Source organism: Choloepus didactylus, chromosome 8 (genome assembly GCF_015220235.1).
Source record: "Choloepus didactylus isolate mChoDid1 chromosome 8, mChoDid1.pri, whole genome shotgun sequence".
NCBI lineage: Eukaryota > Metazoa > Chordata > Mammalia > Pilosa > Megalonychidae > Choloepus > Choloepus didactylus.
In genome coordinates, this window is record NC_051314.1 from 129,466,569 (window position 1) to 129,588,464 (window position 121,896).

Here is a 121,896-nt window from a genome sequence, read left to right on the forward strand (position 1 = left end):
TCCATGTCTTTTTTTAAAATTAAATTCAGGTTTCTTGAAATATATTCACATACCATACAGTCATCCATGGTGTACAGTCAGCTGTTCACAGTATCATCATATAGTTATGCATTCATCACCCCCAATCTATTTTTGAACATTTTCTTACATCAGAAAGAACCAGAATAAGAATAAATAAAAGTAAAAAAGAACACCCAAATCATCCCCCCATCCCATCTTATTTTTCATTTAGTTTTTGCCCCCATTTTTCTGCTCATCCAACCATACACTAGATAAAGGGAGTGTGATGCACAAGGTTTGCACAATCGCACTGTCACCCCTTGTAATCTACATTGTTATACAATTGTCTTCAGGAGTCCAGACTACTGGGTTGGAGTTTGATAGTTTCAGGTATTTACTTCTAACTATTCTAATACGTTAAAACTTAAGAGATATTATCTATATAGTGCATAAGAATGTCCACCAGAGTGATCTCTCGACTCCATTTGGAATCCCACAGCCACTGAAACTTTATTTCATTTCATTTTGCACCCCGCTTTTGGTCATATTCTCAATCCCACGATGCTGGGTCCAGATTCATCCACAGGAGTCATATCCTGCGTTGCCAGGGAGATTTGCATCCCTGGGAATCAGGTGCAAATAGGGGGGAGGGCAGAGATCACCTGCTGAGGTGACTTAGTGAGAGAGAGAGAGGGCCATGTCTGAGCAACAAAGAGGTACTCAGGGGGAGACTCTTAGGTAAAATTATATGCAAGTTTAGCCTCTCCTTTGCAGTAACGAGCTTCATAAGGGCAAATCCCATGATAGAGGGCTCAGCACATCAAACCGCCAGTCCCCAATGTTTGTGAGAACATCAGCAACAATCCAGGTGAGGAAGTCCAACAGATCTGCATTTTCCCCTAGCTCCTCAGGGGGGCCCTGAATATATGTTTTTATTCTTTGCCCAAATTACTTTGGGATGTGTTGCTATTTCACTCTAACGTATACTAACCTACCATATCTCACTTCCTATTCAAAGTTCCATGTAATTGTGGTGTTTGAAAAAACTGACTGTAGAGTTATACTGTTTAAAAAATATAGATCCTGCACCAAATAGACAACTCTTCCCTTGGTCTCACATGGAAGTTGAAATTTTAAAACCCAGTCAGTTTCGACCTTTACCCTTTGGCCCAGTTTGCCCTAGTCTTAACCAGAACTGGTTCATTCATATCACTAATTGAAGTCTGGGCTCTTTCTTAGCTTTTTTTTTTTTTTTCCCCCAGCAGTTGCTGTATGTGCTAATACTGACATTCATATCTGCCATGCTCCAGCTCTGAGTTCAAGTGTCACAAAGATACCCAGTGCTCCAGAGACCAATCAGGTTATACACTAAGGGAACAGCATCTCAAAGTTTGGAGATAGCTATTACAATTCAGGAATAGATGTGACTGCTGTAAGAGCTTACAATCTAGGGACCATTACAATAATCGTTCCCCTCTTGGACTGTGTTCTAAGATTCAGTTCTGAGTTTACACATTGTAGTTAGTCCATATCGGTGAGGCATTATAGTGTTTGCCTTTGTTTCTGGCGTACTTCACTCAAAATGCTGTGTACAGGATCCATTCACCTCGTTGCTTGGCTCACAGCTTCACTCCTTCTCCTAGTTGCTCAATATTCCATTGTATGCGTACATCACAGTTCACCATTCTGTTCCTCATTCTATGTACCCTTAGGTCACCTCCACCCATTGCAAATCATGAATACTTCCTCCATGAACACCAGTGTGCAAATGTCCATTCAGGTCTCTGCTCTCAGAGCTTCCAATTACATACCCCATAATGAGGTTGCAGGACCTTATGGTCCCCACATACTTAGCTTTTTGTGGAACCACCACACTGACCTTCAGAAAGGCTATACCATTCTGCCTGCTTATCAACAGTAAATAGGTACATCCCTCTCTCCATGTTTTCTCTAGCACTTTTACTCCCATTTATATTTTTTCCTACAATTTTATAAAGTTATATTCATATACCGTACATTTATCCACAGTGTAGTCAGTTGTTCACAGTATTATCATAAAGTTGTACATTTATCACCACAGTCAGCACTTGAACATATTGATTGCTACAAAAAAAAGTTATTTTTTTAGCAAATAATAAAAAAGATGATAAAAAGAGAAATAACATGTCACACAATACAATATAATAGTAAGGACAGAAAACAATGCCACTACCAAAAATCTCATATCCATCCCTTATATCCCCCTCTCATACACACTTAGCTTTGGTATATTGCCTTTGTTACATTTAATGGAGGCATATTACAATGTTACTGTTGACCATAGACTCCAGTTTGCTTTGATTATGTTTTTTTCCAAATACCATCCCTTTTTCAACACTCTGCATGGTTGACATTCATTTGCTCTCCCACATGTAAAAACATTTTTATATCTGTACATTTAGTAACAGTCATTGGCCACTCCAGTTTTTGCCAAGTTATACAGTCCTAGTCTTCATCATCTTTCTTTACCTCTGGTGTCATACATTCCCCTATCTGTTTCTGAATCTATACAATCTATTCTGCTGAACATTCTGTAGTCCTTCAGCATCAAATGCCTGATCTCTACCCTCTTTCTATCCCCTGGTAGCCTGTGTTATCAGCTTTTAACTCTCAAAGTTTGTTCATTAATATTTGTTCATATTAGTGAAACCATACAGTATCTGTCCTTTTGTTTCTAGCTAACTTCACTCAACATAATGTCCCCAAGGTTCATCCACATTATTATATGTTCCATGTCTTTGTTCTGTCTTACAGCTGCATAATATTCCATCATGTGAATATACCACAGTTTGTTTACCCATTTGTCCATTGATGGACATTTGGGCTCTTTCCATCTCTTGGCAATTACGAATAATGATGCAATAAACTTTGGTTTACAAATGTCTGTTTGTGTCTTAGGTTTCAGTTCCTCTGAGTATATACCTAGCATGGGAATAGCTGGGTTATATGGCAGATCTATACTTAGCTTCCTGAGGAACCTCCACACTGTCTTCCAGAGTGGTTGCACTGTTCTACATTCCCACCAACAGTGAATAAGTGTGCCTCTTTCTCCACATCCTCTCCAGCACTTGTAATTTTCTGTTTTTTGGATAATGGTCATTCTGGTAGGTGTGAGATGGTATCTCATTGTCGTTTTGGTTTGCATTTCCCTAATAGCCAGTGAAGTTGAGCATTTTTTCATATGTTTTTGAGCTTCTTATATTTCCTCTTCAGAAAAGTGTCTGTCCATGTCTTTTGCCCATTTTTTAATTGGGTTGTTTGTCTTTCTGTTGTTGAGTTGTAGGATCTCTTTAATATTCTGGATATTAAACCCTTATCTGATATGTGGTTTCCAAATATTGTCTTCCATTGTGTAAGGTGCCTTTTTACTTTTCTGACAAAGTCCTTTGATGTACAAAAGTGTTTAATTTTGAGAAGATCCCATTTATCTATTTCTTCTTTGATTGCTCACACTTTGGATGTAAGGGCTAGGAAACCACCTCCTATCATAAGATCTTTAAGATATTTCCCTACATTTTCTTCTAAAAGCCTTATGGTCTTAGTGCTAATGTTTAGGTCTTTGATCCATTTTGAGTTAATTTTTGTATATGGTGTCAGACAGGAGTCCTCTTTCATTCTTTTGGATATGGATATCCAATTCTCCAAACACCATTTATTGAAGAGGCTGCTCTGTCCCAGTTGCTTTGGCTTGATTGCCTTATCAAAGATCAATTGTCCATAGATGACAGGATCTATTTCTGAACACTCAATTCAATTCCACTGGTCTGTAGATCTATCTTTTTGCCAGTACCACGCTGTTTTGACCACTGTAGCTTTGCAATATGCTTTAAGTCAGTAGTGTGAGACTTCCCACTTCGTTCCTCTTTCTCAAGATTTTTTTTTTTGCTATTCATGGCATCCTGCCCTTCCAAATAAATTTGGTTATTGTTTTTTCTATTTATGCCAACTAAGTTTTTGGGATTTTAATTGGTATTGCCTTGAATCTATAAATCAGTTTAGGTAGAATTGACATCTTAACTATATTTAGTCTTCCAATCCATGAACATGGTATGTTCTTCCACTTTTTTAGGTCCTGTTTGATTTCTTATAGCAATTTCTTGTAGTTTTCTCTGTGTAGGTCTTTTGTGGCCTTGGTTAAGTTTATTCCTAAATACTTGATTCTTTTGGTTGCTATTGTAAATGGATTTTTTTCTTGATTTCCTTCTCCTGTTGCTCATTACTTCTGTATAGGAACACTACTGATTTTCGCATGTTGATCTTGTAGCCTGCCACTTTGCTGTATTCATTGATTAGCTCTAGTAGCTTTGCTGTAGATTTTTCAGGATTTTCTACATATAGAATCATGTCATCTGCAAACATTGCAAGTTTTACTTGTTCCTCTCCAATTTGGATGACTTTTACTTCTTTTTCTTGTCTAATTGCTCTAGCTATAACTTCAAGCACAATGTTGAATAACAATGGTGACAGTGGGCATCTCTGTCATGTTCCTGATCTTAGAGGGAAAGCTTTCAGTCTTTTCCCATTGAGTACAATGCTACATGTGAGTTTTTCATATATTGCTTTTATCATATTGAGAAAGTTCCCTTCTATTCCTATTCTTTGAAGTGTTTTCATCAAGAAAGGATGCTGAATTTTGTCAATGCCTTTTCTGCATCGATTGAGATGATCATGTGGTTCTTCTGCTTTGATTTATTAATATGGTGTATTACATTAATTGATTTTCTTGTTTTGAACCAGCCTTGCATGCTTGAAATAAATTCTCGTTGGTCATGGTGTATAATTCTTTTAATGTGCTGCTGGATTCAATTTGTGAGTATTTTCTTGAGAATTTTTGCATCTAGATTCATTAAAGAGATTGGTCTATAATTTTTTTTTTGTAGTATCTTTGTCTGACTTTGGTATTAGGGTGATGTTGGCTTCATAGAATGAGGTAGTTTTCCCTTCTCTTCAATTTTTTTTTAAGAGTTTGAGCAAGATTGGTCTTAACTCTTTCTTGAGTGCTTGGTAGAATTCACATGTGAAGTCATCTTGTCCTGAGCTTTTCTTTTTTGGGAGTTTTTTGGTGACACACTCAATCTCTACTTCTTATTGGTTTGTTGAGATCATCTGTTTCTTCTTGAGTCAGTGTTGGTTGTTCATGCTTTTCTAGGAAGTTGTCCATTTCATCTAAGTTGTCTAGCTTATTAGCATACAGTTGCTTGTAGTATCCTCTCATTATCTCCTTATTTCTGTGGGGTCAGTAGTTATGTCACCTTTCCCATTTCTGATTGTGTTTATTTGCATCCACTCTCTCTCTCTCTCTCTCTTTTTTTTGTTAAAAGCTAAGGGTCCATCAATTTTACTGATTTTCTCAAAGAACTAACTTCTGATTTTGTTGATTCTCTCTATTGTTTTCCTGTTCTCAATTTCATTTATTTCTGCTCTAAACTTTGTTATTTCTTTTCTTCTGTTTGCTTTGGGGTTAGTTTGCTGTTCTTTTTGTAGTTCCTCCAGGTGAACAGTTAATTCCTCAATTTTTTTCTCTTTCTTCTCTTTTAATAAAGGCATTTAGGGCAATAAGTTTCCCTCTCAGCACTGCCTTTGCTGCATCACATAAGTTTTGATATGTTGTGTTTTCATATTCATTTGTCTCGAGGTATTTACTAATTTCTCTTGTAATTTCTTACTTTACCCACTGGTTGTCTAAGAGTGTGTTCTTTAGCCTTCATATATTTGTGAATTTTCCGATCTCGGCCTGTTATTGATTTCACAACTTCTTTCCCTTATGGTCCAAGAAGGTGTTTTGTATAATATCAATTTATTTTCAGATTTGTTGAGACTTGCTTTGTGATCCACATGGTCTGTCCTAGAGAATGTTCCATGAGCACTTGAGAAAAATGTGTATCCTGCTGTTGTGGGGTGTAGTGTTCTGTAAGTGTCTGTCAAGCCTAGTTCATCTAACGTACAATTCAACATCTCTCTTTCCTTATTGACCCTCTGTCTAGTTGTTCTATCCATTGATGAGAGTGGTGTATTGAAGTCTCCAACAATTCTTGTAGAGATATCTACATCTCCCTTCAGTGTTTCAGTGTATTTGCCTCATGGATTTTGGGGCACTCTGGCTTGGTGCATAAATATTTGTGATTGTTATGTTTTCTTGATGAATTGTCCCTTTTATTAATATATAGTGTCCTTTGTATCTGTTAATTGTTTTACATTTGAAGTCTAATTTGTCTGATATTGATGTCCTACTCCTGCTTTTTTCTTGTTGTTGTTTGTGTGAAATATCTTTTTTCCAGCCTTTTCACTTTCAGCCTATTTTGGTCCTAGTGTCTAAAGTGAGTTTCTTGTAGACAGCATATAGATGGGTCCTGTTTTTTAATCCATTCTGCCAGTCTATGTCTTTTTATTGGGAACTTTAATCCATTAACATTTAGTGCTATTACTTTCTTCTTCCATTTTGTCTTTTGGTTTTTATATGTCATATCTTATTGTTTCTCTCCTTCCTTTTACCCATCCTGATAGTCTTCATTTCTATACTCTTCTCTAAACCTCTCTCTCCTGTCTATCCCTATCAGCCTGTAGCACTCCCTTTAGTATTTCTCAAAGCACAGGTCTCTTATTCACAAACTCTCTCTGTGTCTGTCTGAAAATATTTAATCTTTCCCTCATTTTTTTTAATTTCTTTTTTTTTTAATCTTCATTTTATTGAGGTATATTCACATACCACGCAGTCACACAAAACAACTCATACATTTGATTGTTCACAGTACCGTTACATAGTTGTACATTCATCACCTAAATCAATCCCTGACACTTTCACTAGCACACACTCAAAAATAATACGAATACTAATTAAAGTGAAAAAGAGCAATTAAAGTAAAAAAGAACACTGGGTACCTTTGTTTGTTTGTTTGTTTCCTTCCCTATTTTTCTACTCATCCATCCATAAACTAGACAAAGGGGAGTGTGGTCCTTATGGCTTTCCCAATCCCATTGTCATCCCTCATAACCTACAATTTTATACAATTGCCTTCGAGATTCATGGGTTCTGGGTTGTAGTTTGATAGTTTCAGGTATCTACCACCAGCTATCCCAATTCTTTAGAACCTAAAAAGGGTTGTCTAAATTGTGCGTAAGAGTGCCCACCAGAGTGACCTCTCGGCTCCTTTTGGAATCTCTCTGCCACTGAAGCTTATTTCATTTCCTTTCACATCCCTCTTCTGGTCAAGAAGATGTTCTCCATCCCACGATGCCAGGTCTACATTCCTCCCTGGGAGTAATATTCCACGTTGCCAGGGAGATTCACTCCCCTGGGTATCTGATCCCATGTAGTGGGGAGGGCAGTGATTTCACCTTTCAAGTTGGCTTAGCTAGAGAGAGAGGGCCACATCTGAGCAACAAAGAGACATTTGGGAGGAGACTCTTAGGCACAATTATAGGGAGGCCTAGCCTCTCCTTTGCAGCAACAGTCTTCCCAAGGGTAAATCCTGTGGTAGAGGGCTCAACCCATCAAACCACCAGTCCCCTATGTCTGTGGTCATGTTAGCAACCATTGAGGTGGGGTAGGCCAATACCCCTGCATTCTCCACAGGCTCCTCAAGGGGGCTATACATATTTTTTTCCTTGTTTTTTTTTTTTAAATCAACTGTATGAAAAATAAAAAATAATAATAATTAAAAAAAATACAATAAAAGAACATTTCAAAGAGACCATAACAAGGGAGTAAGAAAAAGACAACTAACCTAAGATAACTGCTTTACTTCCAACCTGTTCCTACTTTACCCCAAGAAAGTTACCTAATATAGCAACATTTCTGTGAACTTGTTCCTACTATATCCATCAGAAATTAACAGACCATAGTCATTCCTGGGCATCCCCAGAACGTTAAATAGCTTATCTGTTCTTCTTGGATTATTGTTCCCCCTTCCTTAATTGTTCTCTATTGCTAGTTCCCCTACATTCTACATTATAAACCATTTGTTTTACATTTTTCAAAGTTCACATTAGTGGTAGCATATAATATTTCTCTTTTTGTGCCTGGCTTATTTCGCTCAGCATTATGTCTTCAAGGTTCATCCATGTTGTCATATGTTTCACGAGATCGTTCCTTCTTACTGCCGCGTAGTATTCCATCATGTGTATATACCACATTTTATTTATCCACTCATCTGTTGAAGGACTTTTGGGTTGTTTCCATCTCTTGGCAATTGTGAATAATGCTGCTATGAACATTGGCGTGCAGATATCTGTTCGTGTCACTGCTTTCCGATCTTCCGGGTATATACCGAGAAGTGCAATCGCTGGATCGAACGGTAACTCTTTATCTAGTTTTCTAAGGAACTGCCAGACTGACTTCCAGAGTGGCTGAACCATTATACAGTCCCACCAACAGTGAATAAGAGTTCCAATTTCTCCACATCCCCTCCAGCATTTGTAGTTTCCTGTTTGTTTAATGGCAGCCATTCTAATCGGTGTGAGATGGTATCTCATTGTGGTCTTAATTTGCATCTCTCTAATAGCTAGTGAAGCTGAACATTTTTTCATGTGTTTCTTGGCCCTTTGTATTTCCTCTTCAGAGAACTGTCTTTTCATATCTTTTGCCCATTTTATAATTGGGCTGTCTGTACTATTGTCATTGAGTTGTAGGATTTCTTTATATATGCAGGATATCAGTCTTTTGTCATATACATGGTTTCCAAAAATTTTTTCCCATTAAGTTGGCTGCCTCTTTACCTTTTTGAGAAATTCCTTTGAGGTACAGAAACTTCTAAGCTTGAGGAGTTCCCATTTATCTATTTTTTCTTTTGTTGCTTGTGCTTTGGGTGTAAAGTCTAGGAAGTGGCCACCTAATACAAGGTCTTGAAGATGTTTTCCTACATTATCTTCTAGGAGTTTTATGGTACTTTCTTTTATATTGAGCTCTTTGGTCCATTTTGAGTTAATTTTTGTGTAGGGTGTGAGATAGGGCTCCTCTTTCATTCTTTTGGATATAGATATCCAACTCTCCCAGCCCCATTTGTTGAAAGACCATTATGACTCAGTTCAGTGACTTTGGGGGCCTTATCAAAGATCAGTCGGCCATAGATCTGGGGGTCTATCTCTGAATTCTCAATTTGATTCCATTGATCTATATGTCTATCTTTGTGCCAGTACCATGCTGTTTTCGCAACTGTGGCTTTATAATAAGCTTCAAAGTCAGGGAGTGTAAGTCCTCCCACTTCGTTTTTCTTTTTTAGAGTGTCTTTAGCAATTCGAGGCATCTTCCCTTTCCAAATAAATTTGATAACTAGGTTTTCCAAGTCTGCAAAGTAGGTTGTTGGAATTTTGATTGGGATTGCACTGAATCTGTAGATGAGTTTGGGTAGAATTGACATCTTAATGACATTTAGTCATCCTATCCATGAACATGGAATATTTTTCCATCTTTTAAGATCCCCTTCTATTTCTTTTAGTAGAGTTGTGTAGTTTTCTTTGTATAGGTCTTTTACATCTTTGGTTAAGTTTATTCCTAGGTACTTGATTTTTTTAGTTGCTATTGAAAATGGTATCTTTTTCTTGAGTGTCTCTTCAGTTTGTTCATTTCTAGCATATAGAAACATTACTGACTTATGTCTTCAGTTTGTTCATTTCTAGCATATAGAAACATTACTGACTTATGTGCATTAATCTTGTATCCCTCTACTTTGCTAAATTTGTTTATTAGCTCTAGTAGCTGTATCGTCGATTTCTCAGGGTTTTCTAGATATAAGATCATATCATCTGCAAACAATGACAGTTTTACTTCTTCTCTTCCAATTTGGATGCCTTTTATTTCTTTGTCTTGCTGGATTGCCCTGGCTAGCACTTCCAGCACAATGTTGAATAACAGTGGTGACAGCGGGCATCCTTGTCTTGTTCCTGATCTTAGAGGGAAGGCTTTCAGTCTCTCACCATTGAGTACTATGCTGGCTGTGGGTTTTTCATATATGCTCTTTATCATATTGAGGAAGTTTCCTTCAATTCCTACCTTTTGAAGTGTTTTTATCAAAAACGGATGTTGGAGTTTGTCAAATGCTTTTTCAGCATCTATTGAGATGATCAATTGATTTTTCCCTTTTGACTTGTTAATGTGTTGTAATACATTGATTGATTTTCTTATGTTGAACCATCCTTGCATGCCTGGAATGAACCCCACTTGGTCATGGTGTATGATTTTTTTAATGTGTCTTTGGATTCGATTTGCAAGTATTTTGTTGAGGATTTTTGCATCTATATTCATTAGGGAGATTGGCCGGTAGTTTTCCTTTTTTGTAGCATCTTTGCCTGGTTTTGGTATTAGATTGATGTTAGCTTCATAAAATGAGTTAGGTAGTGTTCCATTTTCTTCAATGTTTTGAAAGAGTTTGAGTAAGATTGGTGTCAGTTCTTTCTGGAAAGTTTGGTAGAATTCCCCTGTGAAGCCATCTGGCCCTGGGCATTTATTTGTGGGAAGATTTTTGATGACTGATTGGATCTCTTTGCTTGTGATGGGTTGGTTGAGGTCTTCTATTTCTTCTCTGGTCAGTCTAGGTTGTTCATAGGTTTCCAGGAAATTGTCCATTTCCTCTACATTATGCAGTTTGTTGCCATACAGTTGTTCATAGTATCCTCTTGTAATTTTTTTAATTTCTTCAGGATCTGCAGTTATGTCACCTTTTTCATTCATTATTTTGTTTATATGGGTCTTCTCTCTTTTTGATTTTGTCAGTGTAGCTAGGGGCTTGTCAATCTTGTTGATCTTCTCAAAGAACCAACTTTTGGTGATATTTATCCTCTCTATTGTTTTTTTGTTCTCTATGTCATTTATTTCTGCTTTAATCCTTGTTATTTCTTTTCTTCTACTTGGTTTAGCATGGTTTGCTGTTCATTTTCTAGCTTCTTCAGTTGATCCATTAGTTTTTTTGATTTTGGCTCTTTCTTCCTTTTTAATATATGCATTTAGTGCTATAAATTTCCCCCTTAGCACTGCTTTTGCTGCATCCCATAGGTTTTGGTATGTTGTGTTCTCATTTTCATTCGTCTCTATATATTTAGCAATTTCTCTTGCTATTTCTTCTTTAACCCACTGATTGTTTAGGAGTGTGTTGTTTAACCTCCAGGTATTTGTGAATTTCTAAGTCTCTGATGGTTATTGACTTCTAATTGTATTCCATTGTGGTCGGAGAATGTGCTTTGAATAATTTCAATCTTTTTTAATTTATTGAGCCTTGTTTTATGTCCCAGCATATGATCTATTCTGGAGAAAGTTCTGTGAGCACTAGAGAAGAATGTGTATCCTGGTGATTTGGGATGTAGTGTTCTATATATGTCTGTTAAATCTAATTCATTTATCAGATTGTTTAGGTTTTCAGTTTCCTTATTGGTCTTCTGTCTGGTTGATCTAACTATAGGAGAGAGTGATGTGTTGAAGTCTCCCACAATTATTGTGGAAGCATCAATTGCTTCCTTTAGTTTTGCCAGTGTTCCTCTCATGTATTTTGTGGCACCTTGATTGGGTGCATAGACATTTACGATTGTTATTTCTTCTTGTTGAAGTGCCCCTTTTATTAGTATGTAGTGGCCTTCTTTGTCCCTCAAAACATCCCTGCATTTAAAGTCTATTTTATCTGAGATTAATATTGCTATACCTGCTTTCTTTTGGCTGTAGCTGGCATGAAATATTTTTTTCCATCCTTTCACTTTCAATTTCTTTGTGTCCCTGTGTCTAAGATGAGTCTCTTGTATTCAACATATTGATGGTTCATTTTTTAAATCCATTTTGCGAATCTTTTAATTGGGGAGTTGAATCCATTTACATTCAACGTTATAACCATGAAGGCATTTCTTGAATCAGCCATCTTATCCTTTGGTTTATGTTTGTCATGTATATTTTTCCCTCTCTCTATTAATATCGTTTAATGTACCCATACCGAATCTCCTTAGTAATGAACATTTCTCCAAGTCTCTCTGTCCTTTCTTTGTTTCTCTGTCTGTAGGGCTCCCTTTAGTATCTCCAGTAGGGCAGGTCTCTTGTTAGCAAATTCTCTCAGCATTTGTTTGTCTGTGAAAAATTTAAGCTCTCCGTCAAATTTGAAGGAGAGTTTTGCTGGATAAAGTATTCTTGGTTGGAAATTTTTCTCACTCAGAATTTTAAATATATCATGGCACTGCCTTCTCACCTCCATGGTGGCTGCTGAGTAGTCACTACTTAGTCTTATGCTGTTTCCTTTGTATGTGGTGAATTGCTTTTCTCTTGCTGCTTTCAGAATTTGCTCCTTCTCTTCCGTGTTTGACAGCATGATCAGAATATGTCTCGGAGTGGGTTTATTTGGATTTATTCTTTTTGGAGTTCGCTGGGCATTTATGATTTGTGTATTTATGGTGTTTAGAAGATTTGGGAAGTTTTCCCCAACAAGTTCTTTGAATATTCCTCCTAGACCCTTACCCTTTTCTTCCCCTTCTGGAACACCAATGAGTCTTATATTCGGCCGTTTTATATTATCTATCATATCCCTGAGGTCCATTTCGATTTTTTTCCCCATTCTTTCTTTTGTGCTTTCATTTTCCATTCTGTCATCTTCCAGGTCACTGATTCGTTGTTCAACTTCATCTAGTCTTGTACTATGACTATCCAGAATGTTTTTAATTTGGTCAACAGTTTCTTTAATTTCCATAAGATCATCTATTTTTTTATTTAGTCTTGTAATGTCTTCTTTATGCTCTTCTAGGGTCTTCTTGATATCGTTTGTATCCCGTGCTATGGTCTCATTGTTCATCTTTAGTTCCTTGATTAGTTGCTCTATGTACTTTGTCTCTTCTGATCTTTTGATTTGGGTGCTTGGGCTTGGGTTATCCATATCGTCTGGTTTTTTCATATGCTTTATAATTTTCTGTTGTTTTTGGCCTCTTGGCATTTGCTGAACTTGATAGGGTTCTTTTAGGATTTGTAGACCAACTGAAGTCCTTATCTCTAATTTATCAGATCTACAGCTTCATGGAGTACACTTTCTCTAACTAACCAGCAGGTGGCATCCACGAGCCACCTGTTCTCCACAAGCCAGTTCTCCCCTGCTTTGCCTTTGTGGTGAGTGGTGGAGTGAGTCTTGTGGGGTCCAATTGGTATACCAAGCTTGAGTGTGTAGTTGGTGTTGCCCGCCCTGTATATGGGGCGTGTTTCTGCGTGGTCAGGGAGGGGGGGTGGCTCTAAGAATCAAATCTCCCTGGTGTTCCTGGAGTTTTAAAGCTGCTGCAATAGTCTAATCCTTCAGTTCAGTCCTGCCACAGTTTGTCTCTGCCACTGACCCACAAGTCCTTGGTTTTGGTGTATGGCTCCTGAGACTTGCGAGTGGGTCCCTCTTCCAGGCTGTGCACCCCCTGGTCCTCTGTTGAGGGATGACTGTGCTATGTCACAGGTGAGTGCCGTCCCCCCAGGGTGGTTCTGGGCTTCTGGGCTGAATAGGGAGGCTCCCAGTCTGCTGAAATGATGGCTGAATGGGGCTTTGTTAATTCACACTGCTCTACCTTCCCAACTCTGGGACAGCCAGCTGAGGGTGCAGGGAAGGCTAATGTCCATGCCCAGTTTTGTGGTGTGTGCATGTTATTTGAAGCACTTCCGTCACACTGGGTTGTCTCGGGCAGCTCTGGGCTATGGGGCTGGTGATGGGCAGGAGTGTTTCCTGTCCACCAGGATGATGGCTGTGAGCAGACACCCCCCTTTTCTTGGGAAGTTGTGGTGTTAAGTGAATTTTCTCAGCCACTGGATTATTGCCTTTTGTCTCAGAGCTCTCTTAATTCTGCTCTTGTCTTGACCTGCCCAAATTGCAAGTTTTTGAGGCTTTCTGTATTGGGCTTCTTAGAGTAATTGTTTTAGAAAAAGGAAAAAAAAAAAAAAAGCCCTCCTCACAGATCTAATGGGTTATTGAAATGCTAAGAGGCAAAGCAATTAGGGCCGTTAAGGAAAGATCCAGGGGGCAGAGAGATCAGTTTTTCTTCAGGATTTTCATATGAGCCTCAGGGCCTGAGCTCTGCCCTTCCCCTTTCTATGATCACCAGAACTCCAAAAATCCTCCACTTTTATTTTGGAGTTTTTCTTTGCTGTTTTTTGCTATGCCTGTCTCCTCTCTGCTGGGCTGGCTGCTCTCAGATTCTCTGGTGTCTGGTCTCAGTCTATCTATGGTTGGAGTTTGGATCAGTAGAATGAGTTTCCGATAAGAGCTGCCACTGCAGTCTTCCCTTCTCCTTCCCAGCGCTGACGGCCCCTCCTCCCATGGGACTGAGCCTGGCAGGGAGGGGCGCGGGTCCCCTGGCCGCAAAAACTTACAGATTTCACTGATCTCAGTGGTTCGATGTGTTGATGAGTGTTGTATTAAGTATGCCCAAAGTCAAATTGCTCTGTGGTGTCCAGTCCACGCAGTTCCTGGCTTTCTACCTACTTTCCTGGAGGAGTAACTAAAACATACAGCTCACTAATCCGCCATCTTGCCCCGCCTCTCCCTCATTTTTGAAAGACAGTTTTCCTGGATATAGAATTACTGTTTGATAGTTTTTCTCTTTCAGTATCTTAAATATATCATACTACTGCCTTCTCACCTCCATGGTTTCTGTGGAGAAATCTATACATAGCCTTATCGAGCTTCCTTTGTATGTGATAGATTGCTTTTCTCTTGCTGCTTTCAGAATTCTCTCTTTGTCTTTGACATTGGACAGTCTGGTCAGTAAGTGTCTTGGAATAGGTCTATTGGGATCTATTCTGTTTGGGGTATACTGCACTTCTTGAATCTGTAATTTTATGTCTTTCATGAGAGTTGGGAAATTTTCAGTGGTTATTTCTTCTATTGTTCTTTCTGCCCGTTTTGCCTTCTCTTCTCCTTCTGGGACACCCGTAACACATATATTTTGCGCTTCATGTTGTCATTCAGTTCCCTAAGACCCTGCTCATATTTTTCCATTCTTTTCCCTATCTGTTCCTTTGTGTGTAGGATTTCAGATGTCCTGTCTTCTACTTCACTTTTCCATTCTTCTGCCTCTTCAAAACTGGTGTTGTAAGTCTCCATTGTGTTTTTCATCTGTTCTATTGTGCCTTTCATTACCATAAGTTCTGCCATTTGTGTTTTCAAACTTTCAAGTTCCTCCTTATGTTCACGCAATTTCTTCTTTATATCCTTCATCTCTTTTGCCATATCTTCCCTTAGCTCATTGATTTGATTTAGGAGCTCTGTTTGATTATTAATTAGTTGTTTCAATTCCTGTATCTCAGTTGAAATGTTAATTTGTTCCTTAGGCTGGTCCATATTTTCATGTTTCCTGGTATAGCTCATTATTCTTAGCTGTCTAGGCATCTGGTTTTCCTGATTAGTTTATTCTAGGGTTCATCTTTCCTCTTTTCCCTAGGGTTTTCTTGTTGGTTGGCTTTGTTTCCTGTCAGTTCTTTGGTGTGCTGTTCAGCTTATTCTAGACCTAGCTTCTGTTCAGTTGATCAGAATTTTTCACCTCTTGTTTTTCTTGTTCTTGCTCTGCCTCTGTGTTACCTTTTTGTGAGAGGATCTCCCCAGATATGATTGACTCCAATGAGATTCTCCCATTCCAGAGAAGCCCAGGTCTCAGGAAGAGGGGATGAAGTTTCCCTGAGAATGAGATCCTGCATTTGTCAGACTCTCCTGTGAAGCCTCTGGTCTCTGTACTTTTCCTATCCTGTCCAGCAGGTGGTGCTTGTCAGCCTGCAGCTCCCCACCAGTGTAAAGAGGTGCCACAGGTGCCTTTAATTCTCTGCAGACCCTGTCCATAGCAGGGGCATGGATGACTCAGGCTCGTTTCTGTTTTCCAGCCCTTGGGGTCTGAGTTCTCTGAAGGAGGGCACCATTTAAGCTGGGCTCCACCACCCTTGTCTTAGGGAAATTATGCCCTTTAGGTAATTGTCTCCCCCACTGGACTCATTGTTTTGTCTCTTAGAGTTACCCTTGCCTGGATCCAGGGGCCAATTGCAAATATCTGAGGCTTTCTGTAATGAGCTACTTAGAATAGTTATTTCAAAAAAAAAAAAAAAAAGGAAGAGGAAAAAAAAAAAAGAAAAAGAAAGAAAACCCTTTTCAATGCCTTTCCCCAGCCTCCAAGTTTTCTCAGTCCCCTTATGGACCATTTAAAGATAAGCCCTTTAGGCTATTATCTCTTTCACCTGAATAGTTACTCTCAGAGAACTTTAATTCTTAATTCCACCCTTGCCCAGGGCAGTGCTGAAGCAGGAGCTCTGAAGTGCTTTTGAAAAGTAAAAAGATAAAGAGTCAGAGAGCAAGAAAGAAAACAAAAAACAAATGAACAAAAACAACCCTTTTCAGAGCCAGACCCCAGGTCTCCGGTTTGGAGGCTGAAGTCTGATTTGATAACCGTCACCATGTGCCCCTTATTCTTGGAACCTAGCCCTTTCCCAGAATTCTGAACACCTCCAACTCCAAAAGTCTCTTTCGTTTTTGTTGTTGTCAGCCCTGCCTCCTTTCTGCGGGAAGGATTCCTCCCAGCTCCTTTGGTGCCTGTTCCTGGTTTATCCTTGTTTGGAGCTTTTATTCAGTAGTCTGAGTTTGTTAATTAATTCTGCAGTTGGTGCCAAGTTGAGCCCCCCTCCTTGCACCCAGCACAGATTGTTTCTTTTTCCCTCAGTAACCAGCTCCAAGAGAGTCTGTCATGCCTTGGGGGGAGGGGCACCAGCCCCCTGGCTGGGTAAACTTACAGATTTTTGCTGCGATCTCAGCTGATCCACCCATTCCACATTGGTGTATGATGTGTGACAAGTCACAAAAGTCCCTGAAGTGGCTGTCCCAGACAGTTCCTGGTCATTTACCAGCTGCCCTAGAGGAGTAACTAGATTCCACACTTCACCACCCTGCCATCTTGTCCCACCCTCCTGATTATCTTTTATTGTGATGTTAGCAACCATTGATGTTCACTTATGGATTGAAAAATGGTGATAGTATTATATCATTCCTTCTTTATTAGCTGGCTTTACTTCTATAAAGGGACACTTCCCCTTATAAACTATTTTGTTGCTAGTGGTACAATTTATATAGAAAACACAAGATAAATGTTTGTTTTATTCTCTTTACCTGTTCTTTTTTCAAAATAATATGTTGTTTCATTTACATCCTTCAAAGGTGAAGAATTTTTGTATTTTTTAAGAATTATCATAAATCAGCAATTTAGGCACACATGATGTATTTCAATCCATTGCAATTATTATCCTTATTAATACTCAAGATGTCCCATCTTTGGCCAGAGAGTCCCTTGAAATTGTCTCTTGAGACTTGTTGACACCACCCTAGCAATCTTTGATAGATTTCTTGTATCTGGGGTGACAGTATGTTCCAGGCTTATCTTGTACATTTCTGGCCCCAGTCCTGGAATCAGTCACTTCTTCTAGGAGTCCTGGTTTCTTTTAGTGGGAAATGGTATTTGGAGACCACAATCTTGGTGTTATGGGTAGATATAAAACTTTATTTTATTAATAGCTTTACTGAGATATAATTCACATTTCATACAATTTATCCATTTTAAGTGTACAGTTCAATGATTTTTAGTATATTTACAGAATTGTCCAACCATCACCACAATCTAATTTTAGAACATTTTCATCATCCCCCAAACAAACCTTGTGCCTGTTACAGTTCTCACCCCCAGCCCTAGGCAACCACTAATCTACTTTCCATCTCTGGACTTCCTTATTCTGGACATTGCATGTGAATATCATGCAATATGTATTCTTTTGTGTCTGCCTTCTTTCACTGAGTATAATGTTTCTGGGGTTCATCCATGTTTTAGCATGTATCAGTACTTTCTTTTCCTTCCTGAATAATATTTCACGTGTGCATATGCCATATTTTGTTTATCCATTCACCAGTTGATGGACTTTCAGGTTGTTTCTGCTTTTTGGCTATTGTGAATAATGCTGCTTTGCACATTTGTGTACAAGTCTTTAGGTAGACATATGTTTTCATTTCCCCTAGGTAAATACAAGTGCTGGATTATAGAGTAATTCTGTATTTAGCATTCTGGGAAACTGTCATACCTTTCTTTTTATTTTTCTTGCCTGCTTACCCTAGATAGGGCCCTTCATTCCAAAACTCAGCACACTATCCCTCCTCCATGAAGTCTTTCCTAACTCTTCCAAGTTAATTATGCCCAATTCTTTATTTTTTTCAGAATATTGTACATGGCTATAATATTGTGAGTATTGTCCTGTGTTAAAATTATTTGTCATAATGCGTATCTCTGAGACACCTGAAACTCAGAGCTAGAGCTCGGCAGACAGGAATGTCAGTATTAGTGCATACAGCCACTGTTTAAAAAAAAAAAAGCTGAAAAAGAGCCCAGACTTCAGTTAGTGATATGAATGAAGCAGGTCTGGTTAAGACCAGGGCAAACCAGGCCAAAGGGTAAAGGTCGAAACTGACTGTGTTTTTTTTTGTTTTTTTGTTTTTTAAATTTTTTTTTTTGCTTTTATTTATTTATTTATTTTTGAAATAAATTCAAAGTTATGGGAACAGTTGCAAAAACAATACTAACCCCATACAAAGAATTCCATCATACCCTGACCCCCTCCCCCTATAGCTCAATCCACCAACTTTTTGTCACATCGCTATTTCTTTCCCTCCCTCCTTCCCTCCCTATCATCCATCATCTGTTGCTCTGTCTTCTGAACATATGAGAGCTAGCTGCATACATCCTTGAACATACACTATAATCCACGTATACACTTCCCATGAACAAGAACATTCTTTTATGCAATCCCATTAAGCGCCGCTACAAAGTACAAGAGATTCAACAATGATACAAAGCTTACATTCTATATTTCCTTTACCTTATGTCTCAACTGTGTCCCTTTGAGCCACCTGTCCTCTATCCTCCAATCCCATCCAAGTTCATCCTTGGCATTCAATCGTCATCTATTTAGGCTTTTTTTTTTTTTTTTTCACTTGTGGAAACATATATACAGCCTAAATCTTCCCATTCCACCCCCTCCCTAGCCTTCCATTAGTGGGATTAATCACCTTTAGAATGTTGTAATGCTCTTTCCCACCCTCTATTACTAGAAATTTCCCTTCACCTCAAACAGCAACTCCACACTCATTTCTTAACTCCCCATTGCCCTTTCCCCCATTTCTCTTAACCCAAACTCTACATTTCATCTCTGTGGTTATATTCTCTGATAATTTCTTTGTGTTTGCTGTGGGGGTTAAAATTAACCTCTTAAATCCATATCAATCTTGTTTTTTTTTTTTGATACCACCTTCACTTCAATAGGACACATAAACTGTGTTCCTATACTCCTCCATTCCCCCACCTTTATATAGTTGTCTAAAATCATGTATTTTACACTGAGTTCAAAACCACTGATTTGTCATTAGAGTTTGTGTAATTTATATCATGTAGGAAGTAAATAGTGGAGTTACAGTTCAAAAATTATTGACTTCTATTTGTATTCCATTGTGGTTGGAGAATGTGCTTTGAGTATGTTCAATTTTTTTTTTTTAATTTCTTGAGACTTGTTTTATGTCCCAGCTTATGGTCCCTTCTGGAGAAAGATCTGTGATCACTAGAGAAAAATGAGTGTCCTGGTGATTTGGGATGTAAGGTACTATACATATCTGTTAAAATTCTCTATATCTCTTTCTCCTTTCTTTGTTTCTCTGTTGGTAGGGCTCCCTTTAGAATCTGAAGTAGGGCAGGTCTTTTATTGGCAAAGTCTCTCAGCATTTGTTTGTCTGTGAAAAATTGAAGCTTTCCCTCAAATTTGAAGGAGAGTTTTGCTGGATAAAGTATTCTTGGTTGGAAATTTTTCTCTCTCAGAATTTTAAATATGTCATGCCACTGCCTTCTCGCCTCCATGGTGGCTGCTGAGTAGTCACTACTTAGTCTTATGTTGTTTCCTTTGTATGTGGTGAATTGCTTTTCTCTTGCTGCTTTCAGAACTTGCTCCTTCTCTTCAGTACTTGAGAGTCTGATCAGAATATGTCTCGGAGTGGGTTTATTTGGATTTATTCTATTTGGAGTTCGCTGGGCATTTATGCTTTGTGTATTTATATTGTGTATAAGGTTTGGGAAGTTTTCCCCAACAATTTCTTTGAATACTCTTTCTAGACCTTTACCCTCTCTTCCCCTTCTGGGACACCAATGAGTCTTAAATTTGGACGTTTTATTTTATCTATCGTATCCCTGAGATCCATTTCGATTTTTTCAATTTTTTTCTCCATTCTTTCTTTTGTTCTTTCATTTTCTGTTCTGTGGATTTCTAGGACACTGAGTCGTTGTTCAACTTCCTCTAATCTTGTATTGTGAATATCCAGAGTCTTTTTAAATTGGCCAACAGTTTCTTTTATTTCCATGAGACCTTCTATTTTTTTATTTACTCTTGCAATGTCTTCTTCATGCTCTTCTAGGGTCTTCTTTATGTCACTTATATCCTGGGCCATGGTCTTCTTGATGTCCTTTAAATCCTTTGCCATGTTTTCATTCCTCGATTGTAGTTCTTTGATTAATTTTGCTAAGTACTGTGCTTCTTCTGATATTTTGATTTGGGAGTTTGGAGTTGAATTCTCCATATCGTCTGTTTTTAGCATATGCATTAAGATTTTCATTGTTTTTGGCCTCTTGGCATTTGCTTTGCTTGATAGGGTTCTTTCAAGTTGTAAAAGAAAAAGATACCAATCTAATTTTTCAGAAACACGGTTTCTTGGTGTACACTTTCTCTAACTAACCAGCAGATGGCGTCTGCAAGTCACCTATGCACCTCCAGTCAGTTCTCCCCAATTCTGTCTCTGTGGTGTGTGGGGAAATTATTCTTGTGGGGTTCAGTTGGAGAACTCAGTTTGGGTGTGTTGCTGGAGCCGTCCGCCCTGAATGTGGGGCGCGTGTACGGATGGCCAGAGAGGAAGGGCAGCTTTAATATTCAAATCCCCCAGGTCCCCGGAGATTCAAGGCCACCACAAGAGTCTAAGCCTTCATTTCAGTTTTGCCCCAGATTTTCTGTCACTGACCCACATACCACTGGCATTGACATAGCGTCCCTGGGTTTTCCAAGTGGGCCCCCCTTCTCAGCTGTGATCTTCCAGGACCTCTGCTGAGGGAAGGCTGTGCACATCATCCCTCAAGCTAAGCCCCGGGCTGCTGGGCCGGGCAGGGAGGCTGTCTGCCTGATGCGAAGATTAGCCTATAATTCTTGACTGGTGTAAGTTCTGAATGAAAGGCAGGCAGTAAAGCTGGGCCCCACCCCTTTCCTCTTTAGAGAAGATGGATGCCTTAGGGGGAGGTTATTACCATTTTAGTGGTCTCTCTCTGCCTGTGCCACACCCTTGTCTGGATCACAGAACTGGGAACTCAAAATGGCCCAGGCTTTCTCCACTGAGTTGAAAAAGGAACAGAGCTAGTCCGAGGAGACCCTCTGGCTTTCCAAGGTTAGTTATCACCCAAAGCCTCTGTCTACTTGTTGGGGATTCGCACCTCATAGTGAGCAGTTCACACTCGCTAATTAAAACCCCAGTTGGAGCTCAGCTGAGCTATATTCACTTGCTGGGAGAGAGCTTCTCTCTGGCTCCATGAGGCTTTGTAACTCGGGCTATGGGGGAGGGGTCTCCCAATTTGGATCCGCATTTTTTACTTACAGATTTTGTGCTGTGATCTCAGGCATTCCTCCCAGTTCAGGTTGGTGTATGATGATTGGACGTTCACGTCTGTCCTCCTGCAGTTATTCTGGATTGTATACTAGTTGTTTCTGGTTTTTTTTTTTCCAGTTGTTCCAGGGGACTACTTAGCTTCCACTCCTCTCTATGTGCCATCTTAGATCTCTCTCCTGACTGTGTTTTAAAACTTCAACTTCCATATGAGACCAAGGGAAGAGATGTCTATTTGGTGCAGGATCTAATTTTTCTTAACAGTACAACCCTACAGTCGGTTTGTTCAAACACCACAGTTGCATGGAACTCTGAATAGGAAGTTAGTCTAGGCTGGAGTGAAATAGTGACACATCCCAGAGTAATTTGGGCAGATGATAAAAAATATATTTACAGCTCCCCCCCAGCTCCAAGGATCTGGGGGCAGGTGCGGAAGTGTTGGACTTCCTCACCTAGACTGGTGTTGATGTTGTCACAAACATTGGGACTGCCAGTTTGATGTGCTGAGCCCTTGATCATGGGACTTGCCCTTATGAAGCTCGTTACTGCAAAGGAGAGGCTAAACTTGCATATAATTGTGCCTAAGAGTCTCTCCCCGAGTACCTCTTTGTTGCTCAGATGTGGCCCTCTCTCTCTCTAACTGAGCCACCTCAACAGGTGAACTCGCTGCCCTCCCCGCTACGTGGGACCCGACTCCCAGGGGTGTAAATCTCCCTGGCAATGCAGAATATGACTCCGGGGATGAATGTGGACCCAGCATCGTGGGAGTGAGAGTATCTTCTTGACTAAAAGAGGGATGCAAAATGAGACGCAATAGTTTCAGTGGCTGAGAGATTTCAAATGGAGTCGAGAGGTCACTCTGGTCGACATTTTTATGTACTATATAGATAACACCTCTTAGGTTTTAGTGTATTGGAATAGCTAGAAGTAAATACCTGAAACTACCAAACTCCAACACAGCAGTCTGGACTCCTGAAGACGATTATATAATAATGTCGATTACAAGGGGTGACAGTGTGATTGTGAAGACCTTGTGGATCACACCCCCTTTATCTAGTGTATGGATGAGTAGAAAAATGGGGATAAAAACTAAAGGACAAATGGGGTGGGGTGGGGGGATGGTTTGGGTCTTCTTTTCTCACTTTTATTTTTTATTCTTGTTCTGGTTCTTTCTAATGTAAGGAAAATGTTCAGAGATAGATTGTGGTGATGAACGCATAACTATGTGATCATACTGTGGACAATTGATTGTATACCATGGATGATTGTATGGTGTGTGAATGTATTTCAATAAAACTGAATTTAAAAAATTATTTGTAATATGTTATTTACCCTCACTCTTTTATAAGTTGTTTGAGGTCACCATTCGTATTGGATTTATCTTGAATACCCTCATAATAACCAGCATATTGGAAGTGCTCAAAAATATTTGTTGAACTCACCTGGCTCAGGCTTTTATTTCATAAACCTCCCTGATTTAGTACATAATTTTCTAATTTGTCAAGCAGTTTAAACATGTTTTTAGAAAGAATGCACTTTTTGTAAAGTAACATGTAAAACACATGGAATACATAGAAAAGCACTCAGAAGAAAATAAGAATTACCTAAAAATATAGCACCTGAAGATGTTAACATTTTGATGTATATCCTTTGAGGTTTATTTCTGTGCATTCATATGTGTGTGTATGTGTATATAGATACATATATCCAGAATATACACATATATGTGTATTTGGATATATAAAAACAATATTATATATAACTTTAAAAAATTTTATTTTGAAATACTTTCACACTTACAGGAAAGTTAAAAAAAAAAATAATACAAACCTCACACAGAGAAATCCAACATACCCCTGTCCCTGGAGGTACCCAGATCCACCAATTTTAACATTTTGCCACAATTGCCATTCTTCCTTCCTTCATTCCTATCTTCTTCTTCTGCATCATCATCTTCATCACCATTTATCATCTATCTATCCATCCATTTTCTGAACACTCAATACTTCCATGTACATTTCCTAAGAACAAGGATATTCACTTATTTTACCACCTTAAGTGTAGTTATCAAGTTCAAAAAATTTAACATTGATATAAAGCTGACAGCCTATAGTCCAATCTTTTTCATATGTCCCATTAATGCCCTTTTGTGCCTTTTCTTTCCCTTATTAAGTACCTTCAAGATTCTCATATTGCATTTAATTGTCATTGTCTCTTTAGTTGCTCTTTGTTTCTTTTTTAAATTGTAGGAACATATATATGAGATAAACGTTGCCATATTACCCACTCCCAAGCCTGCTGTTTGGTGTGGTTAATCACATTCACAATATTGTGGTACCCTCACCACCTTTCATTACTAAAACTTTCCCATCTTCCCAAACAGAAACCCTATACCCATTAACATTAACTCCCCATTCCTCCTGCTTCTGACACCCGGTACTCTAATTTCTGTCTCTATGAGCTTGCCTATTCTCTGATATTTTCTTTCTTTTTTTTTTTTTTTATCATCATTTTATTGAGATATATTCACATACCATGCAGTCATACAAAACAAATTGTACTTTCGATTGTTTACAGTACCATTACATAGTTGTACATTCATCACCTAAATCAATCCCTGACACCTTCATTAGCACACACACAAAAATAACAAGAATAATAATTAGAGTGAAAAAGAGCAATTGAAGTAAAAAAGAACACTAGGTACCTTTGTCTGTTTGTTTGCTTCCCCTACTTTTCTACACATCCATCCATAAACTAGACAAAGTGGAGTTTGGTCCTTATGGCATTCCCAATCCCACTGTCACCCCTCATAAGCTACATTTTTATACAACTGTCTTCGAGATTCATGGGTTCTGGGTTGTAGTTTAATAGTTTCAGGTATCCACCACCAGCTACCCCAATTCTTTAGAACCTAAAAAAGGTTGTCTAAAGTGTGCGTAAGAGTGCCCACCAGAGTGATCTCTCGGCTCGTTTTGGAATCTCTCTGCCACTGAAGCTTATTTCATTTCCTTTCACATCCCCCTTTTGGTCAAGAAGATGTTCTCCATCCCACGATGCCGGGTCTACATTCCTCCCCGGGAGTCATATTCCACGTTGCCAGGGAGATTCACTTCCCTGGGTGTCTGATCCCACGTAGGGGGGAGGGCAGTGATTTCACCTTTCAAGTTGGCTTAGCCAGAGAGAGAGGGCCACATCTGAGCAACAAAGAGGCATTCAGGAGGAGACTCTTAGGCACAAATCTAGGGAGGCCTAGCCTCTCCTTTGCAGCAACCGTCTTCCCAAGGGTAAAACTTATGGTAGAGGGCTCAACCCATCAAACCACCAGTCCCCTATGTCTGTGGTCTGATATTTTCTTTATATTTTCTATGAGGTTTAACGTTAACATCTCAAATCTGTAACAATCTCATTTGCTTTGATATCAACTTAAATTCAGTAGTTAAGTTTCTATACCTCTGTGTCAAAAGTGGAGTTACAAATAAAAAGTATAATAGAACTGGCCTTTCTATTTACCCCTGTCATCAGCCTTACCAGAGATCTTTATTTCTTCAGATAGCCTTAGTCTATTGTCTATTGTCATTTCTTTTCAACCTGCAGAACTCTCTTTAGCATCTCCTACTTTTGTTAGCATCACTAGACACTAGGCCAGTCTAGTTGTGATGAACTCCCTTAGTTTTTGTTTATCTGGAAATGTCTTCATCACTCCCTCATTTATGCAGAATATTTTTCCCATATATAGAATTCTTGGTTGGCAGTTTTTTTAGCTTTCAGCACTTATTAAATATGTCATCCCACTACCTTCTTGCTTCCATAGTTTCTGATGAGAAGTCAGTACTTCATCTTTTTGAGTGACATGTTGCTACTCTCTTGTGGCTTTCAGAATTCTCTCTTGATCTTTGGCATTGATAGTTTGATTATAATCTGCTGCAGCCTGGGTCTATTTGGGTTTATCTGTTTGGAGTTTGTTGAGCACCTTGGATGTGTATAGTCATTTCTTTTGTTAAATTTAGGAAGTTGTCAGCCATTATTTCTTTGAATGTTCTCTTTGCCCCTTTTCCTTTTTCTTCTCCTTCTGGACTCCCATAATGCATATATTGGTATGGTTGATGATGTTCCACAGGTTCCTCAGGCTCTGTTTACTTTTTTTTGTTTCTTCTTTTTGCTTCTCAGACTGGGTGATTTCAATTGTCTTATCTTCAAGTTCACTGATTTCTTCTGCCAGCTCCAATCTTCTGTTGACCCCCTCTAGGGAATTTTAAATATCTATTGCTGTGGTCCTCAGCTCTGTTTGTTTCCTTTTTTATAATTTCCATCTTCCTATTGATATTCTCTTTGTGTTCATCTACTGCTTTCCTGATGTCCTTAAGTTCTTTGTCCATGTTTTCCTTTTTCCTTAAGAATGTTTAGGACCATTTAAAAAAAGTCTTTGTCTGTTATATCTCAAGTCTGATCCTCCTCATAGATGGTGTGATGGTTAGGTTCATATGTCAACTTGGCCAGGTGATGGTGCCCAGTTGTCTGGTCAAGCAAGCACTGGCCTAACTATTACTAAAGGACATTTTGTGGCTGGTTATTAATAAACTGATTTATTAAATCATCAGTCAATTGATTGCATCTGAGGCTGTTTACACCTAAGATTGACTAAAGGAGTGTCTTCCACAATGAGAGAATCCAATTAGTTGGATTTAATCCAATCAGTTGAAGACTTTTAAGGGGGATCTTATGCTGCCCTGAAAGAGAGAACTTTCACTTTTTCTTCAGCCAGCCAGCCTGTCCTGGGAGTTCATTGAAGACCTTCATTGGAGTTGCAAGCTTGCAGCCTGCCCTATGGAATTTTGACTTGTGCATCCTGCCCTACAGAATTTGGATTCATGTATCCCCACAGTTGCATGAAACACTTTTATAAAATCTCATATTTACAGATATCTCTTGTTGGTTCTGTTTCCCTAGAGAACACTGACTAAGGCAGATGGTTTCTAGTGCTTTAATCTTCTCCTTTGCCTGAGCCATTGCTTACTTGTGCCTTTGTATGTTTTGTAACCTTTTGTTGAAACCTGGACATCTTGATATTTTAATGTTTTATCGTTGGAATTTAGACTCTGAGTCATCTGTTCCTTAAGCTTCTATCCAACTACTGTTACGGCAGAGCTTTCCTTGAATGACAGGAGCTAACAAAATAGAAATAAAAGGAAGGAAAAAAAGATAACCCCTTTCCAAATCTTTGCAGGTTGACCTATGTGAGTACTCTCCTTCAGGGCTTATCCATACAATGAGTTTAGAGAATAATTCCAGGCCAAAGAGTAGGGGACTTTTTGATCCTTTCTGTGTATGTGTCATATCTTGGTCATGTGCGTGGTGGCCCTAAGAATTCCCCCATTTACACAGTTCCACATATCCCCTGTTTTCTAGAAAACTATTTCCTCACAGTCCTGGGAACTGCACTGTATATTCTACAGCTAGCTCTTTCTTGCCCCAGGCAGCATGACTTGACTGCTGTCCCACAGTGTTTTGTAGGAGAAGTTCTGTTATCAGCCTTGTACATGCAGGGCAAGTTCTGGGATGTGAGTCCCTTAGACCACCACCAGACAGGTTGGGCCCAACATACATGCTCCCTGTATGTGCAGAAGGGCTACTCTGTTCCCTCTGAACCAGAACCAGGGAGCCACACTGGGAGTGCGGGCCGGCTCCATGTCAAGCCAGTGAGGGATGGGGGAGGGGCCAGCCAGGGCGTCATAAGATCCCGCCACTTTTCAATGGCCTTTTATTTGACTCTTGCCCTGCTACTGCTGTCCCTTAGCTGTCTTCTGGAGCTTTGAGAAAGCTGTTCTTCCAGTTCTTGCTGATTATTCAAAGCTTCTTGCAGGGGATAAAGCCCTGAAACTTCTCCCTCTGCCATCTTTATCAGGGCAGAGCCCTGAACATAAGTTTTTCAAAAAGTTTATTTGCTCATTTATTCCCTCAACAAATATTATTGTAACTATTATGGGGCAGGAACATTAATGAAGGAATTCTAATAAAGTTATTTCTCTCTAGGAGTCATACTTGGGGAGATGGTTCCATTCCACCTTGGGTTCTTTAGAATTGGGGGCAGTAGGTCATTTCCAGGTCAAACATTCCAAGCTTGGTTGCTAAGATGTGATTATTTCTCAACAACTCCCAGGAGACAATCCTCTGTGACATATGTATCTAGATGTCTTCCTTCTGGTGCTGTTGCCCATCAGGTGTGGGTGAGAGAAGGACTGGAACAGCGATTCAACTAGGGTCAAGCCTAGAGAGGAGGTGAGTCTGAACATGAGGAAAGAACTAAGGCAGTGGCCATGCTACAGCAGGAGAGGTGTGAATTCAAGAGACATTTCATAAGTAGAATCCTCTGGCCTGGGAGGGCTGTGGGTGGTGTAGGAAAGGAATCAATGATGACTAAACACTTGCATTTTGCCTAGAGATAGGGATTATATTTGAGTGGGGAGAAGCTGATAAATTCAATGTGGGATGTGTTGAGTTTGAAGTACCGGAAAAAAATGAAGAAGTCTACAAGTTAGAAATAAGGATTTGCAACTCAGATGAGACCTGGAGATAGAGATTTGGTTACCCTACAATTTTTAGACATTCATTATGAACTCTATTTTTTACAACAAGGTTTAAAGTTCACTAATTCTCTATATTCCCCTGAACAAGATAAGGATTTAAAACTCCTTAACCTCTTTACAAACTCACCCCACTCATCTTTTGCATTGTGTTGGCTAATGTTTTAGTTCCACCATGGTTTTAACTCCCTCAAATGAGTTGTTATTACATTTTATTGTTTTTTTATTGTTTTTTATTACATTTTAATCATCAATACTTACAGTTACCAAGTTGTCAATCAGGGTCCTAGGAGGAAACAAGTTATACAATCAAATTAGGATAATTCAAGGAAAGCATAATAAATAAGTTAATTAAATAAAATTAGTAAAGCAAGTCTTTATAAAGGTGTGTGTAGGATGTAGGAAAAGCACAAGAAATACTGTAACATGCTGAGCTAGTAGCAATCAGAGTTTTACCACCCCTAGGTTTGAAAGGATTTGGGGAGGGAACAGTCCGGGAAACCTGAAACGAGACTTGTGTAGATGGGGCCATGTTGAGAGAAGCAGTGACATCAGAGGTATATAGTCAGGCAAGGATGACCCACAGTGGGGATCCAGGAGAAAAAATGCTCTCACCTCACCATCCTCCCTCTCTCCAGGATCTTATTAAGGATCCCCATTGGCAAAATTCAATCGGAAGCCAGAGGACAAGAGAGCCTGGCCAGCCTTTCCACTCATTTAATAGAGTGGAGAAGGGTAAGGGAAGAGCTGGGGGACTAAAGGAATATATTCAGCATACTAAGCATTTACGTAATTAATGCATTTGTGTATCCTGCTCCTTTCCAGGTTTATTTTACTTCTTACTGAAGGAGGGAAGGGGTTGTATTAGCATTAGTACCTTAGTACTTCTTTCAGCAAGACCTAATTATAAGAAGAAATTCCTTTATATATCTGAAAATGTCTTCATTTTGCCCTCACACTTGGATGCTATTATTCCATAGTCTGGTGGTCTTTCCTTTGCATTTAATCTTTAATTTTCCCCAGAACCTTTCAGGTTTCTCTCATTTTCCTTGAGCTTTTATTTTATCCCAGTGTATTTAGGTATGGATTTATTTTTATTTATCTTGTGTAGAGCTTGGTGTGCTTTTTCAATCTAAGAATTTATTTCTTTGTTTCTGGAAAATTCTCAACCATTATCACTTCAATCTATTCACTCTATTTTAAATTTTCTATTGAACATATATTGGAGGTTTTCACGCTATCTTCTATCTCTCTAAACTTCTCTTCTTTTTTAGATTCAATTTTATTTAGATTATTCACATGCCATACAATCATCCAAAGTTTGCAATCAGTTGTTCACAGTACCATTATATAGTTGTGCATTCGTCACCACAATTAATTTTTTTTTCCAATTTTAGAACATTTTCATTACTCCAGAAAAGAAATAAAAATTAAAAAAACTCAAATCCTCCCATACCCCTACCACTCCCCCCTTCATTATTGACTCACAGTTTTGGTATAGTACATTTGTTACTGTTGATGAAATAATGTTAAAATATTACTAACTGTAGTACATAGTTTGCAATAGGTACATTTTCCCCCATATACTCCTCTATTATTAACTTCTAGTAATAGTGTCATACATTTCTTCTAGTTCATGAAAGAGATTTCTAATATTTCTATAGTTTAATCACAGACATTGTCCACCACAAGATTTACTGTGTTATACATTCCCATGTTTTAACCTGCACCTCTCCTTCTAGTGACATACATGAACTCTAAACTTCCCCTTTCCACCATATTTACACATCTTTCACTACTGTTAGTTATTCTCACAATAACATGCTACCATCCCTCTGTCCATTTCTAAACACTTAAGTTCAACATAGTTAAACATTCTGCATATATTAAGCAACCGGTCCCCATTATTTAGCCTCATTTTATATCCTGGTAACCTATATTTCATGTGTATGAGTTTACGTATTATAATTAGTTTATATCAGTGAGATCATACAACATTTGTCCCTCTGTGTCTGACTTATTCCACTATGTCCCCAAGTTTCATCCATCAACCTCCCCCTTTTTTTAAAGATGGTTTTATTCATTCACCATACATTCCATCATAAGTAAACAATCAATGGTTCCCTGTATAATCACGCAGTTATGCATTCACTACCACTACCACTATCTATATAAGGACATTTCCATTTCTTATAGAAAGAAAGAGGAAGAGTCAAAAAAAAAGTAGACAAAAGAAAAAGAAAGAAAAAAATGACAGCTAAAAAGCAACAAAAGAAAAGATAAAATAAAGTACAATAAAAAAAGTCAGACAACACTACCAATGCCAAGAATCCATACCTCTCCCTTATCTCCCCCTCTTATAGGCATTTAGCTTTGGCATATTGCCTTTGATACATTAAAGGAAGCACAATACAATGTTTCGGTTAATTGTAGACTCTCGTTTGCATTGATTGTATTTTTCCCCCAATACCACCCCATTTTTAACACCTTGCACGGTTGACATTCATTTGTTCTCCCTCACGTAAAAACATATTTGTACATTTTATCACAATCATCGACTACTCTAGGATTCACTAAGTTATACAGTCCCAGTCTTTATCTTCCCTCTTTCCTTCTGGTGTCCCACATGCCCCTAACCTTCCTTTTTCAACCATACTCACAGTCATGTTTGTTCAGTATACTTAGATCATTGTGCTACCATCTCCCAAAATTGTGCTCCAAACCTCTCTCACCTGTCCTTTCCTTTCTGTCTGTAGCACCCTTTAGTATTTCCTGTAGAACAGATATCTTGTTCACAAACTCTCTCATTGTCTGTTTGTTAGAGAATATTTTAAACTCCCCCTCATATTTGAAGGACAGTTTTGCTGGAGATAAAATTCTTGGTTGGTGGTTTTTCTCTTTCAGTATCTTAAATATATCACACCACTGCCTTCTTGCCTTCGTGGTTTCTACGGAGAAATCCGCACATAGTCTTATTGAGCTTCCCTTGTATGTGAGGGATCCCTTTTCTCTTGCTGCTTTCAGGATTCTCTCTTTGTCTTTGACATTTGATAATCTGATTATTAAGTGTCTTGGTGTAGGTCTATTCAGATCTATTTTGTTTGGGGCATGCTTGTGCTTCTTGAATCTGTAATTTTATGTCTTTCATAAGAGATGGGAAATTATTATTTCCTCCATTATTGTTTCTGCCCCCTTTCCCTTCTCTTCTCCTTTTGGGACACCCATGACATGTACATTCATGCACTTCCTGTTGCACTCAGTTCCTTAAGACCCTGCTCACATTTTTCCATTCTTTTCCCTATCTGTTCCTTTGTGTGCAAGATTTCAGATGTTCTGTCCTTTACCTCACTGATCTTTTCTTCTGCTTATCTAAGTCTGCTGTTGTATGTCTCCATTGTGTTTTTCATTTCTCCTATTGTGCCTTTCATTCCCATAAGTTCTGCCATTTGTTTTTTCAAGCTTATGAATTCTTCCTTATGGTTACCCAGTGTCTTATTTATATCCTTTATCTCTTTTGTCACATTCTCTCTTACCTTGTTGATTCAGTTTAAAGTATTTGTTTGAACATCTGTAATTAATTGTTTCAACCCTGAATCTCAGTTGAAAAGTTAGTTTCTTGCTTTGACTGGGCCATATCTTCCCATTTTCTTATGTGACTTGTGATTTTCTGCTGTCTTGGCATGTGGTTTTCTTGATTGGTTTATTCTGGAGGGTTTTTTCTCTCTTTTGCATAAGGTTTTCTTGTTGGTTGACTTTTATCTCTGTCTTTTCTTTGTTTATTTCCCTGGCCACTTGCCAGATTGGCTCTGCTCCCAAGTCTTCTTCCCCAAATCAGGTGCCCAAATCAGAGGCACCCCAGCAAGTTCACTGTGTGTAGTAATATAAATCTGCTGGCTTTCAGTGATGCTCTGTTTTCTACTGGCTAGCAAAACCTGGGTTTGTTTTGGGTCCCTGCTTTAACAGTAGGGTCTTCCCTATTTCTCAGCCAAAACAGGGTTGTGTTACTGTACAGAGCATATAGACCAGCTCGTGTTCCTAAGAAAGGGTCCTTGCACTTTCCAGACTGTCCAGCAGATGGTGCTGTTCGGTAACGTAATCATCCTCAGAGGTTGCTCTGCTCTGAAGTACAGCTGGGCCAAAACCGCAGGATTCCTATGCCCTCACTCTGCTGGCCAAAATCCAGCTCAAAGTGAAGCTCTATCCATGGTACAACACTCCCCCCAGCCAAGCCAGCACTCCAGCTGTCCTCAAGGCAAGGAAACGGCAGCTGGCTGCTGCTTCCCTCAAGATGGGGGAAGGGCCCTCAGACCCAGGGCTAGAAACGTGTCTGTGTCCACGTTTTCTCAGTCCCTTTGTCCCTCATTGATCTGGGCCTTGAAATGTCCTCTGCTGTCCACCGGGTCTTCAAACAGTGAGGGTATTTTTCACTGCTGTGAGATTTTAAAATCTGTGTCCCCAGAGGGGAGCGTGAGCCACAAAGTTTTCACAATCACACGGTCACCAGGGAGCAGGCTGATCACCTCATTCAATGGCGCCAAATCAGGGACTGAGTGTGGGTCTCTGCTGCTGGCAGATTGGGCAATCAGCAGTGGCTGTGGCCAGGTCAGCCTTGGTGAGTGGAAGTCCATGTTGCTGAGCTCGTGCATAACCTCCATCCCTACCACCATGACCACTTTGTTCATGGGCCCATTGGGCAATGATAGGAGTGGTTGGGGAAAGAGGCTGATTGGTATTACATAGAATGGGTCATTTATCCACTTGATTATTAAAATCTTCCTTTGCTGAAGTCACCCTCTGGTGAGCATTCCCATGGGACACAAATATCTTCATTTTTTTGTCCATTCAGAAAGTTCTATCCACATACCTTCTTACCCCTAGACTTGTTTGTCACCAATTTTCCAATCATGTTCCAAGTTCCTGACCATCCAGCCAAACCATTAGCAACAGCCTGTGAATCAGTATACAAATGCACCTCTGGCCAGTTCTCCTTCCAAGCAAAATGCACAAACAGGTGCACTGCTCGACTTCTGCCCACTGGGAGGATTTTCCTTCACCACTGTCCTTCAGAGATGTCCCAGAAAGGGGCGGTAGTGCTTGCTGCAGCTGTCCACTTTTGCTTGGTACCTGCTTATCATGTAGAACTGGCCATCTGTAAACCAGGGCCCAAGTTTTTTCTTCCTCAGTCAACTGATATAGAGAACTCCCCACAAGGCCAAAGGTACAGGATGAGAAAGAGAAGGTGATGTGACAGAAGTGGGGGCTATGGGCATTGGGACCACTTCTCATGAACTTCCTTGTGCCCTCAGGCCTACTTGAGCCTGGTCTTGTATATACCACTTCCATCTGATGATGGAGTGCTGCTGTGCACACCCAACTTTATGGCTTAGTGGGTCAGACAACACCCAGCTTATGATAGGTAACTCAAGTCTCATGGTAACTTGGTGGCCCATGGTTAAGCATTTGGTTTCTACTAAGGTCCAGAAGCAGGCCAAAAACTTTCTCAAAAAGAGAGCAGTTATCAGCAGAAGATAGCAGTGCTATGCTCCAAAATCCTGAGGGCATGCATTGTGTTTCTCCTATAGCAGTCTGCCAAAGGCTCCAGACAGCATCTCTATTTACCACTGACACTTCCAGCACCATTGTATCTGCTGGATCATAAGGCCCAAGTGGTAGAGCAGCTTGCAGGGCAGCCTGGACCTGTTGCAAACCCTCCTCTTATTCCAATCCCCACTTAAAACTATCAGCTTTTTGGGTCACTCAGTAAGTAGGCTGGAGTAGCATACCCAAATGAGGAATATGTTGCCTCCCAAATCCAAAGAGGCCAACTGGGCATTGTGCCTCTTTTTTGCTTGTAGGAGGGGCCCGATGTGACAGCTTATCCTTCACCTTTCAAGGGATAACTTGATACACCTCACACCACTGGGCTCCTAGAAATTTCACTAAGGTGAAAGGTCCCAGTATTTTTGTTGGATTTATCTCCCACCCTCTGACACACAAATATCTTACCAATAAGTGTAGAATAGTTGCTACTGCTTGCTTACTAGGTTGAATAAGCATAATGCCATCAAGATAATGGACCAATGCAATGTCGTGTGGAAAGGAAAAGTGGTCAAGTTCCCTGTGGACTAGATTATGGCGCAGGGCTGGACAGTTACAGTGGAGGTGTATTGCCAGTCTTGCCAGCTGAAAGCAAACTGTTTCTGGTGGTCTTTATTAACAGGTGGTATGAAAAAAGCATCTGTCAGATTAATAGCTGCAAACCAGGTGCTCAGGGGATGTGCTGATTTGCTCAAGCAATGATATCACACCTGGAACAGTAGCTCCAATTAGTCATCATCTGGTCAAGTTTATGATAATCCACTACCATCCTCTAAGCCACCTATTTTCTGCACAAGCCAAATAGGAGAATTGAATGTGGATGTGGCGGAAAGCACCACTCTGCATTCTTCAAGTCCCTGATGGTGGCACTAACCTCTACAATCCCTCAGGAATGTGGTATTGCTTTTGATTTGCTATTTTGCTGGGTAGAGGCAGTTCTAGTGGCTTCAACTTGGCCTTTCCTACCATAATAGCCCTCACTCCATGAGTCAGGGAACTAATGTGGGGATTCTGTCCATTGATGAGTGTGTCTATTCCAATTATGCACTCCAGAAATGGGGAAATCACCACATAATGGGTTCTGGGACCCACTGGACTCATTATGAGACGGTCCTGAGCTAAAATTCCATTGATCACCTGACCTCCATAGGCCCCTACTCTGACTGGTGGATGACAGTGATGTTTTGGGTCTCTTGGAATTAACCTCAGTTCTGAGCCAGTGTCTAATAATCCCCCAAATGTCTGATCTTCTCCTGTTCCCCAATGCATAGTCACCCTGATAAAAGGCCAGAGTCCTTCGGGGGAAACCTGGGAGGAAGATTTAGAGTATATATTTTTGGCAGTGTAGCAGGGTCCTTCCCCAAGGAGACCGAGACTTCTAAAGGGGTTCTAGCTCTGTAAACCGTCTTAAGTCTGAGAATTAATCGAGGGGCCAGACACTCTGTTTTTGTGATTCAATTTAGACTTTTGTTCATCTGACTTAGGACACTTTTGCTTATACAGAACAAGTAAGAATTTAGTAGACTGCCAATCTATTTCACTTCCAGATACCCCAAGATCAAGTAGCCAATGCCATAGGTCTCTGCAAGTCAGACTATTATGATTACTGCTTTGATTCTGCTGTCCATTACAGTAGCCACATGTGGAGAGCCGTCTCCCGGGACGGGCATAGCGCATGCGCTGTAAACCTGCTCCAAAGTCCCCCCGCCCATCGAGTGGTGCCAAGATGGCGCCCACATCCTGCTTCCGGCTTCTGATGTATGTAACCACCCGCTGTATTCACCAATCATGCTTGTGTGCGTGGCGTTAGCCCATTGGATACACGCAAGGTTTATAAGAAAGTTCCCGGGCAAAGCTCGGGGAGACAGCCCACAAGGAGCCGTACCTGACGGCCGCATCGAGGTTGTTCTCCCCCGAGGTGTCTCGCCCCGGGTGGAACCTGTAAAGATGATGATTGCCTAGTCTCATTAAAAGTTTATTTGCTTTACCACCGCGAGTCCTGAGTGATCACAAGTGCTCCGGGTAAGACGTTGTCCGCACCCTCTCTCCCCTTATCTCTCTGGTCCCCATCGCCGGCCGACCGAGGACTCGAGGCGGGGCGGAGAGAGCGCCGGACAAGTGGTGGCCCGTACGGGGAACTCATTCGCGTTCCCCTCGACCCGACGGAGACGTGCTCCCGGGATCCGTGGTTTGACCTCCGCGACTGATCACCGCGAGAAGGTAAGCACCCCCCTTTCCATACGAGGACTAGGGCCCGTGGGCGTTCAGGTAGCCCCGGGGACTCGGAAGAGCTCTCCGAGTGATTAAGAGATAGTGCCGACTGCAAGCATGGGGCAGTCTGAAAGTTCACCCCTATTAACCCCCTTAAAGACCCTTTTGAAACAGCGGGGTATCTCAATTAAGAGAAGTTCTCTCCAGCGATTTCTTGATGATGTGGCCACTTTTGCCCCCTGGTTTCCCTGCTCTGGCAGCCTCAACCTGCCCTCTTGGATGAAACTTGGTCGTGATATAGACCGAGCGCGCCAAACGGGTGTCTGTTTGGACCCGATTCTAGTCCTTATATGGGAGACTGTTAAGGGCCATATCGCTCCCTCCACGTCACAGTGGAAAGGCCCTGACCCGGTGCTCGGCTGGGCCGGAGGCTCTGTTTGTGTTTTTCCCCAGGAACCAGGACGTCAACCAGTGTGGGTTCCGGAAAGACTGGTGGGAACCGTGGCATCACCTGGGGAGGCCGGGGAGCAGCTGTCAGAAACGCCAACGAATATACGGCCTGGGCCATTGGACCAAGCCTCCGGCCTTCAGGGACTTGAGAACATTAGGAAATTGAAGCCTGTTAGTTTCGACCTTTCCACACTGGGCGAGACTGTAAAAAATCTGTGGGACCAAGTCACCTCTTGGTTCTCTTGGCCCAATTTGACTAATTGGATTCTCTTGATGGTGGGACCATTGGTGGGATTAGTCATTGTTAAATCTTTGCTAGAACGCCTGTTTCAAGCGCGGCAGTACCGTGTTACCACTATGATGGCTATGTCCTCCACCTTTGATACCCCCAACAGCGACCATTCTGATGGCCATACCCCATCCTGGCCGCCTCGGGCGGGGCACTCGGGAGCGAGGTTTGTAGCTAAGCGCGCAGCTGTGTCCCGGGTATAACGGGCGACGCCAGCAGTCATAATTTTTGTCTCAGGTAGGTCCCTAAGGCAGAGTCATAGTTGTGGCCAGACTTGACTCTAGCCAATGCATAGGGACGCCTAGTGACGCCTCCGACTCTGGTTAATGCTATCCCTGCCCCCGCCTTTGTCCCCCAGTTGCAAGGCAAAGCACTGCAGGGAGAGTCATGTTGTTTCCAGCTCACGGACTCTCCTGTCTCCATATGAGGTGAGCATTCTGGTCGGTGCTAGAGGCTCCGCCGCTAAATGGCTGAGACCTAGTCCAGACTCCCCAAAGCACCGGAACAAATTGTGAGCCATCTGGGTTCACGGGAGCACACTCATCACTGGGGACACTGGGTCGATATAAATAATAAAGGGGGAGATGTGGAGAGCCGTCTCCCGGGACGGGCATAGCGCATGCGCTGTAAACCTGCTCCAAAGTCCCCCCGCCCATCGAGTGGTGCCAAGATGGCGCCCACATCCTGCTTCCGGCTTCTGATGTATGTAACCACCCGCTGTATTCACCAATCATGCTTGTGTGCGTGGCGTTAGCCCATTGGATACACGCAAGGTTTATAAGAAAGTTCCCGGGCAAAGCTCGGGGAGACAGCCCACAAGGAGCCGTACCTGACGGCCGCATCGAGGTTGTTCTCCCCCGAGGTGTCTCGCCCCGGGTGGAACCTGTAAAGATGATGATTGCCTAGTCTCATTAAAAGTTTATTTGCTTTACCACCGCGAGTCCTGAGTGATCACAAGTGCTCCGGGTAAGACGTTGTCCGCACCCTCTCTCCCCTTATCTCTCTGGTCCCCATCGCCGGCCGACCGAGGACTCGAGGCGGGGCGGAGAGAGCGCCGGACAGCCACACACCCCTTGTCTGTGGGGATTGAATGCTGCCACTTGGCTACTGCCAACACAAGATCAAGTTCAGTGACAGCAATTCCTACATTTACATCTGACATACAGAGAAGAACAAACACAAAGCTCTTCAGGGATGATGTAGCAAATAAATTCCTCACAGTCCTGGTGAAAGGTGTGTCCTGCAGTGAGTGAGCAGGTCTTATATGATAAATCCACTCTAACATTCCAATCTCTCTAAGCCTTTAGATCCCCGCATCTACATTATATCATCTTTTGGTCCATCCTTCAGTCAACAATCCACACAAACTATTAGAGCCCTTTCTCGCCCCTCAAGCTACAATACTAAATCCAGAATTTCTGTCTAATGAGTACCATATCAATAAATTCAGCCTGATCCAACTTCATGTTCCTCCTACCATTATCTCACACCCTTAATATCCATTCCCACACATACTCCCCTGATTTCTCTATATATAAATTGGGAAAACCAAGCTAGTTCATTTGGAGTTTAGCACACCTATTCATGGGTCACACTTTGTACCTCACCTTTCAGGGCCTGTTGGGACTTCAGTCTAGTTATAGGTCTGTAAGAAAAAGGATGTGGTGGTGGCGGGTCATGAGAAGAACAAGCAGTGTCTTGCAAGCCAATTACCATTAGAGTTTCATCTGGTGAAACAGCGTTGATCTCTGCAGAAGTAGGTGTCAGGGCTGTTTCCTCAGGGGAGGCAGTTACAGGTTTATCAGGCACAACAGGTTTAGAGACTAACCTGAAGAGACTGGATGGCTGATATCTCACAGCAGACTGGAGGTCAGGTGGCTGATTTCTCAGGACAGAACATTACAGGTTATTTGGCAAAGAAGACTCAGCAGAACCTCGGGTTTCAATGTCCCCACCATCATCATTATCAGCCCATATGTTCCTGTTCCAACTTTCAGGACCCCATTACTTCCCAATCAATGCCTTCACTTTAACAGTAGACACCTTATAAGATTGGGAATTCATTTTATATTGTAATTCAGTCACTCACACAATGATACTTTGGATCTGATTTTCAGAAAACTCAAATCTGTGGCTACATGAAATAATAGTTTCATTCAGGACACACATAGAAACTTTCATGCCTTTCATATGGCACTTGAGCTGGGAAATTGAAATCTTCAACTCTTCCCTTTCTTTAACAACTGTATCCAGTGTATTTAGGAATAATCAGCCAACATCATTACACTTTTTAACTCCACAAAACTCTGCTAAGGTATCAAACACACTGTCACTGTTACTTAGAGCCTTTTCACCTATAAGCATTTGAATAGCAGTACCCAATGGCAGTATTTGTGTAACTCTATTGTCAATTGCCACCATGGACTATCAGTGTCATCTTGCTCATCGGAAATGGTGTCATTAGTGGCTTTTAATCTAATCAGATTAGAGAACCATTCCCCAAACCCCAGAATCTAGTCAGAAATATCATTCTTAAGATTCATTCATGGGGTCTTAAGAACCATTCATGGGGTCAGGTGGGGCAAGATGGCAACATAGAGAGGTGTGGAATTTAGTTAGTCCTCTAAAGAAACTAGTAAATAGCCAGGAACAACTAGTAAATAGCCTGGAACAATTGTTACGGGACATCCGTGATTGCTCACACATCATACACCAGTCTTGAATGGGTGGAATGGCTGAGATCACAGCACAGAACTGTAAGTAAAACTGCAGAGCCAGTGCCCCTCCCCCACTGGTACAGCAAGCTGAGTTGCAAAACTTCGCTATGGGAGAAAGAAGCAGTCTCTGCCCAGAGCAAGGAAATGTAGTTCAACGAAGATTCAATTGCAGTTTTAATTAACAAATTTGACTATTAAATACAAGCTACAAGCAGAGATAAACCCGGAGCAAATAGGAAACTGAGGTTCCTCCCAGCAGAGAGGAGACAGGGCTGACAGAAAAAAAATACATAAATAGATACAGCTGAGCTCAGAATACTGGAAAAAGGCTGTGTCCCAAGAAAAGGGGCACAGAGAAACGGGTACCAATACTGGTCGACCAGTGAAACTGGGGAGCTGGGGACTGGCTCTGAAAAGGGGTTTTTGCTCTTTTTCCTTTTTTTCTCTCATTTTAAACAGCTCAGTAGAGAAAGTCTCAGACATTTTCAGTTGTCAGTGCTGATCCAGGCAAGGGTAGAGTTAACAGAGTTGGAGAGACAAAGGAGGAATTCAAGTGTAGAAGATAACTCCCTAAAGGGTGTATCTTCCCTAAGAAAAGAGTAGGGGTGTTCCAGCTCAAGTGGTGGCCCTCCCCTGGAGAATTCAGACCCCAGGGCCTGGAGCAGGGGGAGATGAAAAACCAGAAACAACTTAAACTTGGCTTCTGACACCCTCGGCCCTTGGCCAGGACAGAGTCCACTGAGAATTAAAGGAACTGCACCTCTTTACACAAGTGGGGAGCTGCAGGCTGACAAGTGCCACCTGCTAGACAGGATACGAAAAGCACCAAGTCTAGAGGCCTCACAGGCCTCTAGACTCTATTTCTCAATAAAACTGAATTTTAAAAAATGGAATTTATTTCCTCATTTTTTGGAACATCCTAAGCATACTTATTTGATGATGATGAAGGTGATGACCGTTATTTTTATTTTATTAAAACCTTTGAAAGACTTCTCTGGAGTGATTTTATGTTCCAATTATTGTCTTTGATGGCTGTCTTTCATTGTATTCGATTTCTACGTGCCTTTGGGAATTTGGGTCAGTTAAATGAGATCTCTCTATTTCTCTCTCCTCTCCTTCTGTGCATACTCTTCCTTTCAGATTGTTTTGTGGTTGCCCACCTGTACACCCTGTACCTTTGATCTAATATCCAGAACCTGTTCTTTTTTGTTGTTGTTGTTGTTTGGGTTTTTTTGTTTGTTTAATTTTAAATTCAGTTTTATTCAGATGTATCCACATACCATACAGTCATCCACAGAGTACAATCAGCTGTTCACAGTACCATCATGTAGTTGTGCGTTCATCACCCCAATCTATTTTTTGAACGTTTTCCTTATACCGGAAAGAATAAAAACAAGAATAAAAATAAAAGTAAAAAAGAACACCCAAAGCATTCCAACCCCCAATTCCACCTTATTTTTCATTTAATTTTTGTTCCCATTTTTCTACTCATCTGTGCATACATTGGATAAAGGGAGTGTGAGCCAAAAGGTTTTCACAATCACAGTCACACTATGTAAGCTACATGGTTATGCAATCGTCTTCAAGAGTCAAGGCTACTGGGTTGCAGTTCAACAGTTTCAGGTATTTCCTTCTAGCTGTTCCAATACACTAAAAACTAAAAAGGGACATCTATATAGTGCAGAAGAATAACCTTCAGAATGACCGCTCGACTCCATTTGAAACCTCTCAGCCACTGAAGCTTTATTTTGTTTCATTTAGCATCCCCCTTTTGGTCAAGAAGATATTTTCAATCCCATGATGCCAGGTCCAGGCTCATCCCTGGGAGTCATGTCCTGCGTTGCCAGGGAGATTTACACCCCTGGGAGTCAGGTCCCATGTAGGGGGCAGAACCTGTTCTTAAAATGGCAATGACGGGCTCTTCTCCTCCAGTAGTAAAGGTGTGCTATGGACCCATGCACAGCACCAGCAGTTCCTAATTGAGAAGAACAAGTCATCAACAATTATTGACTTTTCACTATATGCCAGGCACTGTTCTATATATATTATCTCATGGAATACCACAACTCTATGAAGTAGGTACTATTATTATTACCATTTTAAAAATGAGTGAAATGAGGCATGGAGGAGTTTGATGATATTTTTAGTGAAGACAAACCAGAATAAATAAATAAATAACCCTTGCTAGTAATAGGTGAACTGAGCCTGGAATAAGTCAGCTTACTTTTTCCCCCATCACTGTCAATGAAAGACTACGGTTATGCATGGCTGGAATTTCAGTTTGTAGTTATAGTAATCAATTTCTCATTGGCTGGTGGACAAACCACCCCATTGCCCCCTTGATTCTCTACCACCCATAGCAGGTACTCCATGATCTCAGGGGAAAAGAGGTGATCCACAGGGCAGGCTTAAGGCCTCAGAGTTGATACCTAATAGCATATCTCTTGACTCTTTTGATTCTCATGTTAATTTTCATTATATGTATTTTGTATGTGAAAAAAGAGAGTTTCCAAGAATTAAGAAAGATATTATAAAACAAAAACACATAGCATGAAATAAGAATTAACGTAAGAAAAAGAACCTATTGGGAATCTTGGAAATTATAGGCATGCATTAATTTATTATTCTTGTTATTATTGCAAAACTCAAGCAAGTGAATTGCCTAAGGACTTATTGCTGGTGACGGCCAGAGTTAGGAGCCAAACTTATGTCTTCTGATTCTTTGTTCTAGTTTGCTAATGCTGCCGGAATGCAAAACACCAGAGATGGATTGGCTTTTATAAAGGGAATGTATTTGTTTACACAATTATAGTCTTAAGGCCATAAAGTGTCCAAGGGTAGCTTCACTGGAGAATGACCAATGGTGTCTGGAAAACCTCTGTTAACTGTGAAGGCACGTGGCTGGTGTCTGCTCCAAAATTCTGGTTTCAAAATGGCTTTCTCTCAGAACATTCCTCTCTAGGCTGTAGTTCCTCAAAAATGTCACTCTTAGTTGCACTTGGGATATTTGTCCTCTCTCAGCTTCTCTGGAGCAAGAGTCTGCTTTCAACGGTCATCTTCAAACCATCTCTCATCTGCAGCTCCTGTGCTTTCTTCACAGTGTGCCTCTTGGTTGTAGCTCCTTTTCAAAATGTCACTCACAGCTGCACTGAGTTCCCTCTGCCCGGCGGCTCATTTATATGGCCCCACTGATCAAGGCCCACCCTGACTGGGTGGGCCACACCTCCATGGAACTGTCTCAGAGTTATCACCTACTGTTGGGTGGGGCGCATTTCCATGCAAACAACCTAATCCAAACATTCCAACTTAATCCCCACTAATATGTGTGCCCCACAAGATTTCATCAAAGAATATGGCTTTTTCTGGGGGACATAATACATTCAAACCAGCACATTCTTCAATGTTGTTCTTTGCATATTTTCATCACACCATGATTGCCATCTCCTAGGAAACACCCACCTCCAGCAGGAGAGGAAGAGCTCCACTCTCCCCCTCTTTATTTTTTACAGAGAACTTTACAGTTATGGTGGGCTCCTTAGAGAGCTGTGGCGGGGCCTTGGAATGGGAGAACTTGGGAAGGAACCTCGAGAACTTTATAGAGTCATTCCAAAGTGCTGGTCGTGTGAGGACATCTCGGTCATCGATTGAGGTAGCTGGGTGGGCACACTGCTACTGTGCCAGGAGAGTGGAGGAATTTCAAAGTCAACAGGCCACTCTGGCTTGGTCCATTCACAGCCAAATGTCTGGACTCTAGGTCCCCAGCCTGACCTGTATCTTCTCCATCTTCCCACCCTGGTCCAACTCTAATCCCCTCCCTAGATTTACTCCTCCTCTTCCTTTCTCTACCTGGGATCATCATTCTCCTTAGTATCTCCACCCCTCAACCTTCCTGTCTTCTTGAATCCCTTCTCTCCTATAGCGGTCAGCAGATATGGCCCTACGTAACCTCAAGTTGCTGGAAGTCAGAATTGTAAATCACAAGATGACAATTCCATTATGCCAGAAGATGACAGCTCTCATCTTCAACTTCCTGACGACAGTGGTGAGGAGCCAGCCTTTTGGGATGGAAGCTGCAAGGAAAGAAGGGGACCCCCATCTGAGACAGGAGTTCCCTTTCGGTGGACAATGACCCTTGGAAACTATCTGGGGCCTGAAATAGGAATACATGTTTCTGAACGGTTTGCTAGAGTTCATAATTTGTATCCAAACATGTCTCAAGAACTGTGACCTAGAGGGAAGAGAAGATTCAGTAATGGAGTGAAGGAATGAGGCAAGAGAGGTGTTTGGAGAGGGGGAAGGATTTGGGGTTCAAATCTTCATCCTTACACTGTGTCCCAAGCCTCCTCCTGGATGCCTTAGGCAGTCAGCTTTGTTGTCACAACTCAATTAGTCATATCAATCTGTCTGTTTTACTTACCTATTTAAATCTATCCACTTGTCTGCTTATCCACATTTAGGTAGAAAATTCCCAGTATCTACCTATCTATATATCCACACACTTTTGTGCTTTCTTTCCTGACACTGGATTTATCTGCCATCTTCTTAGTTAACTACTTACTTATGAGGTGTCCTTCTTCCAGTTTACCTACTTTCTCTTGTCACACCCGTCTTCTGACCTAGACCAGGGCCAGTAGGATCTTTCTGAAGTTGCTTCCACTGTCTTCCCACCTTCCTGGTGGCTCACTTGCTGCTGCAAGGGAAGCTCTGTGCTCTGGAAATGCCACCCCCCTGCCCCCCATCACAACACACAAGCTAGAGACCTTGCAGACTAAGAACTTGCCCCTCCTGTCTCCTTGTCCTCTTGTACATGCTGGGAAGATCTTGTCCTCCATACATGGGAAGTTGTATGTTGAATGGGGTGGGAAAGTGAGGTAGGTGAGTTCCTGCTATCTAGAGAGAATCGCTTATTCCCTAAAGCTCATTTTCAGGGTTAGCTTTGGAACAGTTATTTTTTTCTCTCTCTCCAGAAGCCAGAGGGAGAACTGGAAGAGGCGTGCACCATGGTTCTAATGGCTCTGGGGTCCCACTGCCCAGGCATAGTCATCATCAAGTTATGGGACCAAATGCATCAGCACACCGTGCCCCCAAGGAGCCTCCTGGTGGCAGTGGGGGAACTCAGCCTCTCCCAGGGTATGGATCCCTGTGGTGGGAATTAGTTTGGGAAGAGGACAGGGGCAGCAAAGGCTGTTCCATGGACTTTGGACTGCCTTCCTCCTTCTGACACTTCTGCTGCACAGCCCATTGTGTCAGGCACGGGTGTGGGAGACAAACCAGGATCCCTAAGGGGCTGACGGGAACTCAGGCGGGAGTTCCTGGAGACCAGGAATGGCACCAAGTCAGAAATATATTATGGCGTGGGAGGCTGTGGGATGGGGAGAAGACTTAGCCCATAGCTAAGATGGGGGGAGAGGGCAGACGGGAGAGCCCCCAATCTGGAGTGGGGAGAGGAAAGGAGGAAGTGGGAGTTCTTTGCTTAGGGGAAGGATAATAGTGGAGTAGGATGAGACAGAGGCTCTCCATACTATTACCCGTCCATGACTACTACTGACAGCAAAGCTCCCTTACTCGCTCCAGTCCCGTCCCTCAATCATAAAGGTTAAAAAAAAAAAAAAAAGTCCAGTTCAGGGCAAATGACAGGACCTGCTCTTTGTTTACCACTTGGATCTGGGACCAAAGACAGGCAGGGGGAAGTTGGCTGTCCTTTGGGACATTCGGGACATCAAGTTCAACATCTAGGAGTGTGGGTTGTGGCGCACAGCCAGCTCAGCCACAGAAGTGGGAACCTGGTCTCCTGATCTAAGCAAAGTGTTTTCTCATTGACTCCAGACAGTGCCCCTCCCCGAAGGGACCTCCGTAGGGGGAATGGGTATGTAGGTTGTGACACTGCCTTGCTATTGAGTTTTAACTTGCCAGCAGCCCTGTGAGGTAGCCAAATCCAGAACTGAAGTCCTATTTAACAGCTGAGGAAACTGAAGCCCAGATAAATTAAGTAGCTTGCTGCAGGTTGCCCAGCCTCTTTGGAGGCAGAGCTAGGTTCGGAGCCCAGGCCTCCTGGCACCAAGATCTATAGGGCTTTCTGCACTGTGGTTGGAAGGTTCCCCGCCCTGAGACAGGGATGTCTTTCTTGCCCTCCCCCTCCCAGGTACAACCAGCAACATTGGTGCCACATGGGAATATATCCTGCGTCTTCTGAGGAAGGCCCAGGAGGAGAATGACAGGCTGGCGATATGTCTAGGTAGGATCAGGAGGGTCTGGAGGGTCAATGTGGGGCGGGGTGTGATGACACAGGAAAAGGCCAGGTCCCTCTGAATGTGGATCCCAGAAGGCTGGGGAAGGGGCAGGAGATGGCTGAGAGCGGTGCAGGGTGTGAGTAGGTACTCTGCTCCATGTGCCCTACCTTTGCCTGGTTTGGGGTGAGGACAGGGTGCAGCCAGAAGGAAGAATGTTTGGGGAGGTGGTGAACAGGCTAGTCTTTCCCAGCACAGGACCCCAGAGACCTTTGTAGGGATGGGATGGGGAGACCATGCCATGTGCACGTGTCTCCCTTTGGGGGAAGGGAAAGGTGACGGGCAGCTCCAACTCCCCGATCCCCTCATAGTGCTCAGAGGATTGGCCACCAGTGCCCGTAAGCGTCTGGACCTGGGCAGTAAGGATGAAGAAAAGATGGATATCGCCCCTGAGTTGGTATCCATCAAGGCCTACCAGACCCTCCGGATTCTCTACAACCGCTGGCCCCTGAGGAGCAAGAGCAAGGTGGGAGAGGGAGGTGGCCCGGGCCGTGTGGACGGGCTGGGGGCTGACTTGCCAGGCCCTTCCAGGAGGACACAGTGATCCAGGAAAGGGTAGAGTCCTAAAACACTTCCCTGGCCATTCACTTAGTCGGTAACCATGCAGAGGTGCAATTTACATTTGCTAAGTCCCTTCTATTTGCTGGGCACCGTGCTAGGCTCTGGGAATACCAAGGTGAATGAGGCAAAGCTCTCCCAGGTGAACCGAGGCAAGCTGGTTGTGTCTTCCCAGCACAGGTGACAGAGGAAGTTCTGGTTATCATCGGCCACCTCTTTTTCCTCATGCCATCATCCAAACTCAAGAACCAAGTGAATTGGTTGACCCGATGGTTAATGACTTTGATGGCAGAGAAACTGAACGTTTTCTACATTTCCCAGGTGATTGGGGATGGGGTGAGAAGGCGATTTAACGAGTCCGTAGTTATTGAGTAGTTAACACAGGGGTAGGCAAAATGGTGCCCACAGGCCACATGAAGTCTGATGCCTGTTGTAAATTAGGTTTTATTGGAACACAGCCATGCCCAATTCTTTTATATGTGGTCTACATATGTAAATAGCTGCTTTTTGGGCTCCATGGGAAGAGGTGAGCAGTTGCTATAAAGGCTGTGTAGCCTGCCAAGCCTAAAATATTTCCTGTCTGGCCCCTTACAGAGAAAGTTAGCTGCCCCCTGAGTTTATTCATCCTGTATTTGTTGAGTACTGCTGTATGCATGGCCAGGGAAATGGAGATGAATGAACCACTCTGCTCATCTTGGAACTGCCGTCTCTCTTCAAGGGGAGAGGCATTGCTAAGAACCACAGTTGAGTGTGATATGTGCCACCATTAAAGTTGCCTTATAAACAAAGGGCTGTATAAAGGGCTGTTGGGGAGGAGAGGAAGAAGTGATTAGTTCACCCTGCAGAAATTTATGGGGGTCCTCTCAGAGGAGACGCCACATGAGTTGGACCTTGAAGAATGAGTGGATATTCTTTGGGTAAAGTTGGGGAAGAGATTTGAGGCAGTGGAAACGGCATGAGCACAGAGGGCCTTTCCTCTCAGAGCCTGGGAGCTGGGACAGTTTTCTGTGGAGATGAGAAGATGCTTCTGCCATGGAATGAGCTCAAGGGGCAGAGAAAATAACTTCCCGTCCCCTAGAAGTGCTCCCACTAATGGGGCATCCTCAGTCCCTACAGGCGCCCACAGAGACTGCTGGCCCAGGGGCTGTGATAGGGTCACATTTTACAACACAGAAGTGTCGAGGAGCCCAGGTTGGGTGGGATGTTGGGGAAACATTTTTTCCAGTGGTCTTAAATCTGTTTGGGAGGATGGCCTCTTAGATTGGAATGCCAGTCTCAATTCAGGCTGTCAGCCGGGTGACTCTCAGCTACTAGAGGCCACCCATCCATGTCCTTTGCCATGTGGTCCCCTCCATCTTCAAAGCCAATGTTGGCCTTCCTTGTTGAATCCCCTTCCTGCCTCGAATCGCTCTGACATCCCTGTCTCTGGCCTCTAGACTCAGATTTAAAGGGCTCATGTGATTAGGTCAAGCCGAATGTGATCATCTATATAGAAATTATATGAAATGTACCCAAAGCTACTAATAAGTGAATTTAGCAACATTGCAGGACACAGAATCAATATGCAAAAAGCAATTATATTTCTGTATACCAGCCACAAACAATCAGAAATTGAATTTTAAAAATTCCATTTACAATAGCACAAAAATATGAAATAGGTATAAATCTGAAAAAAGTTAAGTAATACCTATACTCTGGAAATTACTAATCTTTGCTGAGAGTAATTAAAGAAAACCCCAATAAATGGAGAGATATACTGTAATGGTCAGGAGACTCAATATTGCTAAAATATCAGTTCTTCCCAAATCAATCTGTAGATTCAGTGCAATCTTTATCAAAATTCCAGCAGGCATTTTATAGGAATTGGAAAATTGATTCAGAAATTCATATGGTAATGCAAAGGGCCCAGAGTAGCTAAAACAACTTAGAAAAAAAAGACGACGACTTGCTATAAAACTGAAATAATGAAGATAGTGTGGTATTGGCATCAAGATAAACATATAGATCAATAAAGCTGAATAGAGAATCCATAAATAGACCTACCCATATACTCCTGGTATTAGTCAGGGTTCTCCAGGGAAACAGAACTGACAGTAAATATACGTATACTATATATATAATAAATATAATACATATATAATATATAATACATATATATTATTTATACGTATATAATGTAAATATTATGAGACATTGTAGTAATTGGCTCATATAGCTATGGGGATGAGCAAGTCCAGATTCTATGGGGAAGACCACAGAATTCTGATGAAGATTTCGATGAATTCCCCAGGAGAAGGTGGCTGGCTGAAGCAAGAAGGAAATTTTTCCTTCTGATCAGTTCTCCCTTTAAGGCCTTCAGCTGATTGGATGAGACTTCTCTCATTGCTGAAGGCAACCTCCTTAGCTGATTGTAGATGCAATCTGCCACAGATGCAATCAATTTACTGGTGATTTAAATCCACAAAATATCCTCACAGTAATAGGCCACTGCTTGCTTGACCAAAGAACTGGACACCATAACCTAGCCAAGTTGGCACATGAACTTAACCATCACACACCCCCTCACAAATACAGCTCTTCCTATTATTGACATTTTGCATTAGTGTGGTACCTTTGTTACAATGGATAAAACAATATTATTATAATTATTTCATTAACTATAGTGCATGCATAGTTTACGTTAGGGTTCACTCTTTGTGTTGTGCAGTTTTACGGGTTTTTAAATTTTTTTATTCTGTTAGCATACACACAACCTAAAATTTGCCATTTCACCACTTTGAAATATACAATTCAGTGGTGTTAACTGCTTTCACAATGTATACCATTACCACCATCCATTACCAAACATTCTGTCACCCCAAACAGAAACTCTGTACCCACTAGGCATTATCTCCCCATTCCCCACCCCTGCCCCTGCCAACCTGTATTCTAATTTCTGATATGAATATGCATATTCTACGTTCACTTAATTTTTGACAAAGTGCAAAGACAGTTCTTTGGAGAAAGGATAGTCTGTTCAACAAATGGTGCTGGGACATTTGGTAGTCATATGCAAAAAATGAACTTTCATCTATATCTCACACCATTTATAAAAACTCAAAATGGATCATATACTTAAATGTAATCCCTAAGACTATAAAAGTTCTAGATGAAAAAATGGAAGAAATCTGTGTGAACTTGGGTTAGGCAAAGATATCTTAGCTACAACACGAAAAACATAATCCATAAAAAGAAAAAATGTGTAAATTGGACTTTTCTGCTCTTTGGAAGATACTGCTAGGAGAATGAAAAGGTAAGCCTCAGACTGGGAGACAATATATGAAAATCACATATATATTCAGAAAAATGTAAATAATTCTAAAAAACAAAATAGAAAAAGTAATTTTTAAAAAACAGGCAAAAAATTTGAAAGGATGCTTCACCAGTTAAATATACAGATGACAAATTAGCACATGAAAAGTTTCTATGCATCATTTAGATATTAGCTTTAAATCCGAGTGGGATATCACTACACATTTATTAGAATGTGAATTGCCACAAACACTTTGGAAAACAGTTTGGCAGCTTCTTAAAAAGTTAAATGACATATCTCCATTGACAGAAAGCAGATCAGTGTTTTCCTGGGAAGGGAAGAGGACTGGGAGGGGAGAGGCAAAATGTATTGATGAATACATTTATCAAAACTTATTCAATAGCACACTTTAAATATGTGCAGTTTATGTGTCATTTATGTCCATGGAAACAGGAATCTTCCTAAGGACTCTTACACCAGTGATAAGAACAATTCACAAAACCACATCATCTGTTAGGTGGAAGGTAGATTTCAGGCTTTTAGACTTGATTTTCAGAATTTTCAGTCAGAGGACAATTGAACCAGTTCTTGCAATGGCCATGGTTCATTTATCCTACTTTTTCTTCAATTAGCCACCACTTGTAGTGTTGAATTGCACTAAAAGTTTCTGCAGAATTCTGAGGGTTAACTGAAAATAAGTGCTTCTTTGGGGCAGTGAAAGGGCTAGTCATGGCTGTATTTAGCTATGGAGGAACTAGAGCTGAGCCTTTCTTGAAAAGGTTCAAGAGGGCAGCATCAAACTATGATGGCTTGGATGTGAATTCTTTTGAGGTATGGAAAGCACTGGGGAGACTTGCCTTGACTGTCCTTATGCACACAGTGTATTTGCCAACTCTTGGATGCTCTGACTGTCAGTGGCTCTGGAGGTGTAAACTTGGCATCCCAGGTGGAAAACATTGCAGATATGCTGTTCAAGCAGGTGAGCACTGTGGGGCGAGAAGCACCCTGGGCTTGGTCTTTCTCTCTCCTTTGGCTTCCCGAGCCCAGGTCCCAACCTGTACACAGCACAGGTATCTTTCACATGGAGACCCTAACCGTGTCCGCCTCTGGCTTCCCTGGAATGTGCAATGCCTGGATTCTGGGCAGGGTAGGATGTTCTCTGTGAGGGAAACTGAACATGTCCCTGTATTGAGCAGCCTTTGCTGATCCCCCTAAACTCTGGGAAAATGGCCATGGGCCTTCTTTGTTGCAGCCTAGAGTAGGAAGAAGACAACTGAGCATTTTTTGGAAGACTGATACTTTCCATCTATTTAATTGCTTGACAACCATCTTCCCTTTGGGGCCGGGAATTTGGATTCCTGGGTTCTATTTTCCTGTTCTCCTTAAGGCCAAACACTTTTCGTGGCTCCACGCCTTGGTTTCCCCATCACACCTGGGGCCCTGTGTTCCAGTCCTCCCAGGTCTGATGGCCTTGGTCTCCCCACAGGTGAGTGAAAAAGTCAACAGTTCAGACAGTCTGTGCAGAACCACAACTTTGCCCTGAGGTCTTTCTACCTCCTGAGTAAGTAAACACAGCTCTGGAGCCCCGGTACCCCAGGAGTGGGGTGGGGGAAGGACTCAGGACCACGTTTATCTTTCTCAGGCCTGGAGTGGGGGCCTAGATTCCTGTGGGGGGCTTCTATCCTTCTAGACAAGATGCAAAGTAATTTATGTGAGCCTTGCCTGAAATTAAATGGATCTCAAAGGGTGTGGGCATCTCCATGCTATCCCCTTTGTTCCTACCCCCTTAACCTGGGTTGGCTTCCCTTTCACCTGGTCCCCAGCTCAGAAAGGTGATGGTATAATTACAGCCCTGATGATCATGGAACGTGTGCTGACCAGTGGGAGGGCATGTGGGAGGGGAGGGGAGGGCTAGGCCTCAGCTCCTGCAGAGCCCCTGGCTCGATGCTTTGCACAGGGTAAATGCTGGACAAACGCTGGGTCTCTTTCTTCCTCCTTCCTTCTCTCCATCCTCATAGAGCATGCCTTGATGGTTTGCCGGGAGCATGATTTACCCCTAGTTATCCCCCGCCACTTAAGCGTTTCCCTGACTCCCTTGTATTCATGCCCTTCTGATAGCCAAGTTATGCAATGATCAGGTGGTACACTTTCTACGAAAGATCCTGGAATCTGAGGATCCCAATGAGATCGTGTCAGCCCTTGAAGTCTTCAAGGATGTGTTCCACGAAGGTGAGTGGAAATGGGGTCTGTTGCTGGAACTCTAGGCTGGATCTTCTTTCCTAGATCTCTGTTCTCTAGAAGACAGTAGTAGTTAAAAGCACAGTCTATAAATTCCAGGGGTTCAAATCTTGGGCTCGTCTCTTATTAGCTATGCAACCTTGGGCAAATGACTTTCAGTCTGTGCCTCTATTTCCTCATCTGGACAATGGAGGCAAGAATAATAGCCACCTTTAGGGTCTTTTAGTGAGGACTGAATGAGATAGTGTGTGTGAAGAGCTTTAGCAGTGCCGACCATGCAGTAAATTTTGTAATGGTTTATCTGCGATTATTATCTTGAAGAATAGGCTTCAGCTCCAAGTGTTTGTTAAGCTGTTGCTGTGTGCCTACCACATGCTAGGCAATGAAAAGACAGATACAATAAGACATTGTCCTTGATTTCAAAGAGCTTGTTATTGAGTGGGGGAATATGAGGCTGTTCATCTTCATTTTCGTGTCATGATGCAAGATAAGAAATAAGTTGCTTAAATGTGAACATGGCCAAGTGCAATGGGAATAGAGAGAAGAGCTCAGTCGGAGAGCTGGGATGGGCTTTTATGTAGGAGATGTATCAAGAGCAGAGGAGGAGATTGTAACGGTGGGCCAGGACAGAGAAGAACAATGGTCAGAATGAGTTCTAAAGGTTGAGATGTACATAGCTTAGGGAGAACAGCTGGGTTGAAGTGCATTTGTATGGGCAGCTGTCTTAGTTTCCTGGGGCTGCTGTAACAAATGATCACAAACTGGGTGGCTTAAAACAACAGAAATTTATTGTCTCACAGGTCTCAAGGCTAGAGTCTGACATCAAGGTAGAGGCAGGGCCCTGCTCCCTCTGCAACCTGTAGGGGAGAACCCTTCCTTGCCTTTTCTAGCTTCTGGTGGTTTGCTGGCAATCCTTGGCGTTCCTTGACTTGCAGCTGAAGCACTTCAGTCTCTGTCTCTGCCGTCATGTGGCCATCTTCCCTCACTCTGTCCGTCTCCTCCCCCTTCTTACAAGGATACCAGTCATGTCAGACTAAGTGCCTACCCTACTCTAGTATGATCTCATTTGAACTTAACTAATTCCATCTACAATGACTTTATTTCCAAATAAGGTCACTTTCAGAGGTCCTGGGGGGTTAGGACTTGAGCATATCTTTTTGGGGGACACAGTTCAACTCAGGGAACTGGGGAGGCCTAGGGTTCAATGTCACCAGATGATGGTAGAGTTTAGGTCACTTTTCAGCCCAGGCTGGGACAGTATCAAGCAGAAGGGTGGCTGAGATAACCTCTGGAGACTCCACCAGGCCTCTGAAGATCAGGACTGTACCTAGAATTTTTCTCACCTGCTTGTCTTCTTTTATGTCCTAAAGCAGTAGAATTGGTGGGACGAGGCTGACCTCCAGCTGCATGTCTCTTTCTTCTCCAGTGCCCCAGACAGCAAAACTGAGGAGGGAGGTGATGCATTCGGTCATCCTCGTGATTCAGGACGACCTCAAACCAGTGAGCAGAGAGTCTGGGTATGGGGGCAGGGAGAGCAGCAGCTTTCCTGAGACCTTGAGGTCGTATAAGACAGAGAGGGGGAGGGTGTTGGCAAATGAGGAGGAGAGGTAGGACACCCTGATCAAACTGATTTTGGCAGATCCCTGACCTTGAGTTACATCTGGGTTCTTCAAAGCCCCAGGAGCTGTTTGAGAAGCAAACAGGTGGTCCTTATCCACTTCCGAGCATTTTTTTGGGGGTGTGCGCATCACAATGGTGGGCCCTATAGGGATGTGGATCTCTAAGACATTAAATCTGCCCCTGAGAATGCACAGTCTGCTTGGAGAGGGGAGACCTCAAACATTAGGTCTGGGGTAGGGTCTGTAAAGCTGTACTTTTAATAAGCTCTGCAGGTGATGGTGTGGCCCCCTCGGGATTGGGAGCAGCAGAGATGGCTCCCAGCTCTGGATCCCAGGACAGGCATCAAGACGGCTGGAGCAGGGGGCAGAGGTGGAGGGGTTTGGAGGACCTAGTGGAAGAGAATGGGTATCATCCCTAAAAGCAAAGTCCTAAATCCTCAGAAGATAATGCAGAGCCTGGGAGCTTGAAGGCTAGTGTCCTGGGACTTGTGTGATTCATTCCCAACTTTACTGATGAAAGCAGAACATGGTACCTTCCTGGACTCAGAATCTCCTCTCATCCAACACTCTTTCCAATTTTAATATCTCTGGGGTCCACAAGCGTGGGCAAGCTAAGTGCTTTGAGTGTTCCTGGAGTTTGGTAGGAGGTGAAGAGGGTTGGAACTCCAGGGTGGAGTGCAGACAGGGCCGGGTCCAGGAACTGGTGACCCATCAGGGGACCCACTCTAGGCCTCCATGTCCTCACCTGGAACATAAGAGGTCCCACTGGTAGTCCTTCAGGTCTCTTCCTGTCCTGCCACATGATGACCTCTGACCCTGCAGGTGCGGATGGCCCTTCTGAACTTCCTCGAGAAGCTGGGCCAGTATGGCTACCTGACCATGCCCCAGGGGAACTTCATCATCAACTACATCATCAAGCTCAGCGAGCCTGACCCCTCAGTGAGCAAGGGCCACCTGTGAAGGAGGGGAGAGGGGCGGGGACAAGCCTCAGGTGAGGGGGCAGGAGAAAGGGGAGCACTGGGCGGGGGAGGCATGCTGGGGGAGGGTCTTGAACCAGGCCACTCAGCTAGTCTTGGTTTCAGATTTTAATTTTTCCTTTCCTTCCTCCAGAATGAAGAGAAAGTTCGAGTAATGTGTTCGAAAATCCTACAGCTGGTACAGACAGCCAGGGTCAAAAGGGCCATCCCACTGCCTCCTCCCCTGCCTCCCCAATCACTATCTTCAACCCCCAGACTGCCTGCTTCTTCCCCTTTCTCTCCGTCTGACCCCTTGTACTACCTCTCTCACCCCTGCCCACCTCCGTCTGTTCCCAGCCGAGCACCTGGGGCTCCTCTGAGAGATGGATGACTCAGCAGAGGAGAAGGGGGTTACTGAATGGGGATTCTGGAGGCCTGAGCTGGAGTTCTGCTCTGCCAGTTTCTAGCTGTAAAATCTTGGGGCAAATTGCTTTCTGAGCTGCAGTTTCCCCTTCTATAAAACAGGGGCAAATATGTCCTATCAAGATTCTTGGAGGCTCAACTGAGCTGATGACTGGGTCAGAGTTGAATAAAGGACTGTGAGGAGGGAAACGAAAGCTGTAATTTATTCCCCTTCTTCCTGAACTTGCAGCCATACCCCTCCCAGCAAGCTCTGTCTCCTGACCTTTAGCATTTCCTCTGCCTCTGGAATGTTCCCTAATGAAGGCCATTACAGGTCACACAAGTCCAAATTTCAGAAAGCTCCTCTTGTCTATCTAATCAGATCCTTCCTGCTGTCATTTTAATCAAGACCTTGGTTATATTTTACCAATATGGGGTAGGAGATGTGGGCATGTGTGTGTGTGTGTGGGGGGGGGGGGGTGAGAGAGCAAGAGAGAGCGAGTGAGCAAGAGAGAGAGCTGAAGAAGTAGGGGTTGGGTAATGTATGCAGGGCTCAATTGCCCCTCCAGGAGAAGGATAAAAGGTCATGGGGTCAGAGAACTTATGACTGGGACTGATTTGGGGCTTGGCATTGAAGCCCTTGCCATGCCCCTTGCCAGGTATCCCTCCCCAAACTGGTAAACTTGGTGTGTCAGCCTAGCAACACCTGGGCTTTCATGGTCCTGAGTAAGACGGCCACAGAAATGGCTCTGAAGGCTCAGGCTGTGGGCCAGGCCCCCTACCTCAGCAACTTTCATCTCAGTCGTGAGTACAAGGGCAGGTAGCCTGTGGGGAGGGGCCAGCCGTGAAACTCAGGCTGACGTGGGTGTGGGTACTGGTGTGGAGGCAGGCTGAAACCCTGCAGGGCTGAGGAGGAGGGTGCAGATGTGGGGTGGGAGAGCACCTGAGGGCTGGGACAGAGTTAGGGTTAGGGGAGCAGCCTGAAGGCCATTTGGGCCCTCACCAAGGATGGAAAGAGGCCTCCACTAAACACACTGTTGTTAATTACAAAGTCATGGGTATACAAACATCCCTGACCCTTAGTCCCTGCTTTGTTCCAACTCAGAACCTTACTCTGTTCTTACCCCTTCCCTAATCTTTAACCCCAGTGGTTGAAGATGTGTGTTTAGCACATTTCTTGGTGATTTTTTAATGTTTTAAAACTGAAAATGTGATGGTTTGTTTATTCAGGCTGAGTCAAAATGTCATAACCCCCATAGCATGAATGTTCCCTCTCTGCTTTGCTTTTTCCCCTGCTCTGAAGTCCTGAGAGTGGGCTCCTGGTGGGGTAGAGATTGGGCACCCTGGAGTTTGAACTGACTCTCCTCTCCCTGTATCCTCTCTTTAACATAGCCAACCAGTTCATCTCCCCACAGAAACTCCTAACCCATCTGGTGGTAAGTGATGCTGGAATGAGACCTATGGCTCCAACCGTCCAACCATCCATCCACCCATCCATCCATCCATCCATCCATCTACCCACCCATCCACCCATCCATCCACCCACCCATCCATCCATCCATCCATCCATCCATCCATCCGTCCATCATCCATCCATCCATCCACCCACCCATCCACCCATCCATCTACCCATCCATTCATCCATCCATCCATCCATCCATCCAATCATTCCATAAATAGTTGAGCACTACCCTGGGCCAGGTGTTTTGCTGACATGGAGTGAGGACATGGGGCCAAGTATCAGGAGGCCCTGGGGAGAGGTGATCCAGGCCATAGAGCTTGAGGGAGGAGGGAACTGGAGGTACAGGGGTGGGACCTGGGATGTGGGGAAGGAGTGGGGGATGGGAGGGCCTGGCCTGTCTCCCACGTGACCTCCATGTGAGCTTCTCTCTGTTGACTTTCTTGACCTCATTTTCTCAATGTTTTGAGTTTCTCTATTTGCCCAGCACTGTGCTAGATTTTATGAACACTTGAAGGACAGACTAGATGTAGTTATGACCTTGATGTATTAGTCTTAGTGAGGGAGACAAACACGGGAATAACCACCCATAATTCAGTGTGAAAAATGTATTAATAGAGGAATATATGGGCTGCAATGGGATCTTAGAAGAGCAATGGGCTAACTTGGCCTCTGAGAATCAAGGAAGGAATCACAGAAGTGGTGATGTTTTGAGAGTGTCTTGGATGATGTTTAGGAGTTCAACAGGTAGAAAATAATCTGGAGGGTCTAAGCTTCAGGTCTACCATTCTATGGGCTTATTCTAATTTTCTCCGCTCCCTTCCCTTAAAACCTTTTCTCTGCCTCCTGTTTGTTTCTCTTATTTCTCAGTTGTTTTCCCTGAAGCCCTATAGAGAAAAGGAGTTTGGTGAAAGCTCCTTAAGGCTTCTATCTGCCCTGCATCCTATCACCTCCTTACACCCCGTTATCCACTCGAATGTGGGCCAACTGTGGATGAATATGATTCCCCAGATGTTGAAGATCCTGAATGGTGAGGAGCCATTGGAGGGGAGGAGTGGAGTTGGGGAAGTGAGGCAGACTCCAGATGGAGCCCCGGGCTGTTGGGTGAACCCTCCTTAGGGCGAGGAGAACTGGGACCAGCTTCTCTGTTTCTCTGAAATGCTATTTGGATGGGTCTGCTTAGTTAGCTCGTGTTCTGCCTGGAACTCTGTGGTTGCAGAGTTCCCAGGCCACTGCTGCCCCTTCCTGTGGGTGGAGGATCAGGGAAGAGCATGGGCTTTGGAGCCAGACAGACCCAGGTTTGAGTCCTTGCTCTGGCACTGACCAGCTGTATGTTTGTCCTTTGGAAAGTCACTCATCTCTAGAGTCTCTGTAAAGTGGGATAATAGTTACCCTGTAGGATTGTTGTGAGAATTAAATGAGAGGATGGGTATACAAATCTGGCTAGTGTTCAAATGTTGGTTCCATTTAGGTCCATGGCTCTCTCTTCCTTTCCCAGATCACTCTGAGGAGAGCCTGAATCAGGAGGATTGGGAGGACACGCTGCTTAAGGTGAGTGCTCCCCAGGACAGACCTCACTCCACCCAATATGGGGCCCTCTCACACTTGTCCTCTTTCCCCCTTCAGGGTTCCCTGGGAGGCTGAGGCCATGATCATGGGAGCTTCCTGCCCAAGGGAACCTCTATCTGCAGCACCCTGGCCTCCAGGCCCCTGAACCTCAACCCAATTTCTACACCCCCAATGTCCCATCATCAGGAAGAGTACAAGAAAGAGCCCCAGATGGGTGTTCTTGGGAAAGTTATTTAGGTTTTCCAGGCCTCGGCATCTTCATCTGTAAAATGGGAACAATGACTCCTGTCTCCCATAATTAAATAGGGTAATAGAGGAGCGTGCCTTGTAAATGGGGAATGGCTTTGCACATTTAGTTAGCATAACAAGCATTGTCCTTGCATTGTCATTCTCTAGTCCTGACGAACCCCCAACCCATGTATTTCAGCTGTTTCTCATTTCTTGAGCCCTTTCTCCATCCATACTTACAGACTGTCTCTTGCTGCCATCTTTACCCCACTTCCATGGGCAGAAAGCCCTGCCACTGTTCTTTGTTGTCATCTTCTTCCTCCCTCCTACTCAGTTTTCAAGTCAGTCCCTGCTGGCCATTAATGATGATGACTGGCTAGAGCAACTCACCCAAGTCATCTTGGAGAAGATAAGTTTTTTCAACGAGGATGCCAAAGAGAAGGTATATGTGTCTACGTGTGTGGCTTAGGGTGGTAGTTTCAAGGGGTGAAACGGGTGGAGGAGCCTGGTGGAGAAGGATTGTAGAAATGTTGACGAAGTGCAGGTGTAGGAGGCAAGAGCAAACTGGTGTTCCTGTGTCCTGAGGGATTGAGGACAGAGAGGACAAGGAGGCAGGTGGTCACACAAGAACAGCAATAATACCGATAGCATCTTATCTTTGCTTGGTGTTTTACACTTTATCAAGCAGTTTGCTGTCGATTGTCTTAACTGAACCTCTCAGGATTCTGTAACAGAGTGGAATTGGTACTTGGGTGTAGTGAAAATATTATTGACCTTAGTGTCAGATTCAAGCAGGGTAATTCAAATAATATCTGAGGCACACCTTGGATTAGGGATGTGCTTGGTTTTGGGGATATAGAATGAGTAAAAAGATGTGGCTCCTCCTTCAAGGAGCTCAAGGTGCTGGTGATGACTAGGGTTCCTGACCTATCTTTTCTTCTTGCTCCAGTATAATCTGGGTCAAGTATATCAACCCTTGTGAGATTTCAGTTTCTTTGCTTGGGAAGTGGCAAAAATAACTTCGACATCATAGGAGAGCTTCTGAGGATGAAACAAGAGGATTCCTGTTGTCTTAGTTTCTCAGGCTGCTAAGACATGTACCCACAATGGGTTGCCTTAACAACAAGGATTTATCGGTTCATGGTTTTGGAGGCTGGAAGGCTTGCTTTGTCCTGCAGTTAATGGCATTCTGGCTGGACGGCCATCCTTGGGTTCCTTGGCTTTCCCATCACATGCTGATGTCCTCTCCTTTCTCTTCTGGATTCTGTTGACTTCCAGCTTCCAGCTCCTCCTCACGCTTTCCTCTGTCTGAATCCCATTCTGCTTATAAAGGACTCCAGTAATCCAGATTAAGGCCCAACCTCATTCAGTTGGTCACACCTCCACTAAAATGACATCTTCAAGAGGTGCTATCTACAATGGGTCCACACGCACGGGAATGCGGATCATGACCAAGAACATGTTTAATCAGGGTGCATGATTCAATCTACCACACCTTTGAAAGTGCTTTTTAAACTCAAAAGTCTAAATGACCTGGTAGCAGTTATTACCCCTATTCCACAGATGAACAAACAGAATCCAAGGGATTCAGAGTCTTGAGCAAATCATTGATAGAACTGACCCTAGAATCCAGGTTTCTGGCCTTCTGATCTTGTTTTCTTGTCACTGAACAACACTTTATTTAGGCTTGGGAATAGGGGGCTCCAGGAAAAAGACCTCATTTCCAAGACTGATTGATTGCTCTGTAATTATTAACACATATTTGTAAAGCACCTGGTGATTAGGGATACAAAAATGAAGCAAGTGGGAATTCTCATTTCACTAATTCAGTTATTAAAAATATGTACTAAGTGCCAACAGCCCATCAGGCACTGTGTTATGCTCATAAAAGACACAGTCCCTGCTTTCAGGAAACCACCGCCTGCTCCCTGAGTAGATAAGTACATGGGCAATTAGAACAGAATGTGGTAAGTGTCTCTGAAGCTCAGGAGTACGGAAGAGAGCTATTCCCTTAGCCTGTGTGGGCTGGACAGAGAAGCTTTCCTAGAGGGAGAGTGAACAACCTTTTCTTTTGCCCAGAACTGTCTGGATTTTAGCACTCGCATCCTGGGAGACCCCTTAGTACTGGGCAACTTGGGACGGTTGGTCACCTAGCAGAGGAGTGAATATGTCTGGAAAGATGAGTAGTAATTTGCCAGCTAAGCAGAGAGGTAGGTGCCTTGGTTAGGTTTCCTAGAAGCAGAGCCTGAAGTGGGGATTTTTGTACAAGTGCTCTCAGGAGGATCTGGGATGGACTGGAGGGAGCAGGATGGGGAGAGGGAGAAGCTGGTGAAGGCTAGCCTCAGCCTGATTCCACGGGGAGGGCTGGATGTAAATTGTACTGCACAGGCTATCCTGTCTGCAGGCAACAGAGGAGGGGGGCTTTTGTACCACTCCCCCCACAACCTGTCTGTCATTGGCTCTGGGCTTCCATGGTTGGTATGGGGCTGCACTGGGAAAGGGACAAATGTAACTCCCAGGCACCACCAGGCAGGGAGGCCCTAGTTTCTTAAGGACAATCTTCTGGAGAAGGTGCCATGGGAACCCTTCACAACACTTCCTGAGATCAGGAAAAGCAAGGAGTCCTGGGATCTGGCAGGGCACCCACAGTGTCTGCTCTAGGGAAAAGGTGCTGTAGAGAGAGGATTTTAGGAGGTGAGTTGAAACCAGATAGGACAGTTATTCGACGATCGGTATTTCCATTTGCCTCCTGTGTCAGCATGGGGCTGCCTCTGAGCTTTATTCTGGCTGGAGATGGGCAGGTTGGAGAGTTGGAAACTAACCAAGTAAATGCATAAACAAGATGACGAGTGATTGTGAAGAGATTCCGAAGGAAACAGGACTGTGAGCTTGGGTGGTCTTGGAGGGCTCCCTGAGCCAGGATCTGAAAGATAAGAATGAGACAGCTTTTTGAAGAGCTAGGGGGTGGGGAGGGGAGTGTACCAGACAAAGCCAATAGGAAACACAAAAACCCTGAGGTGGGAAAGCAGACAATGAGTAAGAGAGGAAGTGGGGAGTGAGTATGCAAGGGAAAGTTTCTAAAGGATGAGCAGTACCCTGAGGCTGAGAAATTAGAAATGCAGCTTTCTCTTCCCTCTAGCTTGAGCCCCTGCCCTTTAGGATTGCTGCCTTATCCAGAACCCTCCAGAGGCCAAGAAGGCCAGTGTGGAGGATGGGGTGTGGGGTGGGGGCAGTTACAAAGCTAGTCTCTGAAAGGCTCATTCCAAGGTGGTCCCAACCTCATTCCAAGTGTTTTAGTTTCCTAGCTGCTAGAACAAATATCATACTTTGGGTTGACCTAACAATGAGAATTTATTGGCTTACGGTTTCAGAGGCTAGAAGACTTGCTTCATCTCAGGGTGATATCTTCTGACTGGCTGACAATCTTGGGGTTCCTTAGCTTTTCTGTCACATCACAATGCACATGGCCACATCTTTTTTCTCTTTTGGGTTCTTCTGACTTCCAGCTTCTGGCTGCTCCCCGTGGCTTCTCCTCTCTGTGCCCAATTTCCTTGGCTCATGAGGACTTCCGCCATATTGGATGAAGGCCCACCCTCATTCGGTTTGGCCACCCCTTAGCTAACAACATCGTCAAAGGTTCTGTTTACAAATGGGTTCACACCCACAGGACCGGGGTTGGGACCTGAACATGTCTTTTGTGGGAGACTGATTCAGTGCCCAATACTGAGCTATGCTTTCCTGCCCTCCTGCCCACCCTAGGCCTTCCTATATAAATTTTTTGGCTTTACCCCGCGGACCTCGAAGAATCAGAATCTGGTGAAGAGGATGCTCTCCTCCATCCTAAAAACTGCCCATGAAGAGCTGCTGGAGAGGGAGGTGAGGCGGAAAGCCCTGGCGAAGGGGGAGCTTCAGGTTTGAGAGACAGGATGGCAAGTTGGCTAAAAGTTTGGACCTTACAAGCCAGACTGCCAGGGTTTGGCATTTGGCTCTGCCACTTACTAGCTGTGTGCCCTTGGGCAAGTTACAGAAGTTTTCTTTCTGTGCCTCAGTTTCCCCCTCTGTAAAACAAGGGTATTATACCTACCTTCTAGGGTGCTTTCTTAAAAGCTTTTTATTTTGAAATAATTTCACACTTATTGAAAAGTTGCTCCCCCCCCACCAAAAAAAATACAAAGTATTTTTGTATATCTTTCTCCCATATTCCCAAAATGCTAACATTTAACCATATTTGCTTGATCACTCTTTCTCTATATATAGATACATATATTATTTTCTTCTCTGAATCATTTCAAGAAGTTTAAGCCATGGAGCCCATTTACCCATAGATAATATGTGTTTCCAAAAAATGAAGGTATTCTCTTCTCTCACCACAGTAAAATGATCAAAATCAAGAAATTAACAATGCTATGGTACTACTAGGTAATTTATAGACCCGCTTCAAAATTTGCCAATTGTCACACCAATGATTTTTGGAGCAAAAGAAAAAAAAATTTCTGGTCCAGGATCTAATTTGAGTATACATGATCTAGGGTAGGTAGTTGTCATTTCTCTTTAATCTTCTTTAGTCTGGAATAGCTCCTCAGTCTTTCTTTAGCTTTCATGATCTTGACATTTTAGAAAAGAACAGACCATTTTTTTTGTAGCAAGTCCCTCATTTTTGGTTTGTTTCATGTTTCCTCCTGCTTAAATTGAGATTATGCATTATCTTGATTTGCTAGGGCTTCTATGACAAATACCACAGACCAGTTGATTTAAACAGTAGGAATTTATTGGTTCACAGTTCGGAGGCTGGAAGTCCAACACCAAGGTACCCGCAGGACAAGCCTTCTCCGAAGTCTGTAGCATTCTGTTGGTGGTTTGCTGGCAGTCAATTTCTGCTCCCATCATGTGGCAATCTGTCTCCTTCTGTCTCCCCCTGTGGCTTCTGCTCCTCCCGCTCAGTCATCTGTCTCTCCATCTGGGTTTCCTCTCCTTCTAAGGCCTCCAGTCATGTTGGATTAAAGCTCACCACCATGATTCGATTTGGCCTTATCTGGGTGATGTAAGTTCAGGTCCTCAGGGCAGTGCCTTAGGACTGACCATGTCTCTGTGGGGGACATGATTCGGTCTACCATGTGGATGCATGATTTTTGGCAGGAATACCATGATAGTGATGTTGTGTCATAGGGTGGTTTTGAGGATTGAAAGTGTAGAAGCACTTAGAACAATGCCTGGTACACAGCACTCCCTAAGTGCATGCTTCTTAGACTCATGTTGTAGACCCGTATCATTGGGAGACAAGACATGTACAGGAAGAAAACAGCTGAATATACAGAAGAGCCTTACTAAATGCTACATGAGTGGTCACCGGGACATTATGTGCTTTCTGGCATGGTTGGGATGTGAGCTGGGAGAGGCCAGCTTAGGAGAAATTGGGGAGCATGTATTCCCATTAGACTTAACATTCTTAGCCAAGACCCATGAGCAAGAACTTTGGGGGCATGTCTAGAGAACAGTCAGTGGTCTGGTTTGACTGGGATGTAGAGTTCTTTGATGGAGAAGTAAAAGTGACTTCTCCACCTGCAGTTGGGGACAGAGTGGAAACATGGAATGAAGATAATGAGGGAAGTGGATGTCCAGGCTGGTTCCTGGTTTCTGGCAAGCTCAGCTGGGAGGATAACGGTCCCCTTCACTGACCAGGGAATCCAGGAGAAAAGAGGGGAGGAAGAGGATGGATGTGTTCCATTTTGGACCTGGAGAGTTTGGGGTGCTCCTTGTAGAGCCAGGTAGAGAAGTCCAATAGCTGTGTAGACCTGGAACTCAGTTCTGGGCTGGACACCTAGATTTGGGAACCATTATATTTTCCCTGTCTGTAAAATGGGGATGATCATCTCTACCTCAGAACTTTAGTATGATGATCAATGTAAGGCTAGCACAAACTAAGTACTAATATAGGTAAGTTATTATGATGGTGATGCCTGCCATAAGCTGACCATGACTAAGGTAGGGTATGAGGAGAGGAGCAGAACAGAACCCCCTTTTGATGCTTTACTAGTCCCTGCTTTCTAACTAGGCAAAAATTTCCCTTTACCTTCATGGAGGCCAAAAGGCTACACGTCCCCCAATCTCTCGTCCCTTCTTGAGGATCTGGGCTCTGGGGTGACTGTCCCCAGTTCCCCTCCACTCTGGCTCCTCTTGTTGCAAAGTCTTAATGGTGGCCCCTCCCTCAGGGAGAATTGCGAATGAGCTGGTGACACACAGTTGGCACTTGTATCTCGGTGTTGGGCATTCCTTTAGCTCTGCGTCCAATTGGCCTCGTTGAGTGAGCTCTAGGAAGAGGGTTGGCTAACAAACACATCAAGAAAGCCTCCTGTGAGGCAAAGGGATTGAAGTTAAAGACAGTTCCTGGCAGAGGTTAGAGAATCCCCAGGTTTCCATTTGCTCTTCTAGCTCCCACTTGGTTGTCAATTCCCAGATCCACATGTTCTGACCCATCAGCAAGTCACAACATTTCCACTCAGATATCCTGTCATTACGTTGTACACAACACATCCAGGAGCTTGCTCCTTCCCTCTCTGAAGCCCCCAGACAGACTACCTTTGCCGCCTGCCCATTTTGATCAGTTACTGCTGTTTTCTGTTCTTCTAGACCAGGAACACTGGCATTATCTGTAGATCTTTCATCTCCTCTCCTCTCTCTAACTGGCATCCAGTCCTTCCTTAATGTTCCTCAGATTTGTTCTTCCCCTCCATTCCCACCTCAGAACAACCCTTCTCTGAATTCCCAGTGCAGGTAATCACTCTCTGTTCTACAATGAAGAACTCATAGGACTTGGGATAATCAACTCTGTGACTCTTATTTTTCATACCCTGGAATGATTTCTTAAATTCATTTTTGCAAAGCTGTTTGGTTCTCCATCTGGATTTTAAACAGTTCATGTCCAGGGGACCAAATTTCCCTTCCCTTCCCTTTCTTTACCTTCCCTTTCCTCCCTGAATCCCTGGTTCTCGGGGAGCACAGCAGGTGCTTGGCTCTCCCCAAGCCGTAGCATGGGGTTGGGGCTGTCCCCTTTACAGGGCATTGCTATGACATTCAGCATCATGTCCGTGAAACACCTGACGTTAGCCCTGGATGAACTGACAGAGTACAGCACAATACTCACTAACAAGGACACGTCATCCATCCTCAAACTGATGAAGGTAATGGCCTTCCCAGGGGCTCTGCCAGCCTTGCAAAGCAACCCCGTCACCGCAGCCTCACCACCTCTCCAAAGCCTCATGGCTCATCTATAAATCTGTAAAGCCTCCTTTCTTTCACTGATCAATCGGGGGAGATTTCGTCATCTCCTCCCTTCCTCTCGCTCCCTCCTGCCCATGATCCAGGCCCTGGTATCATCTGCTCCCCACCTCTCCTGACCTCAGCATTACTGTCCCAGCTGCTCACCAGCCCACAGCCCCGGATTCCCTTCTGTGCCCTCTGGGCAATCTTTTCCTCTCCAAGTCTTGGTTTCCACCCCAGCCACGAGGATAAGGTGAGGAGAGTCAAGTTTCCCCCTTCCCTCTATAGGAACATCAGCAAAGGGAGTGGGGGCTGGTCTGTAATACCATCTACTTAAGCTACAACAGGATAATTTTAGAGACTAAGAAAGCCATCTCCGTGCATTTAGAAGGCATCCTCACCTTAGTTCTGCAACACTATCAAGACTGCATTGTGGAAAAGGTACTTCCTACTTACTCTTCTCTCACATTCCACCCCTGCCCTCCTCTTCTTTCCCACCTCAGAGGAAAAAATTCCCGGCCTTGAATAGCACTCAGGAGGTGGGGCTCTGACAGTTGCTTCCTCTCCCCCATTTTAATCCTGTTCTTACCCTGATACTTTGGAACTCTGACTGGCCAGAGGAGACAGCAGTAAATTTAGGTTTGCAGAAAAATGTCTCCTTCCCTACTGGCACGCTACCTAAAATGTCTTTGGGCTGTTCACTGCCCTTTCCTATGAAGGGCAGGGTAATGCCTAAGTATCCAAACACATTCATATGTAGAAGCAGCCAAGGGAATTAGAGGGAGCCCCAAACTACTCTCCTACCTTTGCTATTTGCCCAGGGCTGGGCTAACTGAAAATTCTTCCCTACCACTTAGATGTCACCAGCATAGGGAGAGTGAGCCCTTTCCCTACCTAGCCCTCTGCCACCAACTGTACATCCTTAGGATAGAATGTATTCACTGGCAAGACAATGTCTTGAGAGACAAGAAAGCTAGACCTGTCCTAATTTTAAGAGTTATACGAAGGGGGCGTTGCAGAATGGGATTGGTGAGGGGGCGACACTTTCCCCCTGTATGGATGCCCCAGGCTTTCCTTTCTCTTAGCTGCCATCAGAGGGAATATACTGGAGCCTCAAGCTATAGGAGGCTTAGCTCCCCATCCTTCAGATCATGTGGGGCCCCATCCTCCTTGGAGGTCCCTGAGCATCCTGCTTGGTACAGGATAAGAACTTGAAGCTGGATTATCTGAACGCCCTGACCACACTGACAGACCTCCTGAGCAGCCTGTCCATCATCTGCCAATTCCACTCTCCCCACAAACTAAAAATAATAGCCTTCTTGATGGTACGTAACACCCAGGAGGATGGAGGGACAGAAGAAGGGATGAGGGAGGATGGGTCACCATGGAAACCATTGGAAGGGTTGTTCAGCTAGGCCTGAAGTTTCCTTTTCCTACCTTAGTTTTCCCTTTTCCATCTTCAAGGTAGGAATTAGTGCTGTGGGGCAGTTGTGGTTGGGAGTGGGTGAAGATGCTGTCCTTTAGAGCCCTGTCTTTGGAAATCCCTGAAGATTCTTCAACCTGCCTTTCATGACTCCAGCCTGGAGAGGGAGGCAGGGGAGGAAAGGAAAAGGGGTTCACAATCCTCTTGGCTTTGGGGGCTGTCACAGGAGCTGATCAAGGAGGAGCCAGTGAACGCCATCTCCAGCTCCCTTAGGCAGAAGGCAATGAACATCATCACTAACTTGAGGTAGCCATGTGGCATCTGCTCTATCTTCCTTGTTCTGATTTTATTTCAACTCTTTATGCCCGAATCCCTCCCCACCTCCCATTTTCTGCTTCTGCCTCTAGGGTGGGTTCCCCAGGCAGTAGTGGACATCTACTGGACAATGTCTGCCACTTCCTTTTGCTAAGGTTTTTTGGCTGGAATTTTCAGAGCAGCTGGCAGAGACTGCCTCTTTGGCAGGCGCTTGCTCTCTCCTGCTCAGTCTTGGATCTTCTTTCAGCCCTGTCCCCGACTAGATGTCTCCATCTGCATCTCTGACCCCTACATTCCTTCAAACATCTGGGGAACCAAAAAGTAACATATCATCCCCAAATACTCAGGTGTCCTTGCCTGTTATCGTTGTACCTCTGTTACCAGAATAAAAAGAAATAGATACCACCCTTCCCCAAAGAGTTGGACCTCCTTTATTTCCCTTGGTTCCTTTCTTCTCATCTTCCTGGTCCCTTTCACCTCGTCACGCTGTTTCTTCCCTTTTTTCTTTTAATTACCTTTGCTTCCAGCATCTCCCTTTCTTTCTCCCCCCTGTTCCTCTGCCTCTACCATCTCTCTCTCCACTGTTCTTTCTTCCCTTTCTCAGCTGTTATTCCTGGCTGCCTCTCTCTGATTACATTTCTGCTTCTTCCTGGGTCTTAGGCAGCTCAAGCCCCTCTTACAGCCAGAAGAAAGAGCAGAGCTTCTTCGAACGTGCTACAGGAGCGTGCTCTGCCTGCCGCCTGCGGAAGTTCTGCAGAAGGAGGCACCCAGCCCCAAGGAGGCCCAAACAGTGGTGGTAATTAACTCGTTGATGGTTGTCTCTGTGATTTTTTTTTGTTTTGAAAGGGTGAGAAGTATAGGTTTGACAGTTTTATGTAAGTCTTTTCCATCTTCTAGAAAAAAAAAACAAAATAATTGGGAGGAAGGTTGCCTATGATGAAGGGGCTGCTAGATTATGCAGTCTGAGCTCTGCACATGAGACTTACTTTCTTCCTGGGCCTCTGTTCCGGTTTGCTAATACTGCCGTTTATGCAAAACACCAGAAATGGATTGGCTTTTATAAAGGGAGTTTATTAGGTTACAAAGTTACAGTCTGAAGGCCATAAAGGTATCCAAGGTAAGGCGTTAACAATAACAATAGGTTATCTTCACTGAAGGATGACTGATGGCTTCTGGAAAACCTCTGTTAGCTGGAAAGGTATGTGGCTGGCATCTGCTTGCTCCCAGGTTGCAAAATGGTGTTTTCCAAAATGTCAGCATCAGCTTTCAATGGCCATGTTCAAAATGTCTCTCTAAGCTGCAGCTCTGAGGTCCTTGTGTTTGTGAGCTCTTTTATAAGACTCCAGTGAACTAATCAAGACCCATACTGAATGGGCGGGGCCACACCTCCATGGAAACATTCGATCAGAGGTCACACCCTAACCAAAAGTGTCACTCAGAGTTGGGTGTGTCACATCTCCATGGAAACGATCTAATCCCAATATCCCACAAGATTGGATTAAAAGACCATGGCTTTTTCTTGGGGGACATAATATATCTAAACTGGCACAGTCGCTTATTGATGACCACTGCCACATTTCTAATGTTCTGGCCCAGACATGGGCATGTGATCTTTCCGTTTATAACCTTTGTAGAACTGAAACCATGCTGGAAGTTTCAAACATAATTTTACTAAAGGTTTTTGGTATACCAGGAGTGAGAGATCTGAGTCTGTTTCCTACAGGGTCTTCAGTGTTCCCTTGAGGTGGGGAAGAGAGATTCAGTTTTTCAATTGGTATTCTTATATTCTAAGAACTCTTTTATGATCTCTTATTGCTCTCTTATCTTGGGTGGTTTTCTTGTTTTATTGATACCATAGTCCCTTGAAAATTTTGAGGATATTAATAAGACATTTAAAAAATAAAGTTTTCTACTGTTTACAGAATTGTTTGGTTTCCTTCAGGGTCAGTTGGTTTGTGTGCTTATCTTGGACCTTCTTTTTCATGCTATGATTTTCCTCAAACATCTGGTAATCCTTTGTTGGTTCGTATTTATTTGTTGTGAAGGAAGGACTGGTACATACAGAGAGAGCTGAGATGAATTCTCTCTGGATATGTCCCTGTGAGGCTGTTCTCAGCATAGTTTCAGGGTGTGCAGGGCATTTTGGCTGGGCTTCCCCATGTTTGGAATAGACTGGGACCCCATAATTGCCCCAATAAGAATAGTTTTACTCTGGAGGTAGGTTTCTTTTGAGTACTTTACTCTAGGGAGAGCTGCTTTTCCTTTTCTTTTCCCTTATAAATGCTGTTCTGGTTCTCCCAACAGGCCCCTATTTTATAGAAGCCCTTCCAGGCATATCTACTTTGTTCTTAGGGTTTTGGCTAGAGGCAAGAACTTCTATTGCTGTGTAGGATAACCTGGTTCACGAAAGGGCCAGAAGGCTAATTCCATTGTCCTAGCACTTATGAATCAGTTACCCTGCAGACCGCCAGGCCATACCCTCTTCCCTCTATGCAATCATCTAGCCTTCTAGTCATTGCTACTGACTGAAGCAAGAACCACTGGAGCAGAGCCCCCAGAAACATCATGGCTTAGGGAGTGGAGAATGGAGGGGGTGCAGGGAAGCTACGTTATTGGGGAACTCCCAGTTCATGAGGACACTAAGCAGACATGTGTGCTCTTATGAAAATGATAGGTTCATTCAAGTTACTAGAAATCAAGGGTGCTTTGAAATGTAAGGGGAGAGCTTGCAGGGCAGAATTTAGCAAGGTGCTCTTCCTGGGAGAGCCAGAGTTGAGCAGTCTAGAAGGAGGGATGGGGCTGATATCTTGGCAAAACTTTGTATCCCTCTTCCCTCCTCAGGAACTGCTCAGGGAGACCCTGCAATCTCTCCGGATGCTATTGGAGGCACTCATCATTGAGATGCCCACTCGGGTCCAGAACTGCTTGGAGGTCAGTGAGAAGGAACCCATGAAAGCTGGGAATAGAAGTTGGGTGGCAAGATCAGGGAATCTTGACGGTGGAGGTTGGGTGCAGAGCTTTTAGTGTAGGGTGGTCAGGGGGCTAGGATCCAAATAACACTCATCCTCCCTTTGGAGGAAGATTTCTTCCTTCGTCCCCTTCAGCCATTGCTGTGGCCCTCTCCTCTCAGCACCCCTCTTCTCCTTCATAGTGGTTAAAAGCACAGGCTCTGGACGTCCATTCACTGTCTGGTTCCAGAGCCTGGCTCTGCCAGCAGCTACGTGGTCTCGAGAAATCAGCTTCTCTAAGCCTCAGTTTTCTCCTGGAAAACGGGGATGACATTTCTCCCGGTAATGTTTACAAGGTACTTGGCTCCAAGTAGTAAAGTACAGGTTCACAAACTATGCACATTTAAAAATTGGACCATTTGTCTAGTTCTTTACTTTATGCTAATTAATTGTGGTACTTTGGCCTTCTCCTAAGTATCCTGTTTCCAAATTACCTCATGAGGTTTCAGACTTCTTTGCAGTTCTTTTTCTTGCCCGAATGTATGTCACTCAGGAGTACAGTCAGAAAGTTACTTGAAGTAATTATTTTTTCTGTGTGGTTTTATTATCAGTTTGATATAATTTAGATTTATTTCTTTCTGTTTGTGTTAAATGTTTTGAGTTTCCTTTCTTTTATTTCCTTGTTATTAAGTTATATATTAATTATTGCTAATATTAATCTTTTATTTAAAGCTATATAAAGTTATATTCAGAAAAGTCTTGCTCTCATCTCTGTCTTAACCTCATTCTCACTTACCCATTACAGATAATCATTTTCATTTGATTCTGATTTGTCCTTTCTGTTTTTCTTATTGTAAAAATAAGCAAATGTTTGCATGTGGTACATTATTATTTCCCTTTCTTTCTTATACCACTAGTTAACACATTCTATCCAGTCCTGGGACCTTGCTTGTGTTTTACTTATCCTCGTCAGTTCATCGATATATTCCTCATATATATTTTTTCTTTTTTTAATCGTATTTTTTATCGTCAAATATATATACATAGAAGTGATAACTTGCCAAGTGCAATTTAACAAGTAGTTCGAGAGCAAATTTCAAAAAGTATTACAGGTTACAGTTCCACAGTTTCAGTTATTTCTTTATTATGTAATATAACATATATACAAAAAGGTAATATCTTTCCAAAGTATGATTTAACATGTAGATATATAGGAAATTTCCAAAGTTGTTAGGAGTTATAGTACCACAATTTCAGTTATTTCTTTATTGTGAAACATAACACATATACAAGAAAGAATATAGCTTTCAAATTACAATTTAACCAGTACCTATAGAACAAATTTCAAAGGATGCTATATGTTACAGTTCTACCATTTCAATTCTTTCCTTCTAGTTATTCTAGTAGCTTGGCAACTAAGAAAAAGAAAATTATATAAAGATTCAGTATTCATAATCCTTTGTTAAATTCCATCTTGTCTGTTACTACCCTTTCTTCTAGTTTAATCACTTCCCCGATCTTTAGGGATGTCTGGGCAGTGACCACCCTAACCTGTTCATGTTGAAAAGGGTGTCAACTTTATGAGCGAAGGGGACCCATCTAGTTGATGTTCTTGAAGAGGCTATTGCCTCTGGGTTTTGGGACTTATCTGGCATGGGAGCACTCTGAAGGATTTAAGTTGCTGACAAACGAACTTAGTGAGTAAACCTTTTATAGAGTCTCTGATAGGGGTCCGGGTATTCTTTAGGATTTTCAGGACTACCGTTGACTTGGGCTTATCATACTGTGGTCATTTGGTATATCTAGATGAAGCTTGCATAGGAGTAACCTCCAGGACAGCCTCTTGACTCTATTTGAATTCTCTTAGCCACTGAAACCTTATTTTGTTGCCTTTCTTTTCCCCCTTTTGGTCAAAAAGTCACTCTCAACCCTTCAATGCCAGAGTCAGGCTCACCTTATGTATATATTTTATGGTTACATACTATACTTTGTGCTATAGTTTATTCAGTCAGTCTCCTCTTGGTGGATATTTGGACTGCTCCCAGTCTGCTGCTAGTTTTCTTTTTAACTTTTTATTTTGCAAGGATTATAGATTCATGGGGAGTTGCAAAAATGGTACATAGAATTTCTTGAACACTTTATCCACCTTCTTCTAATGGTGACATCTTATTTAGCCATAGTAAAATGTAAAAATCCAGGAAAGGAAATGACCTTGATGCAATACTGTTATTTAGACTGTGGACCTTATTTAGTTTTCACAGATTTTTACATATGCTCATTTGTGTGTGTGTGTGTTCTATGCGATTAAAAAAATTTTTAAACAGCTTTATTAAGATATATTTCACATACTGTACAATTCACCCACTAAAATGTATAATTCAGTGTTTTTTAATATATTCACAGTGTTGTACAACCATCACTGCAGTCACTTTTAGAACATTTTCATCAGCCCAAAAAGAAATCCTGTACTCTTTAGCTGTCACACCCCAATCCCCCCCAGCCCTAGGCAGCTGCTGTTCTACTTTCTGTCACTATAGATTTGTCTATTCTGGATGTGTCATATAAATGGAATGACACAATATGTGGTCTTTTGTGTCTGGCTTCTTTCACCCAGCATAATGTCCTCAAGGCTCATCCATGTCATAGCAGGAAACAGTACGTCATTCCTTTTTGCTCTATGCAGTTTGACCTCATGTATAGATTTACGTAACCACTACCACCACCATTCACCCCAGAGGACTCCCTGGGACCACCCCTTTATGGTCACACACCCTGGCACCCTCATCCCTGTTCTCTGGCAACCACTAATCTGTTCTCCATCTCCACAGCTTTGCCATTTTGAGGATGTTATTTATATGGAACTGCTGGGGACTGATTTTTTTTTTTAATCTTCATTTTATTGAGATATATTCACATACCACACAGTCATACAAAACAAATCATACATTCGATTGTTCACAGTACCATTACATAGTTATACATTCATCACCTAAATCAATCCCTGACACCTTCATTAGCACACACACAAAAATAACAAGAATGATAATTAAAGTGAAAAAGAGCAATTAAAGTAAAAAAGAACACTGGGTGCCTTTGTCTGTTTGTTTGTTTGTTTCCTTCCCCTATTTTTCTACTCATCCATCATAAACTAGACAAAGGGGAGTGTGGTCCTTATGGCTTTCCCAATCCCATTGTCACCCCTCATAAGCTACATTTTTATACAACTGTCTTCGAGATTCATGGGTTCTGGTTGTAGTTTGATAGTTTCAGGTATCTACCACCAGCTACCCCAATTCATTAGAACCTAAAAAGGGTTGTCTAAATTGTACGTAAGAGTGCCCACCAGAGTGACCTCTCGGCTCCTTTTGGAATCTCTCTGCCACTGAAGCTTATTTCATTTCCTTTCACATCCCCCTTTTGGTCAAGAAGATGTTCTCCATCCCACGATGCCGGGTCTACATTCCTCCCCAGGAGTCATGTTCCACGTTGCCAGGGAGATTCACTCCCCTGGGTGTCTGATCCCATGTAGCGGGGAGGGCAGTGATTTCACCTTTCAAGTTGGCTTAGGTTGAGAGAGAGGGCCACATCTGAGCAACAAAGAGGCATTCAGGAGGAGTCTCTTAGGCACAATTATAGGGAAGCCTAGCCTCTCCTTTGCAGCAACAGTCTCCCCAAGGGTAAATCCTGTGGTAGAGGGCTCAACCCATCAAACCACCAGTCCCCTATGTCTGTGGTCATGTTAGCAATGGGGACTGAATTTAGTGCAAGTCCTAATGCCTGGTCCTGTGGGTGTGAACCTGTCTGTAAATTGGATCTTTGAAGGTGTTGTTGGTTAAGGGGAGGCCTCATTGCATGAGGGTGGGCATTAATCCAATATGACTGAAGTCATTACAAGGAAATGGCCAAGCAGGAGGAGTAGAAACCAAAGGAGGAAATGGAAACAGACAGACTGCAATGTGACAGAGGCAGAGATTGAGCCACCCTCAGAACGCCACAGGCTTCAAAGAAACTTGGCCACTGATACCTTGACATTGGATGGCTAGCCTCCAAATAAATTCCTTTATAAATTCCTTTGTTTAGGCCAACCCCTTCTGTGGTATTTTTCATAGCCCTGGCAACCTAAGACAGGTTTGGTGCTTCTGGTGATGCCTTAGAAGGAAATTATGAATGTGTTATTGGAAACTGGAAGACAAGTGATCCTATAAAGCAGCAGAAAACTTGGTGAAATTGTGTTCTGAGGTGGGATGGAAGGCAGAACTTGTAATCAGTGAACTTGGATACTTTAGCTGAGGATATTTCCAAGCAAAATGTGCAAGGCACTGCCTGCTTTCTCCTTACTGCTTATAGTAAAATGAGAAAGGAAAGAGATAAACTGAGGGCTGAACTGTTAACCAAAAAGGAACCGGCAATTGATATGTTTGAAAATTCTCATCCTATCCAGAAAGCATGCTCTGAGACTGTGGTCAGAAGGAGCCCTAACAGAGCCCTCCTTGGGTTTCCAGGAGGTGAGTTCCCAGAGAGCTGGGTTCAGTGTAAGGGTATGGCTGAGCAGCCCTTTGCTAAGGAGATTAGGCGTATGACTCATGGATCCCATCATCCATCTCAGAGGAAGTCAGGATTGGAGATGCAATTATGAAGAAGGATCTGTGGAAGATCCTTTTGTCTGATGCCTTGCACCCCTTGAGTTGCAGGGAAAACTGCCAAGGTTTTTGAGACTTCTGTATGTGCAGAAACACTACCAGCCTGGACTGAAAGGGCAGAGCTAAAACAAAATGAAGGAAGAATGACTTCAAGGGCAGAACCATGGCTTCAGAAGTCTGGGCATAACAGATTTCCTCAGGCCAAGAGAGAGGGACCTCCACCACAGTGTTCGGATTGGGCAGGGCTTCTACCCCAGCATTGGAGGACCCTCTTCCCTGGTATTTAGGGAGACCATGGTCACCACCCCAGTGCTTAGAGAGGGTGGTGCCTAGACCCCAGGTTTGGGGGGAGAGTGTGGTCATTGCTTCAGCACTTGGAAAGGATGGGGCTGCCACTCCAGCAGACCCAGAGGACAAAACATAGATCTACAGATGACTCTTAGACCTTGGAATCTAATGGATTTGCTCTGCTGGGTTTCAGACTTGCTTGGGACCTGTGACCCCTTTTTTTCCTCCCAAGATAAACCCCAATTAGTCATAGTGTATTATTTGTTCTGTATGTTGCTGGATTTGATTTGTTTCTATTTTGTTTAGAATTTTTGTGTCTATGATCATGAGGGATACTGATTTGTAGTTTTCTTTTTTTTTATCCTGTCTTTTGTCTGAAACTGATTTCAGATAAGTACTAGCCTCTTAAAGTGAACTGGGAAGTGTTCCTTTCTCTAATGTTTCATGGAAAAGATTGAGTAAAATTGATGTTATTTATGCTTTAAGTGTTTGGTAGAATTAACCGTTGAAACTATATTGACCTGGAGATTTCTTTTTTTGGAAGGTTTTTAACTATAGATCCAATTTTTAAAAAAGTTATAGATGCCAATAGATGGAAGCAATCCAAGTGACCATCAACTGATGAATGGATAAGTAAAATGTGGTATATACATACAGTGGACTGTTATTCAGCCATAAAAAGGAATGGGGTCTTTATACATGCAACGACATGGATGAACCTTGGAGACATCATGTCGAGTGGAATAGGCCAGACACAAAGGGCAGATATTGTATGATCTCACTGACTTGATACAATTGGAATAAGCAAACCCACAGAGTCAGAATGTAGAATGTAGGTTACCAGGGGATGAGGTGAGGATAGGGAATGGGAATTTAAGGCTTAAAATGTACAGGGTTCCTACTGGGAATAATGGAAATGTTTGGGTAATGGATAGTGATGATGGTAGCACAACACTGTGAATACAATTAACAACACTAATACACACACACACACACATACATATAAAATTAAAGGAGAAATATTAGACTGTATGAATGGTAATAGAAAAAATCCATGGAACCACACTGTACAAACAGGGGACCCTAAGCTAGACCATGAACTTTACTAGTGCAATTATAAAAATGTGCTATCATCAATTGCAACAAATTTTCCACAGCAATGCAAGGTGTTGGTGGTGGGGTAGTGTATGGAAATCCTGTATTTTATGCATGATTATTCTGTAAACCCACAATTTCTCTAATAAAAAAAGAAAAGAATGAAGGTGGATCCCTACCTCATGCCATTACAGAACTAACTCAAAATGGATCAAAAACCTAAATATAAGAACCAAAACTGTAAAACTCCTAGAAAAAAACATAGAGAAGCATCTTCAGGACCTAGTTTGATTTCTTAGACTTTATATCAAAAGCATGAGCAACAAAAGCAAAAATAGATAAGTGGGGCTTCATCAAAATTAAAAACTTTTGTGCATCAAAGGACTTCATCATGAAAGTAAAATGACAACCTATAGAATGGGAGAAAATATTTGGAAACCACATTTCCAATAAGGATATATTATTTACCTATATATCTGTATCTATAGATATAGATATAGAGAGAGAGAGGAAGGGGGGAGAGAGAATATATTAAAAAAACTCCTACAACTCAACAACAAAAAGACAATCAACCACATTTTAAAATGGCAACGGACTTGAATAGGCATTTCTCCAAAGAATATACAGATGGCCAGAAAGCACATGAAAATATGCTCTACATGATTAGCTATTAGGGAAATGCAAATCAAAACCACAATGTGGCATATCTAGGTGAAGCTTCTACAATTAAAAAAAAAAGTTAAAAAAAACCCCCACAATGATACCATTTCACATCCACTAGAATGACTACTATTAACAAAACAAAACAAAACAAAACAAAAAAACAGAAAATTACAAGTCCTGGAGAGGTTGTGGAGAAATAGAAACTCTCATTCATTGTTGGTGGGAATGTAAAATGGTGCAACCATTGTGGAAGACAGTTCGACTGTTCTCAGAACTTAACTGTATAAAATTACCACATAACCTGGCAATCCCACTTCTAGTGCAATCCCACTTTGGTTGCACCAAAGAGTTAAATGTAGGGACTTGAACAGATATTTGCTCACCAATGATCATAGCAGCATTATTCACAATTACCAAAAGGTGGAAGTAATCCAAGTGTCCACATTTACCACATTTGGATATACCACATTTGGATAAACAAAATGTGGTATATACACACAAAGGAATATTATTCAGCTGTGAAAAGGAATGAAGTTCTGATACATGTGACAATATGGATGAACAATGAAGACATTATGTTGAGTGGAATAAGCCAGACACACAAAAACAATATTGTATGATTTCACTAATATGAAATAATTAGAATAAGCACATTTATAGAGTCAGAAACTAGAATATATGTTACTGAGGTAGGGGTGGGAGTAGATAATGGAGAGTTTATACTTATATTGTATAGAGTTTCTATTTGGGTGATGGAAAAGTTTTGGTAATGGACGGTGGTAATGGTAGCACAACATGGTGAACATAACAGCACCAAGTTATATATTTGAATGTGGTCAAAAGGGGAAATTTTAGGTTGTATATGTGTTATTAGAATAAAATTTAAAAAAAAATCAAATACCAGACTGTACAACACAAACAGTGAAACCTAATGTAAATGATGTATATTCATGTCTTTCCTTAAATTTGGGAAATTTTCTGCCATTATTTCTTTGAATATTCCTTCTGCCCTTTCTCTCTTTCTTCTCCTTCTGGGCCTCTCATAATGCTTATATTGGTATGCATGATGGTGTCCCACAGGTATCTTAGGCTCTGTTCATCTTTTTCATTCTTTTTACTTTCTGCTCCTCTACCTGAATCAGTCCAATTGCTTTGTCTTCAAGTGCACTGATTTTTCTGCCAGCTCCAATTAGCTGTTGAACCCCTCTGGGAATTTTTTATTTCGGTTATTATAGTCTATAACTCCAGTATATCTGTTTTATTCCTTTTTAAAATTTCTATCTCTTTTTTGAGATTCTCATGTTGTTCACCACCACCACCCCCCATTTTCCAGATAACCTTTAGTTCTTCATTTTTTTTTATATATCTTTGAGCATATTGAAGATCATTTTTAAAAATCTTTGTCCAGTATGACTCTGATGGTTAGGTTCATGTGTCAACTTGACCAGGTGATAGTACCCAGCTGTGTGGTCAAGGAAGCACTGGCCTAACCATTGCTGTGAGGATGTTTGTGGCTGTTCATAAGCCAACAGGCTGGTTTATTAAATCATCAGTCAATTGGCTGCAGCTGTGACTGATGACATCACTGAAGGACATGTCTTCCACAATGAGAGAATGCAGTTGACTGGATTTAATCCAATCAATGAGTTGAAGACTTTTAAGTGAGACAGATAGAGGACCTTCACTTCTTCAGCTGCCTAGGGAAGCATTTCCTGAGGAGTTCGTCGAAGTTGCCTGTTCATTTCCTGAGGAGTTCATCAAACACGTGCATCAAAGTTGCCAGGTCGTTTCCTGAGGAGTTCATTGAACATTTTCATTGGAGTTGCCAGTTTGCTGCCTGCCCTATGGAATTTGGACTTGTGCATACCCACAGTTGCGTGAGACACTTTTATAAATCTTATATTCGTAGATATCTCTCATTGATTCTGTTTCCCTAGAGAACCATAACTAATACAGTGACCAGTGTCTGGTCTTCTTTACTCATTTCTGAACTTTTATCTTGTTCCTTTGGATGGGTCATCACTTCTGTGACTCATCTTTAGATGTTTCTTTGTCTTACAATCTTTTGTTGCACACTGTATAGTTTGATATTTTAATGTGTTAAATCTGGGATTTTGTCCTCTTCGTGTCTCTTCCTTAAGTTTGTATCCAGCTATTAATATGAGAGAGATTTCCTTGAGTGCCTGGAGTTAAAACAAACAAACAAACAAACAAACAAACAAAAAACCACCCCCCCACACACACACAAATAAACCAACACAAAAAACACCTTTCATGGGCTTTGCACCCTGGCTCTGCGTTGGCTGGTACTCTCCTTCTGAGTTTAGCCCTCGTATCAAGAAAATCAGCCCAAAGCAATAGTGAAGTGTAAGGTCATCTCTGTCTTTTCTGAGTCTGTGTCTTGTCTTGGGCTTGTGTTTGTTCAGAGCGTTAGGAACTCTCCTGTTTGCAGGAATTTTTATGTCCCCTCTACTCCCTATGCAGTAGACTTTCCCCCACTCCAGGGTGCTCTGTTGTATGTCTTCCAGCAGGTAATCCTTTGCCTCAGGCTGCTTCAGCTTAATTATTTCTTACACTGCTTTAGCTGTCCACAAGCTGCTTCTGCTTGCGAGCAAGTTCTGGAAGGATGAGCCAGAGGCGAGCTTCCTGTTTCAATCTTTTGGCTACCACCAGACAGATTTCACCAACACACAGGGACCAGTGTATACATAGGGGTTACTCTGCTTCCTCCGGAACAGGTCCAGGGTCCCACAATGGGACCACAGGGTGGCTCTGCACTGTGCCAGGGAGGGCCTGTGGGAGGGGCCAGCAAGGCTGCCACAAGCTTCTCCTGCCATTTTTAAACTTGTATTTTCTTGATTCAGCATTTGCTCAGTTACTGAAACCCTTTAACTGTTGTATTAGTTAGGGTTCTCTAGGGACACAGAACCAACAAGCGATATCTGTAAATACAAGATTTTATAAAAGTGTCTCATGCAACTGTGGGGACGCATGAGTCCAAATTCTGTCGGGCAGGCAGCAAACTGGCAATCCAATGAACTTCTCAGGGAACGCTTTGCTGGCTAGCTGAAGAAGAAGTGAAGATTCTCTCTCTTCTCCCTTAAAAATCTTCAACTGATTGGATTAAATGCAGCTGATTGAATTCTCTCATTGCAGAGGGCAGTGAGTTTACCTGCTGAGTGGGCTTAGAGAGAGAGGCCACATCTGAGCAACAAAAGAGGTTCTTCAGAGGAGACTCATGAGTCTCTTCTAATCTAAAGATTCCCTTTTTGTCATATTTTCCTTGTACTTCATATGTTGAAGAAACCCAAGTCATTTGTCCTGTAAAATTTCCACACTCTGGATTGTGGCAATTGTATGCTTTGGGGGTCAATTAATAGTTATATCTATTGATCAGATTTAGGTTCAATTTTGGGCGAGGCTATTTCGCAGGTAGTCTTGCCTTCTTATACCAAGAGGCACATAATATCTGGTTGTCTCTCTATTTGTGATGTCCGTAGGCTTTGATGATGGTTGCTTGTATTGATTAATTCATTCGTGGCTACAAATTGGTGACATTCTTTTTTTAAATTACCCTTTATTGAGATATAACTTGCTACAGTAAAGTGCCCAAATCTTAAGTGTACACTTGGATACATTTTCACATATATACACATCTGTAAATTCCAGTCATATAAGAATATAGATCATTTCCAATACTCAAAAAGGTCCCCTTTTGTCCTCTCCCAGTAAATGTCACCCCCTATGGTAACCACTATTATGACTTTTATTACCATAGATTCATTTAGGCTGGTCTTGAACTTTACATAAATGGAACTATATAGTATGGACTTTTTTGTGTCTATATTCTTTCTCTCAACATTGTATCTGTAATATTCATCCATGTTGTTTCATGTAGAATTAGATTATTCTTTTTTACTGATATATATTCCACTGAATGAACATACTTCAGTGTATTTATCCAAAATAATGATATTGTAATTTTGTCATTCTTTCTTTGTTTTTAGCTGAAATTCTTCTATAAACGGAAGTTACTTTATAGACTATTTGGTTACCTTGAGGTAGAGCTTATACAGTAAAGATGAGATAAATGCTTGATACTTTCCCTTTACCAGCTTTCAAAGTAATGAATTATTTCCTAGTATCCTTCAAAGGTGACCAGTGAGGGTTATTTCTCATATAATTTGAATTTAAAGTGAATTTTAAGATATTTTATGTGTTTTAAACAATTACAACTATTTTTCTTATTGATGCTTTAATCATTCCATCTTCAGTTAAATGGGAATCTCTTCAGGTTGATTCTTGCATTCTTTTAACATGATCCCAGAAGTCTTCAATAGCTCCCTTCCTTTTCAGTATAACAAGCAGATGCAGCTCATCTTGCATATTACCTGTCTGAAGCCTGGAGTCAGCCATTTCTCCAAGGAGCTCAGGTTCCTCTTAGTAGAAAATGGAATTTAGAGACCTCAGCCTTGATGCTGGGGTATTTCTTCAGAGTCTGGTTGTAAGGAAGTATTGCAGAGCACACCTGTACACAGAAGGAATTCCCGGAATTTAGGAAGGGTGCTTTTGCTTGCCAGTGTAGCATCAGTACTTTCTTGGGTTGGTTGTGGATCTTCTGGTCTTCCTTCTCAATTCTATTTTGCTGTTTGTTTAACTGCATCACTGGCAGATTGGTCTCTGTAGGTTGACACGTAGTGATGCGTTTTTGGATGGGTAGTATTTAGGGCCTATCATTTACCAATGGTGAGACACCTACGCTTTGGCTTTCAAATAGCAGTCATCCATAACTATATTTCTAAAGCAGATTTATACACAACTCACCCTTGAATTTGTAAATACATGATACTTCTTTGTTAACACCATATTCTTTTTTCTATGGAGGAGTGGGAAGAGATGTGTAGGAGAACTGTGGGTTATTTTATCCCAGCCCACCTGACTGAACTATAGTCAAACAGTTTGAGAGCCACTGCCTTAAACAGAAAGAAGAAAGTATGAATGGGAAGATTCCCATTCAGGAGTTTTCCATACTGGAAAAATGCCAGGCTTCTGTTGTCAGAGCCACATACAGTCTGCCTCACAATCAAAGAAGTCCTGCTCTCTGAAGTGTGATGTTGATGCTTTGCAGAAGCCAGGTTCATGGTTGTCTTACCGCCCCTTGGGATGCAGTTGAACCGGCCTCTGCTTTCCTTCTCTTCTCCCTCCAGTATCTGGATACATGGCTGAATTCCCAGAAGGACCATGAGCGGGAACGGGCCATGTGGTGTACTGCCCGGATTCTTGGCTTCACTGTGAAAATGAACAACTTCTATGTGAGCGGGATCCTGCCTTGGAGCCCCCTCTCTGACTGCCCTCATCCCCACCTTTATCCCAACCTCATCCCTCATCCTCACCACCGTCTCCCTGGCCCTTTCCTCCTCCCTGTCCCCCCACTCCTGCTCCGTCCTTTTCTCCATCCACCAATTCACTTCCATTGTACGTGGTTCTGCTTGATTCAGTTCAATTCAATAAGTGGTCACCAAGGTCACTCCCAAACTCTGATCCCATATGTCCTTTACAACCCAGAGCTCACCTGTCCGTATTCTTATTAACCCCACCAATCTCACTCTGCATGTCTCCGACACAGGCACCCCCTCCTCATTCTTTTCCTGTGATAACCCAGCCTAGGGGAGTGGCTGGGATAACACGTGACTTCCGGCTCTCCTCCCCAGACAGAAATTGAGTTCAGCCGGCTGGGGCGCCTGGTGAGGCTGCTGGCCATTCGCTGCCAGGACCCGGTGGACAACATCTGCTTCCTGTCTTCCCAGGCTGTCTACAACCTCTACTGCATCCTCCTGCTGCAGAAGCGTATGGAGAACCCTCTCTCTTCACTCTCCCTCCAACCTCCCACTTAGGCTGGCCATCCCCACCCATTTCATCCATTCCAGAAGCGTGAAAGCCACAAAGTCACCTGAGTATCTCATTTCTATTGAGGAACCTGGCCCGAGACATCTATGGATAGCCTCACAGGACAAACACCCAGCTCAGGAAATGGCTCTTTTGAGTTGTTTCTTCCGCTCTGGCTAAGCCCCACACTCGTGCCCAATTCTTTGTCTACTCTGAGGCAAGCAAAATAGGAGTTCCTTCCACATTCACTCTCACCATTCCTTATCTTCATGTCCATTCCTCTATTCCCAGCCCCAAGCGTACACTCCCCACCCTCCCCTGCCCTCTGGCTTAGTTCAGTAGGTGTGTCGGGCCAGGGCAGGGGTCCTGGAAGATGAGAAAGCGGAGCCTAAGAAGCCTTCGACGTGTCAGTGAGATGGGATTGGTGTCTTTGTTTCAGAGATGGGAAGGAAAAAACAGGGCTTGTGGGAAGAAGAGGGCAAGAGTGAAGTCTATAGTGCCAGTGTGTTCTACAACAACACCTTCAAGATTGCCAAGGTGAGGGGTAGGGCCAGAGACAAAGAGGGGAGAGCCTGGGCCTCAAGATTATAGACCCCTTGGGTGGGACTCTTCCATCCCATCTTTCTTCCCCCTCCGTTGCAGCATGTGACATTTTTCTTTGTTATATCCTGCCTGATTTAAGTCATAGTCCAGGAGATTACCACTTACTCCTCCTTGAGCATCCTGAATCCGAATCCTTCCCTATCACCCATCCCCCCAGAAGCATTTCTTTCACGCTAATCATTCTTCATCAGCAATGTGTAGACTCAATCCAGGCCTCAGAGATGTCATGAAGGACTTAGCTCCAGCCCTTCTCTCCCAGCTCTCCTCCTTTGCAGTCCTGGGGTCAGTGTTCTCTCCTCCCATCCCCATAGACTCTGTTCCTGTTGCAGGTGTCCTCTAGGAGTGAGGCAGACAGCAAAGGCCTAAGACAAATGTGTGTCTTGCTCTCCAGAGAACCTTTTTGTTCTCTGCCCTAACCAGGAAGACTACACAGGCTGACTCAGGCAGAGAGGTGGGTGGGGGCAAACCTGGGCATGTCCAGCTGATCCCACCCTGTTACAGGCATTTGCAGAGTACTTCACCCAGATCCAGGTCAGCACCCTTGTGTTGATGGCCATGGAGGGCTTGACCGACAGCAGGGCCAAGGTGTCCCTGGCTGCAGCCCAGCTGATGAGTGCTGTCATGAAAGAACGGGGCAGGGACATGATAAAGGTATAGTGTAGTTGCAGCAACAGCCCAGGAGCCCTGGGCTCTCTTCTGAATATTTCTAACTAGTGGTAGGGCCTGGGGCAAGTCCCTTCTTCTCTGTTGGCTCACTCACTTCTACCATGCAGGTTGAACTAACCCTTCTCTGTGGATCCCCTGAGCTCTGAAATTTGTAATCTAAGCTCATAACTGCAACACCTCCTCTCCTGGGGGTTGGCTCCCCAGTTGACAACAGCCCTGGGCATGGGTATAAGCAGTTGGAGGGTCTAGTAGCCAAAGCCCAAGGAAGCACTGTTGGGGGGACTCACTCTGCTTTCCTGAATCCCCCAATATGCATTGCCTTCGCTCATTTATGGAGTAACCTAGCCCAAGTACCGGAAATGGTGCTACACCCAAATGGGCTTTCCAGGAGCACATGCATTGGTCTGAGGGCCAAGGCAGAACTTTAAGTACCCCCCATCCAATGCCAACTGTCCCTGCAGTTTCATGAATTGAAAGCTGGTCCCAGCTGAGAGAAGGGCTGAGGTGTCTCCAGGGCTTTTGTCTTCCCTCCCGGTGGGTCTTTTGCCTGCTGACCAGCCTGGGAACTCCCCTCTGGACTTTGGGGCTGTGGGAAGGCATTTGCTGCAGGGGACCTTGGCACCAACTTCTGGAGCTCCTTCTGTGGCCCCCCCACTGGTCTAGCCTCTTTCACTCCAGAACTCTGCCTTGATGAAGGAATCGCCAGCAGGATTACAGCTTGGCCCCCTGGGTTTGGGGAGCTGGTCAAGAGAGCGGAGGAGGTAGAGAAGGAGCTACTGAGGCTTCTTCCGTCTCTGTCCTGTAGATCGAGGAAGTTGTGGAGGGCATCCTCGAAAGGCTCAACTCACAGCTGGAGCCCAGCACCAAGGCGGAGACCCTGCAGGCCATGTGCTCGCTGGCAGGCAACAACGGTGAAGTCGTGGTTCCCATGCTGCTCAGCAGGCCCCTGCCGTGGGACAGGTGCCTCTCCTACTACCCAGGAGCAGTCCTCCAGCCCAGCCAGCCTTCCTCTGGCCCACCCCAAGCCCAGCATAAAAACCACTGCACAGGGATGCTCTCTCTTTCTCTCTCTTGTCTAACCCAAATCAAGCTTCATCTCCGTGTTCTCTGGCCGACTCCTCTTGGGTCTTACTCCCTCTAGGCCCCAAGAACTGGCTCTTCATGGGCTGGAGACCAGACTAGTGCAGGAGCTTGCTCACCAGGACCCATGACCTAGCTGTCCCTGGGTCCTGCAGAACCATCCTGGCCATATGGAAGGCGTTTGGCACCCAGCGAGAGACCACGCTGAACGTCCTGCAGCTGCTCATCAGCATCCTAGAGAAGTACCACCCCAATCTGGAATCCCAGGAAATGGCCTTCCAGCCTGTGGCGGTCAGTACCTGGGAGGACAGGGGGCATAGGACTTATCATCCCGGGATCTTGGGGACAGAGCCCAAGATCGAGGGCATCTGAGGGGTGGAAGCAGGTCTTGAGGAGGGGCCAAGAAGATAGAGTTATCACTGGACTCTATTAATCCTGTATATTAGATGGGCACCTTGACCTCTTTTTTGCATTTTTATATCCAAGAAATGCATGATGTAGAGAGGGCAGGTTTCAGTCCCATTTTAAGGACAAGGGAATTGGCGTGCAGAGTTAATCAGCTTTCTCTAGCTCCCAGTTCTGGTACTGGCACTCATTTTTTCTACAAAAGATGGAATCTGGATGTGTGGCTTGGGGGAAGGGATGGAGAAGGAAATTCAGTGGCCTGGAATGGGTGTAGAAAAAGTACACCAAAAACCATTCTCTGCTGAAAATTTAGAGTCAACCCCCTTTTCATTTTTGATGTCAGGGGAGTAGACAAGAAAGCAGATTGTGTGTGTGTGTGTGTGTGTGTGTGTGTGTGTGTGTGTGTGACACCCCTCATTTCCTTAGGGATGGGCTGTGGTCTCAAGCTCAAATCAGAGTGAGCTGTGCCCTTTGGGCAGTGACGGGGAGGGACAGTGTTTTGGAGACTCCAGCTTCTGCTTTCAGTGTGAGGGATGCCGGGGCACTTTCTGACTGTGCCCAGGCCTGGTCAATTTTGCTTCCTCCGTTCTACCATGTCCTCTTCCAGGTGACCTGTGCCTTGTGTGAGATGCTGTCGGGGTCCCTGTGCCACGAGGCTGTCCAGGAACTCTACCCTCGGCTGTTGATTTCTGTGCTATGTCATCTCTACTGGGTGATTGAGCAAAACGCCCCCCAGAAGATGGTGGTGTACAGCAAGGAGGGGGTCCCAGGCAGCAAGAGCAAGCCCTTTGACCCCACTAGGTAAGCCTGCTCCCCAGGTGACAGAGGAACACAATAGTCAATTCGTGAGGGCCCTGGACAGCTAGATGCTGTAGGGAGATGCTGAAAAAGGGAACAGTGGAAGAGGGGGGATCGAACATAGATGTGGGCACTGCAGCATCATGTACTAGAATATTCCCATGATTTTCAGTTTCTCACGATGATAGTGTTTTGCTAATCTTTGTATTGCACACACTGTGTGCTGACTCAGACACCTGCTCATATCCATGTTTATAACTCCACACATGAAGAGGTTCAATTAGATGTTCAATGATGAGGGCAGGACCACGTCTACGTCCAATTTTGGCCATTTCAATTGGTCTGGTTGGCCTCTGGCTTGGCTTTGTCTCTAGCTGTGTCATCTTGTATAAGTCACTGCTGGAATTCTGTTTCCTCCTCTGTAAAATGGGGATTGGACTCCTAAATAAGTAGTCATCATCCTTTTAATTTTTTAACCCCAGACCACTTTATTCAAGTGAAATCTTCTATGAAAATGAAAACAAATAAAATCGGTAAAGCAGAGATATTCTGATTTGGTGGGTGTGGAGGTGAAGAGAGCTCCTAACCCTCCTTTTGCACCCCTGAGAGCAGAATGGCGGAAATCAAATTCTGTCCTTTCAGAGGACTCTGTGGTTGGACAAGGGTCAGGTTGAAGGGAAGAGTGGATGTGCACTTAGACATGGGTTCCATAGAGCCATGGCTTGTGGTCAGCAGAAAAGCAGAACGCAGCTAACAGAATGAGGCATTATCTCCTGGTTAATCAACATAGGAGTGCAAACCAGGATATAATGCTGTGTGCACCCTTCTGTCATTTTCTTCTCACAAACTCAATGGTGGTGGCCTTTAGCTGTGCCCTGGAGGCAGTGAAGCTGGTGATTTTGGCTGCTGAATATGAGAAAGTGGTGGTCTATGCAAATGAGCATCGCTGCTGGGACCTTCTGTCCTGCCCTAAATTTTACTACATAGGGATCATGGAGCTGACAAGGTAGGAGCATTTCTCTGGCACCCCCGGAAACTCTCTAGCTGCCTGACCCCAAATCTCCCAAGTCCCAGCCCTCAAATATAGCAACCTTCAACTCTCCCTTCCCCACCTTCCAGCCCTCTGGTCCCCTGATTCCCACTCTTCTCCAGCAACCCCTGGCCTCCTATGTCCCATCCCAGTGGCATTGTGAAGAACTGTGAACCCTGCATTCTGCACCGAATCCTGAACCATGTCAGGAACCTGCTCTACAGCTTGGATAATCATTGGAAAATCCTGGCCAGGGCCTTCTATGCACAGGTGAATACCTTGAGAGTGGTCAGCAGCCCCAATCAATTATTCCCTGCAGTGGAGGAACTTGCCCTAGAAAGGAGAAAAGGAAAGAATAGTATCAAGCCATCTAAAATGCCCATCCTGACACTTCTGGGGTTAGAAGAGGCAGGGAAATCCTAGGAAGGGGGTAGCAAGTCTAGTCCTCCCAGAATGATCCATGGATCCAGCACCTGGCTCAAAATGCAAGCCTTATCAGCATTATCACCTAACTCCTTACCTTTAGTCTCCATCTCAGGTGCACAGATCTGCCACTGCTCTCGATGGGACACAGTCCTTAACTGAGTGTGGGGCCTGAGGGAAAGCTAGGGTGGGGACTGGGTACCCAGGACCTTTTCTCCATCTGAAGCCATAATCTCCCTCACCCCCACAGCTCCTCTGGCACCGATCGGTGGCTCAGACCCTGGGGCAAGACTTTATGGGAAATCTAATCAAGTGGATCAAGGAACCCAATCTCATCATGAAGGAAGTGGGGCTTTGAGGAATCAGTAACCTGGCACTGCACCCAGGACAGGTAAGAGTGGGGAGGGGCAGGGAGGGCAGGGAAGGTGAGGACCAAATTCAAATGAAGTGTTCGCTGGTGAAGCATTTACTCTACTTCCCTTGGGGCTCTTAGTCAGCTAGGCCTTAGTGTGTTCCCTTATCCCCCATCCCAAGACTTCACAGAATCCAATTTCTAGTCTATAGAAGTCTATAGACTTGTTCTCAAGTATTTCCAAACCTTCTGAGCACCAGCCTTCTACTTCCTTGGTACGCCCACCCCCAGAGCCCCCATGTTCAGTTTCTCTTAGGCACCATCTGTCATCTGTCAGAATCCTCTCCCCAGAGTGTTGAGTGATCCCCAGGATGGTGAGTGATATTTGCTTTCTTCCACATAGTCAGAGATTCTTCAGAGCCAGGTTCCGTTCTTGCGAGGCTTCCTGAAGGATGAGGTGCGAGTGACCGTGCAAGCAGTGAAGAGTCTGCGAAACATCATCTGCCACGGGCAGGGAGAGGACATCAAGGTGGTCTTTTGTGGCATCTCCAAGCAACTGCGTCCACTCCTCAATGATGTATGAGCCGGAATTCCTAGGATGAGTTGGGTACAATATGGGCTGGGGCTGAAGATTAACCGTGGAGGCTGAACTAAGGGCATTGCGATAGGGCTAAGGGACTATGGTTGGAGGCTGGAGAAACTGAGAGGCAGAAAAAAGGTGACTTGGCTACTTGAAGCCATGCCTAGGACATGTCCCACATGTCTTCCTGCTTCCATACGTGGTAGCACACATTCATTGTCTTAGCCTCATACCAGAAGTTCCCTGAAGGGGCTACTGGAAAAAAAAAAAAGGTGACCATTGATATGAAATTGTTTCTGTCTCCAAGTGAAGAGTGAGGAGACTAGTGACTCCTTCTCCCAAACAATACAACTACCTTAGAATGCTAGGACCCTTTGGGCAAGAACCCAAAGCCTTGGAAATTTGAATTCCCCGGACCAGTCCCAATCCACCCGAGGTCTCATCCTCCTTACAGATCATGGAGTTTTAGAGATGGAAGGGACACAGAGTTACCTGGACACATGCCTGTAATACTCCCTTTCTGGCATTTGTGGCATTCTCATTTTGAGAACCTTGGATTTGAATTCTTTTTGTATGGGTCTCATCTCCTTTGTGAGCCTAGACATTCTATGACACTCCATGGCAGGGTCAATGTCTGATTCATCTATCTTATGGTTACTTTTAAAATTCTACGTGTATTCCTGACTTCACAAAATCCAAAGATGATAACTCTAACCTCCACCCAAACAAGAGAAGAGTTACACAGATACATAAACTGTGTTGTCTTTATGTCTGTAAACACAATGCAACCAGTGTACTTCACACATGGAGAATGTGATGTGGGAGGTGGAAGCCAGCCAGGCAGGGCCAGAGGGAGCCCACCACCTCCCCATCACCATTTTGCTCTTCCTGGCAGGAGAGGGACCAGGTGAGGATCTCGGCCACCTCTGCCCTGGGCCACATGCTACATCAAATTGACAAATTCAAGCCTGGACCCTCCATCCGAAAAGAGATCTATACTTTTCTAGTCCCACTGCTGCTCAGCATTCAGGACAACAATACTGATGTGGTGAAGGTACTGTCCTGCCAGCCTCAGGCCTGGTTCACACCCTCCCTTTCTGCTGGGCTATGTTCCCTTCACTTTGGCTCTTTTCCATGATCCCAGCCTTGGATGTACCTTCTATACCCACCTCTTGGGGTTGGTTCTAAGGACTTTTATCCTCTCTTTGGTGCCATTGTCTTATCCTGATATGGTTCTGTTCCCTGATGCCATATATGTCCCTTGCCATGAAGAAGGACCCATGTTTCACCTGACCCCAGCCACTGTACCCCAATCAAGCCCCATGAGGACTAGCTTCATGTCCTTCACTTAGCCTCTTGGCCGAGCTCTGCAGAGTTATAGAAGTAGGGTTTGGGGGATCCCCTTCTCTCCATTCCACAGGCCTGTGGAGGGGCCCTGACAGAATGGACTAATGTGATTGGCTGGTCATCACTCACACAGACATTCCGGCATACCACCCTTAGTGATCACATCCAGGTTTTGGAAGAAACATGCAAACACCTGGTGAGTGAGGGTCTCTGGGGGAAGCCAGGTCACAATATTCATGCTGGGGACTCAATAGTAGGCTAAGTGAGCAAGGAGGGGAGGGCTGACAGAGGATATATTCCTTCAATTCCTTGATTCTCATTCTTTATCGTCAGCAAGCTCTGAGAACCCACATTTGGGATGCCACATGTGCTCCTCCTAGGATCCCAGTCTCAGCCTTCAGAGACCACGGAGGTCATGTCAGGCCAGTGGATGGTGATAGGACAGAGGTCTTTTGGAGAGCCAGTGGGAAGACAGGAGGCAGGAGCTTTCAGGATTCAGTCTGTAGTTGTGTTGTCAAGAGATCATGGCTAAAAAAAATAAATAAATAAAAAATCATGGTTCCTGTGAAGTCAAGAAAGGCCAGAGAGCAGGAGCCCTTGTAGAAAAGTAACAAATTAAAGGCTAAACAAATAGATTAGGAATGACGTAAGTTCAGGAATGCCATTGGGTGATCAAAGTTTTGGTGCATCTTCACATCAGAAACTGAGAATAAGTCACGTTAGGAATCTGACTGGATGGGCCAGTTAAATCATTGGAAATGAGAATGTGTGGATGAGAACCCGGTCATTCTAATGTTATGAATCCCTTACAGGGTTCAAAGTTTAGAAAACACTTTCACATCTCATTGGAGCCTTACAATTACATGAGAGAGGTTGGGTGTCTTTTCTTTCTTTCTTTTTTTGGAGGTAGGGGCAGATTGTATTCAACTCTACAGATGAGAAAACTGCAGCCAGTAAGTGTCAGAGCCAGTATTCAAAACTGGGTCTCTTGGCTCGATGTCGGTTGTTTTCTGCCTTATCTTGTTGATGCCATGGAGTGAAAGTCTCTTTATGAACTTCTTGCTGGGCCTGCACTGTTTCTGGGAGTGGGGTGGGTGGGGCAGGAGCGTCTGAGTCTATGGGTTCAAGCAGTTTAAGCTGGCTGCACAAGAAGGTGAGAGGGCCACGGCTCTGAGGTCTGTAATACAAAGTTCCCAGGAACCCCCCTCTCCTGGTCAGCACCACCCCTCTTTGGTTCTGCAGGTGAACACAGGCAGAACACAACTTGTTGGGGAGTTACTATTCCAGAGCTTTGGCTTCCTGAAGAGCCCTCAGCCCTTCCTCAGGGCAGCCGCAGTCACTTTCATAGGTAAGGCTGGCTCTCCTAGCACCCAGGCCTCTGGCCTCCAGCAGGGGCCTGCCCTTGGCCTTCTGCTAAAGGGCTAAGCCAGGTCACCTCCTTTCCTGGTGAAGCAGGTCACCTCCTTTCCTGGCTTTGACCTGATTAGAGAGGTTGCTCTGTGACCAGGCCTCAAATCCTCCTTTAGAAAGGCTGGGGGAGGAAGGAGTAGGCTGTGTTTCTTTGCCCCAACCTTCTGTGAGTCCACAGTCTGGGCTCTGCTTTGAGGAAAAGAACCATATGCATTTGAATGGGGAACAAAACTATCATTTTCGCTGGAACTCTATTGATTTTCCAAAATGTTTTTGTTTCAAACTTTAATAGTATTTATTATGTGTTAATGTTAAAAAATTTGAAAATTTCAGATTGGCAAAAATAAGAAAATAAAAATCACCAGAAATAATTTTGCCATTTGGCTATAACCTCTGCTAATATTCTGGAGTCTTTTTCCTAAGAATATACTAGACACACACATACACACACACATGCAACATACAGACAAATGCATTTTCCAAAATGCAGATAATTTAGTAGTTTTTCCCTTCTGTCTTGCAAAAACATTATATGTTCTTCAGCATTATTTATAATGGCTGCATATGCATTCCATTTCATGGATATATGTATGAAACACGCTCTAGTTAATCAATCCACATTTTTTAATATTGTTACTGTGTCCTTTTTTTTTTTTTGTAAGCAGGGACGCAGATGGTTACACACCATCAAGATTATTTTGTTAAGATAAATATCTATAAGTGGAATTGCTGGGCCCAGTGGGAATGCAAAATGTTAAAGATTTTGATGTTTATTGCCAAACTGCCCTCTAAAATAGTAGAATCACTTTCTCCTCTGGTATCCAGTCTCCAGACATTTGCCAAACCTGGGTAATATTTTAAAAATCATTTCCAATTTGTTAGGTGAAAAATAGTGTCTTCGTATTGTTTTGATTATTGGTATTTTTTATCAGCAGCAAGGTTGAAGATGTTTTCCTATGTTTGTTGGCAATGTGTGTTTCACTTTTGCAAATTAATTGCTTCATGCCCTTTGCCTATCTTTCTATTAGTGTAGGAACCCCATGAAGTCTGACATCCAGCTCATGCTCTCCTGTCATTGGCCAGCAATATTTTTCGGGGCACAGCTGCTCTGAGAGTTGTTCATTTACTAAGATACTGACATCTAGGCCGCAAGGCATCTTCTAGATACATTTCTTGCTAGGACTGGTTTACAATGTCCTTGTTCACTACTGGGCTTGGGGCGAGGGAAAGACTTTACATCTGTCCTCCTTTAGGATTGACAGCTAAGCGGTTAAACCTGAGTCACATACATAAGGATGACGTGGACCTCTTACAGAAAGGTGAGTCTGGGTCTTGGAACTGGGTTCTGGGTTTTGTATGCAAGGGGCTGGGCAAAATAGAAACAAGGATGGGGATATTCCTTAAGGAAATGGTTCATTATTTTAAATGAAGTTTATTTTTCCTGTTATAAAATGTACTATATGAAAAAAGTAAATGGAGAACAGTAGGAGGAAGAAAATAAATTATCCATTGTCCTATTAGTTAGATAGAAATCTGGTAACATTTTGTGTTATATCCTTCCAGTCACTGAACATTAGATGCACAGGTGTTTATGTTACAGTGGTGTTCAAGACACATGCAGTCCATGCCCCCAAAAGACTTTCCGTTTTTTTTTTTTTTTTTTTGCCCCTTTTCAATTGGGTTATTTGTCTTTTTATTACTGAGTTGTAAGAGTTCTTTATATAGTCTCCATCTGAGTCCCTTATCTGGTATGTGATTTGCAAATATTTTCTTCCATTCTATAGATTTTCCTTTTACTTTCTTGATGGTGTTCTTTGAAGCACACACAAGTTTTTAATTGCAGTGAAGTTCTAATTTATCTGTTTTTCTTTTGCTGCTTGTGCTTTTGGTGTCGTATCTAAGAATTCTTTGCCAAATCTAAGGCAAAGATTTAACCCGGTGTTTTCTTCTAAGAGTTTTATAGTTTTAGCATTTACATTTAGGTCTTTGATCCATTTTGAGTTAATATTTTGTGTATGGTGTGAGTAAAAGGTTTATTCTTTTGTGTAAGGCTATCCAGTTGTCCCAGCATCGTTTGTTGATAAAACTATTCTTTCTCTGTTGGAAGTCTTGGCACACTTGTTGAAAAATCAGTTGACAGTAGATTTATGGGTTATCTCTAGACTCATACTTCTGTTCCATTCATCTGTATCTTTGTGTCTTGATTATTGTTGCTTTGTAGAAAGTTTTGAAATCAGACAGTGAGAGTCCTCCTGCTTTCAAGATTGTTTCGACTATTCTGTTTCCTTTGCAATTCCATATAAATTTTAGAATTCACCCTGCCAAGTTCTACAAAGACACCTGGGATTTTGATAGAACTTGCATTGAATCTGTAGAACAGTTGGGGGATTATTGCTGTCTTAACAATGTTAAGTCTTCCAATTCATGAACATGGGATGTGTTTCCAATTATTTAGATTTTCTTTAATTACTTTCAACAATGTTTTGCAGTTTTCAGATGATAAGTTTTGCACTTTTTTGTTAAATTTATTCCTGTTTTATTCTTTTGATGTATTGTAAATGGAATTGTCTTATAATTTCATTTTCAAATTTTTCATTGCAAATGTATAGAAATGTAAGTGATTTTTGTATATTGATCTTGTATATCCTGCAATCATGCTGAACTTGTTTATTAGTTCTAATAGTTTTTATTGGCTTCCTTAGGATTTTCTATATAGAAGATCATGTCCCTGTAAATAGATAGATTTGCTTCTTCCTTTCCAATCTTGGATGCCTTTTATATCTTTTTCTTGCCTAATTGTCCTGGTTAGAACCTCCAGTACAATGTTGAATAGAAGTCTTAAGGGAGGACATGCTTGTCTTTTTCCTGATCTTATCAGGAAAATATCCAGTCTTTGACTATTTAAAAAAATTTTTTTTCAATTTTATTGAGATATGTTCATATACCATACAGTCATCCAAAGTGTACAATCAGTTGTTCATGGTACCATTATATAGTTGTGCATTCATCAATACAATTTTTTTAACATTTTCATTACCGCAAAAAAAAGAATAAAAATTAAAGTAAAAAAGAACACCCAAAACATCCCATCCTCCCCCATCCCTCCCTATTATTCATTTACTTTTTGTCCCCATTTTTCTACTCATCTGTCTATCCACTGGATAAAGGTAGCGTGAGTCACAAGGTTTTCACAATCACAGGGTCACACAGTATAAGCTATATAGTTATACAATCGTCTTCAAGAATCAAGGCTTCTGGGTTGCAGTTCAACAGTTTCAGGTATTTCCTCCTAGTTATTCCAATACACTAAAATCTAAAAAGGAAGATCTATAGAATGTCCTCTCGACTCCATTTGAAATCTCTCAGCCACTGAAACTTGATTTTGTTTCATTTTGCTTCCTCCTTTTGGTCAAGATGTCTTTCCCAATCCCTTGGTGCCAGGTCCAGGCTCATTCCTGGAAGTCATATACTGTGTTGCCAAGGAGATTTACACCCCTGGGAGTCATGTCCCACATAGTGGGGAGGGCAGTGAGTTTACCTGCAGAGTTGGCCTAGAGAGAAACAAAAGAGGTTCTCTGTGGGTGACTCTTAGGCACAATTATAAGTAGGCTTAGCCTCTCCTTTGCAGTAACAAGCTTCATAAGGGTGAGCCCCTAGATTGAGGGCTCAGCCTTCTAAATTAGTAGTTCCCAATGCTTGTGAGAATATCAGGAATTCCACAGATGGGGAAGTTTAATATTTCCACATTTTTCCCCAGTCCATCAAGGGGGCTTTGCAAATACATTTTTATTCTCTGCCCAAATTATTCTGGGATGTATCGGAGCTTCATGCTAACCTGTACAAACCAACCAGATCTCACTCCCTATTCAAAGTTCCATGTAATTATGATGTTTGAATAAACTGACCAGACAAGTTAAATTATATAGTGTGATACAGAAAATATAGATTTTGCACCAAATAAACATCTCTTCCTTTAGTCTCATACTGAAGTTGAAGTTTTAAAACACCGTTCCTCGTATAATCATATAGTTATGCATTCACCACCACAATCTATATGAGGACATTTCCATTTCTTCTGCAAAGAAAGAGAAAGAGGAGAAAATAGAAAAAAGAAAAAGAAAAAAAATGACAACAAAAAAAAAAAGAAAAAGAAAATACAATGAAGAGGTCAGACAACACCACCAATGCCAAGAATCCCATACCCCACCCTTATGTTCCCCTCTTACAGACATTTAGCTTTGGTATATTGCCTTTGTTACAATTAATGGAAGCATATTACAATGTTACTGTTAACGATAGACTCTAGTTTGCATTGATTATATTTTCCCCAGTACCATCCCATTTTCAGCACCTTGCAAAATTGACATTCATTTGTTCTCCCTCATGTAAAAACATTCTTACATTTGTACATGTAATCACAATCATTGACCACTTTAGGTTTCACTAAATTATACAGTCCCAGTCTTTATCTTCTGTCTTTCCTTCTGGTATCATACATAACCCTAACCTTCCTCTTTCAGTCATACTCACAGTCATCTTTGTTCAGTATACTTACAATATTGTGCTACCATCACACAGTACTGTGCTATCCATTTCTGGATCTATACAATCAGTCTTCTTGAACATTCTAACTCCTTCAGCATCAAATGCCTGATCTCTACCCTCTATCTCCTGGTATCTTCATTTCTACACTCTTCTCCAACCCCCTCTCTCCTGTCTTTTCCCAAATGTCTGTAGCACTCCCTTTAGTATTTCTTGTAGAGGAGGTCTCCTGTTCATGAACTCTCTCGGTGTCTGTTAATCTGTAAATATTTTAAACTCTCCCTCATTTTTGAAGGACTGTTTTGCCATATTTGTTTATTTGTACATATTTTAAACCCTGTCTCATTCTTGAAGGACAATTTTGCTGAATATAAGATTCTTGCTTGGCAGTTTTTCTCTTTCAGTATCTTGAATATGTCATACCACTGCCTTCTCACTTCCATGCTTTCTGCTGAAAGATCCGCACTTAACCTTCTCGAGCTTCCCTTGTATGTTATGGATTGCTTTTCTCTTGCTGCTTTCAGAATTCTCTCTTTGTCTTTGACATTTGAAAATCTGATTAGTAAGTGTCTTGGAGTAGGTCTATTTGGATCAGTTCTGTTTGGGGCTACATTGAGTTTCTTGGACCTGTAATTTTATGTCTTTCATAAGAGTTGGGAAATTTTCATTGATTGTTTCCTCTTATTCTTTATGTCCCTTTACCCTTCTCTTCTCCTTCTAGGACACCTATAACATGTATATTTGTGCGCTTCATGTTGTCATTCATTTCCTTGATGCCCTGCTCATATTTTTCCATTCTTTTCCCTATCTGTTCTTTTGTGTGTAAGATTTCATATGTCCTGTCTTCTAGTTCACTGATCCTTTCTTCTGCCTCCCCAAATCTGCTTTTGTATGTCTCCATTGTGTTTTTCATCTCTTTTATTGTCTTTCATTCTCATAAGTTCTGCCATTTGTTTTTTCAAGTTTACAAAGTCTTCATTATGGTCACCCAGTGTCTTCTTTTTATCCTTCATCTCTTTTGTCACATTTTCTTTTGGCTCATTGATTTGATTTAGAAGATTTGTCTGAACATCTTTAATTAGTTGTTCATACTCCTAAATCTCATTTGAGGTGTTAGTTTGTTCCTTTGACTGGGCCATATCTTCCTGTTTCTTGGTGTGGCTCATGATTTTTTGCTGTCTAGGATCTGACTTTCTTGATTAGTTTATTCTGGAGGTTGTTTTCTTTTCTTTTTTTTTAATAATCAATTTAATTTTGAAATAAGTTCAATCTTACAGGAGCAGTTGCAAAAACAGTACAAACCCCATACATAGATCTCCATCATACCCTGACCTCCCTCCCCCTCCCCCAATCCATCACCTTTAAGATCCTGTCACACCACCGTCTCTTTCTTTCCCTCCCTCTCTCCCTCCCTTCCTCCCTCCCTAACACCCATCATCTATTGCTCTGTCCTCTGAACATGTGAGAGCAAGCTGCACATATCTTTGAACAAACAATATAATTCACATATACCTTTCCCAAGGACAAGAACATTATTTTATGCAATGTCATTAAGTGCAGCTAAGAAGTTCAAGAAATTCAACATTGATATAAAGCTTACATTATATATTTCCTTTTTTTTTTTTTTCTTGTGTCCCATCTGTGTCCCTTTGAGCCTCCTCTCCTTCGACCTCAGATCCCATCCAGGATCATCCTTGGCATTTAATTGTCATCTATTTAGACTGTCTTTTTTTTTTTTTCAATTGTGGAAAGATATATATAGCCTAAATCTTCCTATTCCACCCCTCCCTAGCATTCCATTAGTGGGATTAATCACATTTAGAATGTTGCAATGCTATCACCTTCCCACCATCCCTTTCTATAAGTTTCCCTTCACCCCAAACAAAAACCCTACTCTCATTTCTTAACTCCCCATTTCCCCTTCCCCCACTTCTTGGAACCTCTACTCTTCATCTATTTGGTCATATTCTCTGATACTTTCTTTGTGTTTACCATGGGGCTTAAATTTAACATCTTAAATCTATAACAATCTTGTTTTTCTTTGATACCAACTTAACTTCAATAGGACATGTAAACTGTGTCCCTATACTCCTCCATTTCCCCACCTTTATGTAGTTCTTGTCAAAAATTACATATTTTGCATTGAGTCCAAAACCACCGATTTATCATTACAGTTTATGTATTTTAGATCCTGTAGGAAGTAAATAGTGGAGTTATAAATCAACAATACAGTAGTATTGGTCTTTATATTTACCATGTGATCTTTACTGGAAATCTTTATTTCTTCATGTGGTTTCAGTCAATTGTTTAGTGTCCCTTCTTTCAGCCTGCTTAGGACTGATCTACAAGTGATGAAGTTCCTCAGCTTTTGATTATTCGGGAATGTTTTCATCTCCCCCTCATTTTTATCCTTCAGGTGTTTGTGAATTCTCCAAGTCTCTGATGGTTATTGACTTCTATTTGTATTCCATTGTGGTCAGAGAATGTGCTTTGAACAAATTCATTTTTTTTTATTTTTTATTTTATTGAGGCTTGTTTTTATGTCCCCACATACAGTCCATTCTGGAGAAAGATCCGTGATCCCTAGTGAAGAACATGTGTCCCAGTGACCTGGGATGTAATATTCTATATATGTCTGTTGAAATTCTCTATATCTCTCTCTCATTTCTTTGTTTCTCTGTCAGTAGGGCTCCCTTTAGTATCTGAAGTAGGGCAGGTCTTTTATTAGCAAAATCTCTCAGCATTTGTTTGTCTGTGAAAAATTTAAGCTCTCCCTCAAATTTGAAGGAGAGTTTTGCAGGATAAAGTATTCTTGGTTGGAAATTTTTCTCTCTCAGAGTTTTAAATATGTCATGCCACTGCCTTCTCGCCTCCATGGTGGCCACTGAGTAGTCACTACTTAGTCTTATGTTGTTTCCTTTGCATGTGGTGAATTGCTTTTCTCTTGCTGCTTTCAGAACTTGCTCCTTGTCTTCAGTATTTGACAGTCTGATCAGAATATGTCTTGGAGTGGGTTTATTTGGATTTATTCTATTTGGAGTTCGCTGGGCATTTATGCTTTGTGTATTTATATTGTGTAGAAGGTTTGGGAAGTTTTCCCCAACAATTTCTTTGAATACTCTTTCTAGACCTTTACCCTTTTCTTCCCCTTCTGGGACACCAATGAGTCTTAAATTTGGACGTTTTATTTTATCTATCATATCCCTAAGATCCATTTCAATTTTTTCAATTTTTTCCCCATTCTTTCTTTTGTTCTTTCATTTTCTGTTCTGTGCTCCTCGAGGAGACTAAGTTGTTGTTCAACTTCCTCTAATCTTGTATTATGAGTATCCAGAGTCTTTTTAATTTGGCCTACAGTTTCTTTAATTTCCATAAGATCTTCTATTTTTTTATTTACTCTTGCAATATCTTCTTTATGCTCTTCTAGGGTCTTCTTTATGTCTTTTATATTCTGTGCCATGCTCTTCTTCAAGTCCTTTATATCCCGTGCCATGCTCTCATTGCCCGTCTGTAGTTCTTTGATTAATTGAGCCAAGTACTGTGTGTCTACTGATCTTTTGATTTGAATGTTTGGGTTCAGGTTCTCCATGTCATCTGGTTTTATTATATGCTTTAAGATTTTCTGTTTTTTTTGGCCTCTTGGCATTTGCTTTACTTGTTCTTTAATTTGTTAGAATTGCAGCTTGGTGACATACACTTTCTATAACTAACCAGCAGATGGCGTCCGTGAGTCACTTATTCCCCTCAAGTCAGTTCTCCCCAACTTTGTGGTGTGTGGGGATCTGATTCTTGTGGGATCCAATTGGTGCACTTAATTTGGGTGTGTTGTCGGTGCTGTCTGCCCTCAATGAGGGGCGTGTGCCTGAGTGGTTAGGGAGGAAGGGCAGGTTTAATAATCAAACCTCTCAGGTGTTCCCGGAGATTTAAGGCTGTTCTCTGCCGCTGACCCAAAAGTCCTTGGTATTGGCGTAGGTTCCCTGGGATTTCCGAGCTGTTCCTCCCTCCCTGCTGTGCTTTTCCAGGACCTCTGCTGAGGTGGGGAGGGCCGTGCCACGTCACAAGTGAGCGCCGGCCTCCAGGGAAGCCCTGCGCCGCCAGGCTGTGTAGGGGCGTTCCCAGCCTGCTTCAAAGATGGTTGAATGGAACACGTTAACTTCCCCCTTTCCGCACAGCTCCGCTCTCCCAGCTCCGGAACAATCAGCCATGGGTGTATTCAAGGCCACTGTCCATGGCCGATATTGTGTTGTGTGAGCGGTGCTGCGGGAAAGACTCCCTGTCAGGCTGGGTTTCTTGGTTCGGCTCTGTGCTGTGTGTTCGGCCGCGGGCAGGAGTAGCCCCGCCCGCTGGGGAGATGGCTGCAAGTCGTGCTTTTTTTTTTTTTCCTCTCCTTTTGGCTCCCCTTTGCTCCCCTGGACCCGAGACAATCAGCAGTGGGTGTGGGAAGGGGTATCCTCCACCCCAGACACTGAAGCGTTAGTCCAGATCACTCCTGTCTTATCTGCAGCTGTTCCCGGGCTTCTTTTTTTTTTTTAAAACGCCAACTCACCATTTCCTGGCACTGGAGTGTGGCTGAGGGACTCAGCCGACTCACTCACTCATTTCAGAATGCAGACTCTTGGTTTCACCAAACGCACGTTCCCTGTGGCTTTAGCAAACCTTGTCCAGCTGGTGCTACTCTGAAAGTGGTGTTCTGGGTCACTTTCTGGTTTTTTATCTGGTGTTTTCCACGGAGGTGATTTTTGCTCTGTCTCACCTAGCTGCCATCTTCTGCAGTCCCCCCGGTTGTTTTCTTTTGTGTAGGGTTTTCTTGTAGATTGTCTTTGAGCTCTATCTTTTCTTTATTTCTCTTGCTGGCCAGTTGTCAGATTGGCTCTGTTCCCCAAAACAGGGCAGGGTTTCCATACATGACATGTAGACCAGCTCCTGTGGTACTAAGAAAGGATCTGGAGCACCTTTTTAAAAGTGTTTTAATTCCCTTTTACCTTCTGGACTGTCCAGTAAATGGTGATGTTCAGTAACTTAATTGTACTCAGAAACCGCTTTGCCTCCGAGCACAGGCTGTGTCTACGCTACACAGGTGAGCTGAAACTACGGGATTCCTATGCCCTTACTTTGCTGGCCAAAATCTGGCTCAAAATGGGGCTCCACCTGTAGTTCTGTTTTTCTTTGGTTAATTAATACAGAAGACCCAACTGTTAAATCAGATCTCTAAAACAAACCTAGGCCTTGCTGGCCAGTGGAAAACAGAGCACCACTGGAAGTCAGCAGATTTGTATTACCACACATAGTGAACTTGCTGGGGTACCCAGTGCCTACCCACCATCCCTGTGGCAGGCCACAGTGGGCACCTGATTTTGGGGGGAAGACAGGGGGACAGAGCCAGTCTGACAACTGGCCAGGAAAAGAAACAAAGAAAAGATTGAGATTAAAGACAACCAACAAGAAAAACCTCAGCTGACCCAGTAGTCCACCCATCCCCAAGGCAAGGCAATGGCCACCAGCTGCTGCTACCCTCAAGGGTGGGAGAAGGGCTTTCAGACCCAGGGCTGGAAACACAGTCTCTGTCTACATTTTCTGTCTTTTTGTCTCTCACTGACCTGGGACTTGAGATGTCATCCCCTGTCCCCTGGGTCTTCAAACAATGTGGGAGTAGGTCTCACTGCTGTGGGAGATTTTATAGTTGGTGTCCATGGTGGAAGGGGTCCCATATGCTGATTCTGTGCCTTTCCCACAGTGAGATTGAGTGAAGGGGAGGGGAGAGGACTGACTGGTCCAGGATGGATGATTCCTGATATTTCTTCTTTTTCTTCAATTCAGCATTTGCAGTCTATATCCTCCTCCAGAGTTTCAAACAATTCAGAATTGTCCTTTTTTTTTTCATTGAATCTTTGGAGAGACATTTTCAGTAGCTGTGTACATCACCATGTTGATGGCCTCCTTGTCATTCACTATTAATCACGATTTTGTGTGTTATTCATCAATGCCCTTTGTTAGGTTGAGGAAGTTCCCTTCTATTTCTAGTTTATTGAGTGTTTTATCATGGACTTGTCAAATGCTTTTTCTGCATCTATTGAGATGATCATTTGATTTTGTGTTTTTATTCTTTTGATATTATGGTTGCATTAAATTTTCAGACATTAAGCAATCTTTGCATTCCTGGGATAAATCCCACTTGATCATGGTATATGATTCCTTTTTATATATTGCTAAATCCAGTTTGCTGGTATTTTCTTGAGGATTTTTGCATCCATATTCATGAGATATTGCTCTGTAGTTTTCTTTTCATGTAATGTCTTTGATATCAGGGTAATACTGGTCTTGTAAAATGAGTTGTGAAGTGTTCTCTCCTTTTCTGTTTTTTGGAAGAGTTTGTGAATAATTTGTATTCATTTTTCTTTAAATGTTTGATAGAATTCAGCAGTGATGCCATCTGGGCCTGGGCTTTTCTCTGTGGGTTTTTTTTTTTTCCCCTGTTAATTACCAATTCAATCTCATCACTGGTTAGAGTTGATTCAGATTGTATATTCCTTCTCAGGTCAGTTTCGGAAGTTTGTGTGTTTCTAGGAATTTGTCCATTTCATCTGAGCTATCTAATTTGTTGGTAAGCAATTGTTCATGCTATTGTTTATAATACTTTTTATTTCTATAAGTTTCCATTGATTTGAGTCTTCTCTTTTTCTTGGTCAATGTAACTAAAGATTTGTCAATTTTGTTGATCTTTTCAAAGAACTGGTTTTTGGTTTCATTGATTTTCTCTATTGTTTTTATATTCTCTTTTCATTGATTCCATTCTAATCTCTATCTCCTTCCTTCAGCTTGATTTTTAGTTTAGTTTTCTCTTCTTTTTCCAGTGTCTTAAGGTGGGACATTAGGTTATTGATTTGAGATTTTTCTACTTTCTTTACGATAGGCCTTTATAGCTATAAATTTATCTGTAAGCACTGCTTTAACTGCATCCCATAAGTTTTTATATGTTGTGTCTTGATTTTTATGCATCTCAAAGTATTTTATGATCCCCAGTTTGATTTCATCTTCGGCCCATTGTTTATTTAGGAGTGTGCTGTTTAATTTCCACATATTTTTGAATTTCCCAATTTTTATTTTTTTTGCTATTGCTTTCTAATTTCATTCTGTTGTGGTTGGGGAATATACTTTAGGTTATTTCTATCCTTTTAAATGTATTGAGGTTTGTTTTATGACCTAGTTTGTGGTCTATCCTGGAGAATGTTCTTTGTGTACCTGAGAAGAAGAATATATATTCTATTGTTTGGTGGAATGTTCTATAGGTAACTTTAGGTCCAGTCGATTTACAACATTGTTCAAATCTTCTGTTTCCTTGTGATCTTCTGTCTAGTTGTTCTATCCATTATTTGAAAGTGGGGTATTGAAGTCTACAACATTATTGTTTAGTTGTCTAGTTGTCCCTTCATTATGTCAGTTTTTGCTTCATGTATTTTGGTGCTCAGTTATAGGGACACATGTTTATAATTGTTGTATCTTCCTGACAGATTGACCTTTTCATCGTTACAAAATATCTCTCTCCATCTCTATTATCATTTTTTGTTTTACAGGTATTTTATCTGATATCATTGTACCTATTGCAGTTTTATTATGGTTGCTGTTTCTGTGATGTATCTTTTTCCATGTTATTTTCAATTTATTTGCGTCTTTGAATCTAAGGTATGTCTCCTGTAGACAGCAGAATTGGATCATGTGTTTTTTTAATCTGGCCTGATAATCTCTGCCTTTTAAAAAAAGTTGTGGTTACATATATATAACATCAAATTTTTCATTTTAACCATTTTAAGTGTACAATTCAGTGGCATTAATTACATTTACAATGTTATGCTACCATCACCACCATCCATTACCAAAACCTTTCCATAACACAGAAACTGTACCCATTAAGCAATAACTCTCCATTCTCTCTACTCTCAGCCCCTAGTAACCTATCTATTTTCTGTCTCTATGAATTTGCTTATTCTAGATATTAATATATGTGAAAGCACACAATATTTGTCCTTTTGTGTCTGGCTTATTTCACTTAACATGATATCTTTAAGGTCCATCCATGTTGTGGCACGTATCAGAACTTCATTCCTTTTTATGGCTGAATAATACTCCATTGATGGATATACTGTATTTTGTCTGTCCATTTATCTGTTGATGGGACACTTGGGTTGTTTCCACCTTTTGGCTTTTGTGACTGATACTGCTATGGATATTGTTGTACAAGTATCTGTTTGAATCCCTGCTTTAAATTCTTTAGGGTACATATACTTAGGAGTGTTAATTCTATGTTTAATTTTTTGAGGAACTGCCAAACTGTTTCCCACAGCAGCTGCACTATTTTACATTCCTACCCACAATGTACAAGGATCCCTATTTCTCTGCAACCTTGCCAACATTTGTTATTTTCCTTTATTTAAAAAATAACAGCTATCCTAGGGTGTAAGGTGGTATCTTATTGTGGGTTTTTTTTTTTTCTTTATTTAGAGAATACTTTAGTAGTTTCTGTAATCGAACCCATGTAGATAAGCCCTAATGTATTTAATACAGTGTATTACCTCCGTACAAATGGAAAAAAATGAGTTTAACGTTTCTAGACCAGTACGGCTGTTAATTTCTGTACAATGCCAACTGAACAAAATTAGAGAGACATCCTGCACATTATAGGGACATCCAGCACCTACCATTTAAAAAAAGTAAAAAACTAAAATCCCGGAAAACAGCAATTTCTGTTACTGTTATGGTACCTGGCACCATTTTTTATTAGCTTCTCAATCATCATCTGGAAAGAAAACATTCTGGAATAACGTTGTTAAAAACAGGTCTTATACAGCATGGTCACTACTACGTATCATAAAGCAGGTATGAGGTATTTTACATTCACAAAGGTATGATACAGTATTGTCCTACATCTGTAATACTAGAGGACACAATTAAAAAGACATTATTTGAGACTTGATTCTACTTTGCCAGCAGAGGGCCCAGAGGTTGGTTTGATGCAGCTTTGGTGAAGCAATGCACCTTCTTCGACAGGATTTTCTTTAATTGTCACACAGTTCTAAGGACATTGCTCTCCATGATCATTATGATTTTGATTGCATTTCTCTAGTGGCTAATGGAGTTGAATATCTTTTCGTGTGCTTACTGGCCCTTTTCATATCTTCTTAGAGAAATGTCTATTCAAGTCCTTTGTCCATTTTCTGATATGGTTGCTTGTCTTTTTCTTGGTGAGTTGTAGGAGTTCTTTATATCTTATGGACTATCTGCCTTTTGATTGGATTGTTTAATCCAGTCACATTTAATGTTATTTTCAATATAGTTTTATTTACATCCTCCATTTTACTTTTTGTTTACAATATGTCTCATGTCTTTTTGGTTCCTCTATTAATTCAGCTTTTTTCTGCTTTCTTTTGTATTAAATGAATATTTTCTAATGTAGCATTTAAATTTCTTTAGTGATTTGTTCACTATAACGTTTTGAGTTGTTTTTTTTCTTCGGTAGTTCCAATGGGATTTACTATATACCTCTTAACTTACCAAAATCAGCTTCGTATTTATACTAGCTTAATTCCAATGATAAATAACAGCATTGTGTCCCATATGACTCTATTCTTTCCTCCTTTTCTATAGTATTATTGTTATATATATATTACATCTCTTAATAACAAACCATCAATATATTGTCATAATTGTTACTTTACAATTAAAAGTAATTTCCTTAGTCTAATACAGCTCTGCTCCTAAGCACCACTTTATTTTGTAATTTGCAAATATATTACACATGTATTTCATTTCTATATATTATATATAGGCCCAACAATATATTACATGCATGTTATTATTTTTAATGCAGTTTTATTGAGAAATATTCATGGACCTTACAAACCATTTGAAGTATATAATCACTGGCTTACAGTATCATCACATACTTGTGTATACAACCCCATGATCAATTTTAGAACATTTTCTTTACTCCAGAAAAGAAATAAAAATATAAAAGAAAACCCAAATCCTCTGATACCCCTTATTGCCCCCTATTATTGACCCATAGTATTGGTGTAGTACATTTGTTACTGTATGAAAGAGTATTAAAATATTACTGTTAACTATAGTTTGCAATAGGTACATTTTCCCTATATATCCCTCTATTATTAACTCCTTGTAATAGTGTTGTACATTTGTTCTAGTTCATGAAAGAACTTTTTAATATTTATACAGTTAATCACTGATGTTGTCTACCACAAGATTCACTGTGTTATACCTTCCCATGTTTTAACCTCCAGCTTTCCTTCTGGTGACTTACATGACTCTAAATTTTCCCTTTCCACCACATTTAAACACCATTTAGCACTGTTAATTATTCTGACAATAATGTGCTACTGTCCCTCTGTCCATTTCCAAATGTTTAAGTTCAACCTAGTTAAACATTCTGCACATTTAAGCAACCATTCTCCATTCTTTGGCCTCATTCTATATCCTGGTGACCTATATTCTACATTTTATGTCTATGAGTTTACATATTATAATTAGTTCATATCAGTGAGATCATATAATATTTGTCCTTTTGTATCTGACTTAGTCCACTTAATATAATGTCCTCAAAGTTCATCCGTGTTGTTATGTGCTTCAGGACTTCATTCCTTCTTATTGCTGCATAATATTCCATCCTATGTATATACCACATTTTGTTGATCCATTCATCTCTTGATGGACACTTGGTTTTGTTTCCATCTTTTGGCAATTGTGAATAATGCCACTGTGAACATTGGTGTGCAAATGTCTGTTTGCATCCCTGCCTTCACATCTTCTGGATATATCCTGAGTGGTAGGATTGCCAGGTTATAAGGCAACCCTATACTTAGCTTCCTGAAGAAGCGCTAAACTTGTCCTCCAAAGCAGCTGTACTATTTCACATTCTCACCAGCAATGAATAAGTGTTCCAGTTTCTCCATATCCTCTCCAACACTTGTAGTTTCCTGTTTAATAGTGGCCATTCTGGTAGGCGTGAGATGATATCTCACTATGGTTTTGATTGCATTTCCCTAATAGCTCATGAAGCTGAGCATCTTTTCATGTGCTTTTTAGTCATCTGTATTTCTTCTTTGGAAAAATGTCTACTCATACCTTTTGCCTGTTTAAAAGATTTCCATTTCTGCAGAGTAGTCTGTTAGAATTTTGATTGGTTTTACATTGAATCTGTAGATCAATTTGGGTAGAGTTGACATCTTAACATTTAACCTTCCAATCCATGAACATGGAATGTCTTTCCATTTATTCAGGTCTTCTTTGATTTCTTTTGGCAATGTTTTGTAGTTTTCTGTGTATAAGTCATTTACATCCTTGGTTAAGTTTATTCCTAGATATTTGATTCTTCTAGTTACTATTGTAAATGTAATTTTTTTTCTTGATTGACTCCTCAGAAAGTTCATTACTAGTGTATAGAAATAACATCGATTTTTGCATGTTGATCTTGTATCCTGCCACTTTGCTGAATTCATTTGTTAGCTCAAGTAGCTTTGTTGTTGTTTTTTTCAGGATATTCTAAATATGGGATCATGTCACCTACAAATAGGGACATTTTTACTTCTTCCTTTCCAATTTGGATGCCTTTTATTTCTTTTTCTTGCCTAATTGCTCTAGCTAGAACTTCTAGCACAATGTTGAATAGCAGTGATGACAGTGGGCATCCTTGTCTTGTTTGTGATCTTAAGGGGAAAGGTTTCAGTCTCTCAATATTGAGTATGATATTAGCTGTGGATTTTACACATATGCTCTTTATCCAGTTGAGGAAGTTTCCTTCAATTCCTGCTTTTTGAATTGTTTTTATCATGAAAGTATGCTGAATTTTGTCAGATGCCTTTTTTGCATCGATCGAGATCATCTGGGTTTGTGGGTTTTCCCTTTTGATTTGTTAATGTGTTATATTACATTAATTGATTTTCTTGTGTTGAACCACCCTTGCACACGTGGGATAAAACCCACTTGGTCATGGTGTATAATTCTTTTAATATACCATTGTATTCAATTTGTAAATATTTTGTTGAGGATTTTTCCATCTATATTAATTAGAGAGATTGGTCTGAAGTTTTCTTTACTTGTAGTTTATCTTTTCCATTTTTGTTATTATGGTAATGTTGGCTTCATAGAATGAGTTAGGCTTCATAGAATGTTGGCTTCATAGAATGAATTAGTTAAATTCTGTTGATCTGTGAATATTTTAATCTTTCCCTCAGTTTTGAAGGATAGCTTTGCTGGATAGAGAATTCTTGGTTGGCAATTTCTCTCTTTCAGTGTCTTAATATACACGTTTTCCTTCATTTCTTTGAATTGATTCAGGAGATTTGTTTGCATATCTTTGATTAGTTGTTCCATATTCTGTCTCCTCCAATTTTTTTATTCCTTTGCGTCATTTATTCTTGAGCTTTGGTATCTTGTGATTTTTTGCTGATATGCTGTCATCTGATTATCTTGATGGGTCTATTCTGAAGGTTGGTTTCTTTCTCTTGTCTAGCATTTAGTTGTTGCCTGGGTTTGTATTAAGGCACTGCTTTGACAGTTGGGTCATCTGTATTTCTCAGCCAAAACAGGGCTGGATACTGGTGCAGAGGGTGTAGACTAGCTCTGATGGGCCTGGGACAGGGTCTGGAGAGAGGCTCTGAAAAGCCCTATAGTTCCCCTGCACTTCCCAACCTGCCCAGCAGATGATGCTGTTTGGTGACTTAATCCTCCTCAGAAGCAGTTTTCCTCCTGGAGCCCAAGTAGTGTCTGACTGGAAAGGGCTGAAACTGCAGGGTTCCTGTGCCCTCCCTTTGCTGGCTGTGCTGGTTTGAATGTATTGTGTCCCCCAAATGCCGTTATCTTTGATGCAATCTTGTGGGGCAGACATTTTAGTGCTGATTAGATTGGAATTCTTTGAATGTTTCCATGGAATGTGCCCCACCCAACTGTAGGTGGTAACTCTGATTAGATATTTCCATGGAGGCATGGCCCCACCCATTCAGGGTGGGCCTTGATCAGTGGAGCCATATAAATGAGCTGACAGGCAGAGGGAACTCAGTGCAGCTGTGAGTGACATTTTGAAGAGGAGCTACAGCCAAGAGGGACACTTTGAAGAAAGCACAGGAGCTGCAGATGAGAGACAGTTTGAAGATGGCCGTTGAAAGCAGACTCTTGCTCAAGAGAAGCTAAGAGAGGACAAACACCCCAAGAGCAACTAAGAGTGACATTTTTGAGGAACTGCAGCCTAGAGAGGAACATCCTGGGAGAAAGCCATTTTGAAACCAGAACTTTGGAGCAGACGCCAGTCACGTACCTTCCCAGCTAACAGAGGTTTTCCAGATGCCATTGGCCATTCTTCAGTGAAGGTACCTGATTGCTGACGTGTTACCTTGGACACTTTATGGCCTTAAGACTGTAACTTTATAACCAAATAAACCCCTTTTATATAAGCCAATCCATTTCTGGTGTTTTGCATTCTGGCAGCATTAGCAAACTAGAACATTGGCCAATATCTGGCTCAATGTGGGGCTGTGTCCCCCACTTTACTTGTGGCAGAGGACTCCCTTGGCTGCCACTGTCTGCAACCACCCCCCAGGCAAGGATCAGGCTGCTTACTGCTTTTTCCCTCACTGGTGGGGATGGATACCAGGTGTTAGAGTCTCTGTCCACATGTTTGCAGACTCTTCATCCCTTACTGACCTGGGCCTTGAAATGTCCTCCCCTGTCCCCTGGGACCCCAAACAGTTGATTGGGGCAGTTTCTGCCTGGCTACTTGCTGCTTTGGGGAAAGGTTCTGGCTTTCTCTCCCTATTCATCCATTTTGGAAACTCTTCCTTGTTGCCCTTTGATATTCCTCCCTCCCCAGTGGCCTGAGTCCTGCCGTGGGTCCCTGTAGGCTTGGGTCTCTGTGTCTGAATATAGGTGGGGATCTGTCTCACTGCTGTGAGAGATGTGATAGTCTGTGTTCCCAGTGGGAGGTAGGAGAGATCCCAGCTGCTGCCTCTGGGCACTTCCTGAGCTGTGTGGGATCCAGTGAGGGGGATGGGAGAGGACCAGCTGGTCCGGGACAGACGTTTCCTACCTGATATTTCTCTCTTTCTTTGATTCAGTGTTGATGGGATCCGTTGCTAGTCTTTACCTTCTTCCGAAGTTCTGAACAATTTTATGCATGTTATTTCATACTGTTTTTATCTGGGAAAGTATTTTACCTTCAGTTTTGAAAGATAGTGTTGCTGGATATAGGATTCTTGGTTGACAGTTTTTTTCCTTTGAGCAGAGCACTTGGCCTCCTGGCCTCTATTGCTTCTGCTGAGAAGTCATCCGTTAATCTTACTGAGGTTTCCTTGTAAGTAAAAAGTCATTTTTCTCTTGCAGCTATAAAGATTTTTCTCCTTATCTTTGGCTTTCATCATTTTTACGTTGATGTGTCTGTTTATGAATATCTTTCTATTTATCCTACTTGGAGTTAATTGAGCTTCCTGGAGGTCTAGATTATTGTTTTTCAATAAATTTGGTAAGCTTTCAGTCATTTTTTTCGTTCACTATTTTTTTCTACTCCTTTCTCTTTTTCCTCTACCTCTGGTCTTCTATTACATATATATTGATGTACTTACTGATGTCCTACATCTCTGAGGCCCTCTTCATTTTCTTCATTCATTTTTCTCTCTGTTCTTTTGTTTGCATAATCTCCATTGATCTATCTTCAAGTTCACTTATTCTTTCTCTTTTGGTTCAAATCTACTATTAAGACCCTCTAGTGTGTATTTTATTTCAGTTATTATACCTTTAAACCTAACAATTTCCATTTGGTTCTTTTACATAATTTCTCTCTTTATTGATAGTCTCTATTTTAAGCGAAATTGTCATCATACCTTCCTTCACTTTAATTATGGTTTCCTTTAAGTCAGTGTTCTGACCCCAGGAGGGGTCCTCCTATCTGTTTTATTCTGCAGTTCTCTCCTGCAAACTAGCTGGCCTACACTCTAGGCTGTCCATTGAATCTCCTCCCAACTGTCTTTCACCACAACCACCACTGTTTTTGAGGGGGCCCTTAGAACTTCTCTATACTCTGTTGCAAGTGAAATCAGTTCCTTGAGGCAGTTTTGGAGCTATGTGTTTTATGGCCTGCTTCTCCCCACAAGTAAAATCTTTGAGCCAGTGCTCTGAAGGTGGGGATGGGGCAATGGAAAGCTTCTCTCTGAGTGACACTCTTGATCTATGAGTTGAGCATTCAGTGCAGAGAGGGGAAGCTTGCCTCTCCTGATGTGGAACCACAGGACAAGGGTGATCCGGGACCCCCCCCCCTTTTTTTTTTTAATGGTTCAACAGCCATAGTTTAGTATCACAGATCTTGGAATATTTTTTGGGGGAAAATCTTACTGTAGGCTAAAACCTAGAAAAATTCACATAAGTAGTATGTGACAAGTAAACACAGATGTTACCCCGGCGGTCATATAGCAGGTTTTTATTATTGTTCTTAAACTCAAGCTGGACTTTTTGTTTGCTTTTTTTTTAATTGTGGTAATATATATAATTATATATATTACAATGTGTAGATAGATATTTTATATATTATATTAAAAATTTGCCATTCTAGCCATTTTTACATGTACAATTCAGGGGCATTAATTATTTTTACAATGTTGTGTTACCATCCCTACCTTCCATTGCTGAAACTTTTGTCACCTAAAACCAAAACTCTTTACACATTAAGAAATACTCAAAAGTGTTCAACAAGTGATTGTGGTGATAAATGCACAACTATATGATGATACTGTGAACCATTGATTGTACACTTTGGATGATTATCGAGTATGTGAATGTATTTCAATAAAATTGCATTTGAAAAAAAAGAAAGAATTCCCCATTCCCCCTTCCCCTGCCACCTGGGAACCTCGAATCCACTTTCTTTCTCTAAGAATTTGCTTATTCTAGGTATTTCTTGTAAGTGGAAGGGTCCTGTGCCAGTTTGTATGTATCATGTCCCCCAGAAAATGCCATATTCTTTAATGCAATTTTGTGGGGGCAGACGTATTAGTGTGGATTAGGTTGGAAACTATTGGTTCAGTATTTCTGTGGAGGTGTGGCCCCGCCCATTCAGCGTGGGCCTTGATTGGTTCACTGGAGCTCTATAAAGGCTCAGGCAGAAGTTGCTCACAGCCCGCTGGAGCTGAGACAGACATTTTGAAGACAGCCGTTGGAAGCTGATGCAGACATTTTGGAGAAAGCCATTTTGAAATGCTGCCTGGGAGCAAGAGATGCCAGCCACAGGCCTTCCCAGCTAACAGGTATTCTGGGTGCCAATGGCCTTTCTCCAGTGAAGGTACCCTTTTTTGATGGACACTTCATGACCTTAAGACTGTAACTGGGTAACCAAATAAACCCCCTTTTATAAAAGCCAATCCATTTCTGGTGTTTTGCATTCCGGCCGCATTAGCAAACTAGAACAGGTTCCATTATTCCTAGTGTGCCATGCGAAATGTGGAGGCTTCATTCCATGGGTTGGGGCTGGGCAGAAGAAGGGAAGCCCCACTCTCAATCACAGGATTTTACTTTGAGAGATATGCGTACTCCATTAAACACAGTTCTTAACTCCTCTCTTTGTTCAATTCCCCTATTACTGCATGCTCTGGACATGAAAAGTAATTTTTAGTATTAAATTAAGAATAACCTAATTTAGGAGGTAAATATCTGGTGAGTGGGGACAGGTGGCTAAGAGTGCTTGCGATGGGTAGTAGGGATTGTTCAGTTCATCTCAGTACTAAATAGAAATGATTTCTGAATTATTTTTACTTTACCATTTCACATGCCACAGTTTCCTTCCTTTGATAGAGACAAAATGAAAAGAATATTTGCTTTAATAGCCCATACTCCTGTTTCCAAGCCCCTTTGTGTTTAAGAATATCTGTGTCTGTTTTACTGTCACAGATTTGCTGTTGCTTTAGGCTTGTGAATGCTTATCCTCAGGGTGTCTGCCTTCTGGAGTAAACCTGGTTAGAGTATCTCAGGGCCTGCTGCAAGGTAATATTTTGGATTTGTTGCTCTTGAGGTAATGGTGAAATAATACCTTGAAGAAATTGCCCAGCAGACAACTGGAGATTGACAGTCTTTATTTTCCTTTCTGGTTCACAGCTCTTCATCTAGAGGATAAAGATTTTGAATTAACTGATTTCTAAGGGCCCTTTCTGTCCTCAGCATCAGGGAGGTAATGAAACACCTGGGCTCCAGCGTCACACTGGCTCTCTCAATTACTAGCCATGTGACTTTGGCTAAGTTACTTAAACTCTGTTTCTTCATCTGAATCATGGGGACAATTGTGCTGATATTAAAGGTTGTTTTGAGTATTAAATAAAAAGGCCTATAAAGCTTCAAGCTTACTTGACACAAAGGTGTTCCATGATACATTTTTTGTTGAATTGATTCAGGCTTCAGAGCTGGGACAGGATAATAGTAAGGGTGGCAGGTAGGGAATATACTTATAGCTATGGTTGAGGAAAGATGAATTTGTTACTGACTTCTCAGAGAGTAACCATGCCACCTCTAGAATACTAATAATTGGGCAGTGGTATCTTTTTACTGGGGGCCATAATCCTGGCTTCAATTCTGACCCTGACATTTTGGACCTGTGCCACCCCCCCTTTTTTTTTTAACAGCTGAGGTCTCTATTTTGTAATAGTGCCCCCTCCCCATCCCTCCCAACCACCCCCATATGGAAAATATATCCAGAATAGAGATCCTAGACTCCTCAGTCTACCAGGTCTCTGAGAATTCACCTTGCCTTCCGCACCTCACCCAGCCTCCAGAAATGACCGGATGACTCTTGCCCAAGGAAGGTAATTCTCGTTATACTCACACTCGTATCTAATACCCAGTAAACCTTGTGGTCAAGAAATGCTTCTTCAGATAACTTACATCTTTCCTTTCATAGCTTAATTCCAGCTCTTTCATCCTGTCCTAAATACAAAGGAGATCAGCATGATGCTTCAGACTTGGTTGGTTTGGTTTTGTTGAGCCTGTTTTTCCAAGATTCTCCCTGTTCTCCCTATCCTTTGCATGCTAAGGAATTCCCTGTCTCCATCCCCTCTGTCCCACGCTAATCCAAGCTCCTACATTCCCTTGCTGGATCACTGTAGCAACCCCCAACACCATCATCTCCCTATATCCATCCCTCTCTATACTATTCTCCACACAGCAAACAGATTCTCTTTAAAATATGTACACTAGATTATGTCATTCCTTTGCTTAAAACCCATCAATAACTTTCCATTGCTCTTGGGGTCAAAGTTGGGTCTCTTACCCTGGGCCACAAGGCCCTGTATCATCTTGACTCTGCTTACCTCTCCACCCTTAGCCCCATAGCACAACTCCCCACCCTCACCCCCACTAGAAACTGCAGCCATGCTGGCTACTTTCTACAAGAGCAGACACCCCAATCCTGCCGGGAAGGCTTCTGCTTCTTTCTGCATGTGGCTGGCTCTTAGGCTTGCTCTTGTCCTTCGGATGTTTGCTGAAATGCCACCTCTGAGAGGCATTCCCTGAGTGCCTCTCAAAAGGAATCCCTCCCAGTTACCTTTTCCCACCATCCTGTTACATTTCCTCTTTAGCACTTAGTGTGCATTTACTTTTTTTTATTTAATCATGTTTTTAAATTGTGGAATATCATATAGACGTAGAAGTGATAACTTTCCAAGTGCAATTTAACAAGTAGAGAGCAAATTTCAAAGAATGTTATGGGTTACAATTCTACAATCTCAGTTATTTCCTTATTGTGAATATAACATATATGCAAAAAGGTGATATCTTTCAAAATATGATTTAACTAGTAGATATATAGGATATTTCCAAGAAAGGTTATGAGTTAAAATACCATAGTTTCATTTATTTCTTTATTGTGAAATATAACATATATACAAAAAGGTGATAACTTTCAAATTACAATTTAACCAGTAGCTATAGAACAAATTTCAAAGGATGCTATGGGTTACAGTTCCACTATTTCAATTCTTTGCTTCTAGCTATTCTAATACCCTAGCAATTAAGAAGAATAAAATTATATAAAGATTCAGTATTGACAATCCTTGATTAAATTCCATCTTGGCTGTTGCTACCTCTTCCTCTAGTTTAGTCACTTTCTAAATCTTCAGGGATGTCTAGGCAGTGACCACGCTAACCTGTTCATGTTGAAAAGAGGTATCGACATTATGGGAAAAGGGGACGCATCTGGTTGATGTTGCGTTCACTTTTTTAATTTTGTCTTTCTCCCACTAGAATGGTTAACTCCTTGAGGGTGGGGAGTTTGTCTTTCTTGTTCACCACTGTATCCCCAGCACCTAGCACAGTGCCTGGTGATAGTAAGTGTGCAATAAATATCTTCAATGAATTAATGAGTGATTATTGTTTATAACAGTAAAAAATTACAAACAACCAGTAATTCACGAATGGGGGTTCATCAAAGAAAGTGTGATGGAATAATGCAAGGGAGATTATGTTGTATGGAGGAATATTTTATGGAATGACAAAATGTTACTCTTACTTTGGTAAAGAAAAAAAATTGTGTCCATATGTTTTTTAAAAATACTGCAAAAATACCGAACAGTGTTATCTCTGGGAGTGGGGTTATGAGTGATTTTTCTTCCTTTCCTTTTTAAAAAAGTAATTTATATTTTACATTTTTTCCACAATGAAACAACTATTACTGTTACAGTGACAAAAATTATCCTAAATTAAGTTATATGATAATGATCAGGCATGTGAAGTGGAAAATAATGAAACCACCAGAATCTGTGCTGACCTCCTTTCTTGTTTCAGCTCTCGAAAATCTGAGGAATGATCCTGTGGAACCTATTCAGTCTTTGGTCAACACTGTCCTGAAAAAAATTGAAGCGTCTGTTCACCCTGGATCTTACTATGCTTCCAGGCTGAGCCGACTGAGCAGTAACTTCTTAAAATTCTCCGGCATCAAACCCCCAAAAGCCAAGAAGCGACTTTTCAAGATTGGCAAACTAGAAGAAGATGATGACAATAAGGAAAAGAAACACTGGAATTGGCTCCAACTCCATGTAAATTCACGGCCCAGCTGGCACCATGGGAAGGTGAAAAATACTCCACTTGTATCCAATTTACCTGAAAGTGCACAAACATCAGAGACTGAAAATATATTGAAAGAAGTTGTGACTGTCCAAAGATGAGTTACTTCTGATTCACCACAAATATTTAGAACTGGGGATTACATCTTTTTCCAATTGTTTTTTCAGAAGTCAGTGCCTTACTCCATGGTAGCCTCTCCCCACCTTTCGTCCAACTGAATGGGCTACTTTGATTTAAACTCAAGGAGACAATTTTGAGCTTTGAAGATACAGTATGTTTCTTGTCCTTTTTCTCCCTAGGGGACTGGGCCATCAGCGTATACTTTTGTCAATAAAACTTATTTTCTCATTCTAAGGTGACATGGCTTCTCTCCCAGTTATTGGGGATTGGGGATAAGCCTGAGTGACAGAAACACCTCTGGAAGCTTCTCCTTTAACTTGCAAGAAAGGTTTCACATGACAAAAGGGAGGAGTAGAGAAGCAGAATAGCATCATGCCTGGTTTTCAATCTTTTCCTCCACTTCACACAAGTTGGGTGAAAGTCACATCTTGACATACTACCATGGATGTATTCAGGGTACAGGTTAGAGCATAAAAAGGTGGGTTGTGGGTTTTGAACACTGGAGCTCCAATAACTCCATCCCTGTCTCTCTACTTAAGAAAGCACATCAGGGGAGAACCTAAGATATTGGCTAGGTGAGACAGGGCAAAAAAACACCTCCGTGAAAAATACTAGATAAAAACCAGAAAGTGACCCAGAACACCAGTTCCAGCGATGCACCAGCCGGACAAGGTCTGCTAAATCCACAGGGACTGTGCATTTGGTGAAACCAGGAGCCTGCATTCTGAAATGAGTGAGTGAGTCGGCTGAAAGTCCCGTGGCCGCGCTGTGGTGTGGGGAAATGGTGGGCTAGCGTTTGGAGATGGACTAGTTCTTTAAAAAAAAAAAGGCCCGGGAGTGGCTGCAGATACGACAGGGAAAGCTGGCAGTGAAGCACGGTGGGGGTGGGCTGGGCTAACACCTTGGTGTCTGGCATGGAGGATACCCCTTCCCACACCCGCTGCTGATTGTCTCGAGGCCAGAGGAGCAGAGGGGACCAAAAGGAGGAAAAAAAAAAATGCATTCCTTGCAGCCATCTCCCCAGCGGGTGGGGGATGATCCTGCCCAGGGCCAGACCCACAGCCCAGTGCCGTGCCAAGAAACTGAGTGTGATGGGGAATCTTTCCCGCAGCACTACACACAAGGCACAATATCGGCCGTGGACAGAGCCCTTTAATACACCCACGGCTGATTGTCCTGGAGCTGGGAGGGTGGAGCTGTGCAAAAAGGGGGAAGTTAATGTGTCCCATTCAACCATCTTTGAAGCGGGCTGGGAGCGCCCCTGCACAGCCCAGCGACCCAGGGCTTCCCTGGCAGGCCGGCGTGCCCTAGTGATGTGGTGCAGCCCTCCCTCAGCAGAGATCCTGGAAGAGCACAGCTGGGAAGGAGGAACTGCTCAGAAATCCCAGGGACCCTACATGAATACCAAGGACTTGTGGGTCAGCGGCAGAGACAATCAGTAGAAAGACTGAAATGAAGGCTTAGGCTCCTGCAACAGCCTTAAATCTCCAGGAACACCTGAGAGGTTTGATTATTAAAGCTGCCCTGCCTGCCTAACCACCCAGACACACGCCCCACATTCCGGGCGGACAGCACCAACAACACACCCAAACTTGGTGCACCAATTGGACCCCACAAGAATCAGAACCCCACACACCACAAGGACAAAGTGGGGGAGAACTGACTTGAGGGGAATAGGTGACTCGTGGATGCCATCTTCTGGTTAGACAGAGAAAGTGTATGCCACCAAGCTACAGTACTGTCAAATTAGGGATCAAGTAAAGCAAATGCCAAGAGGCAAAAAACAACAGAAAATCTTAAAGCATATGATAAAACCAGACAATACAGAGAACCCAAACCAAAACACCCAAATCAAAAGATCAGAAGACACACAGTACTTGGCACAATTAGTCAAAGAATTACAGGCAACAAGAGCATGGCTCAGGATATAAAGGACATGAAGAAGAGCATGGCACAGGACATAAAGGACATAAAGGACATAAAGAAGACCCTAGAAGAGCATAAAGAAGAAATTGCAAGAGTAAATAAAAAAATAGAAGATCTTATGGAAATTAAAGAAACTGTTGACCAAATTAAAAATACTCTGAATACACATAATACAAGATTAGAGGAAGTTGAACAACTCAGCCTCCTCGAGGACTACAGAACAGAAAATGAAAGAGCAAAAGAAAGAATGGAGAAAAAAATCAAAAAAATTGAAATGGATCTTAGGGATATGATAGATAAAATAAAACGTCCAAATTTAAGACTCATTGGTGTCCCAGAAGGGGAAGAGAAGGGTAAAGGTCTAGAAAGAGTATTCAAAGAAATTGTTGGGGAAAGCTTCCCAAACCTACACAGTATAAATACACAAAGCATAAATGCCCAGCGAACTCCAAATAGAATAAATCCAAATAAACCCACTCCAAGACATATTCTGATCACACTGTCAAATACTGAAGAGGAGGAGCAAGTTCTGAAAGCAGCAAGAGAAAAGCAATTCACCACATACAAAGGAAACAACATAAGACTAAGTAGTGACTACTCAGCGGCCACCTGGAGGCGAGAAGGCAGTGGCATGACATATTTAAAACTCTGAGAGAGAAAAATTTCCAACCAAGAATACTTTATCCAGCAAAGCTCTCTTTCAAGTTTGAGGGAGAGCTTAAATTTTTCACAGACAAACAAATGCTGAGAGACTTTGCTAATAAAAGACCTGCCCTACTTCAGATACTAAAGGGAGGCTTCCCGACAGAGGAAAAAGCTGAGGGACTTCACCACCAGTAGATCAGTCCTATAAGAAATGCTAAAGGGAGTTGAGCAGGCTGAAAGGAAGGTACACTAAACAATTGACTGAAACTACATGAAGAAATAAAGGGTACCACTAAAGATCACATGGTAAATATAAATACCAATACTACTGTATTTTTGATTTGTAACTCCACTATTTACTTCCTACAGGATCTGAAATACATAAACTGTAATGATAAATCAGTGGTTTTGGACTCAATGTAAAATATGTAATTTTTGACAAGAACTACATGAAAGTGGGGAAATGAGGGATTATAGGAACATAGTTTGTGTGTCATATTGAAGTTAAGTTGGTATCAATGAAAAACAAGATTGGTATAGATTTAAGATGTTAAATTTAAGCCCCACAGTAAACACAAAGAAAGTATCAGAGAATATGACCATAGAGATGAAAAGTAGAGTAGGAGTTCCAAGAAGTGGGGGAAGGGGCAATGGGGAGTTAAGAAATGAGTGTAGGGTTTCTGTTTGGGGTTAAGGGAAACTTCTAGAAAGGGATGGTGGGAAGGTGATAGCATTGCAACATTCTAAATGTGATTAATCCCACTAATGGAATCCTAGGGAGGGGGTGGAATGGGAAGATTTAGGCTGTATATATGTTCCCACAGTTGAAAAAAAAAAAAAAGACAGTCTAAATAGATGACAATTAAATGCCAAGGATGATCCTGGATGGGATCTGAGGATGGAGGAGGCTCAAAGGGACACAGATAGGACATAAGGAAAAAAAAAAAGGAAATATAGAATGTAAGCTTTGTATCAAGGTTGAATTTCTTGAACTTCTTAGCCGCATTTAATGGGATTGCATAAAAGAATTTTCTTGTTCATGGGAAATGTATATGTGAATTATATTGTTTTTTCAAGGATGTGTGCAGCTTGCTCTCATATGTTCAGAAGACAGAGCAATAGATGATGGATGATAGGGAGGGAGGGAGGGAGAGAGGGAGGGAGGGATGGAGGGAAAGAAAGAAATGGTGGTGTGACAGGATGTTAAAGATGGTGGATCCAGGTATCGGCGGAGGGGGGTCAGGGTATGCTGGAGTTCTATGTATGGGGTTTGTACTGTTTTTGCAACTGTTCCTGTAAGTTTGAATTTATCTCAAAATAAAATTTCTTATAAAAAAAAAAGCACATCAGATTGCCATTGGGTGATTAACATTACTGTTGGGATAATTTTGAGTTCATTCTAATTTATTTAATAACATCATTCTAAAACTTTGGTGTGAATCCTTGCTCCCTCCACCATGTAATAGCTATTACTAGTTCTTTTAGGTCACTTCAAAGCTCTGTGCTTAGCTTCCCTGTGCCTAATTCCTCATCTACAAAATGGTAGTGGTGGTGTTCCCCAACATCCCATTCTCCCCTTCTTCCTTTGTAATAGAACCCCCAATTTGTAACAATGCATTTGGCTTCTTAGAATAAAGAAAGTTTTTCAGCCTCCCTTGCAGCTAGATGTGGCCATGTAACTAAGCTCTGACCAAGTGGGTATAAGGGAAAGTGGCATATGTGACCTCCAGGACAGGAAGTGTTCTTATAGGGCAGGGGCATATCCATTTTTGTCCTGTATTTCTTCCTGATGGCTAGAATGTGGACATGATGACCGGTACTTGAATTGTTATCTTAGACCATCAGGAGGAAGCGATCTATTGAAGATGGCAGAGCAAAAAGTTGGAAGGAACCTAGATTGGATCACTTATGATAGGAGAGCTGTTTGCCAGCTTTGCACTGCTTACCTTCAAACTTTGTTTATATGGAGGAATAATTGTGGTGGTGGTGGGGAATAAACTTTTATCTGTTTAAACCAATGTTTGAGTGTTCTGTCACAGGTAAACCCAACATTGATGGATTTACTTAATATTTCAACCTTGCTGTAAGGATTAAAGGAGACAATGAATATAAAGTGCTTAGCAGTTTGACTGGCATGTAGTTAGGAGGGCAATCATTTCCTTCAAAAGCAGGGGGTTCCTAATTCACATAGCGTATATTCTGTCCAAGATAAACAATCTCTTTCACATTATCTTCACTTAGTTGTACAATCATCCTTAAACAATTATCATAACACAAAACACCCCAAAGCTCTTATCAGTCCCGAATTATTCATCCATAGTATTAGTGTCGTACTGATAAGGTATTCCTATTAAATATAGTCTGTAATATGCTTCCATATACCACTCTGTTGTTAACTCTTTGTACTAGTGTCATACTTTAGAAGCATATCATACAGTGCTTGCTTCCGCGGCACAAATACTAAAATTGGAACGATACAGAGAAGATTAGCAGGGCCCCTGCGCAAGGATGACACGCAAATTCATGGAGCGTTCCATATTTTTAGCCGCCTCACTGTCCTCCCCGAGCATCACCACTGCCCCTCTGGGGACTGAACCCGGTAGCCGGTCAGTGACCATTCATTCTCCCTGGACTTCCCACATCTCCTGACAGTGCTTCATCGGCTTGTGGGAACAGTTCAGCAAGCAAACCAGATAAGGAGAGTAAGAAAGAAAAAAAGGGCTTGTTGAAGTTGCTTTCTGGAGCGTCCACCAAACGTTAAGCCCCGAGGATCCCCTCCAGCGTCACCCACCCTGGAAGTGGAGCTGGGTGCTGGCGAGTTGCCTCTGCAGGGAGCCGTGGGTCCTGAGCTGCCGCTAGGGGGCAGCCACAGCAGAGCCGGCTCCCGCGCGGTGCACCGGGATGGCCCAGTGGCGGCGGCCGCGCTGGCCCGGGATGTCCTTCACGGGAAGGCGAACTCCCTGGACTGCGCCGCTCCCATCGCGCCGCCTCTGCGTCAGCCGTGCTCCTCCCTGGGACCTGTCCTGAATGAGTCTAGGCCCGTTGTGTGCGAAAGGCACGGGGTGGTGGTTTCCTATCCTCCTCAGGGTGAGGCAGAACTTGAACTTAAAGGAGACATTGTGTTTGTTCATAAAAAACGAGAAGATGGCTGGTTCAAAGGCACGTTACAACGTGATGGGAAAACTGGCCTTTTTCCAGGAAGCTTTGTGGAAAATATCTGAGGAGACTAAAC

The 121,896-nt window shown here is 42.4% G+C and overlaps 1 protein-coding gene and 1 non-coding gene across 2 annotated transcripts; both read left to right on the forward strand.

Annotated features, from left to right (window-relative positions):
* The first annotated feature begins 57,170 nt into the window (after nucleotides 1-57,170).
* LOC119542125 (maestro heat-like repeat-containing protein family member 1) lies at nucleotides 57,171-115,826 on the forward strand. Its single transcript, XM_037846650.1, has 23 exons — nucleotides 57,171-57,361; nucleotides 57,830-57,882; nucleotides 58,463-58,570; nucleotides 61,888-62,004; nucleotides 65,184-65,306; nucleotides 65,674-65,826; nucleotides 66,588-66,710; nucleotides 67,035-67,114; nucleotides 67,784-67,919; nucleotides 69,965-70,054; nucleotides 81,965-82,069; nucleotides 82,469-82,604; nucleotides 83,083-83,180; nucleotides 83,748-83,897; nucleotides 84,718-84,872; nucleotides 85,148-85,283; nucleotides 86,005-86,198; nucleotides 87,064-87,201; nucleotides 87,348-87,495; nucleotides 87,899-88,039; nucleotides 88,404-88,577; nucleotides 92,591-92,656; nucleotides 115,695-115,826. The coding sequence occupies exons 1-20, from the start codon at nucleotides 57,325-57,327 to the stop codon at nucleotides 88,004-88,006; spliced, it is 2,388 nt and encodes a 795-aa protein (XP_037702578.1). The 5' UTR covers nucleotides 57,171-57,324; the 3' UTR covers nucleotides 88,007-88,039; nucleotides 88,404-88,577; nucleotides 92,591-92,656; nucleotides 115,695-115,826.
* Nucleotides 115,827-121,100: 5,274 nt separating this feature from the next.
* Nucleotides 121,101-121,207, forward strand: LOC119543570. Its single transcript, XR_005218636.1, has one exon. It is a non-coding gene; the product is annotated as a U6 spliceosomal RNA (small nuclear RNA).
* Nucleotides 121,208-121,896: the final 689 nt, after the last annotated feature.

Bases quoted from the DNA above. Each gene is read 5' to 3' on its own strand.
- LOC119542125 (XM_037846650.1), top strand. From the start codon at position 57,325: ATGAATATGATTCCCCAGATGTTGAAGATCCTGAATG. The intron at 58,571-61,887 runs GTATATGTGTCT...TGCCCACCCTAG, and splicing joins ACGAGGATGCCAAAGAGAAG to GCCTTCCTATATAAATTTTT. The intron at 86,199-87,063 runs GTAAGCCTGCTC...GGTGGCCTTTAG, and splicing joins AAGCCCTTTGACCCCACTAG to CTGTGCCCTGGAGGCAGTGA.